This window comes from Thermobia domestica, chromosome 5, assembly GCF_964235325.1.
Source record: "Thermobia domestica chromosome 5, izTheDome1.hap1.1, whole genome shotgun sequence".
In the NCBI taxonomy this organism is placed as follows: Eukaryota; Metazoa; Arthropoda; class Insecta; order Zygentoma; family Lepismatidae; genus Thermobia; species Thermobia domestica.
The window spans coordinates 286,416,522-286,543,919 of record NC_137458.1 but is presented as its reverse complement, the minus strand read 5'-3'; the positions used below and the strand labels follow the sequence as shown (position 1 = coordinate 286,543,919).

At 34.6% G+C, this 127,398-nt stretch overlaps 3 protein-coding genes and 1 long non-coding RNA gene across 6 annotated transcripts; all 4 read right to left on the bottom strand.

Moving 5' to 3' along the window:
- Positions 1 to 4,724: 4,724 nt before the first annotated feature.
- Positions 4,725 to 8,015, bottom strand: LOC145684900 (uncharacterized). Its single transcript, XM_081757252.1, has 2 exons — positions 7,914 to 8,015; positions 4,725 to 5,287 (listed from the first exon to the last, which is right to left on the bottom strand). Exons 1-2 carry the CDS (start codon positions 7,965 to 7,967, stop codon positions 4,814 to 4,816), a joined length of 528 nt encoding a protein of 175 aa, XP_081613378.1. The 5' UTR covers positions 7,968 to 8,015; the 3' UTR covers positions 4,725 to 4,813.
- Positions 8,016 to 40,129: 32,114 nt separating this feature from the next.
- On the bottom strand, positions 40,130 to 46,181 carry LOC145686674 (uncharacterized). Its single transcript, XM_081760192.1, has 2 exons — positions 46,008 to 46,181; positions 40,130 to 40,745 (listed from the first exon to the last, which is right to left on the bottom strand). Exons 1-2 carry the CDS (start codon positions 46,056 to 46,058, stop codon positions 40,341 to 40,343), a joined length of 456 nt encoding a protein of 151 aa, XP_081616318.1. The 5' UTR covers positions 46,059 to 46,181; the 3' UTR covers positions 40,130 to 40,340.
- A 5,371-nt stretch (positions 46,182 to 51,552) lies between these two features.
- LOC145686675 (uncharacterized) lies at positions 51,553 to 106,858 on the bottom strand. Of its 3 annotated transcripts, none has more exons than XR_014131635.1 (4): positions 106,764 to 106,858; positions 104,057 to 104,270; positions 74,161 to 74,294; positions 51,553 to 52,710 (listed from the first exon to the last, which is right to left on the bottom strand). It is a non-coding gene; the product is annotated as an uncharacterized LOC145686675 (long non-coding RNA). The 3 variants fall into 3 exon arrangements; XR_014131637.1 differs by lacking the exon at positions 51,553 to 52,710 and adding an exon at positions 54,129 to 55,607; XR_014131636.1 differs by lacking the exon at positions 51,553 to 52,710 and adding an exon at positions 56,783 to 58,731.
- Positions 106,859 to 112,177: 5,319 nt separating this feature from the next.
- LOC145684899 (uncharacterized) lies at positions 112,178 to 121,557 on the bottom strand. Its single transcript, XM_081757251.1, has 2 exons — positions 121,459 to 121,557; positions 112,178 to 112,583 (listed from the first exon to the last, which is right to left on the bottom strand). The coding sequence occupies exons 1-2, from the start codon at positions 121,531 to 121,533 to the stop codon at positions 112,182 to 112,184; spliced, it is 477 nt and encodes a 158-aa protein (XP_081613377.1). The 5' UTR covers positions 121,534 to 121,557; the 3' UTR covers positions 112,178 to 112,181.
- Between the last annotated feature and the right edge of the window lie 5,841 nt (positions 121,558 to 127,398).

Sequence of the window (127,398 nt, the reverse complement as noted above, 5' to 3'; positions counted from 1 at the left end):
TATTAAAAGCCATTGTTGCAAAAAATGACAAAATGTCAGGTGGGACTACGTATAAATGTTATAAATGAAATGAGAGTTTTATCGTGGAAATCGGTAAAAGATTCTAGTACTGTTACCAGTATATATATATATTGAACAAAATACTGAAAATTCAATATTTTGCATAAAGTAATTGTTTTAAACTCTACATTGTTGTCGAAACTGATCGATCAGTCTCTAAGTAAGACTTACCTTGCAGTGAGAAAGATATTCCGATACTGTCAGAATTACAAATAACTTAGTTTCAAATGCTTAACTTCTCAATATATACTACGTTTTACGTAGCAATTATTTACTTAAAAGCAAGGTGACCAGAACTTTTGCTTTCAAAAACGGGACGCATACGAATCGGCGACGATGGGAGGGGGGATGACTTCCACATTGCTGGGACTCAGCAGTGTTTTCAATTTACAAAATACACAAGTAAGAATGATAACACAGTGTTTTTAAATTGAGTATTACCCAACAATACTTTTAACTACTTGAACACTCAGAATTCTCACTTGAACCACGGAACACTCTATTCTCATTTGAATATTCATTTAAGTTCTAGGCATGGCTGAGTCTTCCCAATGAGTGTTGGTACGGAAGAGTGTAGACTTTGCATTGATGATTTATATTTGGCTAATAATTACCGGACACCTGGGTCATTTTTGCTTAAAAACGGTACATTTAGGCGTCCCGTTTGAGAATCAGAAAAAATGGGACACCGGTTGAAAATAAGGGACTGTCCTGGCTAAAACGGGACGTCTGGTCACCTTGCTTAAAAGCTATTTTTGCAAAATAAAGATAACACAACTTGAAGCTATGTGCGGAGATTTTAAACCAGGTACGGTATATAGGGCTAATTCTCTCATAGAAAGCTTATAAATTTTTCACTATTATTTCTGGAAAAGATACCTGCTTAAAAATTTAAGCACTTTGCGTGAGAGCATTGTTTGCAACTTCTCATTGTTATCAAGTGGATATGTTGTATATTTAAATAATTAATTTATAATGAATGTATAACACCACCACAACCAGTGTTTTATATTAAAGGACCTACATAAAAACAACCACGAAAACAGCGAACAACAAAATATTTAAGGAAGAACCTTAAAACATAAACAAAGTGAAGATAACAATATCGAATGAATGTTGTTGCCAAATTCCATATTGTTGATTCATTAATTGTTGAAAGCAACAATTATAATTCCAATTAATCCTTGTAGTGTTGTAGCACCAACAATTATAATTCGGCTATTCTCATTCAGAATTCAAATAATCCTTGTAGTGGGACCCACTATTAACATACTTAGGAAACTGAATAAATGTAATTTCGATATTTTCTTGAGATCATTAACTAGCAGGTCATTTTTGCAATACGAATCAAGCTATATTAAAGTCAGATTTAGTTTACAAAGAAGAAAGGAAGGGTTCAATACTTTTACAACAACTAAGTTCTCTTTCATACGCAGCAACTGAGTTTCACAACTGCTTGCGAAGCATTGCTTTAAATTTGAGCATATCGTATGGATTAACTGCAGTTGCTTCAACTAAAACAGTCGCTGCAACCGTCTCGAGTAACTGCCACTGTCCACAACTCCATTGTCTTAAATGGAAGTTTTCGTACGGGACACCTGGAGTAGCCACAAGCAAAAATAAATACAAATAAAAAATAAAAATAAAATAATATAAAAGCTTAGGTAGATTACTGATCACGGACTAAAAATTCGTAATTGTTTATTTCTTAAAATTTACTTTATTTTACACTATATACTGTCGTTCTCGGCTGTCTTAAAACAACTATAGAATATATTATGTTGCAATGCGTTATAATTTCTGTGATGCTAAGATTAAGCAGCATCCAAGATCCCATCAATGAAAACAGGTCCAATAGGCTTTTTGCTCCATATTCAATGCCATACTATTACCTTACCTGCACTTTGTCCTTTTGATGCATCTATCCAATTATCATTTGTATTATCCCAGTAACGAATATTCTTCCCGGTACCGAGAAATGCTACGTTAAAGATTTTCATTCAAAATATGCCACTTTTTTGGAGTTATGAATGGACTTAGGATAGATTGTGTTATCTTTTAGACTTTAAATTTGATATGTGTGGAACATTGAATGGACGGAAACGGACTATCTTTTTATTTTATTTATTTAATTTATTTTTGCAGGCAGGACAGGATTCTAACTCGAGAGGAAAGAATCAAAGTTATCGTTTTGGCTGGAGAACGCAATGATAGCAGCCATTTCAATGAGTGGTATCCGAATTGCGAGCTGATGACATATAGTGCAGTACGAAAACATACCCACAAATTCAGGGCAACGGGAAATGTTGATGATTCACCTCGATCATAACGACCATGAAGTGCAACTGATCCAGACGTATGAGCAATTGTGGGTGCATTGGTGAAAAGTCCTAGGAAGAGTGTGTTGTGTCTGTCAAGTGAACACAGTCTTATTGGAACTGTTTTCCTTGATGTTACTCTGGATGTTGCACAATTTGAAGATATGCTTGAAAATAATTGTACCACTTCTGTTGAACGAGATTTCATCAATATTAACAAGAACATGAGGCACAGCCGTATTCTGATCATAGTGCAATCGATGGCTCAATGAACAGCTTTCAGGTTTCTTGATGGGTCACCGTGGACCACTTGAGTGGCCAGCAAGATCCCTCGTCTCATCCGTTTTTATCTTTGGGGTCACTTTAAAGGTATTGTCTACCAGTGTAGAATTAATGATACTGGCCACCTGAAAAGGAGAATCATTATTACCTGTGAACAAATATCACCGACTATGCTTCGCACAGTGGACAAGCACAGGGTCGCACCGTTAAGATTGTGCATACAACAGTACGGTGACATGTTGAACATGTCATGTGTTATTATTTGTCTCATGTCTTAGCTATTTCTTTTCTGGTCATTAAAGAGTAGTAATGTGAGATACTACACAGCTTGTTTTCCACTTTACCTTTATTCTTCAATTCGAAACTTCGCACAGCACACTCCACACACTAAATATATTCACAACTTCAAAACCGTATCAGATCTTCGAAAAATAGCCTAACCCTTGTGTATTTTTTGAACGAGGGTGTTGTTTAATGTGTCATAGACCATGTTGTCATTTAAAATAAACAAGTTGATTCCAAGATGGCGACCACAAGATGGCGGACGACATGCGTTTTTCAATGAAAAATTGTTTCCCTATAAAAATATTTTGTTATCTATGTTCCATAAAACGGTACTAAATGCATCACCTTTTGTTCAACCTTAACGAAGTTATTGCTATTTTATTTGGGTATTGTTCATTTGACATTTCCAGCTGCCATTTTCCAATATGGCAGGCAAAGGTGAGGAGAGATTTCAGGGGATTTTAGTATGTTGTTTAGAACCATTTCCAACATCTGTACAAATTTTTTGCTTGTTTCTAATCTGTTACTTTTTTCTTTAACATTATAAATTCATTTACTGCACCATTTCACCAAATTCTTCGTAGAAAACTATAATCTAATTCTTCGTAGAAAATCTTCGTATTTCTAATACATATGCCTAGTAAAGCGACCCATGGGAACTGATATGTTGAGTATTGATATTTCTGTGACTATTGTTACAATCTGCTCATTGTTGCAAAACAGTGCCAAGCTATTTTAAAGTTAGACTTAATAAATAATAATCATAAAAGAACATTCCAACATTTTGACACTACTAATTCTGTAGCTCTCAAAGCGTCGTTGTGACAATTGACATTCCTGCACTTATGAACAGTCTTTAAGTGCCGCAGAGAAGAAAAGTTTCATTTGATTTCGTTACCAATCAAAGGGATCCTATCTACGAAGATAGACTCTAACTACATGCTGAAGGTGAAAGAAGATAACTTTAAACTCCAACCTACCTTGCAAATACCACTCGTTCTTGCTCTACGGAGGTCCATTTCAGTATAAGGCGTTTGATTCCCGTCACAAAGTTCCGAAGTGACCGTCACACGCTTTGCTTTACTTTTATCCGGGCTCTAGTAATAATGATAATTTTTTTTTAAAAAAAAAAAGCAGATCTAATAACCAAAAGAAGTACTACTGTCGATAAGAAAAAAGATTAACATCAAAAACAACCATAACAAGAAATTTTTGGTATAAGCGGAAAAGTAAGACTCCTTCTCTACAATACTTCTTAAAGCAATACAAAACTAGTTGTTGACCACAAAATCTACATGTCTTAGTCAAATAGATTGTAGTGGAGACCTTCCGATCAAGAATGAGTGTACCAATATTAAACAGCGAGTCTACATTAGATTTTATGTCTAGAACGTCTTTTAGGAGTGAAGATATTATTTGATTATTATTTTAACAAAAGAGACACTGACCAAAGCTTACAACTTTACTTTATTTTAAATTATTTCCTTGTCTAGTATTAGTTATATAGTAACAAAATATACGAAACAGTTACAAATTATAATTTAAAATAAAGTAAAGTTGTAAGCTTTGGTCAGTGTCTCTTTTGTTAAAACAATTAATCCAAAGCCATGAATAGTCTTACTATTGATTATTATGCCTACGACTTTCTGCAACTGGTTTACTAGAAAAATATATATATTTAACTCAGGACTCTGATGAAATAAAACAATTTTCGACTTGCAGTTCTGATGCAAGAACCAAATTAGTCTTGGCAAAGGAGCTGAATATAAATTTGCTTGATTTACACGACAAAAAGCATTATTTATAAAATGAACAGAGAAAAATGCAATATCTTTACTTTGGATTTTAATTTACATATGCTCATTTAATTAAACGTTTAGCTTTGGTTTAGTTTCCTTATTAAATTGCAATATGAAATATTTTAAGAAACCTGCTTCTTTTGGATTCGGTACAATCTTGGAAAGCAAGCCCCAAAATATGTCCACAGTAACATCACACACTTGGTCAATCAATTTGGAGAATGTTGACTTGGCACTGTGCGTAAAATTCTTTGACCCATCCTCAAGAAGTTTTATCTGTTCATTAATCTTGTTTTCATTTTCTTTTAAATATTTCTCAACACTCGTTGCAGTTTCATTGGTCATATTCTTGAAATACAATTTTAGTTTGTAGTAATCATCTTCAAAAATATCAGGCATATTTTCATACACAGTTCCATTGTTGACCAAGCCAAGTGAGCTCTTTATCTTCTGTAATAACTGCTTTATATTCTGGTAGAATTTGTCAACATGGTCTTCGACTGACTTGTGATCAGTACACGCAACTTCCTGATGATATAGTACCTGTGTAATAAAGAAAGAAATATTAAAATTTGAAAAATATAATTTAGAGCAATACATAAAATTACATTTTTAGCGATTCTAACGGTTAATTTAAAGTTTAGTTATTAATACATTGAGTATACGTAGAATAGAAAAGAACATAGTTGAAGATGCATGGTTAGTGCACGAATCTGTAGACCTGATTTCAGCTCTCGGTGGAAGCTTATGTTTTGGTTGTCAGGTGTTGATGTAGTACCAATTCCCATATGGACCTCACAAATAACTAAATTGAAAATGAAAATGAAATGAAATATTTCTGTTTAACGTCACACGATTATGCTGGTTATTCTAAGCGAGACGATGTTTAAGGCAACAAAATTATGATAGAAGAACTGATGGAATGAAATGTCAGAGGAAACGGGAGTACCCTGAGAAACCCTACAGTTCACCACAAATTTACTTGGACAGGGATCAAACTACGGACTCCACGCCCCACTGAGCCACCATGTCCCCACAAGAAAATTGTTCTAGTTTCTTATAATGAATCAAGAACAAGATCTATATTCTTCTAATATACAACCACAGTAAAAGTTTGCTTACGTATGTACTTCACACTCGTCTCATAATAGTAACATAGTAATGTTCTGATATAACTCTCTAATAATAAGGTTTATGAATTTACGAACCGATATTTATCAGAATATTGAAACTGTATACTAAATATAATATAATAATATCTTTAGTTTAATGACCCACGATTATAATTTTCGGTTAGTGAAAACGAATAATAAAAGTATTCTAAACAGAATAAGACATGAACCTTTAAAAAATGAGTTTCACTTATCAGATTTTGAGAATAACTGAGAGAGAAAGGGGAAAAGGGAGAAAGGGCCAAATGGAGAAACTGTCCTCCGATAATACTCAAAATAACTCGTCCTATTAAACAAAAGTTTATTAGAAGAAAACCATATACTTGTTTCTTCTCAGTTCTTCTTTTTCTCTAATTTCAGCTAGGAATATATTTCAACCTTAACGTCTATACTAGACAGTGTATGTGATAATTAAAATATAAAAATATTTCTGAATCACATGAAAATTCTAGATTTCGATGTAGTTAAGTCTTTTGGAGCTGACAATGCTTATGGGAGCGGACAATGCTCATATGTTTAGTAGAAAGTGTTACTACGTGTATATTTTTACTGCTGGAATCATTATTACAAAACATTAAACATATTTCCTTGATTATAATATTTTCTTTTGTAAATGATTTGAAGTGGTCACACGTCATTTAAAGACAACATATGTAATTCAGATAATGATTTGCGTTACTGTAAGTTTCTAATATTTTAACTATTGTCTGGCAGGTCTTATATTTGTACTAAATACAGAGGTTGGTTCATTTATATTGAGCAGAAATCAATGTGCCACTGTACTGCGCATACGCATTCTACTGTCCTGATATTGCTACGAGACAAGCAACAATATCTCGTTAGTCACGCAGTAGAGCAGTGTGATCGAGCGTAGTCTGATGCCGCCGAAGCTGAATAGATTTCGGTGGGAGGGAGTTCATTGTAGCCCTCTTCGACTCTATTTTCATGGCGTCACGAGAGTAGGTAAATATGTGAGTAGGTAATTTTCGTGTAGGTTGTGGCACTGTGGATTGTAATATACCGAAATATCCGGCACAGATTCCTTAGTCCACTACAATGACGGAAGCAGCTAGAACTGTTTCCCAGAAGAATTCACGATTGTGGTAGGTTACTTGAACAAAGATAAAGTGTATCTTCGGAAAGTGATGCTAAACGTCAATATCAATGATCCGTACTATCAGATTAATGTCGTGATTAAATGTACCAGAATGAAATCTCAGCATTGTACAGACAAAGCAAGAATTTGGTTGAACTTCATCAAGACAAGGATCCAGTCACATGATGAAAACATAAATTGAACTTTATCATCGTACAAAATAGGCAACTGAAAGATTCCAGATACCAATCGAATAGACATAGTATTTTCGGACTTCTTAAGTGGCGCCTGTCTAATTGTCGATTACGCACCATCACCGGCCAGGGTAAAGCTTGCTAAGATTTTCAGTGCAGTCTTCTGCAATTGGAACTCTGATGTCAGGCAATAGTGAATAGCATTGGCTTACAGATCGAATACAAATGGTTCTGGAAGCACAGTATTTCATTGGTAAATAGTATATTTAAATTCGGCTCAATATAAGTGGATCAGCCTTTGAATTGTGTGTTGTGAATGAGTGGCACTGCTTTATCTATGAGGATAACTTCTTGACATATCTTTTAAAAGAATTGTGTTACTACTATTATTATTAAGATGCAATATTATACTTACAATGTTTTGTTCTGAAAAGAACGTTGAACGTTAATTAATTTTATGAATCTGAATTTGAAATTTAAAAGTAGGGAAAAAAAAACTCACTACACAAATGCTCTATGTATACTAGTGTGCATGACAGTGACAATGGAATTTAGGAGACACAAATAATGTAAATGTTACGAATCAAAATAGTGTACAAATTCAAAAGTGGTGTAACGAATAGTGGCACATTCCTTCCATTACATTTTATCCATAAAAATATTGAAAAGTGTTTCTTTTAAACAGGAGAACTTGAAAATACAATTACCTCTAGGAAGCACAACAATAATACAGCTAGAAATTTATCATCTCTGGCTGCCATGTTGATGATTTTGAAAACACACAACTGCTTTTATCAGGAACAACAAAAACTATATTTTCTAACAATAAACTCAAACAAATTTGTTCACTGTAATAATTTATATTTATAATGAATAGATGAAAAACAGAATGAAAAATAATAAAACATAACAAATTTGTCACGTTGCTAGTTATACGAATATGTTGTCCACAATGTGGGCTTTTGTTTTCTCATATGATTTAGCGTTTCAAAATTTAATGTGTCTTTTTTGCCATATATTCGATTTTTATGACCATAAACACATTTGTTTCAATTACTCATATCCTTATGGTATTGCAACACATGATTTTATCTTCTTTATATCATTTGTTGAGCATAGAGTGGAAATAATGATACTCCGTACGCTTTAAATTGACGTGAACCCTTTTGGTAGAATGGAAACCTATATATTGCTGTGTTTTCTAATATGGACTGCAATTCCCCATCAACCGTTATTTAATTAGTTATGTATATATGATCAGTCATAACATATGTGGTAGCCAAGTTCGAGACGCTGTATATACCATCACTTGCATTACTTATGGTGATTTTGATTCAGGAAAGAACATTTAGAAAATACGAGTTTTAAATTACTGTTATATCTTAAGATTAGCCAACAGGTAATATTTTATGTATAGGCGCCCTAATCAGAATGATTTAGTGCCTCTCTAAATCTCATGGTTGATATAAAATTGCTTGGTAGTCTTTTGATGCCATGTTTGATGACCGGTTGAGACACCTGTTTCGTATGGAAACCCAAGTAGCAGGTCGTTATATTAAAGTATACGTTAAATCTCATACGGTCGCATGCCACGAGGAATATACTAAAATGTAATGCTGTAAGACAGTGTTACCAAATGATTTTCTGCTGGTCAGTTGTTTCATGTGACCTTCGAGTGAAGCATACAAATGTGTGCTCCGTAAGTAATAGAAATTTTGTAGCGTGTCACCAACACACTCCTGGATCCACACTTGAGCTATGATTGTGAACGTACTTCATCTAACCATTATGGTAAAAAAGTATTTTAAGCATCCCTCTTTACAGTTCTCAGTCAGTGATTGCTGACTACCGTCTCCTCGATCAACGAGCGGTAGTGTGGTACCTAGGGAGTAGTGGCCTGTCTTCAACCGCTTTGCTACATTCATACTAGCTTGTTCGTGACATGTTTTACAAATCTAGGAGAGTAAAGAGGAAAAATCATAGTTTGAGGTCGAACAAGAATTTCAATATTAGTTTTGTACAGCATAATTTCATTTTTTATAAAGATAAATGTATGCTTATCCACTGTACAAGTTCACATCATGTGATCTGATTCAAACGAATTTTCTATACATTGTCAGCGTTATACATTTCGATCGAAGTGGGTTTTTTGTTTCGAAGTAATCATGAATTTGCCCCAAAACGAACATTTCAGGTAGTAAAAATAAAAATCTCAATGTTTGTTAGTTAGTCTACAAGCGTTATAAGTTCTTAATGACTTTAGTGATGCCTCAAAGCATACCTGCTCAAAAATCTTGAGAAGAGATGTAACATGCTTCTCAAATGCGTAGTGGTTCAACATACATATTGAATTACCATTGTTTTTTATATTTACTTACTTGCCTTGGGTAAAAGCCTAATTAATTATTTGATTCTTAAATTAAACAAAATATTCCGTCTCAGATGGCCATGGCATTGCAAAGGAACTAATAACTTTAGGACATCAAATCGTTCTAAGCTTTTCTCATAGTTATCGGGTGTGATTTTCAACCTAAATTTCTGGGTTGAATTCCATGTTGGAAATCTCCAAATTCACTGTATACGGGTTAATTTTAAGTTGCATAACTTTGTTCATAACAAAAGGATTCAGACACAATTCAATTAGTTAGTCAATGGAAGATGGTCAACTCTAATATGTTCACTGATTTATATTTTATCGTTACATAAATCAATGGTTGATAATATTCAATCACGTTAGTAGTATTGGAGGCATTTGTTCGAACTTTTGTGCCTCCGGATCACTGTCTTCCAGTTCACCCAGGTTTACCTAAGACCATGCTGACAAATTTTGACAATGAGTACGTTGGCTCATCTCCGGGAGAGGTGTAGAAGACAGCTTCTTAAATTTCCAAAACTGCCAACTACAACTTTGTTATTATTATAGAGGACTAAGATGTGTTCTCTGGAAATTTAGTTTGTCCATCTCGTTCTCTTTTGTGGATAAAAAGTAAATAAAATTTAAATTTGGAAGGCATTTGACCTAATTTACCCTCTTAAATGAGAGTTTATCACGTTATATATTTATAGAATTGAATACAGGTACCCATTGTGTTTCATATGACTTGCATACATACCTTTCTACAATTTAGAGAGGAATTATTACACGAGAAGATCTCACAAGTTGTCGCTAAAATTTGATTGCCACATAACACATCTCATAAAGCATCATGAGAATTGAAAATAAGCAAAATTTAAGTTGCTATGGACCAGAACGAAACGAGGTACAGGGCTTCAAAATTTGAATATCCAAAATATTATATCAAGGAATTATGTACGTTTAAACATCTTGAAAACCGTTAAATCAATCAAAGCAAAAGTTGAACAATATAATGAGAACAAAATGCCCTATCGCAAACCAAAAACAGTGTTGCTATTGGTGAAGCAGTTTTATCAACTCAGCATAAAATATTTTGTTTGAGATAGCAACCATATACAAGTGTGCACAGATTTAAAATGTACTATTATCTCTAAGATTAACAGTGAAGTTTAGTGGTACTGTGTTTCACACCGTTGGAGCTACGTGTGCTGAAAATGTACAATGGAAAAGTCTGATATGTGGCAATAGATGATAATAAAAGAATCCGACTCTCATACTATGAATTTCGTTCAAATGCATGACACCAATAATATAACATAGCAAAATGCTAGCAGTCTCACAAAATATTGATGCATTTGAAAAACGAAATTGAGTGATGCCATTTTTACATCCTGTGTCAGCTGCGAAGCTATATAGGATGGGACCTATAGTGTAAAGTAGGATCCGAACCACAATGAAAGAGAAAGATAACAATGAAATATAAGCTGAAAAGTACAACGAAAACATGTCCGAGGCGGGATTGGAACCCGCGATCCCTAATATGTCGGTTGTCTAACCTTCTAAACCACACGACTATTCGGGCCGACTAAAAACGAAATGAGGTAGTACTAAAATAATTATATTTCCAATGTGAATGTGGCAGTATTATATTGTATTAACATAATCATATGATACGTAGGAGAAAAAAAAAACAATATATATCAAATTACAAGAAAGACATAAACCAAGAAAGTACTCTTCTAAATATTGATAAGATAATCTGGAGAACCAGTTTACTGAATTAGAAAACACATGTTACTTTTCTCGCGTGTATCAGTTTGTTTTCGCGAGTTGTCTGCTTATTCACTAGGACTAGAGAAGTATAATGCAAAACTTCTACTTTTTCTAACATTCTTTTATTACCATCTGTCGCCACATATCAGATTTCTCCATTGAACATTCCCAGTACAGGTAGCTCCAACAGTGTGCAACACTGTACCACTACACTTCACTGTTATGTTTAATGATAATAATGTATTTTTAATCTATGCACACTTCTATATGGTTCTATTTCAAACAAAATATTTTTATGCTGAGTTGGCAACAGTGTTTGCGGTTTTCGATAAGGTATTTTGTTCTCATTATATTGTGCAACTTGTGTTTCGACTGCTTTAGCAGTTTTCAAGATATTTTCTTTAAACGTACATAATTCCATTATATAATATTTTGAATATTCAAATTTTGAAACCACGTAGCTCTTATCCTTCTGGTCCATGTTACCTTAAATTTTGCTCACTTTCATTTCTCCTGATACTCTATCAAATGTGCTTTGTTGCAATCAGTTTTTATCGACAACTTGTGGGACTTTTCCGTGTTAGAGCCACTCCTAAAATTTAGAAATTGTCGAAAATAAAATTGTGTAAATATTTTCAAGTTCTAGAAATATATATTTTTTGTAAATATACTTGGTTCGTTTCTTCCCTTTTACAAGTAAGCATTTGTGAAAAGAAAAGAGAGAGAAAGAACAAAAAGAAGACGAATCCTACAATATCTATTGACCCATTATATCCTTTTGATTCCGCTTTATAGTGGTTTGTGCTCATATTAATGAGAAGTAGGGTAATTTCTCTTTCATAAGACATATGGTAAGAGAATTACAACGGCCCAAATTATATATCTTGGAATTACCAAAAGTATATGCCGGCAAATGTTCTGTAAGACATGAATATAATGGTACCTTCTGTAATATGGTTGGTTTATTTTGTACCCTTATACAGACAAAATTGTAAACGTACGTTAACGAATTAAAATATTGTTAAAGGTAACATTCTATATTTGGCAGAAATTTCAAATTTTTTTGGAAAATTAAATTAACATGAAGCGGAAAATGTAAATGTGCTTACTTTTCATTAAGATAGACTGTGGCATATGATCATATGAATGAAGCAGAGGTCAATTCCATTTCATTGAACATGAGTACGTCGTGATACTTTTCGTAAATTTCGAGAGGAGTACGTTTGACGCTGCTTTAAATTACGGAATTGTCAAGAAATTAAAAAATAATTTGTAATTTTTTGTTGTGCGTTGATTTACTCATGTCCTACGAAAGACAGTTATTGCCTGTACTCAATTATATGGCCATATAATGTGATAATACATCATTAAAATGGATAATTAAAAACTCTTCCAAATTTATTTTTTAATCATTTTACACATATAAGGGAAATATATAGAACATGCAACCTTGGAAAGGTGAATAATATGGCCCTCTAGAACGATATCCTGTATTTTCTTCTTTTATTTTATTTTGTATTGAGAACAAACTTACTTTACCATATCATCATCATCATAGCTATTCTGCCTTTATTGGCAGATCACTTGCCGCAGCTGAAAAGCTTCCATGCCCCACGGTCCTCCGCTAACCTTTTCGTCTTCGTGTATGATCTTTCTGTTTTAATATCATCCATTAATTGTAGTCTCCTTCGCCCCCTCCCTCTCTTTCCCGCCACCATACCCTCTAGGACGTCCCTCATGATACAATCTCTTCTTAGGCAATGTCCCAACCAGTTTCTCTTCCTCTTCCTAATTATATCTAAAAGTGTTCTTTTCTCACCCACCATTTCTAACACTCTCTCATTCGTTTTCCGCTCGACCCAACTAATTCTTTCCATTCTTCTCCACACCCACATTTCGAAGGCTTCCAGTCGATTTTCGTCACCTTTACGTAATGTCCATGTTTCCGCCCCATACAGTACAACATTCCACACGAAGCATTTTATGAGTCTTTTTCTCAACTCTTTGTTCAAGGTCCCACAAAACTGACTTTTCTTTCTTTTAAAGGCTTCTTTCGCCATTCCTATCCTTGCTTTTATTTCACGTTCGCATTTCATGTCATTACTAAGAATACTACCCAGGTATCGAAAACTATTCACTTGTTCTATTTTCTCCCCTCCTACTTTTATATTTGACACAGACCCCTTCGTTCCAATCACCATGGCTTTTGTCTTTCTAACATTTATTTTCATCCCATATTCTTCAAAGCCCTTTCTCATTTTTCTAACATTTTATTGATTTTCTTTTCAGATTCTGCAACAAGCGCCATATCGTCTACAAATCTTATGCATCTAATCATTCTACCTCCTACCGAAATACTATCATCATCATGTAAACTCTTTCTCACTATCTCTTCTAGATAGACATTAAATAGTGTTGGCGAGAGGCAGCATCCTTGTCGAACTCCCCTTCCAATTGCACTCTCTTCCATCAGTTCTTCTCCTATCCTAACACTTACTTGTTGGTTCATGTATAAGTTTCTTATGAGTCTTCTATCTTTCCATTCCAACCCTATCTTTGTTAGAACTCCCAACAACAATTCCCAATTCACGCGGTCAAAAGCCTTTTCTAGATCAATAAATACAACATACACCTCTTTCCCTTTCTCTATAAATCTTTCCCCGATCACCCTTAATAATCCAATAGCATCTCTTGTGCCCTTGCCTCTTCTGAACCCGAACTGCTCTTCCTCAACATCTTTATTTGTTCTTCCATATAACCTTCTGTTCAGTATTCGGAGCAGAATTTTAGCTGCATGAGATATGAGGCTAATAGTTCTATAATTCTCACATCTCTTTGGATTCGGTTTCTTAGCCATCAGTATCATGATCGTTTTCAGAAAGTCTCTTGGCCATTCTCCTGTTTCATATATTTCATTGCATAGTCACCACAATTCTTTCTTTCTTTTGTCTCCTATATTTTTAATGAATTCGATTGGTATGTTATCTATTCCTGTTGCCTTTCCATTCCTAATCTCGGATATGGCCTTTTCAAACTCATCCCGAAGAATACTAAATCCTTTATCATCCTCGCCTACTTCATTTTCCACTTCAGCATTTAGGCTGCACGGTCTATCCCTACTCTGATATAAGTCTTCAACGTATTCTTTCCACCTTCCTATGACCTCATTTCTCTCGCTGACTACCTTCCCATTCTTATTTTCTACTGCCATCATAATACTCCCTTGTTTCCTCCAAAATTCCATAGATTTCACCTCCTTGTACATTTCCTCATATTTCCCAACTCTTTCTAATTCTTCTATGTCCTCGCATTTTCTTTTGTAAAACTCTCCCCTCGCTCTGTCTGTTTCTCTTCTTAATTCATTATTTAACTTTCTGTACATCTTTCTGCCCTCTTCTGTATCAACCTGTTTCCACATCTTCCTCTCCCTCATTTTCTGCAACATCTGCTCTGTAACCCATGGTTTCTTAGCAGTTTTGTGTTCGCGGTAACCTACTGCTTCTTCTGTAGCCTGCTGTAAGCAACTTTTAAAATGTTCCCACCGTGCGTTACTACCTGCGCCTATCCTTTCCTCTTTTGAACATTTTTCTTCGAATTTTTCAGCGAAAAGATTTCTTATTTCCTCGGTTTTCAACTTTTCAGTATTCAACACTTTGCTACCTACTTTTCTTCTGCCTACATTTTTCAGTTGAATATCTACTTCGGCCAGCACAAGATTATGATCAGAGAAAATATCAGCCCCGGGAAGGGTCTTCGCGTTCTTTAAGCTATTCCGATACCTGTCCTGAATCATGACATAGTCTATCTGATATCTTCCGCCGTCTATTGGTGATTTCCATGTATATCTTCTTCTCTTGTGCTGACTGAACCAAGTGTTCCCAATTACTAGTGAATTCTGTCTACAGAAATTCACCAGTCCCTCTCCCCTTTCATTTCTTTCGCCTAAACAATATTTGCCTACGATACTACCGTCCTGGTTTTCTCCCACAACTGCATTGAAATTTCCCATTAGAATTATGCATGCACCCTTCTTCTCCCTATCTATAATTTCTTCTATTTTCTCATAATTCTCCTCTACTTCTTCATTTGCATGCGAAGTCGTCGGTGCATATGTCTATATCACCACTAGATCCTTCGTTTTCCCTTTAAGTCTTAACATCATAACTCTTACTTTCACTACCTTCTCCTTTAAGCGCTTTCCAAGAATTATTCCTACGCCATTATGATCTCCCTTTTCATTACCTGAGTAAAACATTCTATATCCTTCGCTGTTTAATACCCCATTACCTTCCCATCTAACTTCACAAACGCCTACCAAATCTAAATTGACAATCCAGTCACTCAGTGCCTAGTTTGGGGATGCTAATTGAGTGAATCTGAGTGCCTTCCACTCACCATCTAGAATGAGTGGGAATGATCTCATATACATGTGCGAGAGGTTAACTAAATTTACAAATACCAATCGGGGATTGATTCTGGTAATAAAACATTTACTTCAATCATTCAATAACAATTATATTTCTCTTAGATAAAAACTGTGAATGTAAGTGTTGTGAAGTAATTACGGATAATCGGAATATTCGCCAGTCGAGTATCGCCGATCGAGTATTGAGCATTTGAGCCCTGAATAGGAGTAACACATACCTTATCTCTTCAGATGACGCTCCGCTGATGATCTAGGTGTTGTATCTAGTATCGCCAAGTTGATACTTCCAATTAATGGTTGCTGTAGATGAGCATTGCGTTTGGTTTACTCCCAAATGCTAAAGACGACTCGATGATCTCCGTAGATAGAATATTGAATTCTAAGTTGACTGTCGGTTGAATGTCAGTTGACTGTCTCGCTCTCTGTCACTCCAACTGATCACGGTAACTGATCCTGTCTGCCAAACTAATCTTGTCTGTCTCTCTCAAAGACCTCCCGTCTCCTGGTTTTGTTCAACCTGGTCCTTCTAGAATTTTCTCCTGTCGTCTGCTGGACGGCACGTGTGACCTCCTTTCACTTGGAAGAACGAATTCTTTCCTTGTATCAAGACTCAAAAACTGCAACTCTCGACACACTTCGATTTCCCGATTCTAAGCAATTTCCTCATATCCGTGAATGTGTGAAATGTTCACAAAAGCTTACAATCTCTCTTTTCATAATTTACAGAATTTAGCCTATGCAAGAATTGACGCATTGTATGCATTGTCTTCCTGCATTGGCAGACTCCCAATGAAACATTTTATTTACATCATTTCGCTGACCATTGAATAATAACTTTTCCTAAGCTTGCATTAAACTTACTCGTAACCATTATTCACCTTCACCTTATTATTTTCATAAAACGCGACCTTTGCAAAATAAATAAACATTGATTGATAAAATAAAATTATTATACATAATCTTTTGATTTAAAAACGGATCCTGCCACATGTCCCCCCTTAAAATCTTGGTTGCTTCGCAATCCAAGCTAGACCTCGTAAGAGGGCGTTATATTATTGAACTACCTGTAGATATACAATATATGAAAAATAAATAATACTGAAAATAAATATAAACTTGAAAATAAGTGAGACATGTGTAAATAAGTAATTTAATATTATAAACAATAATTGATTTTCCTGCACCAAAACATTAACATTATATATTTTATATATTTTAACTTTTAACCATTTTCATTAATTGATGAGAAAAAGAAACTACATGAAGCAAAAACTTCAGAATCTCTATGCTCAAAAGTGTACACTTACGACATCTTGTGAGATGTAACAGAATTATTAGATGAGCATAACATCAGCACAAGTACTCTGTGCGAAAGATATATGTATGTACATTCAAAGGTACTCTGGATTGCAAGTTCTCCTCACAATTAAGTTTAAGTGTCGTATTTCAGGAATTTTCCATTACTTTGGTTGTCCATACTTGCCAACTCAAGCTTTTATTGACAGTATTAGTAATGGATGATAATTGTTTATTCCAATTGTCATGCACTTCGAAATCTAAAAGATAAAACTTTTTAACAAATGATTAAAACATATTCAGTTATAGTATAATCGTAGTACTGAAAGGAATTGAAAATATATTCGTTTTAATTTTCTTCAATAAAACTGAAGACTAAAATTTTAGATGTGGGGAAATAAAATTCTGCTGTAGGGCATTTGCTACACTGCGACAGTTCCTGGGTAGCGACTGCAACTTCAGCAAAATTCAATCAAGGTTAAGATTATTTCCGCTCCAACGAATCTATTTGCGCGTCGGTTTGGTTTCGTGAACACTGGTTGTTAAAACACACTACGAAATTATTACTAATTTCGCCGAAAATATTGTGTTTTTACAACACAATGACATCACATGTTGTTTTGGAGTTTTTCTTTCCATGTCGAATGTCTAACGGGTACTCAAAAAATTTTCCGTTTCGTAACATGTATATGCGTGGTTTTATACACTTCACTAGTGTTACTCTTATTTCAGAATTCGTGCTACTACTTGATTATGCTATACTCGAACTAGCTTTTATTTACTATTCATTTATTAAAATGTGGTGCAAGTGATATGTTATTATTAAAGTGATAAATATAACTTCGTGGATATAAATAATTAACTAAAGGACATCAACATTGGACTATACACTGGAATAATACTTATATTGGTAAGTACAAAATTTTTACATATTTAAAACACGTACATATGATTCAAAATGTATCTACCTAACTATATTTACCTATAAATATTATTATTATTATACCTAATGCTTTATAACTGAATACAAAAATTGATTGAGATTCGGGGAAAAATCGATGGAATCTCACATTTCCTTGAGACTCGATAAGGCCTTGGTTGTTAAATACGGCTGCCTGCCTAGCCGTACACCCCAATCAAAATTTGGCTCCAGCTACCACATTTAAAATTGAACTATTTACATATTTATAAAAAAAATCTGACTGTCTAAAATTAATTTTCAAAAATTGCCATTCTTCTCTATACTCCAAAATAATTTTCAATAAAATTTTCGTGACGGTTTCTGTTTTTTTAATTCATAGACGTAACTGATGATCTATTATTCTGATAAACTTATAATCATAGACTTCATATTAATTCATTATTTATTTATTCAGTCATTGCCTAATTACTTTGTTTTGGGTGGCCATTCCCACAACAATATCATTAGGTCAAAATATTTATTATTTATATTTCATTATTAATTATTATTACATTATTATTTGTTTATTTATTTATTTGTTTGCTATTCTCTATAATTATTATTATCATTATATTAATATATTAAATTATTAAAGTATTAAATTCTTAAAGTATGCCGACAGGGCCTAACTTGTGAGAAGGATACCTCGAAGTAAGTCGTATGACTGCTACACTTGTCCAACTCGAAATGTACTATCTTGTTCAGGGCTACTCTCTGCAGGAAAACTACATCTGCTTGTCCCCGAAAACATTATTTCTTATTTCTATTCTTTGCGCTTATTTCTTCTACATCATTTTCATATACTCATTATCTCAGTACTATAGCGCTTAGATACATGTATTTCTATAACTATATTTCTTTCGACGATGCATGCATTTCTATCCTCTATAAATATTTAATATCTATTAATATTGTTATTCTATTCTTATTCATTAGTAATTATTTATTTATCTATTTATTATAACACTTCTCTTCTCCATATTCACATTTTATTATATGTATATCTATGTTATTTATCTATATTTACTAATTTTCTTACGTCTACCCTATATTTACTAATTTACTAGAATCTATTTTCTACTGAAATTTCCTTCTTCTCGCTATTCACATTCCTACCGACAATCAATTTTCCTCTTTCCTTCAAACCAATACAAATGAACAAGATATAAAACTAGACTAATTCTTTATAATATGAACACTAGAATAACTAAATATTCTATTCTTTGCTATTCTTTTACACTAGATGCTTTTCTAACATTTATAATTACTCTGACTATCCTATTCCTACTTGCTAGGATACAGAATTACTTATTCACTAATCTAATTGTAATTTAATTTTAATTAACACTAAGGGTTTAGCTAAAAATGAAGGATATCACCACACAAAAAAAATTTGCACTGCTTTACGCGTGATGTACGAGTCTACTTCTGTGTCTCTTATTAACAATCACGGAAGACTTATGTGACTTGATAAATAAAATATTCTCATCGAAGTTTGGTAAACACCCAATTCAACTCGAAGAGAATGGGATTTCCTTCCTAATTAGAGTTTCCCCTAATGAAAGGTTCGCCTAATCTCAGGGTTTCTAATTTTAACTTACTTGTCTAGCTTAAATCTATTTCAATTGCATCATTCATTTTATTTGTTTTTTTTCATTCTTGCCTCTCTTAAATCTACTTTTCCTAATACAAGACTAATTTCAAAAATCATTCATATATTTGTTTTTGTTCTCCATAGTCTTCCCTAATTTTAATCTATTCATAATACTAATTACGCCACTAAATTTAAATACTATATGTCATAAAGACATAGTTCACTAATAAATAAATAAATAGTCAGATTTCTATTAACACTATACTTACATTACTAAATATCCTTATAACATGCTTATTTCTAAATATATTCTAATAATACAACTAATCACCAGACTATTATTCATAATCGAAAATATGAGCTAAAATTATATCTTATACATATATGAACCTCTAAATACTATTAATCCTATTTACAAAATTCCACATTCTAGTTATTTTTATGTTGATAACCATGGTGTCCTCTCTTTGAATAATCCTGCAAATGCCGCTAAATCCAGTAAGGATTTATCACTTGCCACCATAATATTCGATTGTTTTTCTAATTGAGCTAACGTAGACACAAAATCAGATATTTTAACAGCCTGAGTGCAATTATACTTAACTCTAAATCTGTCTAGCCATCCGTTTACCACGTCCTGGCTTGCACCATTAGAAAACAATGCACATATTTTGCATCTTATCTGGTCTTCCTTGACTGCGAAAAACACAGCATTCCTTATTAACGTGTTGGTCTCGGCTATTCCGGACAAAATTGACAAATAATGTCGTAGAAATCCTAACTCTACCAACTCTTCAATGTCAAAATTTCGTTGAGAATACTCAATTAGATAGTAATGTTTGTACGCATAGCCTAGTACATTACCTCTAAATACTTGCTCTTTATTTTCGTTGTAAGTCGGCCAATACTCGGTAAAATGTTTTAACACTCCTAAATCTAAACAGTAATAACGAGATTTGGAGAAGATTGACACTGGTTTCCCATTGTCTTTCAACACCGGGTAGTGTACCGTATGGTTATTCTTCAAAGAAAGCATACTGCTTAACCTTAATAACAATAATCTAAAATCTACAAAGTCAGTCTTTATTATTAAACTAAAACTAAGATATATACACAATAAAAATCAAACGATATTGAACATCTAAATATTATCCCTTTAAGTACATAATTATTTTTTATCAGGGATCGAACCTAAGTACCACAGGATCACGTACTCACTCTTGTTAACCCTTTTACTCATACTATTCGTCAGAATAGTTTATATGTATTCCTTATTATCACAATTTTCTATCACTCGTAGCAATTGATTAGTCCATGTTATCATTGGTTAGCATACTTAATAAGAAAGGGTGGGATGGGTTGGTTTTTAATTTTACTAACGCTTAAATTTACCATTTAAATTTACTATTGTAACTTAATATAGCGTACTTCACCATGAATGGGTGGGAAGGGAGGGTATTTTAATTTATATTCACTGAGATCGCTACTAATTGGATTATAACCAAAACCAGCTATCGCCACCATGACAACCCAGTCACTCAGTGCCTAGTTTGGGGATGCTAATTGAGTGAATCTGAGTGCCTTCCACTCACCATCTAGAATGAGTGGGAATGATCTCATATACATGTGCGAGAGGTTAACTAAATTTACAAATACCAATCGGGGATTGATTCTGGTAATAAAACATTTACTTCAATCATTCAATAACAATTATATTTCTCTTAGATAAAAACTGTGAATGTAAGTGTTGTAAAGTAATTACGGATAATCGGAATATTCGCCAGTCGAGTATCGCCGATCGAGTATTGAGCATTTGAGCCCTGAATAGGAGTAACACATACCTTATCTCTTCAGATGACGCTCCGCTGATGATCTAGGTGTTGTATCTAGTATCGCCAAGTTGATACTTCCAATTAATGGTTGCTGTAGATGAGCATTGCGTTTGGTTTACTCCCAAATGCTAAAGACGACTCGATGATCTCCGTAGATAGAATATTGAATTCTAAGTTGACTGTCGGTTGAATGTCAGTTGACTGTCTCGCTCTCTGTCACTCCAACTGATCACGGTAACTGATCCTGTCTGCCAAACTAATCTTGTCTGTCTCTCTCGAAGACCTCCCGTCTCCTGGTTTTGTTCAACCTGGTCCTTCTAGAATTTTCTCCTGTCGTCTGCTGGACGGCACGTGTGACCTCCTTTCACTTGGAAGAACGAATTCTTTCCTTGTGTCAAGACTCAAAAACTGCAACTCTCGACACACTTCGATTTCCCGATTCTAAGCAATTTCCTCATATCCGTGAATGTGTGAAATGTTCACAAAAGCTTACAATCTCTCTTTTCATAATTTACAGAATTTAGCCTATGCAAGAATTGACGCATTGTATGCATTGTCTTCCTGCATTGGCAGACTCTCAATGAAACATTTTATTTACATCATTTCACTGACCATTGAATAATAACTTTTCCTAAGCTTGCATTAAACTTACTCGTAACCATTATTCACCTTCACCTTATTATTTTCATAAAACGCGATCTTTGCAAAATAAATAAACATTGATTGATAAAATAAAATTATTATACATAATCTTTTGATTTAAAAACGGATCCTGCCACAAAACTATTTTGTTTCATTTCTTCTTTAAGATTTTTTACTTTTCCTCCCTGTAACATAGTACCTACGTTCCATGTCCCTATCCTAAACCTTTTGCTCTTCCTTGTATTTTTTTTTCTCTGTTTTTCTTCCCCCCATTATTACTTTCTCGTCCAATAGTCCTTCCCAAGCCATGCCCCTCCCGGAGATCCGAATGGGGGGATATTTTACCTCCGGAACTACATTTTGACCTGCGAAAGACCATTATTCATATGTTCTCTTTTTGCTGCCAGCAAACTAGGGAAAATAGAGTGGTGGTTTCCCGTTGCCTTCCACCCCGCAGTATCCCAGCCGTTCAAGTCACTCTGACCACGCCTGGGACTAATGTCCAAGTTGCCGTCTTTACTTTACCATACCATAAGCACTCGCTATATAATATTTTAGAAGAGGGAGAATATGATATAATGTCATGAATAATTTTGCTTGTAGATGTTTTATTTCTCAGTCGATGGATATCTATATTTTTTGATTAGTCGTTAAGGACAATAGTTCGATTACAATTGTAACAGTTCCGTTGCCAGACTTGTTTATTTATGCTTGCTAGATATAATGCAAGAGGATACCATATTAGGCAGAAGCTATTGAAGCTGTGAAACAAATAATAAGTATTTTAAAATAAATTTACAGTTCATTTAACTGATTGCAAAATAGTGTGTAACCATTATATATACCCATTGTAGTAAGTAGTTACCATATTTTATGTATGAATTATACTACGAAAGTTAAAGTGAATATAAGGTAACCTTTACTAAGATTCGAAATCTTTAAGTTTGGAATTTTCCGAAATTCAAGAAAGATCTTATTCAACTTTCCTGATGTTTCAAGTGTGAAGTAACGTTCTATTGCGAAACCTTAGAGCAGATGATTCTATTTACACTTACATTATGGTGCTTGGGCCAAGGACACAGGGCTCAAAGGTTTGATCCAATGACCTCAATAATATTCACATAAGTTTATTATATGAATTAAGCATACTCAAGGGACAACAATTCCAAACTACAAGTTAATAATATTCAAATTTCAAGTACCTTATGTTTGTGTAAGAAACTACTTTTACAAATGTTTGAGTGTACGAGGAGCTAGCTTATAACTCCTCAGCCTCCATAACTTAATGCGAGGCTGAGGAGTTCAGATTTGATTTACAGGTGCCACACCCCCGTCGCCAAGAAACGGTCACTCGACGGTCCTGGGCAGGATTGCGACTGCGTTGTCAAAAACTTCACCTAGTACTCACTTAATTAAAGAGTTTATGCAATCCCTATCGAAAGATTTTTTTTTAATTCGTCATTTACAAATTTGCATAAGTAGTTCCCGTATTTGGGTACATTTTGCATATTACTCAATTTATATATTTTATAACCACCCGCGTGGCGGAGCGGTCTAGCATTACTTCTCTAGCTTCGCTATGTATAATTTGCCCTCTTACGCTTTGATGCTATTGTCAAATGAATAATAAGCAATAAAACCGCAACCACAACAGCACTCAACAAATACCCAACTCACACTCTCTTCAGAATGACATTCACGTGAAAATTTTCTACCCCTGGCAACGCTGACATATAGAAGGAGGGTAAGGGAGTGTCGCAAGAGTCAGGCAGAAAAAATGTTGAAAATTTTCCCGCTCTACCTCAGCCCCCGCTGGTAAACAAGCTAGCTCCCTATAATACTTAACACGTCGTGGAAAAAGTGTTGGTGTTCTCGCAAACACACAAAATATTATCCAAAAAGAAATGTTCGATTCTTCGCTGAACAATGGTACAACATAAACATGTTTTTCTACTTAAGACATGACTTCAATTATGCTTAGTTAAGGAAGAGCCGTCTTACTTTCAGCTTCCAAAATATGTTTTTATTATTATAACTAAACTCTATTAGTTAACGGAAAGAACTCTATTAGTCCAACTATGAGACATATACCAATGGAGTTGAGCAGAATGGTGTCAACGAGGATAAAATATCACGCAGTTTCGAGAAGATGAAAGAAACACTAGTAATTTGTAAACATAACCAAGGATATTGTATGGAGAAAAAAGCACTAATTAACTTTAAAATAATGCTGGAAGATACCGTCATTAAAATTCTTTCTTATATTAGCAGCAAGATGACCACATATAGCACGGTTAATCTTATATAACCTACATTTATCATTCATTAACTATTCAACTCCTGTTTAACTTAAAGAAAAAACATCAACATATAAGACTTATATAGGGTGATCTAATAAAACATCCCACATCATAAAGGCTAATAAACTAAAAGTATTAGAACTAGAAAACTGTTTACTGAAAAATAGAAAATGGTATTGTAAACATTTTGTAATTACTTCCTTCTGATTTTTGTGTTCTTATACTCTCCCTAGGAACCCAACAGCTGCAGCATGCTTCTTTGCAGAACGTTCTGTTGACTGCAAAATATATTGTCTCACAGCCTCGATATTCTAACAGTGAACCTGTTATTTGAAAATCCTCGATCCAGTCTTGCTATCAGGAACTTTTTCACTACGTGGAATAGCAAAAATTAAGCAAAAATCGTTTGGTACTGTAATCACAGAATTGTTGTTTTCCAGAAACATTTCGACTAAGTACCCGCTATGATAGCTAATGATAATCATAATGATGATTGAAGCTACAGCTGGTCATAAAGTATACGGTTTTATTAGGTGATTTTTACAATAATTGCACTGTTAATTTGATGTGTAATTTTAACATAAAATAGAATAGAACAATTAAAACTGTATTCAATACTAATTTTTATACTTTTTTTTTTAAAAAAAACTGAGTTTTCTTATAGTTTTTGTTTTATATGTCGCTGGTCTTACTGAGTCACACTTTATCTGTCTATAGAGCACATCAAGCTGAAGAAGTAACACAGTAAATTTGATTGCGTAGGAGTCAAGAAAATCGAAAAATTCTAACTGTTGTGACGTTAGTAAGTAAATTGTTTGTTGACAATAGTAATTGAGACTTTTTATTTTGTTATAGTACGTTTTCAGTTCTTCATGTACTGTATGTATAAATGTATATATAGCAAACGCTTTGTTAACTATCATCTTCTAGTAACGGTGACACAGATACTGTTTACACCAATACTACTTGTAAGATTTGCAAATCCATATGAAATTTCCGCGGTAGCTAAGTGATAGAGCGCTCGCCTCTAGTGCAGGAGGTCCTCGGTTCGATCCCAGCTCAAGCCAAATGAACTTTGTGATTGACAAACAACATGTGGGTGGATTCTCGCGAGGTTCTCCTGTTCCTCCCACTTTCTTCGTTCCATTATTTCATTCATTTCTCATCATCATCAACTCCCTCAACCTTGCCTTCATAATGCTGGGACGTAAAATTTAAAGATTTTTTTTTTGAATTTTGAATTTTGAAATTGTTTGACGTTACAAGTCACAGTTTCTATAATAGTAGCAGTGAGTTTGGCAATATATATGATATGCATACCAAGAATGTTTGTAGAGAAATTAAGGAAAATGCAAACAAATTATAAAACTGAATTTTGTAGCTATTGTAGCAAAACTTAGGAGGAGTTGGTAGTAGAGCGGTCAGAACTTATGGAAGAAATGGAGAAAACTTATTGAGATCTATAAAGAAGAAAGATAGAAAAGGCACCAAAAACATTACTGAAGAGGAAGAGAGAGTCATCTACAGCGTGTGGTAAGGGACTGCGATATGTGATATATAGGCGAGACGGAGAAGAGAATGAGAAAAAGGTTAAAACAACATAAAAATAACGTGAAGAGGAAGAAATATACCAATCATATTGAGGTAGAGAAGAGAATGATAACATGGAAGTGAAAAGAAGCAATTTGGATAAAGAAGGTAGGAAAAGGTAAGTTGATGAACTGGACAAGCGGTTTATCTATTAACGAATTACGGCAGAAAATTTTGGATAGCATAGGCAGGAAGATAGAATTGAAAAAGGTCTTTAGAAGGACCAAAAATGGCGACACGTGACTGGCATGAAAGCGGACAGGGGAACCTACGGGATTGACTGAAGGCTTCAACAAATAGAATTTAGACATTTTCATAAGAATGGCTACATATATGTCTGTATTTTCATTTATGTTCTGTAGTGTGTATATAGCGACTGATGAAGGACATGGTAGATATCCGAAATTGTAACACATTATAGATTAAAATACAGTGCGTGTAGAAGCTTTGATCGGCATTTCTTTTGGTACATATTCAACTCAAAGCCATGGATATTGTTATTATGTGGCTACTCGAAAATTTACCAAAATTGTGCCTCTTTAAACTTCATGACCTTCCTGAGAAAAAATCACACCTCATTATCCATTCCACACAGCACTTAAGCATAACTGAACAACTGAAGTGGTTATAGTTATTAAAAGATTTTCGAAGTGTAATAATAGAAGTGTTGTGTGTTAAATTTGTTTATTTCTTGCTAGCTTATAGGACGTAATTCTTGATTCAATGAATTATTTTCGATTGACATATACATGTAATTACGGTACTTTTTTTTTTTCATATAATGTGGATTTATCCCGATCTTAGATCTCGAGGTGTACTCCCTGTAACAGTTATGGATGAGAGGGAGCTAAATTCAGTATTTTTTATCATTAATATTGTGTTAACAGGTTAATAAACAAAAAAAATAATAATAATAAAATTAATTACAGCACTATTAGCAATTCTAATAAAAATTTCCAATAGCTACCCCTCGTATAATTTGTATAAAAAATTAACTCGAAGATTAAGTCTCACAGAACTGAGGAAGTGCATTCAGATACATTAAACATTGTACACTTATGTTAAACTTACGATTCTCTCGAAATTCAAAAGTTTTATGATGTAAATCAAAGTCAGAAAAACTTTTAGGAGCAACATAAATATTAACTTCTAAATTTAAAGAGAAAATGCTTTTACATTATTATTATTATTATTATTATTATTATGATTATTATTATTATTATTATTATTATTATTATTATTATTATTGTCAATCTTCGTCTACTAGTGTCAAATTGTAAACGTGCTTAATTATTTGTTGAATTACCGTTTTTTCAAAAAATAACGCCATTGTTAGCTTTTCTATTACCCATTGCCCTTGAAAAATAGGGCTATGGAGATTTCAGATTTTCATAACTTTTATATTACTCCATTGAATTACACTTTTATCATTACTTCAGGTGACCGATTGTTTTGTTTGTCTACACGTGACTATTACATCGTAGTGAAACTCACGGACAAGCATAACTTCAAAGCCTCCTTCCTGATGTTCTTAATCGCATGTACAACCCTAAGTAAGACTTGAAAACCATTAAAATAATAATAATAATAATAATAATAATAATAATTATTATTATTATTATTATTATTATTATTATTATTATTATTATTATTATTATTATTATTATTATTATTAGAATGATTCATTGAGAACCACAATTAGTTGATAACGGAGTTGTTATATCTAGTTCAGTAAAGTATTTTTGGGAGGCATTTTACATAAAAAACACCAGACTCTGCAAAGTATGCCATGTTAAAACGAAAAATTCACTTTTCAAACAATCTAGAAAGGACTCTTGTTCTTCTCTAGTTGGTGATGTATAAATTCCTTTCCTAGTTACCAGCATGTTTTTAATTAAACCACATTAAACCTGTGTGTAAATATTGTTCAGCATATAGAAGATATTTTAAAATTTTGATTTAGTACGTTTTCAAATAAATTTCTAAATTATGAATATTGAGGGGAAAATTCGGACATGTTGGAATAGTCGCCATCTTCGATTCAATATGGCGGCTCAAAAAGTTGTAACCATGAAAATTGTAAGCTCTGCTCACGGTAGGTAAGCCAGGTTTTGGTATATTATTAAGGATGTAGTGCAGTTTAAGTGAAGAAACAAATCATTGGAGAAGTCGACATCTTGAATGCAAAGTTGCCATGTTGTCGAATTGGCTTGATCTGCCATGTTATTTGCTATGTTAAGCATAATATAACAAACATTATTCAACGCACTAGCTTGGCTCAAGAGTAACGTGTCTGCTTTCTCAGTAGCAGGTCTGGGGATCTATTCCCGACTAAACTGTTTTTTGTCTTGTATTTTTTTCTTATCTCCATTGCTTCGTATTAGCAAAGTATTTTCTGTTCGTATTGCGCGAACAAAATATTTTCGTTATTACATACGTAGAGGGAAAAGATATATTTATGCGGCAACTTTTGAGAAGGTGTTGGAATGAGGCAGTATGTTCGTGTGAAGTTTCGAAACGATACTGAAGTATTTAAAATGAAACATATGTAGCTTTGGAAATGGAATCACCAGTGTTTCTTTCGGTAGCAATGTTCCTGGGGGGGATTATTAGCCCGGGGGCACTGCTGATAATATTCTATTTATTATTGTGTTATAAACATATTATTTTGGCCCCCCGAGGTACAATCTGAGGAGGCAGTGTTCCCCCAAAAGGTCTGAAAGAACTTTTCAGAAAACATTGGGCATCATTTTCACCTTATAGTGTCCATAAGAGACAATTTTTTCTCGCGACAACAGTGTCTGCTTCAAACCAAAAATGATTGCAAAATGCCACCCCTTTTATGTCCCTCGTTTAGATACATGCGGATACCAAGTTTGAAGTGAATACCACAACTGGAAAGTATAAAATTATTAATGTTAAGAAAATACACAGAGTCAGGATTCTTGGCAATCAATATATGCTATAAAAATACATTTTCGAAGAAAGAAAAAATCAGAAAAGAACTTGATTCGGATCGAACCCAGGTCTCCTGTTCAGAAGTTCCACTTTTTTATTATAAGAGGTATTATTTTGATGTGCTCCAAGACACACTCTCAAAGCTTCGGCAGTGCCCCCCCCCCCTCCAAAAGAAGTACGGATTTGGAAGAAGCACTGGGTATCACTTGTACGATATAATCTCTCGCGATAACTGTGTGTTATTCAAACCGCAAATTAGCTGATATCTCCGAAACGATGCAAGAAAGCGGAAAGATGATCGCACAAAATCTCCCCTTTTATCCTCGTTGTTGATCCTCGTTATGATACATGCGTATAACAAGCTTAGAATGTATACCACACATCTAGCTTCCAAATCGGAAGTACGTTAGTATCGGAACTGGAAAATAGTCATAATAGATACTCAAAAAGTGTAATATTTTAATTTTTAACCACATACACACAAACGCATTTTGGCAGTTGTGTGGTCGGCAGCGTATATAGTTATAATATATGACCTATGTGGAAAAGTACTCCTTTCGATTGAATAGTTTCTCTGGCGGGCAAGGTGGGAATGAAATGCCGTGTATAATAGACTCAACTTTATTGGCAATCAATATGTGATAACGAAATAAAAGTTTGAAGAAAAAAAAGAAAAAATGATGGGAATCGAACCCAGGTCTCGCCCGTAGTTGTTTGAAATGCTTCGACTGGATTACTGAACTGTTTGAGTTTGCACATTTTCAAGTTTCTACCGACTGCTTACATAGTACATAATGGTCGTCATCTATGGAATTATATACCTCTAAAGTCGAAAACACACTTAATTGTTTGTATACTTCCCCAAAACATACAAATACCAAATTTTGCATACATGTTCGTCATTTGATGTGAGTAATGGGAAAATTCCGATATCGTGAAAAATGCGACGTTTTCCATGTAAATGAAGGGTCGAAATTTTTCGCCGTTTCGAAATGTCGGTTTTAATAGTAGTTGCGCACTTCATAGAAACGTCATATTTTGTCAGGCAGTAAAGATAGGAACATAATTTCTGTTAGAAAAAAAGCATTAAAATTCGTTTTCGTTTGGCGTAGCAAATCGAGAAAATGTGAAATTTGTAATGGCTGTTGCTAGAACGTCGAAATTTCGAGCTGATGTTTATTCTGATGCGTAGTTTGCGAATCCATCTTTAAACTTGAAGAAAATAGTCATCTTCGGTGTAAGAAAGTGCTAGGAATTTTATAAGTGTGCGTCTAATTTTAAACAACTTGTAGGTATGGTGGAATCACGAAATTTCGTTCAAGTGTGTAGATTACAGGTAAGTAAGGGCAAAAATCGGACATGTTGGATAAGTTGTCATCTGCGATTCAATATGACGGCTCAAAAATTTGTAACCATGAAAATTGTAAGCTCTGCTCACGGTAGGTAATCCAGGTTTTGGTATATTATTAGGGATGTAGTGCAGTTTAAGTGAAGAAACAAATCATTGGAGACATCGACATCTTGAATGCAAAGTTGCTATGTTGTTGAATTGGCTTGATCTGCCTTGTTATTTGCTATTAAAGCATAATATAACAAACATAAATCAACGCACTAGCTTGGCTCAAGGGTAACGTGTCTGCTTTCTCGGTAGGAGGTCTGGGGGTCTATTCCCGACTAAACTGTTTTTATCTTGTATTTGTTTCTTATCTCCATTGCTTCGTATTAGCAAAGTAATTTCTGTTCGTATTGCGCGAACAAAATATTTTCGTTATTACATACGTAGAGGGAAAAGATATATTTATGCGACAACTTTTGAGATGGTGTTGGAATGAGGCAGTATGTTCGTGTGAAATTTCGAAACAATACTGAAGTATTTAAAATCAAACATATGTAGCTTTGGAAATGGAATCACCAGTGTTTCTTTCGGTAGCAATGTTCCGGGGGGAGGGAATTATTAGCCCGGTAGACTGCTAATAAGATTCTATTTGTTATTGTATTATAAACGTATTATTTTGATCTCCTCCAGGGGCGCTCTGAGAAGGCAGTGTCCCCTGAAAAGAGTCTGAAAGAAACATTGGGCATCATTTTCACGATATACTGTCCATACAAGACAATAATACATTTTGCCTGGCGACAACAGTGTCTGCTTCAAACCGGAAATGATTGCTAAATATCTCTCTCCCCTTTTATGTCCCTCCCTATACCAAATTTGAAGTCAATACCACAACTGGAACGTATAAAATATTAATTTTAAGGAAATACACACACACAAATGGGCACCTCTTGAAAATTGTCTTGTCGGCAGCGTAGATAGTTATAATATATAAGATAACTTGAAAAGTGCCCCTTTCGATTTAATAGTTTGTGTGGCGGGACCAGTTGGAACGAACTGCCGTGTATAATAGAGTCAAGATTATTGGTAATTACCTATGCTATAAAAATAAATTTTCGAAGAAAGAAAAAATCAGAAAAGAATTTGTTGGGGATCGAACGCAGGTTCATGTTCAGAAGTTCGACGTTTTGTATTATAAAAGGTATTATTTCAATGTGCTCCGAGAGACACTCTCAAAGCTCCGGCTGTGTCTCCCCCCAAAGAAATACAGCTCTGGAAATAATACTGGGCATTACTTGTACGATATTGTGTCTCGCGATAAAAGTGTGTTCTTCAAACCGGAAATTAGCTGATATACCCGAAACGATGCAAAAAATTGGAAAAATGATCATACAAAATCTCCCCGTTTATTCTCGTAGTTTATCCTCGTTAATAAGTTTAAAATGTATACCACACATCTAGCTTCCAAATCGGAAGTACGTTAGTATCGGAACAATGATTTGGAAAATAGTCATAATAGATACTCAAAAAGCGTAATATTTTAATTTTTAACCACATACACACAAACGCCTTTGTCAGTTGTGTGGTCGGCAGCGTAAATAGCTATAATATATTAGATACGTGGATAGGTGCTCCTTTCGATTCAATAGTTTCTCTGTCGGGCAAGGTGCGAATGAAATGCCGTGTATAATAGACTCAACCTTATTGACAGTCAATATATGTTAACGAAATATGAGTTTGAAGAAAGAAAAAATAAGAAAAGAATTGATGGGGATCGAAAGCAGGTCTTGCCCGCAGTAGTCTGACATGCTTCCACCGGACTACTGAACTGCTTAAAATTTCACACATTCAAGTTTCAACTTAGTGCTCACGTGGTACATAAGAGGTCAGCATCTATGGAATTACACCTCTTAAATCGGAGTACTTTTGCCATTATGTATGCGCTTTCTTAGAGCATATTATTATTTAATTCATTGTTTTGTTAGCTGTTTGTAATAAGAAATATGATTTTCAGTTATTGAGAAATGATTATCTTCTAAATTGTAGTCTTTGATGAAAATATAAAAATAAATATGTCGGAAGACTGAATATTTTCCGACTTTTATATAACAGATAAGAAGTACTTTTGCTGCAGGTAATATGTATGTATAATTATCCCCAAGTATACTTTTATAATATGTTGTAATATATTACAGGGCAAAGCGTACTGTTTACGAAAATGCTAAGAATAAAAATCCTGCAAGAAAATTTATATTTATAAACCATGAGTGTTTGTGGTAAATGTAAGGTTTCTCATGTAGGAGATTGCAAGACATTTTCCGCTATTATGTGGCAGAAAATAAGTACTATTGTTGTCTCTAATACATATAGATGTGCGCAAACCGCGCATAATAAGCCACTTACAAGATTGTCAGTGTACATGTAGGAATATAGTTCTTTTTATTATGTTGTGTGTTTGTTGTTCAAAGTGAAATTCAGAAAATAATACCCGTTGAATTGACGTATGTGTTGGTGATAAGTGTATTCTTTAAAGGAACGTAATTTCTTTCAGAATAGTTTTCCAGAAGTTGAGAAAGTTCATGGCAAAGTAATGACCGGGTGTCTGGGGGTGGAGCCCCCAGCGTCATTAGCGAGTTATATAGCTCTAAAGTCGGAAACACACTTAATTGTTTGTATACTTCCCCAAAACATACAAACACCAAAATTTGGATACATGTTCGTCATGTGATATGAGTAATGGGAAAATTACGACATCGTGAAAAATGCGACGTTTTCCATGTAAATGAAGGGTCGAAATTTAGCGAGTTTTTAACATATTATCAAAAGTCTGATGATTCTAACCACTTGCTGCTGTACTGGGAATAATATTTATTGTTTGAGGTGCTTTAGGCAAAGAAAGTTAGGTTATAATCTCAGATTAATGTCCTATTATATTAGAATGAGTTGAGCACATTCTTTAATTGGCTGTGATCCCCCTCCCTGTAAAAAGTAACCTCGCAGACAACTTAAAATTTGTTTCAGGTTCATCCATTATAATAAAAATCATGATTTTCTTTATTACAAATGTGATGTTGCAAGCCCAGTACCTTATCTCAAATACAGCAGAGATCATGTAAATCTCAGGTAATATAACATGTATAAGATTTAGTAGTGTAGCTGGGAACCATTTTCTATGTTACACAATGAGACAAAGCCACATAGACTGATAGAAAGTACAGTCTATATTCTTGGCGAAAGTTAGAAGAGAGAGAGAGAGAGAGTTAGGAAATTATTAGGTTTTAAGAATTTCTCTAGCACAATAGCTGATTGTATCGATTTTTCGATCATTACTATCTTAATATTTGTGTTGGTACTTGTTAGTTTTTCTTTCTGAGATCTGGAAGGACAGAAGGCTTCGACAACTCATTTAAGTAATTCCTCATGGAACATCTGCAGTACTACTTCTGCAACGTCAATTGCCCAATACGGCAAAACAAGGGTATGATCACCTTGATGGGACTGGGGCCGTGTCCAAAAGCGCATAGTGCACACTTCGAGGATGCACACTCGAAGTCTACAAATGGAGTGCACACTAAATAGTGTACACTTCGTCAAATTAGCTTTTGATCCACACTTGTTTACAGCGCCTCATCGTGGTGGAATGTTGAACATTGATAACAAAAGAAGGGAGAATTTCGAATACTAGAAAAAAATTACCATGTTTTTTTTTTTTTTTTTTTTTTAGATGAATGACTTTCCAGTTATATTAGAGATAAATATATCACAGGTTGACAATATGGGGTAACCATAAAATGACTTGAGAGTTTCTTTCATGTATGCCAAGAGCTTCAGTTTTGCAGTATCTGCAAATATTTATCAGCATAAAAACCACTAAACTATTGGCGATGTTCTATTTAATTAGGCATGCTTGCGCGAGGGAATATTTATTAATCCCCCGGAAGAAAAGCAGCACTGATGGTTAGGGCGCTGATGACACTGTTGTGAAGTAGCTTAGGAATTTTATTGCAGGTGAAAGTAGGAATTTGCAAAAGCGTTAGGACACCGAAGGTACCGAGGAGAGCGCTATTTACAATAATGTGGCTCAAAACTACTTTGGGAGAGAGTTCATATTGAGTATAATTCCTTTGTGTACGGTAGATACAAAACAATGACACTTTAATTGTCACCGTTCCACTGTATTGCTCAGTTACAGGCATACTGATTAGACTATCTCTACCATATTGTGCTAATGTTGAAGTTCCTTATATGTTACTCTTTCTTTGTGAATATATAGATTTTACCCGTATATCTTCAAAATAGTGCCTCCATGTTCTTAATCTACACCAAAAGTTACTCTTACAAGGATGACAAGGAAAGAAGTGGTGGAGTTGAACAACATGAGGACCAAAATTAACAGGAAAAAGCTATTGTGTCACTATGAAATACCAATTTATAAGGATCAAGTGTACTCAAGGTGGATAACCCTAATTAAAATAATATATTAAAAAATATAAGATTACTATCTTATAAGCCCGCTTAAATGAGTTCTGTACATTGTATACACTTCAACATCTGAGTGCACTTCACTATGCTTTCGGCGCCCTACATCTTTCTTGAAATATACCCGCTGTCTCTCCTACATGCTTCCCACTGCGAAAATGGTTACTCAGTAACGAAACAAATCCCCTCGTCCAAATATAATCATAAAAAGCTACTATCAATCTAATAAGAATTTTATGAAAATTAAGAGACGGTTTTATGAAAAAATACAGTATGCAATGTAGTGGCTCTCATTGTTCAACTATACGGAAGGAATTATTTGTTCATAATCAATTCATAATGGGATTATATAAATTAAAAGGAAGGCAAGTCTTTATTTTGTCCATTTCATTCAATGAACCCATTCGTAACCATGACTGAAAAGAACATCTCCTGCGAGCATATAACCTGCCTTCACTCGCTGACGCTCGCTCGGCAATAATATGTGAATTAAATATTAAACTTTGGTATAGAAATGAACCTAGTTACTAACTACATATATGAGCTAACAGGCGAGTTCTCAAAAACGGAACCGAAAGATCAAATCCCTGAATCGAAGAATCAAGAAAAAAGAAAGAAAAGAAAAGAAAAGAAAAAATGGCCAAAGTAAAGACTTAGCAAGAGGAATTTGTGAAATCTTTGATAACTGTGGAGAAACTTTTGATCTGTATTTCACTCTTTGGCAGCTGTCAAAAATGGCTAATGTGTGGTAATTGGTATATTACAGTCTCTTAAGTGCAAGGAAATATGGTAGATTTGAAAGGAATTTCTTTAGAATCAAAACTAGGCCTATCTACCTACGAATTAATATTTGCAGCTGCAACTGTAGCTGTAGGTAGAGAAATGAATAATCTAGGTATTCATTATTCTATGATAGAACTTAACATTGTAATTCATACGCCATTAAATTTTTTCATTTACGTGCAAATAACTCCATTACCGATAGTATAATTATTTCAATTAAGCTACATAAACCACATAATATTTAAACACAAATGCCTTTATAGCATTATCAAAGAAACTATTTGGTTGCTTTCCCTATACAATTTTAAATTCCATTGCATACTTAAAGAACACAACATAAATACGTTTGTTATTTGCGTTACATTTTTATATCCCACTTGTAAAATCACTAACTTGTATATTTATCAAGTAAAGTATTATTAGATCAGCCCACAAATTTATTCACCTCAACAAAAATATTAAACATATGTCCTTTAAAATTTTATTAAGTCACTTTGACATTATTGTTGTTCCTACGACGAAGAACTCCCATCTTAAGTGCGCAAGTGTGCTAACGTAGTGTACATCCTCGCACACTACGTACTATGCACTCGCAGACTTGTGAACTTGGACCTTTTGACGCACACTAGGTGACGTCATTTCCGGAAATAAGCGTACTTCGAATGCACACTTGTATCTTTTGGACACGGCCTGGATTTGTCGATTTTCCTCTACAACCGTGTCCTAGTATCTCATTTGTGTGATACATTTTGTACTTTCTTTCGTTGAATTATCTTCTTTGATTCTTAGAACTTTCTCCCATCAGTGAGAGTCAGACTCTCTTCCTTTTCCACATTGAGTCTTCACTCAAGTCAGAATCATCCAGAATCTTCGCTTGCTATTGCTTCAAATCACCCGAAAGTTTGCTGTAACGCTGAGAGCGTGAAAGTTGAGTAACATGCTATAATGAAAGGATGACAAACTTTCGCGTGTCAAGAATATTTTAGAAGCAAGCAGGTATGTTGTTTATTTTCACTTGATACATATTGAGAAGTACATTAATAAGTTCAGTTAATTTTCCTGTCTAGTAACGACCTTACAGATGCTTTACTTACTGGTACACATATTTCTCATATAGAATAACTTTGAGATCACAATATAAATAAAAAATATTAAGGTCTTAAGCGACTACTTTTATTTTTTACTCTACCAAGATTATGCATGTGCTGTTGTTTCTTGTGAAATGTTAATGGAAATAATATGGTAGGTGGTAAAATACAAGTCACGTAAATCAAGTCAGAAATAATCAAAAGAAATCAGCATTGAATAATTATTTCAAGGTAGGGAAATGATAAATAAATAATTTCAAACATGTGTTTTTTCCAATTCCGATAAACTGTTTTATAAAATAAGTTTTATAGGTGAAATATTTAAAGTTTCAAATTTCTACAAACTGTTAGCAATGTTTTATAACCATTACATACCGGGACATGTAATCAACTTTGCCTAAAGAAATGCGATGAAAGTTAATAATTTTGCTCAATTCGAGAGTAGTGTTGTTCTTAGAAGAGTGAACAGATTTCAATTACATTCTTACTTTTACACTGCAACTTATTGTTATTTTTAACTACAGGTCTACTTCATAAACGGTTTTAAGTGCCGATTGAAATGTACTTAGAAGTAAAGATCAAGACTGAGATATTACAAGGGTTATAAAATTTACACTAATTCTCTCTTCACAAATCTACTCCAAATTGCGATTTATTCGAATATGCGTTACTACCTTGGAATATGTGTAACTAAACTATAGTTATATCTACCTGTTTTATCAACTCTCTACGAAAACTTGAACAAATAGTTCAAAATTTATAGAATGCTCCTATTAGTGAATACAATAACACGCTCTAATCGGTTATGGCAGATTGTAGAAAGTCAAAAATTTTACATTTGCAGTGGGTAAATTTCTTGCATAGATTTGGTCAGCATGTAAAGAGTTAAGGACGAAGGTAATTCAAACACTAAAATATCCTTATAAGAAATTAATATTTTTAAGTATGTAAAAATGCAAGTGTACTCGGGAAGTTGGTAACACTATGCACCTTGGAATGGAATTTTAGCGAAAGAAATGCAGGATAACTTTTCACTTTTCTGCTACTTCAGTTTTTTTTTCTTTTCGTGGAAGGGAGAGGGAGATATTCTCCACACTAGATAAATAACTTACGTTATTTTAATTCTAGACAACGGACTCTCTCAAAAGCATCTAGATGGAAATTCGAGATGAAATTTAAAATTAATGATGAAACAATTCAGTTAGGGTGCATAAAAGAGATCAGTAAGTTTCAGGTAATACCTGGGTAATTTTAGTTTTCTTCATAATAAAATTAAATAAAATACCGTCTGGAGGACATTAGGTAATGAAGTTTTTATTTGAGATACTCAATAAATTGCAAGGACTAAATTAGATGAACTAACAAACTTGTTTGTTCGTCGTTCAGTTATATAATCCAGCAAGTAACATAGGTTCAACATTTCCTTCTTTTCTCTTACAAGAGTATAAACTTAGTGAACTAAGGCGATTTTTGTTAAATTTGTCTTCTAGATATTAAAAATGAAATGTGTGAATACATTTTTTTCCGGTAAGCATTCTTCAACTGACCGCAGGAAGTTCAGGTAATTTTCACTGTGGTCCCAAGTACTGCTGGTGGCTGGAATACATAGAGAGTGCTGAGAATGGGGAATAACACGAGTTTACATATTATAAGTAACTAAAATGGCTTGATTGAAGGTGTGTATGCTTCACTACAAACCATGTCCTGGTTTTTCTCCCTTCTATCTTTCTATATAATTTTGATTTCTTCTTCTTCTTCTTCTTCTTCTTCTTCTTTCTGTTTTCGCTCTCGCTGCTGTAGTTTACCCGTGAATGTTAGTGCCTCTGCCTAGATCTTTTTAAATACCTATTCTCTTTTATATAACCTAATGCTACATTGCAATTCTGCATTCATTTATGTATTCCTGACTACCTCTATTGGAAATTTTAACAGTTCGTGCTCATAAGTTTGGCGGAGTATTTGACATACTGAATTGTTTTATCAACCAGTGTCGAAACTTGTATACTGCTCCTTATGTCCATACCCAAGCTCAATTTCGCTTTAGGTCGTTCGCTTACGTCGTCAATTTATTCATGCATTCTTTCCACGTAGTTTCCGATCTTTTGGGAAAGTCCAGTAATCGTAAAAATATCATCGAATTTTTTTGGTGTTTATGTTCCTTGATGCTCAATTTTAGAATTGAAATTCCCAAACTTATTTGACTCTTCTCAGTCATTTATTGATATTTTACCTACATCAATGCTAACATATTAGAACTTATAAAACCGAAAGACCTATACCTAATACAGGGGTAAAAGTGGATCTAAAAAGGTGGAGGGATGATAGGTAGCGACATGACGTCATGCCGTTACGGCTGCCTATCTTTGCCCGTTGTAATATTTTAGGAACTGGGGGGACGCCGTACACATGTTTTCGAGCTAGGGGACGGCGTGCCCACGCGTTCCCCCGCACTTTTACCCCTGCACTACTATAAATATACCATATTTTAAATTTTGGAAGACATAAGTTTCACATAAGATGTATTCTATTAGCCCCTCAGTTAAAATCAGTAAAAAGAGGTTTAATTTGACCAATTTGACTTTTATATCACATCTTTAATTTATTCTTAAAACTACATAAGATAATCCAAATTTAAATGATTTGTTACCAAGTAGTCAGTAGTCATTAGAGGATACTGTGGGTTAGTGGTAGTCCGCTTACCTCTTGAACTTGAGATCTCTCGTTCGATCCTCCACCAAGAAATTTTGAAGTGGACATCATGTCTGTGGGTTTTCTTGAAGTATACCACTTTCCTCCAACATTCTCATTTTCTCAATTCTCCCATTATTATTAACATGCCACAATCATCTCCATTAGCCTAAACGGAAAATACTGAGGACGTTACACTGAAAAGTTTCCTTTTCCAATAAGATGTTTCCCAACAAATTAAGCTAACAACTGTACGATGATAGTAGTTCAATCTGAATTGAGGATGTTCCAGCGGTAAGTCATGTGGTTCGGATCCCATTTTAAGTTGTAGGTCCATGTTTCATAAAGCCTCGCTGCAGCAAAGAACTCGAAAATCGAAATCAGATTTTATTAGAATACAAAACAGAAGTACCAAAATATTAGATTAACAATATATATTAAGATATAACTTTAACAACTAGTAATTCTTTCTACTCTCAATCAGGAGCCACGGTACAACCTTCCAGAAGTCACTCAACCTCACGGACTAGCAATAGAGTTGAATGAGTTTCAGATTAGGTAAAAAAAAAAAAAATAATTGTTACAAGATAATTCACCCATTATTACCAGTCATTGTGTCCCTACTTGCAGTTGTGAGGGATGTTCTTGTTAAGCTACAACTTACCACAATTAAACAAATTATTTATCCTCTATTTGCTATCATCAGGCTTTTATGCTCAATTTTCTTCTACTTTCAATTACTAAATTCAAAGTGTTATCACTTTAGGTTTATAACTGTACAATGAATGAATATACTTCTACGGTACATTATAATATGTATTTATTACTTCCAGCATTTAATCACTGTCGCCCTTAACATTCAAAAATGTAAGAAATGAAATTATAACTTGCACTAATACCTCAAATGTAGATTTTGTTATGATTGAAATAAGATTATGGGATAATTTTATTTATAAAATGATCTACATTTATATACAGACATGTTTAATATAATATTTTATGTTACGGACATAGGCTCTTCATTTTTGATAATAATTAAACAGTATACTTTAGCAAAGGATTCAGTGCTCCTGAAACCAGTTGTAGAACAGAACCGTAGAGACTCAACAGCTTAGGGTCTGGCGAACCTGCTACAGGAGGACTTGGTGTCCTAGCTGCGTCATCGATGAGTTTCAGTTGATCATCAAATTTCAATTGACTTTCTTGGATATGCTTCTTAATACTTTCTACATCAGCTGCTGGAATGTTTGGTAGATTCGGTTTCAATTTTTGGTAGCTGTCATCTGCACGCTGCAGTTCCGCTGCAAGGTTTGAAGCCTGGGGAAGATCACCCAGATTACTTGTTTTCGACAGTAGCTGCTTAATATTCTGGAAGAAGGTATCCACCACCTCTTGGGTCGATTTCTGATCCTCAGAGAGAACATTACGGTAGGAAATTACCTAAATAAGAAGAATCGTAATAGTATTTAATATGAAGACTTGTAAAGAAGAGCACGTTTTGATGAATTGTACAGTCTAACAATCTCTATGTTGTTGAAATTTTGTTATTTTTCATCATAAAATACAAGTGTCACACTACTCTATTGCGGAAAGTGCACAACGGTTTCCTACGTGTATACTAGTTGGATGCAATATACAAGGAACCAAACCTTCTATACAGAATTGTGTAGTAAATATGTACTTTTGTAGCTAAAAGTATTGCGTTAGTTACAGATAATAGGCATTAAAAGTTTCGCAAACAATTGAGGTAGGTAAAGACTTGCATATACATTGTACAGCATGACTAAGTATTATTAGAGATAGTAGACAAAAAAATGTATAATTTAAAGGCCTGCAGTCGTGATATTCTTTTCACAGCAAAAGTGAGCTTCTAATTACGATATTTCGATATGTTTCCCCATGATCAGTTCGCTTTCAATTTTTCGATGATTTTATTGGCTACGACACCAATTCGACACCAAATAATCTGTATGGCTACGACACCAATCACTCATTTTCATGCCTGGCCTAATACATTTTAATAGAATTTATTTTGAAATATAGTGACGATAGTCGTCCTAACATTTTTCATGCTCATTTTTACCAATATATGTGTAACGCATTACTATATGGAATAAATATGAGATGATATAACATAATGTTTAATATTAACTCACAAGAGAGTTATCAAAAACGTGCTTGTAAATTATCAAGAAAACCTACGGAAACATAATACAAAAGCGTATATATATATATATATATTATAAATAATTTACTTTCAAATATATATTTCCATTGTCATTTCATTTTGACTCTAAGCTGTGTCTGCGTTATTGGATGGAAAATAGTTTACACCAGTTTTCTGCTTATCTAAGATGTTTAGAATGTTGACATTGGTGATTAACAGAGATAGTTAAGTTAATGATGATTATGTTACTGAAATCAAATATAAAGAGTTTTGATTATGTCTGTTCGCAACGTTTGAGCTCGGAAGAATAGATGTAACTTAACGAACACGACCTGTGCAACAATATTAAAATTTTATATACAAATGTCCCTAGGATCACAGGAAGTAATCTTCCTACGAGAGTAATAATAGAACTTCTATGAGAGTAATGCTATCATATTATTAATAGTAGTATTCCTGTCCAACCATACAGATCTTGTGACTTCTTTACAGTAGTAGGCAAGTGACTGAAACTAAGTAACTTAGGATTACCATCATACATAAACTTGGGCTATTGATTAACTAATGGCAAAAACGTCAACGTGTACAATATTACCTTGTATGATTAAATCCAACCTTGTTTCTTTTTCTTGCAACATCTTTTTCCCGCTAATGCGTTGTGGATTTTACACAGATGATTTAAATCGTGATACATGCTGAGTAAATTCAATCATATAAAATGTTGATAACATGCGCCTGTCGTGGAAATGTGAACAGAGCAACAGTTCATTGGTGTTGCACATTTATTTGTGCTTACTTACACATTTTGCAAAAAAAAAAAAAAAAAAAAAAAAAACTACAAAATGGCGTGTCTTCTTATTTAAAGCTAAATTTTTAAATTTTGCTTTCTAATTATTTGACCATATGGTGACAACATGGGCCATTAGTGATTTTCTCTAATCTCCCTGAATACAACTAGCATATTGAGTATTACTACCATAGCTCTAAATAATGGCGCTCTAAAATTGTTCTTTGTAAAAATCTGAAAAATCTCTTGTTTTCTATAAGTAACTATTGGCAAGTATCACATATATTATATTTCAAAGTACAATATTTTTTGTTCTGCTTGGTACCATCCTAGTAAGTAAGAAAATAGAAGTCGTATTGGATTCATATCGAGTGTCATCATTTCAAAGATAACTGTTACTATATTAATGATCCATTATTTAGAATGTTTTACACCATGAGTGGTTCTATCAATTGTGAATTTTAACCAATTACACTAATATTGTTTCCTTTATATTAAACTGGGAAGTTTCATGTTCACATTGTCAGTTAGAGTAATTTGAAAATACCGTCATTACTATACACACAATCTTCCATACAAGCTAAACATGCGGTTTCGTAAGTGAGATCTTCATTTCGTTATCTGTATGGTTATATGCCACTTCTGGTTATTGTGGTGTGCAGCATATGATATTTTCTTCTTTTCCATTTTGCTTAACATTTTTATTGAAATATATTATTTCTTCAACATTTTTCTTAACTCCCAACGTTTGTTCTTTCTTGCTAATGAACGCAATATGTAATCGTGATGATTCGTTATATATAGTGTTTTGAAAATAGCAAAGAAGATAATTATTTCGTTCTGTTCCTGTACTCGCATATAGTCATTTAAAATATAAAATTTTATATTTATTTTAACCTTATTTGTTACCATAAAAGTTTCGTATTATTCGAGTGGATTTCATTATAAATATTATGAGCTGAAGTAAGTATTGCGAATACTAAAGCGTATCTTTCCGCAAGTTACAGCTCGAGGCTTGACAAAAATCTAAATATAAAAGCAAAAATTACATATACATGTAAGGAAATATACTGGATACGAAGAGACCTACAATGAATAACCTGATAGGGGTGTTAATTCTCTGCATAAGTGCCACTATTGTTCAAACATTTGTTTAAATTCGGAACAAATTTTAGTGTTTGATTTTCACAATATTATGTTTCATTACTCAAATAACAATGTACGCAGTGTGTGTTCCGTGATATTAGTAAAGTATAGAGTGCTTTATCTTTTATGAGTTTTCTGTTTCTGTATTATATAAATTCGGTATGTTCATAATCCATTAGCTCAACAACTACTAGAGCTCCTTCGTGGCTAGGCAGGTGTACAAGGGCTCGATTCCCAGTAAGAGTTCATGTGTTTTGGATCTCATTTAAAGCTGTAGATCCACATCTCAATCACATGTTGAAACGACCTCTGAACTCCAATATCATTAAGAATTTCCCTTAACCCTAGAAAGACCGTGCTTGCATGTACTACGTGAAGGGCCAAGGGGGAAGGGGGTCAAATTTGTCCGGGCTGGTTTCAAATAACTTACGGAGTATATTTGTTCAATTTAAGTTAACGTGTTGAACTAAATTTCAAAAAATAAAATTTTTCAGGGATTGCGCTTTTTATTTGTAAAACATAGGGCTCAATACGGTGCTTAAAACACCTTATATGTTATAACAAATTTCTTATAATAGTATGCAGAAAACCAATATTATAACTAACACTCTACAAGCTCTGTGAAAGCCAAAGTGTTTTAATAAAGGAGAAAAGTAACATTTTTTTTTAAAAAAAGTAATACATGTTTTAGATAAAAAGAAACACATGAAAGGAATTTTGAAAAAGAAAAACATGGATAGCACCTATGACCAAGGGGGAGTTAATTTTGCCCGCACATTATATTTTTAGCAAAGAAAAACAATGCAGTATATTTCAGTTGAACAAAAGCGAAAATGAACCATTTATCAAAAACGAACAATAAAAAAACAGAATCCTGAATACATATTAATCCATATAAACTAAATAAAAAAGAACTCGCGTGCAAAATTGACAGGCCCCTTGGTCTTTCTAGGATTAATATTCAGCGTGCATGATGAAAAAAGTCTCGTCTCAATTAGCATGTTTCACATTACATGATTTTTTGCCACCTGACGTCCAGATTTCTAAATGAATTTTCATGTTTCTTAAAACAGAACTACTGTAATAAGATTTTATCTGCTCAGTTCTCAGAAATAAGAGTTTAAGAGACTTTATTCCCCTTTACTATTAAAATCTTAGTTTCAAACCATACATGAGATGCAGCACAAATTTTTATATGTTATTAAGAAAAATACTACTGATTTCTAATTTAAATATAAACTCTACGGTTCCCGAAGCCTTGTAGAATCATTACTACAATAGGACCTTCACCCATACATAGAATCAGAAATGACAGAATGCTCTTCTACATGGGCTCTACTAGTCAGCTCTGAACTTCCTCCACTAAGCGCAAGGGTGAAGCAATCATCATGGGATGATCCCATCATCAAGTCGCACTTCTCTTACCGAATGCACTCAACCAATAATCTAGAGGACAAAGCCAGACTACTCGGTGTCACATCTGTTGGAGCAGACGATTGGCTTAAGGCCTTACCATCTTCTTCCCTGGGACTCCATCTACCCAATGAAAGTTTCCGAATTGCTATAGCATTACGTTTAGGTGCTCAGATTCGCGTACCTCATAAACGTTTCACTTGCAGGAGCCCAGTAGATGAAAGAGGACTACATGGACTTTCCTGTATAAAAAGTTCTGGCAGACACAACAACGACATTCTATGGTTAACGAGTTAATAATGAGAGCTCTTATCTCAGCAGGGATACCATCAATACGAGACCCAACTGGATGCAATCGATCAGGCGGAAAAAAACGTGACGGATTAACATTTATACTTTGGAAAAGTAGTAAAGCCTTGGTCTGGGACTTTACATGCGCCGACACGTTCGTTCCTTCCAATATTTCTTTATCATCGGTTCAAGCTGGTACCATAACTAGTAGAAAGGAAACAGAAAATCGAAACAAACATAGTAACCTAATTGACAAATACCAATTCGTAACTATAACTATGGAAACCAGTGGAGCTTGGTTCCTTTTTAGCACAACGTATAAGCATGGCCGTACAAAGAGGCAATATGGCCTTAATTCGGGGAAGAGGGCCACCAGGAAAAGAATTAGACGAAATCTTACTCCTATGAAAAATGCCTCATTGAAAAAAGCATCCATGGAATAGATATGGAACCATCTATCGAAATACACCATGTTTCGTGGAATTAACTCCAAACAATGTGAAAACGGGAGTGTGCGATATTTTACCGCGAGGACTGAAATTGTTAGTCACATTCATTGGGAATTCCACATAATCTTTATTACGTTAGTAATCACGATCGAACTAAGGTCACATAGAATAGAATTAAGGTCACATAACAATGAATCTGTATTTACCTTTTTATATAATCTAAGATTATATTTCAAATGGTGTAATTGTTGAGTAATGAAAACTGCTCAGTGGCATCTTTAATGCCTTACATTTTGTGTAAGTAAATATGTATACAGATTTCTATTTCCAAAATTGTTGAAATATTCAATTTTATTTTTCTGTTTTTATGTAGTCAAAATAACACTAATTTAAAATACGTTATTCTCATACATGCACAGAGAATAAAAAATACTGTAATTTAAACTTACCTCTAAAAGACAAATTAGTGTTAATATTCCAATTGCATTATATTTCCCCATAATGATCTTCAAATGTTATACCAAGAATATGGAAGTAGTCATGAACCCTAAGAAAGATAAGGTCCGAATCTATCTTGCTCGAGAGGGAAATACGCAAGAAAGCATTTGTTTGTTAAAAGACTGACTCATGGAATTAATTGTTTGTCGCTTATTACTATATTAATGCTTATTACTCGATTGTATTTCTTTTTAATTTGTATTTAATTACCAATTGTTAAGATTTTAAAAAAGTCATATTTATTACATTTTAATTTGTCCCCACACAACTTGGTATGTTATTACGAAAAAAAAAAACGTTATTTGTAAAAGAAGATTGTGTATTAATAAGTGATATACGTTCAACAGAATGGAATTAACAGCACATATTCAGAGTTAATAGCGCATTGAATTATAACCAGTAGTTATTATAACGTTACATTCAATTTGTTAATAGTTATGAATTATATTTAATACTTTACTCAAGAAAAAAAACCTGTCAACTGAAATCATTTTATGTTATAACAGAAGACATGATTTTATTTTTAGTTAGTTCACCTAACAATTAGTAATAAGAACAAACTATATTTTCCAATTGAACAATACGATTTTTAAGCTTGTGCTTCTTTAGCTAAAGTCATGCCTCGTTTGCGTGCTATAATTTTAACGGAATTTACGTTACACAAAACATCGTAAATCTTTGTATTGGATTCCTTTCATTTTTGTCTGCAATTTAAAATCATGTGGTATTTTATTACACATAAACTATATAACGTATTCTTTTGACAGATTTAGCACGTGTTTATTTATATGACCTTCACTAGGACAAATGTAATAGGAACCAAGGTTAAGGCAAATGATTGAGACATTATTTCAATTTACACAACCATATCTTTGGATTTAAAGAAAATATAGCAAAGAAAAAATTCTATATATAAAATCGAATTAGAGATTCATATATTTTAACGTATCTACATGTGGTTGCCACCTTCCCAAAACAAAACGTAGAAACACGTCATGCAACTGACGAGGGGAAATTTACAGTCTTCTTCAACGAAACTTGCCCAACTATCTCTCTTAGAAATCCCTATATTCTTCCCAGCAGATAATGTTAAGAGAATGCGGTCGAATGAGATTTTTTTGGAGCTGAAATATTAGAATTTCCTACATACGGTTACCTGAATATGTCCTTTTATACCAAGACAATTGGCGAAGATTATTTCTGAAGAAGAATGCACTAGCAGCAGATTTCGGTGCCTATCGGGTCACAAGGGATTCCAATTTGTTAATTGGACATAAAAGTGAAACAATTTAGAACTTTTAGGTCTTAAAATATGGTAAATTTGCTTGACAATGGGACACATATAAGCTGATTTTAGACTTTCAGATATCGAAGTGTTATAGAACAAGTTTGTTTGTCTGTCCGTCTGTTGACAGGTATCAGAGCAAAAATGGTAAGACATATCGAGATGTGGATTTGTCAACCACTTCCCGTTTCTACGTTTATCTTCATAGAACAACAATCGTAACAAATATGTTGTGTTTCGCGAGAATTGGTGTGGCGCGGAGTGGTGTTTTGCAAACTATTCAGTGTCTCAAGTCAATGTCCATAACTGTTCCAAAACGTGTACCTAAACCGCAAGTGGTTGAAATTTACTACTACTTTCGGTTTCAACTCTGATTTTCATAGAGAAATCAATAAAATAGTCATTATTATTTCTTTTATTGGCAATTGATTCACCGTCCCAAGAATAGGTTCTATCTTATCTACTCACCTTTTATTCAAATAGGAAGTGGTTAAGGCCGGTCTCTTAGAGCGCGCTGAGTCTCTCGCGATCTAAAAGCATGTAAAATTTGGTCTTAATTATCTCAGGAACTGCTGTACGTAAAACATTGTAATTTTGAATAAGTGTTTCAATGACACATCTCAAGAAAATGACTGGCCAGTTTTATAGATATCCCGTTTAAGTTTGCAATGGACTCTCATCAATTAAATTTGACAACAACACATTAACCCTGGTTGCTGGATGAAATAACATTCGAATTGTCTTTTCTCTCCTCTTCTTCACGTTGTTCTGTCTCCCTACAAGAAATGTTTATAAGCAGCTTTTTTCTCTTTTCAGATTTATTGAAGTAATATTTTTTATTCAATCATTTTCTCCCTCGAATCTGCAAATAAGCTCAGACACAGTTAATGTAACTTTTCTCACAGCACAAACATAACAGTCAAGTAATTGAGAAAGAACAAAATTATCTGATTATTACAATTTTTACATTAAGGCCGCGGTGGATTAGTGGTAGAGCGTTCACCTCTAGTGCATGGGGTAATTGTGCGATCCCAGCTCGCGTCAAGTGAACTTGTTGGTAGACAAACACCATGTGCTTGGGTTTCCACTTTGTTCTCCTGTTTCCTACCACCATCTTAATTCCACCATTTTCATTCATTTCCCCTCACGTTACACATAACAAAACACTTCTGGTGTTGATGCGTTGGCTTTTCGGGCACGAATTTCTTCACTTTTTCACAACCACCATCTTGTACTGCATCATCATTCCACACCCTACTTCATAGTTATCACTCCGCTATGTTCGTTTGGTATTTCTGCAAAGTCACACTTTACTACAAATATCTGTTTTTCTTGTGTCACAATTTTCTAATGCTCTCTCTAACAACAAAGTTGGAATTGTAATTATAATTTAAAGTGCATTTAATAAATATTAATCTCATTATAATTTCATATTAATAAATACTTCAAATTGTACTAACTTCTGTATCATGTATTGTGACATTGCAAAAATGCAATGTGCGTGTTAACTGTTTTAATGTGTTAGGCTTCATAAAATCAATCTTTAGTAATTTGTAAAGAGAGTATATTTTTCCAAGATACATATTAGAATTCGAAAATAAATAATGTAGTTAATAACTAAAGTCATCAAATAATTTGTTCATATTTACATAAAATAAAGAAACCATTATGTTGTGAAACCTAGAATACCATTATAGCCTCATGATTTTGTACGGTACCTAAACTAAGTTGGCCAGGTATGAAATTTTCAAATTACAATAATGCAATTGATATCTGAAAATTAATTTTGAAAATAAAGATAATACAATTGATGATCATTGAACAAATAAAGTCTATACTCTTTTTCAGTAAAATTTCTCTCGATTAATATAAACCAATCTAACTCTTTCTTTTAGTTTAGCTGATTAGCGACATTAATCTAAATATTTACTGTCTTTCAACAGATGTTATATTAACCAGAGGTTGTTTTATTAAGTTAGAGGTCATCGCCAGGGTGACAATAGCGTCTCGATCCCAATAAGAATTTTTTAAAACCAAAGATAAAGGAGAAATTTTCCAAAAGCAGCCCAACAGTAGCCAGGTAGTCTCATGTATAAAATATATAAAATTTATTTCCTTTTCCCTCGGGAAGCTACAGTATTCCTTGTTGATGTTTGGCTGACTCAAGAGTGTACAAAACAAGCACATCTGATGCCAATAATAAGAACGTTTTGCCTGGTTGAGTAAAGCAATCAAATTGTTTATTTACTTAATTCTGGCACATAAGGGAAGGGTAAAGCTACCTTTAATATCTGGCCAGTTAATAGCATGGAAATTACGTTAAATTTGTAATGCTGTTTCAATTAAATGCATCCACTATTTTACATTCTAAAATACTTACAAACCAATCTTTTACTCGTAATTTATTGACTTACAGAAACTCACAAATTAATAAACATTATTGATAACATTTTGCTGGAATATTTTAACAAAAAAAGAAAAAAGAAAAAAATCAACTTTAACGCCAGAAGTCCCCATATCCCATACATGTAAGCAATAAGCTATGTTTTTGCTGCAGATTGATAAAACTATTATCTCGGGCAGGTTTTTTACTCGAGACAATTCGTTAACAGAAAAACAATAACAAGAACTTAACCAGAGGCAATTTATAGCCAGATAATATGCATCTTATTCATTTTTTAAACTGTGCTTTTAGCTGCAGTTATTCAATGCGTGTATTCAGCCGGATTTATTAATAACTACAATTCATAAATAGATTAAGGGATAACAGAACCTGTAACAGTGGGAATTATATAGCCCATATTCCATACATATAAGCGATTTTTGAATTCTGCTTTTGCATTATAAATGGAGCGATTTTATCTCCCGAGTACAATGTAACTAAATTAATATTACATGGATTACCACAACGTCGACCTAACGGATAACGGTGATTACCAGTAATTATCTGTACTTAAATGGACATATTTTTATTATAGTTTAATAGAAACTGCTACTCTTGTCTAATTGTCGTATGTTTTGTAGTCATATGTGACACTATAATCTATTGGAACCATGTAGTTCTATATGTTTTTGCCAGTGATGTTAGATATTTCGAATTATTAATAGCCGTGAGATTTGTGTCTAGCTACAGATAACCGTGACTTAAGTTAAAAAATTAATACTTACATCGTAAATTAAATTAAAATGAAACAAAACAAGCTAAAACAACTTGTATATCCTGTACAAGAAACAAGTGATTATTTTTTTTACAATAATAAGTTGAGAACTACTGTTAATAAACATCCTTTATATTGCCTTTATATTGTGGCAACTGCAGAGCATTGTTGTTAAGTTCGATATGTTAAACTATAAATATTCATAAATTGTAATTGTTCTATTATGTGTATGTGAAATGTGTTTATTTATTCAATCAAAATATTAAACTATGAATCAAACGCCTTTGCCGTATCATGGAATAAAATAGAGTATAATTCAGCACGACAATTTACAATGCGTACAAACTTTATATAATTAACACTTAATAATTATAAGTAATATGGTGCAATTTTACATCATCACCTGTCAAATTACTGTAGCAACAAAAAATTCGTGTTGTAACATTCTTCTTGACACATATTGGATTATTTGAAGATCGTTTGATTGAAGTCTATCCAAAACACAATACTGCAATAAAAATAATTCATTGGTATCAGATACAACATTTCTCTACATGTACACATAAGTTTAATTGACAATTGTCCATAGAAAACTAAAAATAATATATCAAATTAACAATTGTTTTATTTACTGCTATATTAAAAAAGGACAATACTTTAAATCATGTTTATTTTATACTTTTCATTTATAACCACTTAAAATACATTATAACAATAACAATGAAAAGGTTTACATTTGCTATTTAACAGTTCAAAATAACTTTTTCTCCTATCTAATAATTTAACATACATATAAACGGGTTGGTTATATAAACATCTATATAATTTTCATCTGAGAAGCATGTTATGTATCCATTATGAATAGGCGAGTTAGATGTTATATTTTAAATATTAATTGAGCGTATACTACAGAAAATAGGAAACGAAAAAAGAGCAAAATCATGCTAATATAGTCAGTTACAATAATTATGATTATATACGAACATGACTACATATACAAAATTATACATTCAAATAATATAAATACAAACCATACGCTAAAACATTATGCTTAAATATTCAACGTATAGAACAGTGTAGTCACGTCCACTAAAATTGAGTTATTAGAAGAAATGGAATTTCTTCAAACACATAAGAGTAACGAGGTAATTAAAACTTGGAATGGTGTTTGTTGGATATGTGCTATAGCATAAATTAGGTTGAAGTTATAAAATACAGGATACCTTTACGGTTAACAAAATAATGCAAGCACCTAAAAGTGAGAATACAATAATATTTCTTTGAATAATCTATTTCCTTAAAACATCTTAATGCTAGGTCCGTAGTTTCTAACAGTGAATAACAAATGTTGTATTGTATGTTTTGATCTAACTATTCGATTTAAATTATAATACTTCGATGAAGAATTGTTTGAGGAACTAATGAAACTTAATGTTCGGTTAACAATGCTGCTCATCAGATAGATGGCGTCTTAAAATATATAGAACATTATTTTCTCCAATCCGTATGTCCGATGTATAAGATATTAATGAAACATTTAAAATTTAGTATTTCAATCCTCTAGAAAGTACAAACTGTCAAATAAGTATACAAGTAAGTTAGATTATTTTAACAATAGAATTCCACTATTTTTAAATAAGTTAGAATGTAATTTTAAATTCAATAATAATACTATAAAAATGTTGGAATTTAAAAATAAGTCAATCAATAAAAAGGCTCAATGCCTAGAGCGACACTTTCACCAACAAATTCTGGGTATTTCTTGTAGGAAGCATCACACTAAACACTTCAAAATACATTGAGACCAATGTTTGAGAAAAGGTCAATGCTTCCTCGTAGAGAGATGATAGATAGTATTTCAATTGTTCTATCGTGTTATTCAAATCGTTCATTTTAATATCTTATGTTATTAATACTTCTTATACTTCTTTGCCTTTGGGTATGGACTCTCTATTGAGGTAACATTGCCTCATAGAACTACCATACTTATTGTTTGTATAAGGAAGGTGCTTGCTCTGTCATCGCCAGATAACTGCGTGACAGGCTTGCCCATTTCTTTTATATATTTAATACCTTCTCTGTCCCATGGACCACTGGAGTCAATAGCGATAGTTACAAAATGAAATATCTCCGCAAGATTACTGTATTTTCTCCTTTTTTCGTTTCATTTCGGCTGGCTATATTTGCCGCCTGAATTGAAGAAAAGGAGAGCTGTAAAAGAAATACACATTCTTTAAAATTTACTAGGATTTTTCAAGACATATTTTACAATATGTTGGATTTATTTATTTATTGTTTATCCATGCAATGTGTCTAGAGGTTTTCCCATATCAATATTTACTTCTGTACTAAAACTAGATACGGGAAAATTTCTGTAGTAGTTTTTATGTTAAAGACGAAATACATAACGACAAGCTTTTTTGCCTAAGAAACAATTAAGCATGTTACAAAAAGGTCCAAGTCGACAAGTAACCCTCAAAAACCCGGAAGTGCAGAAATATTTTACTACCTCTAGTTTAAATATCTTACCTTACCTTATCTTTATCGAATAAGACTGTAGTAGGTAGCGACCATATGGATATTTGGAATCGACTTAGCACCTCACTGAAAGATAACATTTGCTGGCTGGAAGATTTAATGGTACGTTTGGTCTCAATGTTAAACAACATGCACTAAAAACACTAATAAATAGTGGCAATGTATTTCTAGAAATTGATTGCTCGCAGTGGTGCTATTCTAATCTTTATACAACTGGTTTTCTCTCTCTCTCTCTCTCTCTCTCTTTCTTTCTCTTTCTGGGTGTTTAAAAACAACATTGACAACGTTTGGAAGGTAATTCCAGACACCAAGTATGACTAAAAGTATAGACAAACTTGGCTTACTTTCGGAGTTATAGGCTGCCGAAAACATGAAAAAATGGACTTCAAAGGTGCATAGCGCCAATACTGTGAAACTTACCGTAGTCGGGTCAAGTCTTCACTTAGGAATTAATATGTGCGCTGTCCAAAACTACATGTTTCAGAATCCTGCGGCACTTCAGGAACAGTTTTTATAGAGATAGTTGGCGAGTACTTGAAACTATATGCCCGTAGCCAAACTGTCTCTATAAAATTGTCGTGTGAGTACCTTAGGATTCTGAAACACGGATTTTTGGATAGGACCCATATTAGTTTCTTAGTGAAGTATTGACCCGACTATGGTAGGTAGATAGTTTTTTAGTTATAGACAACCAAACTTAATTTCTTCATGTTTACGGCAGCTTATAACTTCCTATAAAGGCTTATAACTTCCTTCCGGCAGCCTATAAAGGAAGCATTTGTGCACCCACGTTGGTCTATATTTTTTGTTTTATCTTGGTGTCAAGAATCATCTCCCAAACGTTGTCGGTGTCATTTCAAAACAACATACATATATATACAAGGGCGGATCGAAGGGGGGCTAAAGGGCTATAGCCACCCCTTGACTCTCAGGTTTAAACTGGATAAAATGGACTTCAATCCTGCTTTACACTGGATATATATATAAGAGTGTAAGCGATGTAAAGCAAAGGTCGTTACAAACCTTCCTGAGGTGATAACAAACATAAAAAGAAAAAGATAAAAAAATCCTCTTGCAATTTCTCGGATTCAGCTACGGTTATGAGATACAGGGTTGCCAACTTGGAATCTAAAATATACTCCTGACAATTGGAACTGAATTGAAACATGTGGACAAACTTCGGGAGGTAATTTCAAGGATCGAAACAAAAAAGATTGCGATTACAGTTTCTCGAATTCAGCTCCAGTTTTGAGATATAGGGTTGCCAACTTCACCCAAAATCAACTCCAGAAACGAGTGTGCTGTAAAGAAAGAAGATAACAATGACTCTCTGACTAGCTTTGTTACAGATTCCATTGTTAGCGAACCATAAGCGTTTTGATCCGGTCTGAGATATCCTTTGTCGTCTGTAATGCAGACTAGCGCTTGGACATTAAGTTGGCGCCGTGCTTCATACCAACATATAAGGCCGTGCTTAATATACGTGTCAAAGAATCTGAAATCTCAGAAGAGGTAATATGAAAAGGCACTTACATTGCCTGGTTCTAATAGCTTGAAGTGAATTTCGAGGGCTATTCCTCTCCATCATTTGTGCAAATAATTCAGAAATTAATTAACAAAAACATTAACAGTGAGCTTTAGTTGTGCTTTACATAATCCAGGCAGTATTTTTTATATCAAATGTCGGAATAAAATCCTCATGCCATTCAAATTTTTCTCTGGATATTTGATATGTTTATCTGACAGAACTTCCCTTTACTCTTGATAATCTAAATTAGATTCTAGAAACATCCCTGACTTTATCCATTTAATTAGAGTGTTACAGTTTTGTAAACATCCCGGTGTTAAATCATTTACATTGATTGACAAAATTAAAATACTTCAATATTCTCAACATATAATAATTTGGATTATGGAAAATTGACACAGATTGTCTCTTGTTTCATTCTCTACCAAACTCCCAAACCGTTTCCAATATTTTATGAGAGATGAATGAAAACAAAGTATCTCTAGTTTTCACCAGATACCACATTAATTCTTTCGCTATGGGGTTGCATTGTTGATGGAAAAAGTAGCAGCTATGTGAGGAAAATGGTGCAAATATTATTTCATAATGTTGTTTTCAAATCACAATACATGCATTCTCAATTATGATCTCAAAAGATCATTTACCTTTAGACATGTTGATATATACGAGTAAAGTTTGCTTAATATTTCGATCCTTAAATATTTATTAATATTTTAAAATTATATTTCCTTCTATTGTATAAAAATATGCTTTCATTCTGTAGCAAAGTCGCTAACTGTTTAGGTGATATTATTCTACCTCAACAATCGATACTTCGGCGTGATATCTAAACTGCTATGTAAACTTATAGATGTATACCTTATGATACTTCATTGCACGCTATTCAAATTATACATAATATTTTATTAGAAAGTCTCATACATCAAAGAAAAACGCTGATCATTTTCAGCGTGGACTTACAAGCCTCTTTCATCCTTCACAATGAAATTCATATTGTGATGTATCTTGACACTGTGTTGCCTGCTGAACTGAAGTAGTTATTCTATATGGGAACCATTAGATACCCAATTAATCATAAAAGGAAGAAAATGTTTATTCTTGTAAGACCAAAGATAAAACAAAGATAAAACATATCTCAAATAGCAAGATAAAACATAAGATTTCTATACGAGAAGTCAATATTTAGGTAATATCATGAACGTCTTAATATCTGTACTTAATGATCAAATTCTTAAACTTGTCAATGCTATTTCAAATATATTTTGTTTTTATGAAAGAATCTAAACAGTACATAAATCAATTAAGTAATAGTACCTCTAATATAGTATTATAGTGATATTTGATAAATGTAAACAGTAATATCAGTAATTTAAGTTCTACATCTTATGAAACTTAAAATACATAATGATTTACCATAATTCTTATAATAAACTTGATCGGATGTGGTTACATCCTATTCTGTTTAGCTTTTGATCGATTTTGCTTTAAATATAGTATTATATAAGGACGCAAAACATGCATATGGGCAAACGTGGCAATGTACATAAACGTACTCGTCCTAAACAAGGTATGTAAGTGTACACTAGCTTGTCACGTTCATCCCTCTCGACGCTACCTGACAAATTATCTTTGTCGAAAGTATCTTCGCTGATGTAGCTAGAGACTGCAGTTGAAGGGTAAGTGGAAAAAAACAAGGAATGTCCATGAATGTGTTTTATCGAGTGCTTTGTCCTATCTGTTTGTGACTCTTGGTACTATTTGACCGTATATGCCATGTATGCGTAAATGTAGAAATGTCCATTAAAGAGGGACAAAAGACTAGACTAACACAATTGTTTCTTACACGTTTTTTTTTTTAAATATTAAAACGCCGTTTTGTCGAAAATGCAGTTTTGTGACATTCCTTGTTTTGTCCCCTTACCCTTCAATTGAGAGGACAGTGAAAGTAGTTGCTATTCAACAAATGGAGATTTGCTTCAGATCTCGATCACAAAATCAGACGCATAAGCATCTACAATTGTACTTGTGAGTGGGAAATATTTCTCATGTTTGAACCAAAATATATGGACTACCAGTGATACAGTACTATGGTAACCAGAAAAACATATCTGGCTCAGATTAATAATTGTGAGAGTTTAGACAAATTTGTTCTGCAATATTTATCTAATCCTCAATCATTTTTGTACATCTTATGAGAATATAAATTAAAGCAATATCACATACGTCAAATTTTGCTAATGCTACCCAACGTGATTTACTATGTTTAAGATTCCTATTCAGACATACTAAGTCTCTATAGCTAAGCAGACTAGGGGTTCAACTATTTGTCGGGGTTGTAACGCTCAAGGACTATTGTCTAGCTACAAAAATATATACAACAAAAATATCAACAAACAACGCTCAAATCTTGCAGTCAGTAAGAAATTCCAGTGCAAGCAGCTGGCTTCTGTAGTCGCTGATGTTAGTTAAACATAATATTAATATATGGATAGTATGTTTTTGGTTAACTTGTATGTTGTCAAAATACATGTACATGAAATTGGTATAACATTGCAACCATTTTTGATTTAGTCTTACATAGAGCTAGATACGTGAAAACTTACCATGTGTTTCTACCAGCGGAAAATAGTTTTTTTTTTCTGTTTGCTCGATAGAACATATTTCGTTAAAGTGTAAGTGTAAATCCACTTCAAATCACCCAGGCAATGTTGCCAACATTTTTTTTCTTTTTCTTATTCTATTATCATGAGCTCCCTATGGATAGGTAGGGACAAAACACTGTTTGAAAAAAATAAATGCAATAGTTTTTCTTGCAGCCATTTTTAAAATGGCGGTTGGGCATATTTTAATAAAAAACGTCATACATTATTTTATTTTTTCTATACTTAGAGTAACAGAGCAGAGAATTTCAGTAAAAATGCTACTCTTTTACAGGTTCGAGCAGTGCCAAGGTAGCAAATTATGGCTTTAAATTATTGTTGGCACCGTTATTTAAAAGTAAAAATATTTGATCATTTATTGCCTGTAATGATTTAAACATCATTCGACAACGTCAGTTGCAATAATTTCAAGCCCTACTTTGGATAAACCTCAAAGCGATGTAAACTAAATATTATTGGCGGATGTCTAACCTCTCTGAAACCACTGAAATCAGCTGTCACTATGAAACATTCGTAATAGCTAGAGTCTTCTTTCGTAAACGGAACGAACTAATTTGTATTCTCAACAACTGAAAACGTATTAATATATACAATAATATGATTGGTATTGAAAACTTGAAACTTCTATATCGCAGATAAAAATCAACTAAGAAGAAAAAATAAAGGGAAATAAGAATGGTAAACGAAGTGTAGCGGCAGATGAAGACAGTTGAGAATCATTAAACTCTTAAAACCGGACGTCGTAAAAGAAAAAAAATACTCTTACTAGTTTCAACTTTGAGGCCAGAGAACAAAAACGGTAATTGACAGCGATAAGGTTTTTTCCTTCCTTGAATCAATGTTTCGTGAATCGGTATAACCTGCACATGTAATTCTCTAATAAAATTGGAAATTATATAGATTTACTATTACTTCTAATTTCAATATTGATATACATAGAAAAAAAATTAGGAAATATTAACAAGCATCTTCTTTAATCGATTCGGCAAACCAAGATTTGCTTTATCTCTTCAGTTAACACAAAAGTCAACTTGGAAGTGTTACTTATAAACCGTTGTGAGATTAGCCCATGTAACCAAAACCGTAATTAATAGTGATTTTTTTTGTAAATCAATTTAGCGTCTCAAGAAACGATATGTTCTCCATCCTTAAAATTGGAAATAATAGAAGTATGCACGCACTTCCAGTTTCAATATTGATATTTATAGATCCGTACCGGTGAAACATATCTAGAATCGTTCTCTTTTCAATATATTTTGTGTTCCAGGTATAGTTTCCGCTCCTTCGCTAAACCTCAAATTAAACCCGTAATTGCAAAAACCAGCCACTTCTCTTTTTATCTCTACTCACCTTTCAGCATATACAACAAAGTATAGCGAAAACCTTCGTTTTTCAATTCGTTAAACGTCTTGAGAAGATATCCCATTGTATGTTGTAACTCTCTACTAAGAATATAAACCTTATAAATTTCAAATACTTTCGAGTTAAGTGACGGCGTTCATAGAGCTAAAATGGTAAGAAACATCGAGAATCAGTATATCAGAATCAATTTAACATCTCAAGGAAAACGTATGCTTACTTATTTATCTATTTTTATCTACCGGAACTAATGGTAACATAAGATTTCTTGCTCCTGCACTGACCAGAATGGTGCCAAGGGCTGTAAGAGATACAGAGATGACGTTTCCAAGTATTTAGTTACCGTCGTAAGAATAGTTTCAACTTCGATGCTGTTCCTCAATTTCTACCGAAAATGATAAAAATCATTCTGATTATAATATTCACGAGCATAGTGTAAAAACGGTCAAATACAGTGGCTGTATAATTTGCAATTAGCTTCCAGAAAGTGAGTTGAACTATATGCTTTTCGATTTTAACGCTGATCATTGAGGGAGGTTCTCTGTACGAATAGAAAACTGAATGGACCTAATTCAGCACCGTTTCCTATTTTTAAACTACACAGTAGTCGATTTGCGGTTTATATATTTTAAGAACTATATTCTCTAATTATGTTTATCTGAAGTACAGTTTGAAGATATAATTACACAGATGTGGACAATTATAGCACTATTTCTGCTGGGCAAAGTTTGACGTCGACTGCAGTGACACCTATGACATTGATATATAAAATAGCACGTTATTTTTCGAAGAGAATTCGGATCATACTTTTTTATTGATATCTGAAAATATGAAACGTGTTTAAAGAAATAATGTAAGGCACATTTTATATCATGGTGTTATATTTATTTTTGAATTTAAATAAATTACTATTTTAATGGGATTAGAAGTTGTACCTGATTTCTGATTTCAAAAATTTCAAATGTTGCTGTAATATTTACTTTTATATACGCTAATACTTTAAAATATTTTTTAATATTCTCATTATACTCATATATCCATAGACGCCACGATTGAAAAAATACTTCATTTACAATTAGAATATTTAGATTATGACATATTCATAGCACATATTTTTGTATTTTTGTATGCTTTCGTTAGACATTATAGACAGACACTCAATATCTACTATGCTCAAATAAAAATAGTTTTTCTTTATAATTAACTAACTATCTCTATGGCCTATGGAGCCTGGAGGTTCAGTGCCGTGTTCACAAAAGCATTCCACCGACTTCTACCCTTAACCAACTGAATTCAGTTTCTACTTTGTATTACTATTTCTGCAAGATCCATCTTAATATTGTCCTTCCATCAGCGTCTAGGTCTTCCTAATGGTTGTTTGATCTTCCAATTAGGATATTAAAAGCGTTCGTACTGTCTTTCATGCCTGCCCACCTGAGCCCCCTAGACTTGACGACCCTAAAATGTCCGGTAAAACATATAGATTATGTAGTTACTAGCTATGAAGTTTCCGCCATTCCCCATTCCCGTTCTTCTTGGCTCCGAATATTCGTCTCAGGATCTTATTCTCAAACACTTTCAGTCTACTTCTTCCCTCACAATAAGCGACCATGTTTCGCAACCATACAGAACAACAGGCATGATTATCTTTTTAAATATTTTAAGCTTCAAATTCTTCGACAGAATTCGCGACGACAAGAGATTTTGAACTGAATAACAAACATGAATTCCCTGCTTTTAGTCGACATTTAATTTCTTCGTGAATATGATTTTCATCTGTTAATATTGATCCTAGGTATTTGAAAGTATCCACTTTATCAAAAGTATTATTTGATATTTTAACGTATCCATAATTTGCCGTATTAAAAACTCCCATATCTCGGAAGAAAATAATGATATCCCACACTGATACGGCTATGAATGTTTGGGTACGTATTGAACAGTATTGAGAAACATGGAAGGAATTGGCCATATAGTCCGAAGGCTTAAGCCAACTTTTTATGAGAATTGTGCATTTTATATGTAAAAGCACGAAACTTGCTGTACGTGTTATTTATATAGAATTAATAATTTTGAGCGTTGTAGGCATCGGCGGATTGCCCTTTGAGCCGCCATATTGGAAAATGGAGGCCAAAATCGGTTTTTAGCCTATAACTTTTGAATGGATAGTCCTATTTTAATTTTTCTTTTCTTATTTTAAAGCTCTTTTTAAGGCAAAACTTTTTTGTTATAACAAAGATTTCTCTAAACTTTGAGGTTTCAGCACAATTTTTAAAAATCTAAAGATTTTTCGATGAAAATTGGTTTCTTCATTCTGTAACTTTTATATGGTTCACAAAATCACTTTTGATCTCTGAATAAAAGAAAATGATAATTTCATGATCTTTTCATTGATATATGTTAAGCTATAACTTGAAAAATGGTTTCCATAGAAATCATTGATCAAAACTAACATGTCATTAAGAAAATTTATTCTGGCTCTGAAGTTTTAAATTTAATATATGGTTGTTTCTACCAGCACTTGTATTTTTTTCTTTACTATAAGTTTACTTTTACAAAACGAAATAAAAATAGAAGAATATTTAGATGTTATACTCTATTATTACTCTATTACTCTATAATTACTCTGCGGGAGCTTATGTGGTTCGGATTCCACGTTAATCAGTAGGTCCACGTCTCACATAGCCTCGCCGCTGAACGGGACGCTAAACTGAAATTCAACTCAACTCTATAATTACTCTATTATAATTACCCTATTATAAAAATGAACATAAAAAGGGATGTGCATTACTTTTCTTGAATGCAGAATAACACTTTTACATGTGAACATAAAAAGTATGAAAATAACTATAGAATTGCTTAATTTTCACAATCTTTAACGTGCATATTCAAATATGTACTTAGACAGGGTGGAAAAGAAAAGTTAGTTGAAGTCTTGGTCACAACCACTACATGCACAAACATGAGTGCAAGATAAATCGTCTTTCACACATTTGCACAACATCGAACACGAGAATTTACACTTGAACCTAATTAGCTCACGAGGTTCTATAGCAGCAGGAGGTTGTGTCATCCATTTTGGTTGCCATGTTGAAGATTCCGAGTCTCGAGTCCAGCCAAACATATGCAAATCAGGAAGATGAGGAGCTGTTTGAAGTGCCTGTCCCCATACATGACCAGCCTGGTATGCTACTCTAAGGACATGCTGTTTAAGGGCGTCAAGCGTTGGCGGAATATTGTCCAAATCCCTGTTTTTTCGTGCAATCAACACAAGTCTGGCTTTGTTTACATTAGTTTCTTCGCTACAACGATCATATAGTAATATAACAAACCTTTCGATAAAAGGCATAACAGCATCAACTTCTTGTACCGAAGGTGTGCTAGCAAGAACACTGAGTGCATGGGTCACTTCTGGGTAGCTATTCCACGTTGCCCGGCAAGATACTTTACCCCTTCCTGAGAATTTCGAAGTAGTATCACAGCCCGTCAGGGCATGGAAAGCTGGTAGGACTTTGCATTTTTGTATTCCCAATGCTTCCGCAATTTCTGTTATGTTGAGGGTGCGAAAGGTTTCATGTGCCAAAAGCAACCCATAGATGACAATCCAGAACATTAGAATAATGTAGTGCTAAAACCACCACATCTGTATCCACACTTCTAATGAGGATTCTTTTTCTTCCTTGTGCAACGCCATGAGCTTCTTCGTGTGTGCAGGGGTGTAACTCATCCAACGAATATCTTGAAGAATCTGAGTAGGAGCAAAGAACATCTTCCTCCAAAGTAACTACAACATCTACTTCATATGATCCGGATGCTATTTGGGTAGCCAAGTCGAAAGGCTCCCGCTTGTTTACATCTTCTTTTAGGAAATCAGACCAGTTACTTGGTGTTCTCTTTAACAGTTCAACCCGACGACGAATTCATTTTCCTCTTTTAGCTCGAATGCAAAACTTCAGGCTGTCTAACTTGTAGACGTCAAATACGATGTCTATTCTACTTAAACCAGGTTTCTGAAACTGTTTTGCAGTGTACTTGATAATCGTTTGTGAATAATCATGGAAGGAATCATTTTTCTCTGGCGTAATCATGTGCACAACAGCTGGGCCATCAAGGATCATCATATCAACATCAGGATCATCACACGCACTAACGACACTATCATCTTCTGTTGCAAGCAAGGTCTCTAAACATTTCATCACGTGAGGCTTCCCCTTACAGTTTAACGATCCATCATCTGAAAGCGACGGAGGATACATGTGGTTTTCATGGCAGAAAAAATCATCAATATCGCCCTACCGAATCTGACAAGCAATATACAATTTTAAGAATATACTTCGATCCCGTTTCAAAGTTTTCATTGTTGGGGAGGTATTGGATTTATTTGATTTCTTATGCTTGCAGTTGAAGAGTTGGAATTTGTTTCGGGCCATAGGGGCATCAACTGGTTTTTCACAGTCGATCTGTCTTTCCGTGAAAAACTTCTCACTCAATTCTTTTCCATTCTTTTTTATTGACTTTAAGGAATTAACAACTTCCTTCTCCATAATCTCCCTTGTGTTGAGAACCAACAAATCGTCACTTTTATCTGTAAAAGGGTTTCCCATTTCTTTGATTACAGTAATCAAGTTACAAACTCTATCTAAAAACGTGGTTTGTTTCCGTGGCCTGTTTTCATGATGAGACCATTCGTCACATACAGGGTGTTTTATTTGGGTTTTAAACTCCTCAACAATGCGTGCGACTTCCGGCCCACAAACCATCCACCGAAGCAGAGCATCGGTATTTTCAGTCAAGCGGAGTGCGATTTAGGTAACTCCGCAACTGACTTAGAATCGTCTTGAAACAGGGGAAGGAGTGCAGTTCTAATAGATGATATTGGATTTCCAGTTTCCTTCTGACTATGAAACGCAGACCAGCTTGCATTGGTGTTTGTTTCTTCATTTGTTCCCTTTTTGTCAACAAACTCTGAAACATGCTTGCACCAGGAATATTCACTTTCAATATTTTCATCTGCTGGTTGTCTTGATGAACGATCAAAAGTTTTGATTTTCGGGGGAGAACTTATTAGTTTAGTGATCGAAATGGGAGGGACAGCTGAATAGCTTGTTGGCAGTTTCATGGCTTTTTTGCTGGACTTGATCGTGAATGTTTAATTTAAACCAGTGTTAGTCTTTTCAGATTGCTGAAAAAGAGAAATCCCAGTTCCGTGAAATGAACCTTCTGACCTTGTTGCACTGGGATTATGGACTATATTGCCAACTGCTGAAGTTGTAAAGATACCAATCTTCAAATTTGAAGGGACTATAGCTCCAATGTTGCAAAAATGGGCAATGGCAGAGTTACCTAAATTAGCTGATAAACTTAGCACTCGATCATATGACACTGATATTCCCAAGTTGCGCAAAACATCAATTAAATCATTCGAACGCATTTTTGAGTGGATATAACTACCAAAATAATAAAAATGGTGTCTCTTGAGCTCGAGAATGTCTGCTTCCTATAGATGTACGACGCCGGTCTTTGCAAGTGTGGTTACTAATCAACTGTGCTAGAGTAACACTTGACTGTGATGAGTTGGCTGCCTCTTCACTTTGAATTCTGGGTTCGTGCATGACCATGGACAGGAAACTCACCAAGGTAGGAGGAACTGACCTCACTTGACATCCTCCTGAAAATGATCCATCAAATGGCGGCTGTTTATGATTGAGAAAATCTCTGCGCAATATTCGCGCAGCACGAGATAGGATAACCACTTCTGACTCATTATCTAGAATACATGTTTGCCTCAGAGAACGTCCCACTTCTCTGTTGATAACTATAAGAACATCTCTACCTTCTGGGTACGCCTCAAGTTCAGGAAAGTTAGCTAATATTTGTTCTTTTAGTCTAGTTGAATGCACATTAGATGCTTCTCACCCGAGCTGCGTAATTCTTGTGCAATAGATCCTCTTTAATTGGCTCAGTTTAAAAACTGTCGCCTCTTCTTCATTTTCAAGGCAGAATTCTATAAAAGACATAAGCTCCGCAAAAGAACTTTTGAGTATTAATTTCTGTGAATCGTCTTTCTGTGTCGGACCATGTAGTTTTGCATTCCTATTGTATAAGCTTGTGAGACACTTCGCGTGATACACACCATCTCTAGCGATGATGTCACCCTCACTAAATTTTGCTATGAGAGATTCATCTTGCAAATTCACAGCGCACTGCCGCACTCAGCTATCAACTTTAAAGATCATAACAAGTGACAGGGGTTTGTCTTGGAGCAGTGGATAATTGTTATCACAGAAAAAACACATCTTTTCAGATTTATCCTGTGAGGTTACACCTTTTCCTCGTGTATAACGACTTGTAGAAGGTTTGTTCTGTTCAATTTCTGGTTGTTCGGAAATATTGCTTTCTGAAGAACACACCACCTTCCTTTTCTTCGCCCAACGTTGAGTAACTCGATCACTTCTTTTTTATTGTAACGTAAATTACACTTCCGGCGGAACTTTGCTTTGTTATTTAAAAGAGTTGTTCTAATAACACTTCCGTCGTTTAGTCGTTCAAGTGAACCTATCTCCTCAGGAAGACCCTGAACCGCTTGTACCGACAAGAGATTCTTCTCAATTGTCCCATATCCAGAATCTGCATTCCGGGATTCCCAGTCCGCCGGACAAGTAAGCTTGTCAACTTCGGTTCTGACAAAAAATACATTTTTCCCAATCTGTACTAGTAGTTTTGGGGGGTGGAAAGCTACCACTTTCAACTAACTTGAATGTTCTTTTCATTTTCTTTTTCGGACTTTCGTTCGATCTACGAAATATTTCGATCCTAGGCGAAGACCTTTAGAGTAGATTTCACCAGTTCAGAAGTGCATAATATTCGCTTCTGTTGCATATATCTCTAGACCTGAAAGATATAAAAAGGAAAGAGAAAAGATTTATGACCTGCAAGTTAAGTTTTGTACAAATATAACAAAATTAAACAAAACAAAACTTGTTCACATGATTTCAAAAAAATGCTGTAAGATATATAGAAATTTATGCACTCAACAAAGAACTTGAGTGCTGATTCTAACTACAGTTTGAAGGATTAAACAAAATTGTTCATTTTATACTTAAAAAAATGAAACTGGGTAGGGGTAACTTTGAGATTCTAAGAGTTGAATTGAATTTGAGCACCTTTTATTTCCTTAACATGCTTATTCTGAGTAACGATTTATGAGAAAACGGTAGTTCAAATTATATCTTAACATATATCAATGGAAAGATCATGAAATTATCATTTTCTTTTATTCAGAAATCAAAAGTGATTTTGTGCACCATATAAAAGTTATAGAATGAAGAAATCAACTTTCATCGAAAAATCTATATATTTTTAAAAATTATGCTAAAACCTTAAAGTTTAGAGAAATCTTTGTTATTATAAAAAAGATTTGCCTTAAAAATAGCTTTAAAATGAAAAAAAGAAAAATTAAAATCGGACTATCCGTTCAACAGTTATAGGCTAAAAACTGATTTTGGCCGCCATTTTCCAATATGGCGGTTCAGAGGGCAATCCGCCGATGCCTACAACGCTCAAAATTATTAATTCTATATAAATAACACGTACAGCAAGTTTCGTGCTTTTATATATAAAATGCACAATTTTGACTTAATCTTACGGACTAATATCTCTGTCATCTGTTGACCAAACTCGGTAATTTTGAGGGTTATCATTATTTTCCCCCCAAGGTCTTCAATTCTGTAAACGAAGAACTATAAATATTGGAACAATAATTTCTGTGAATTAGTCATTAAGGAAGTAAGATATTAAACTTTCAATGGAGTGGTTAAGTGATATATTAGAGTATTGAAACGTTAGCAGACTAGAAACTATAATTTCAAATAACATAACGTTAGCAAAAAGCTACAATAAATTATAATTATTCTATTTAGCAGTAGAAAATTATATTGAATTTAGTACTTGTCGTATAAATGCAATAAAATCCATTATTTTAATACCATAGAACAAAATTAATTAACTGCTGTCTGAATAGTTTTTAATGTTATCCTTGAAAAATACCTTGAATTGGCAATGATAAAATAACAAGAGTAATATTAATAATATTGTCGAGATATTTCAATACATTTTTCTTTGTTTATCGAATGAGCATTAAATTATTACACCAATATCGTTTCCAATTTGTAAGAAACTAACTACATATCCAAGTTCAATTCCATATTCAATTTATATGCTTACCACAAAAAGTCTAATTTGCATCAATCGTGTTTCCAAAATGAATTTCTAATGACTTTGGTTATGAAAGCTATCTAAATGTTTTTGAGGCATTTTCTCCCATAATAATATTTAAGAATATTATAATAATATTTAATAATATATATTCTGTCACATAATGGTGTATATGCACATTAAATATTCCTACTTTAGTTAATATAATATATTAAAGAATGTTAAATGTATAAATTGGGATGTATTTACTACTTGGGTATTATGATTAGTCTCAGAATGTTATTTAAAATGTATTCGGAACATTGTAAAAACTAATAGGTTTGTCTAATAATAATATTTAAAAATACAATAGCAGTGTTTATGAGAAGTACAACGAATATTTAACATTAACTGAAAATATATCATTGCTAAACAATATGCATTTTATCACTTGACTCAATTTGTTTTCATATTAAGACAAATGAAGTACTATAGCGGTTGTTATTTTAAAGCTTTAGAATTCAAAAAGATATGCTATGAAGATGGCTATGAAAGTTCAAAACTCTATCTGAATTGAGAAAATCGTTTTTATCATACGAGAAACCATATACCGAGCGTATCATATGTTTTTTTACAATGTTGTGGTTTGTTACCCATGCAACTGTCTAATTAAATATCGGCGACATTTTTATTTTTAAACGTAATTTTCTTTCCAATTGAAAAAATATAATTGTAAATTATACATTAGGGTGGAGTGAAAAATTTTTTTTTCAAAATTCGAATTTGGATAGGGGGCAAAAGTTGCATCATATCATAGTACTTTACCATAGAAAATTTCAATTGTCTAAAATAATTTTTAGCTGGGGCGCAAGGGGCTTTAAATTTGAGATTTTGCAAATCAATTTCCGTTTACTATGTAACTATTTAGCAAATCTTCACTGAAAGTAGACTGTAATTTATATTGTGGATAGAGGGCAAAAGATGCATCCTTTGTCGATAGATGACAACATGAATTTTTAATTCTCTAAAATTATTTTAGCGGGATGCAATGGTCCTGAAACTTGGAAATAATAAGACGGAAAGTGATCAATATAAGCATTTTGCGAGTTTGTCATAAAGAAACTTTTTGCTATTTAATAAGACTTCTGATATCCTACAATGAACTTTTAGCAGTATTATTAATAGTACAGTTGTTTGGTTGGTGGTGACAGCTACGTAACTAAGGGGGGTACGAGACTTGCGCCCCAGGCGCCGAATTGGGGGCGCAAAAATTGGCAAATATTTATTTTCACTATAATGCAAGAAAAGGAGTTTTAGCAAACTAAATATCATAAAAAAATACCTCAGAAACTTCAAAAGACAACAATGACTCACGAATCTTTCGATCATATCCCTAGATCATAAGTTAGCTTCAAAGCTATGTTTTGAGGGCATTATAAAAACCTTTGCATCCAAAAGAGGCCGCAAGGTTAAATTTTAGTTCCAGCTTTTTGTGTTCTCATTTAACTTACATCGATTTAAGAGATTTGTTAAATGTCCGAATATAATAGTCGAAACAACAGCTTGATTGTTTGTCATAATTAAATATTCTATTCAAATTCGAAAGACTTTTGATTTATTCTACAAATATGCACATTCCGATATAATTTGAAAAACATTGAGATTTGCTGTTATTTCGTGGAGACTGTACGAATGTGTGAAGCATGCTACTCTCATATTATTTGTCAATCAGTTACAAAGTAGTTTAGTGTTTTATCTTGTAATAAAACTTAAAATATGTACTACAATTTTGAAATCAAGCCTTACCACTTGAAGAAAGAATGGAATAGAAGAACTACTATCAGGTATAGTCGGGGAGCGTTTTGGTTTGGTTGGTCGGGGGCGGGCTCCGGGCGACAACTAGCCTAGTTGTGTCGCTGGCTGGTGAGTAAAAAATGATATTCGGTATTATCGAAATTACTTGAACAAAGAAATTCTCAAAAAGAGAAGGAAGGAAAGCCAAAAAGTGATCTTACGGTAAAGCTTTCAACCAAAGGGTTACATTATCAACTAGTCATCAGATACTTCTACTACTTGTCATCTTCGGAAACAAGATAGGCAGGCAATAAAGAATACGCTGAAGCTGGAGGAGATCCTATTTTAGTTGGAAGAATCCTTTGAAGAAAACAAGAGAGCAATCACAGATTGGATGCACGCAAATGAGAAAATTCATCCCAACATTAGCAAAAGTGAAGGAGAAAACCGGCGTGACTAGAAGAAAAATTGTAGCAATTGCTAATGCGATTTTGGAAGATGTTAAATATGTGAGTCTAGAGCGGTCGCAAAAACATAATTTACAGAAATAAAATTCAAAGAGTGGTTGCGAAAAATCGTAAGTGTAAGAACTAAAGAGACTGTTAATAAAGTGAAACCTCGTGCCATCTATTTTGACTGGAAGAAAGCCCAAACGCTCGTGATGTTCGGAAGTCAAAGATATGAAGATGGAAGAACATTATTGTATCCGTGAAGAACCGGGTAACAAATTTCTCGGCTATGCCTCTTTGACCGGATCAGCATCAGCAAAGAATATTGCTAGTTCGCTCTGCCGCGAATTACAAGAAAATAATGTGGACCTATCAGATGTGGTAACTATCGGCTGCGATGGCACTAATATTATGTTGGTTCAAAAGGAGGAGTGATTAGAGTGCTCGAAAACCATTAAGGGAGGCCCCTGCAGTGGTGCATATGATTATTGCATTTCATTGAACTACCACTTCGTCATTTACTAAAAGAAATCGATAGTGTAAGTACTGGACCTTACACTTTCCCTGGCTCTATTGGTAGATCATTTGTGAATTGTGAAACAAATTTAGTGCACGGCTTCGAAAAGATTTCTTCAGTACCATATACACTCCTAAATGTGCGTAATCTCAGTTATGATCAGAAGTACTTCTGTGAAATACTCCAATCTGTCATAAGAGGAGACTTTGATAAAAGCCTGGTAGATTAAGAAACCTGGGAAACTTAGGCATGTTCGCTGGTTAACAATGGCTTACAAACTGTTGCGTCTATATATATATATATCAACGCCAAATCTTTCAGAGGAGCTCAAAACTCTCGCAAAGCTCGTGGTAAAAGTATATGCACCAGTGTGGTTCAACATCAAACTGAAACCTCTTGTCAGAGCTCCTTCGTGGCTAAGCGGTTAACGTACGAGTCTTTGGCGTGAGAGACCAGGATTCGATTCCCGGCGGGAGCTCATGTGGTTCGGATTCCACGTTAATCAGTAGGTCCCGTCTCATATAGCTTTGCTGATGAAAGGGATGCTAACCTCAAAATCAACTCAACTCAAACCTCTTGTCAAATACGGAACAAAACATTTGTTCTTGACCATAAAACTTTCGCGAGGTTTGCAAGAACCATACAAGACTCCAGTCAATAAAGTAATTTCCAGAAATGCATTCTATGCGAATCCTTAAAACATTCTCATTGCCATGATTGGTGAAAACAAACCAGCTACACGAATCCTTGTTGCTGATAATATATTCCAATCCAGAAAGCAGTCTAAACCTTCTGAAATTCGTTCCTTCGAAGAGCCAGTATTAATCTTCGAGGCTAATAATTACACAGAAATGATAACTGGAATAAATGTAACACAACACACCAGCCAATACTGACTCATGTGACAGATGAAAAATTGCAAGAGATTCGCTCTTCAGAAAATACACGTACTGATATCCATGAGTTCAAATGTCATACACAAGTAGTGGTAAGATTAGTGAAAATAAATAGTGAAGCTTCTTTCAGTATGTGTGGCACGAGAGACAGATGTCTTTATTCGTTAGAAAATTGACTAGAGAAAATATATGCCTAATTCGAGAAAAAGTCGCAGTATTTTGCACGAAGACATGAATGAAACTTATGAAATAGTCAATCTAATGTTGGCGGGTGGGTGGATGGGATTGAACTTGACGGCAGTAACCTCTTAGTGGTGAACTCTGGGTTGATGCAGCTTGTAACATATAATATGAACTTCGGTAGCTTTAGAAATACATCTCGTTGCGACAACGAATCTTAACACCCTCAAATTACAGTCTACGTCAAGTGAAGAACTGTCTAATAATTATACAAATACACAATAAACGTGTATTTGTTTACAAAATCTACGAAACTTAAGGCCCATTGAGCAACGGCTGAAAATATTTTACAAACTTTGAATTTTCCATGCGTATGATGCAATTTTTGCCCCATATCCAAATTCCAATTTAATTTTTTTTTTAAATTGGCCTTTTTTCACAGGCCCATTGCGCCCCGGCTAAAAATTATTTTAGAGAATTGAAATTTTCCATGGTGAAGTACTATAATATGATGCAACTTTTGCCCCTATCCAAAATCGAATTTCGAAAAAAAAATTTTTTTTGGCCTCTTTTCACTCAACCCTATTATACATATATCAGAGCATAAAATGTGGAAATGTTTCCCACCATTGAATATTATTGGTGTATTTGTATTAACAGATGCTAGTACTTTCGGCTATTTTAGTTTACAGGAGATCCCTAGGACATCCTGTTTCGATCCTCTCCAGTTTTAGATTATCTGTTTTCCTTTTAATAGTCCGTCACAATAAACATAAAAAAGCGCTATGGATCTGGGGCATTGGCATTTGTGCAGCAGTCTCTTCAGTTGTTTATAACAACTTTTTGCGAATCATGATATTTAGTCTTGTACTGAGTCATCATTCAGCAGTATTTTCAAATTTATCACCCTCCTGCATTTGTTTCATGATATTTTTAAATCACTTTGTACCGCAGGTTTTAGTTTAGTTATATCAGAGTTTTCTAATACACATTCTAATAACAAAGTTGTTATTGGAATTGTAATTTGAAGCGAGTTTAATTAATTACAATATCATTATAACTGAATATTAAAAAGAGATTTTAAATAACACGAAGTTCTATTCCATGTATTGTAAAATTACAAAACTCTATTTCGTTTACTAACAGATTTTATGACTTTGATTTCCTACAATATACAAGAAAAAAGTGTATATATGTTCCGAAATACATACTAAACGAGAAAACAAATAACGTTTTAACTATACAAAATTACCAAACAATATACCTATTTCTATTAGTACGAAATGAAAGAAAACCTTACGTTGTAAATTTTGAAACACCATTATAGCCGTAGCACCATAGATCTTGTACGCTACTTAAACTAAGTTGCTAAGTTATGAAATTTGGAAATCCGAATATTGCGATTAAAATCCGAAGATTTATTTTCAAAATAATGGTAAGAATGAATGAGCTTTAAAGAAACTTAACACACACTAAGTTTCCAGTCAATTATTCTCTTGATTAATATATCTAAATGAAATTAATTCTTTTGTTCCGTGGATTCGAAACCTTATTGAAATATTTTATTTTGTTTCAACAGATGTATTAATAACCACAATAATTCCAAGTTATTATAAGGATACTGATAATTCTAAGCGAGAGGAGGATTCCCTAAGTCCAATTATCAAGATTTTCTTTCATATAATTAAAAGTGAATTACTTATTTCAAATTTAGTACCTCTAAAGTATCCACGTACTCTCCTACTCTGGAGGAAGCTGTAGTATTACTAGTTAATGTCGAGTTGATATAAAAGTGTATAAAAACAAACATATCTCATGAAAATTATAAAAACTTTTTCCTGGTTTGGCAATGAGATACAACGCATTCTTTATTTAAACTATCTTAAAATCTTACCATCAAATAGCTGGTACTAAGATGTGACCAATATATGCGTCGTGGTTCGGATTAACTTTTTATTCTCATATATTCCCCTTTTTCTTAATCTTAATTTCCAGTTACGCTACGACGATTATGGTCACTGCCCATGCCTACAATTCCGACTTGCGGTGACTGGAAACACGGCAGACGAAAATGTAGACAACGTAAAGATATCTGTTAAGCTACACATATAATAGAACTAAATATTAACTATGCAACAAATGATAAAATCACTCTTTTTATAGAAAGAATATAATGTTACTGTATAAGCACGAATGTTACATGCATTTAAGTTTCAAATATACCTATAATTAACAATTCATTATTATTAACGTTGAGGTGGCATGGCTTAACTAAGAGTTGACTCACGTGTTTCTTCGGCTAGCCTTACAAGTTGCTCCCTCGACGTCCCGTGTTCAAATATGTGCGCTGGTTCTGGAATCGAAGTCCTGGGTTTGAGTCCCGACTGCTATCTCCTCGATAAGTATCCCAAGTTGGTGCTATGAGTATGATGTTTAGTCCACAGTCTCGGCTGACTCGTGCTTTGAGCTTAGTTCACATTCGTCGTGGTAATTAATGAATTCGACTGACTAGTCGTATTAAAGCGTTTAGTAAATAGAACTATTATAGATTCAACTTTCACACACGTTAGTATTAAACCATAAGTTGCACTGATAATTACTCAACTGGTTCACAAATACAAGCCTTTTGTATTGGATAAGATATTTAATCACTAATGCAGATATGCGTATATTTATGTCACTATACAATTCGAAGATGCATACGTTATACTTTGAGGCAGCAGTCAACGCTGCTCTGGTGAAAAGCGCGCTACGCGCGAACAAACGACGACACAAGGACTATCGTCCCAAGGGTGCAGACACATGCTTGCTTTGTTCAGCTTGCTATTGTGTAAATGTTCCTGGGGCTGGAGCTCCCCGGTGATGACGTATAATATCAAGTTCACACTCTTTGGCTGAAGAAGTGCGGACGTTTTAAATAATCGAATCAGCGTTGGGCGATGACAAGAAGTAAAGTGTTTTTGCAACTTTCCCGTTTTTCCGGACTCAGAGAGCGTTCACAAAGGAAATCATTGTCTCTGCGACGTATGTCCATATTTGGTCACAACAATTGACGGAGGCTTACTAACACAGACGAAGAGACATGCCAAAGCGATGAGAGAATAGTTTCTAGAACATTGGAAATATACGAGGCTTGGTTAATAAAGTTTAAATTAAGTCTGTTCTTCCAATTTCTTTTAAATTTTGAAAAAAAATGACCTTAGGCCGGTGACAAAGATTTAATTTTAAGTGATGTTGCAATGAAATAGTTATAGGCACTTCCAAGGGACTCATTACATTATATTCTAATGTACTTATGAATATCTACTTATGAATATTTACTGGTGAATTATTCAGTAACTGAAACTCGACAAGTACTTCAAGTTGCTGATTAAGTTTGTTGCAAATCTTTAATAAAAGATTTAAGGAATAATTTCTATCTTAAACGGTTGCTGTCTATAGCCCAAATCTCATATAGTGTAAACACAACGATGATGGGCACTGTCTAATGATGGGCACACTAGTACCGTTTACCTTAATAACACGCTTTATGTGACTCGAAACTTACCGAAAATCACTCTCGATTGCTGGTAGTCATGTCATCTTTTTCTGCATTCAAAGTGTGTTAGTCTTCTTGTTCGCGTGAACACTCAGTGTGACATGAAGAGGCGACATGAAGATTGGCTGGATTTCCTTTCAATTCTAAAGAAATTGATAAGAGAAGTAAGAGTTTTCCTTAAGGTTTCATGTTTTCATCGCAACTTTTTAATTTTAACTCACACAAGAATCATATATTAAACTGCCATCAGGGATAATTAGTTTCTTTGCACACATATTTTCTTAATATGAAGGGGTGACCGTTACTGAATTGTATATTTGTTTTAATATAGTGATGGGCCCTGCATGCCAATTACTATATATTGAAAAGAAAATCATTTTAAAGATTTTTCGTTGAAAACTTACTTATCCTATTCTACATCATTGGTGATAATTTTCATTGATTTTTCAGTGAAGTTTTAACAGTAATGGGCAAAGAGCTACAGGTTTAAACCTTCAACAAGAACGAAATAAACTTTTCAATATAACAATTTCTTAGCTTTCTCATTAATGGTTACATAAATCTATCTGCTTAATTACAAAGCATGTATATATTTGTTAGTGTTTTAGAAAGGATATATTTGGTAAAAGTTTTATTATTACTTGGACATGAATGGTGATACTGAATTATTATGGACTTTTTACTTATATTTTATTTTGTTTGTAAATTATATATAAATTTTTAAAACAAATACACAAACAAAAAACATTTTCTATGAATAAATTCATGTTTAACATATAAAATGTAAAATAAGATATAATCTCATTTGTAAATTTGCTTTAAGTACTAACCCAGCTTAATGAAATTTCTCACTGTGTAACGCTTACATTTTCAATATTTTTATTACTTAACCTAGCATTAATTTGCTTAAACCCAAATTTCTAAATCTGACTTTTGAGTGTGTCACTCAGTGGCAAACCCAATGACATTTTCAGTAACAATCTCAGCAAAAGCCAATATATAAAGCATTAGAACATTTTCAAGATAGTGTATGATACCTGGATTTCGTATTACACGTTGTTACATGTAGTCCTGAAACTAAAATTTTATTTTAATTTACGACTCTAAAAAAAGCACCGTTAGTAAATTTAACAAATCTGTATATATCTTACAGAGTTTAAAAGAGTGCAAATTCTCATAAACTTGCAGACATCACTTCAATTGCAATACAGTTATTAAAAGTACTTGCGGCAAGATTGAAGTCTAAGTGCCCATTTTTGAAACATTTACATGAACTAAGAAAATATGAGGAATGTGCTAACATAAAATTTGTCTTCTGTTATGTATACGAGAACACATAGTCACTTTACAATCATCAAATACAGCAAATAATTAAAATTCTTAAATTAATCACAAATTTAAGCCTGCATCTTACGATTCTATCCTAGAATTATCATGTTCTAATTTATGTTCTACAAACAGTTATTTTTAAGTTATGGATAACCTCTCCCAACCCAACCCCAAACTAAGGTTTCATGGATAAACCTCAAATATAACTGAAGTAGTGAAGTGGGTTTCCTACTAACATTCTTGTGACATATATAACGTTCTTGTGACAATGTAAGTTTCTCAGTTACTCATAGAGTACTGGTCCGATTTTGATAGTTTTTGGAACCTAAAGATCCTATGTATATCAAAATTAATGTTCTAACGTTTATCTGAAAACTATACCTAGCTGGATTGATTTTGATTATTTTTGGTAGGGATGCATTCGAGTCGAGTCGAGTCGAGATTTAAGCCTGTCTCGACTCGTCTCGAGAAAATGTTGTCTCGACTCGTGTCTCGACTCGAAAATATGTTTCTGTCTCAACTCGTGTCTCGACTCGACAGTCTCTGTCTCGACTCGACTCGAATTCGAGTCGAGACGTCTCGAAATTCGAGTCGAGACAAAATATACGAGTTAAAATATACGCACACATCAGCCAGAATATTATGACTACCTACCTTATTGTCAGTGTGTCCAACTTTGGCACGAATAACAATGGCGACGCGTTTTTGCATGGACGCAATGATCCTTGAAAGGTCACTGGAGAGAGTTGATTGGTACACATAGGCAAGGGCGCCGATTTTTCTGTAAATGTGGGGGGGGCATTCAGATGCAGAAGGCATATATACAAGGATTTTAATTCAAATTGTATTCAAATTATGCCAAATACTGTATATTCATAAATACAATGCGGGGGCTCACATGAGCTTTGGGGGAGCCCCCTCGGCCCCCCAGGATCGGCGCTCTTGCACACAGGTCATCTAATTCCCGTAAATTCCGGGCAGGGGCGATGCGCTCTGAAGTCATGTTCAATCACATCCCATTTGTGTTCGATTAGGTCAGATCAGGCGAGTTGGGTGGCCAGCCCATCACTTGGAACTTGCCTCTGTGTTCCTCGAACCACTCCATCACAATCCTGGCCTTGTGATATGGTGCATTATCTTTTCGAAAAATGCCACTCCCTTTGGGAAACATGGTCGTCGTCTGCAAGCAGTGTGTGATACACCTTGGCCGTCATGGTGCCTTGCTCGAGCTTCACTAGACACATGGATGCTCACGTGAATGTTTTCCGGAGCATAATTAAGCCACCGCCAGCTTGTCTCCCTCCCGCAGTACAGGTGTCAAAGAACTGTTCTCTTGAAACACGACGGATTCGCACCCTCCCATCGTCATGATGAAGAAGGTATCGGGATTCATCAGACAATGCAACGCTCTGCCACTGTGCCAAGGTTTAATGACGATGGTCATGTGTTCATTTCAGTCGTAGTTGCCGATGTCGTGGTGTTAACATTCGCACACAGATGGGACATGGGCTTCGGAGGCCCATCGTTAGGGGTGTTCGGTGCACTGTGTGTTCAAACGCACTTGTACTTTGCCCAGTAATAAAGTATGATGTTAGCTCTGCCACAGTTCGCTGCCTGTCTTGTTTTACCAGTCTGCCCAGCCTATGACGTCCGACATCTGTAATGAGGTGGGAGCGCCCAACCCCTCGACGTTTGGACGTCGTTTTCCCTTGGTTTCGCAACTTGTTGAAGACACTCACCACAGCACTCCTCGAACATCCGACAAGTTCTGCAGTTTCCGAAATTCTCCTGCCGAGTCTGCGGGCCATTACAACCTGCCCTCGGTCAAACTCAGATCGCGCGCCTTCCCCATTCTACACACGGCCAGCACTCTCACTGATACTACATGTACCGTACGCGTGAATGACTAGCAGGCATTCGTCGGCAGGTGACACAGATATCGCCTGGACGGAAAATATATCGATAGTAGGTTGGTAGTCATAATGTTCTGACTGATCAGTACATACTAAATAAATTTAAAATGTAGGAAATTTTCAACATTCTGATTAACTTGCAGGAAATTTCACAATGAAAAGAAGCATCTGACTTGGACAAGACAACGGTTAGTTGATAGGGCAATCTTTTTTTCTGGTCTTTGAGGTGTGAGCTTTGACCATGCCTTTTGAAATTTTGATGTTTGGTGCTCATCAGTCGCGCTTCCATTTTTTTTCTAATTGTTCCAGTTCATGATAATTAACAATACATTGCGCAGTTCGAATACATGTTCACGTTTTCATTCAATCCAACTCAAGCCGCTTCAGATACTATAGAGTTGTATTTGTTTATGAAGAATTAATTGCGTATTAGAAATACACCCCAACAAAACATTCTGTGTGCTCATCTGCTCAGTATTCAAGGTTTTAATTACAACCTGAATTGTTAAAATGCGAACGTAAGTTGCATTAGATATCTAAGCAGTTCCTAGTCTATGGATAATTCAAGCAATGCTAATTAAGGTCTTTCTAGCAAGCACTTCTGCTATTCATAAACCTTACGCATTGGAGTAGGAAAAAAAGAAAAGAAAATTAAGAAAGAAAGAAAGAAGGAAAATTGGTAATTTTGCAACCGTGACTCACTCGGGCTCATGCTCTCTATCCTCAATGGAGCTCGCGTTCGCTAATCTCAATGAGGATCACACTAGTCAAGTTTCTCACTAATTCGAGCTTGAGCTTGATATTTACTGTGAAATTCTCTTTAGCTCGATCTCGTAATGCCACACGTCCTTTCTTGTTTTTACATTTGTCTCACCATTTTCGATTTATACGGGTGGCGTGGACTTTTCAATTAAGTTTTTGTTTTCATTTTGACCCGCCGTCATTTTGCACAGGGTTGTAGAGAGTCGAGACTTGCTCCATTGTCCTTCATTTTACAACAGATCTCAAACGATGTGCTACTTAACCCCCCTTGCCATTTGAAACTTTTTAGTTGGATCCCGTCTGGAGCCCTGCGGGGAACCCTGGGGCAAACTTTTTAGTAAAGTTTTTACCCCAAAAAAGTGTGGCCTTGAAAATGATGGGATACATGTTCACCGAGTTTTCCATTTACCCAATCGTTTCCGAACAAATGACTCGGTTCAAAATATTCTAGCAGATAATTTCCTACTTATGACTTTTTAAATATCTAGAAATTGGCCATGTTTTTGGCCAATATCACAGGAACGGAAAGCCATAGAGATATGATATTGGTGGTAATCAATCCCAAATATAATGTTAAACATTTTTGTCTTGATATTAATTGGTGGCCACTGGCCAACTGGCCATTGGCCAAACTACTGGCCAGTTGGACAGTGACTACCGGTTCCTATTTGGTACCAAAATGTTTACCATCCTTTTAGATATTGATCAACACCAATATGATCTCTCTATGAGTTACAGTTCCCGATATATGGCTACTTAAATTTCTGTAAATCGGTCATTTTTTGGCCACTATCTTGCGAACGGTTAGATTGACGCGAAAAATTTAATCATTTTGTCTGATAGTTTTTGATGCTCTATCTAATGCAGTGTACAAAATTGAAAAAAATTGCAAATAACAGACAGACGGACAGATAGACACACAGACATAGAGAATTCAGTAACGAACTTTTAAAGTTCGTTGAATATGTTGTAACTCACGATATCCCGCCCGGTGACACGTATAGCTTCGGGATTCGTCTATTTATAACATATCCAATGCGAACACAATTGTTTCGTTCGGATCTCAGTGGAGCCACTCCCTTGTCAGTAAGCAACTGTCTTCTTCAAATAACAAGTTGTTATATCTCGAATTATTTTCTTGGAAGATATTTCTGGTAAATACGATAATTTATTGTAATACACTGTAATTCTAGTCTAAGATACACGATATCGAAAATATGGCATTATAGACTAACATAATAATATTCAAATGTTACACTGGAAAATAAAATCTTTGGAAAATCGCAAAGAGGAACCTGACATTCATGTTCACAGTCATTCCTCATTATTTGATTTTAATTATTACTTCATTATCAACGAACTTAAAAAAGTTCGATACTGAATTCTTTATGTATGTGTGTCTGTCCGTCTGTCTGTTATTTGCGATTTTTCAATTTTGAACCGTGTATTTGATAGAGCTTCAAAAACTATCAGAAAAAGTGATTAAATTTTTCGCGTCACTCGTACCGTTCCCAAGATATTGGCCAAAAAATAGCCGACTTCCAGAGATTTAAGGAGCCATATCTTGGGAACCATAAGTCACAGAGAGATCACATTGATGTTGATCAATACCTAAGAAGATGGTAAACTTTTTGGTACAAAATAGTAACCGGTGGCCACTGTTCAACTGGCCACTGGTTTGGCCAATGGCCAGTGGCCACTAATTAATATCGGTACCAAATTGTTCATCTTTCTCTTAGGTATTGATTAACATCAATATCATCTCTCTATGACTTACCGTTCCCGTGATGTTGGCCAAAAATGGCCAATTTCTAGATATTTAAGGAGCAATAGCTTGGGAGCCGTAAGTTGTAGAGAGATCATATTGGTGTTGATCAATACCTAATAGGGTTGTGAACATTTTAATACCAAATAATAACCAGTGTCCACTGATTAACTGTCTACTGGCCAACTGGCCACCGTTCTCCAAATACTGGCCAAAAAGTTCAAATTTCTAGATATTTAAGCAGCCATATCTCGAGAACTGTAAGTCATAGAGAGATAATATTTTACTAATTACTAATTTTTGCGAGGTAGGAACAATGACAGTTTTCCTTCCCGCTCCATATCTCCATTCTTTTTAAGTTCGTTCTGGCAATGCTCATGGAACATTCTCAACTGGTTTTATTCTGTGAAACTGTTAGAATTAATTATAAGCTGTGTAGAAACGCTTTCAAAATGCATTAAAATTATAAATGACAAGTAAAAGGTGCCTTGCTGAGCGTATCTTGTAGAGGCTCCCATAAGTATGCTCCCCCGCACCCCAGGGTATGCGCGCTCTTTATCGCTGTCACTGGCTAATATGAATACGTATGAAACAGATGTCAGGCAAGGACAACTAGCGGTGTTTCCCATACGATCAGACGATGATTTATTTATGGCACGAGCCATAGTAGAAGGCGGCATAGTTGAAGAAACTACACCCTCTCAGTAACCTAAATTGCACGAAAATTTCCAAGGCAGGTTCATTGACCTGACTACCGCATGTTGCCCACTTTGTCCAAGAGCGGGATGGTTTGTTTCTAGCTTTTCTACCGAAAAGCATTTGTCTGGAATGGTGTTTCGGAGACAATAAAATAAAGAAAATATATTAGGCAGAGAGAGAAAGCAGGGAGGAGGGAGTGTACCAATTATTCTATCCTCTAAACCAGCGTTTCCCAACCTTTTTCAACTTGCAGCACACTACGGGTGTAACATGGATTCTCGCGGCACACTTATAGATATTATTATTTGTAAATATAAAACACACTGGTATTTTTTTCTTTGATTACTTATTTCCTTCGCACAGAGAAGAAAGCTCAATCACTGGGTTTTCCTCGTGGTAAATCACTATGTTTATTTTTCATTCTAATTTAAAAGGAGAAAATAACTGCAATGAAATGTTGGACTCAGGTTATTAAAAATATTCTTACTCTTTCGAAAACTGTATCCACGAACGAACAAATAAATCTATTTTACTTTTAAAACACAAATGTGAATAATTTATCGAAAGGATTGAATGATATTTTAAATTTTCAAGTTACGAAATAGTCTGTAACGATAAAGAAGCAATAATGGTCATAACAATAACAAATACTTTTTTCAACATTAGAAATGTACAGAAAAGTAACACGGCATGAAACTTAAAATTGTATTTATAGTATAGGTTCATAGTAATGTGCAATACAAATATACATTTTCCCCTACGTTTTGCAATTTGATTGCTATAGAATTAATAATTTTGTTTTGATATCCTCGCGGTACACTAGTGGCCCATTCACGACACACCAGTGTCGCGGTATTTTCACTGCTAGCTTCTCATTGTAGATAGGTATATTTACAACAAAGGGGGGTAGCGTGCACCTTTGCACCCACCTAAATCTGGCCCTGTCCAGAAGTTATGTAGCCCTATGGCGTTCATGTAAGTAAGAACACAATAGTTATAACTATGCTAAATTACTATAGACTGCCAATTGCTCATTCAGAGAATTTATGAAGTTCACTTTATCGCAATAGTTTTATACAAACTAGATATATTAATTATTAGTTTTAATTAACTGAATTGAGCTGAAAATTAAATCTTGATCCCGAAAGATTAACTACTAAGTTTGTGTGTTCTTTACCTTTCTAAAGTAATAAATGCTGGAATTGGTTTCAAGGCTGTTCCTGAATAAATACTTTCTTTAAAATAATATTAAAAATTATAGAAAGATTTTCGAGACATTCGAGTCGAGTCGAGATTTTTATGAGCTGTCTCGACTCGACTCGTGTCTCGACTCGAAAATTCGAGTCGAGAAACACGTTTGTCTCGACTCGTCTCGAATTTTACAAAGTGTGTCTCGACTCGAATATCGACTCGAATTCGAGTCGAGTCGAGTCGAGATTCGAGACATGTCTCGACTCGTGGGCATCCCTAATTTTTGGTACCTGAGTGTGCCCTAGCATTATTTCGGTATTTTGAAATTTTCAGAAAGGGAAGGGGAATACCTGAGGAGTGCAATGTAAACAGAATCGAAATCAAACAATCCTAGTAATCTATAAATTTTAAGCTTGTTGACATTACAAATAATATTCGTGGTATCTTTGGAATACCTGTTCATCCCATTTTTTATAGGCTTGAGTTGAAAGAGGGTAACATCTAAAAATAATTGGGAACATTCAAAATTAGTATCTAATCCATTACATGAATAGTGGCCCTGTTGATGTTTTAATTTTAATTTACCCCTCATGTATATCTTAAGAGGAGGAAAGAGCTCCAACACTTTAAATAAATATATTATTTTTTTCTCCGGTTTCTGTTCCGATTCCGGTTCCGGTTCGTGTTCAGATTAAAGTTCCTATCCCTGTTCCGACTCATGTTTCAGTTCCTGTTTCGGTTCCCCCGGAGCAAATTACGTACAACGAGTAGCATTTTACGACTATGAACACCACTGGACCACGCATGCGCAGAAATATTACACACAACAGTAAAGACTATGAACATAGTAGAACGACCATGACACTGCCGGTAGTGTTTTTTAACCATTACATAACATCAGTGATGCACTCGTTCTCTTCTACGAGCACTTTTTTATCAATGGCAGCATAGTAGAGCCGAGATTAAAAATAACAACAGCATTTAACAATATAGTATAAGTCTGGTTAGTCAGACACACACACACGGTTTACGGAGAAGTTAATATCGCTCCAGTGAGCAACACATATATGATTTACTTAGAACTTAATCCCGATCCGGTGATCAACACACACACAGACTTGATCGCTCATTCGCAGTAAAATTAAATTTCCAATTTAGTAGAAATTACACGCATGCACAGAAAAATTACAGTTCCAGCTCCCACTTCCGATTCCGATTAAACACACCACCACCACCAGCAGACTACAACATAGATGATTATGACCATAGACTGCAAATGTTACGACATAGGATTATGAACACATATTCCAACTCCTATTGAAAATAGTACAGCAGTGGTTCGCTTCCCGCTACACACACACACACACACACACACACATATATATATATATATATATATATATATATATATATATATATATATATATATATATATATATACACTTCGTTTCACATGAGCAAACTCTTCCAGTTGCAATGCCAGTTCCGGTTCCGGAGCAGACTACGCTACCGAGTACCCTTCTACGACTGTGACCTATTGTAGCGATTACACAAGAAAGGCTCCGAACACTTATATGCGCAAACAGTTCCGCTTCCTGTTTCGACTCAAGTTCCAGTACCAATACCGGTTTTGAAGCAGACTACGCAACGAATAGGCTGTTACGATCCCTCTTTGGAATCGTTATAAAAGATTATGACCTATTTTCATTCACACACACACACGCACACTTTTGTTTACGCATGCACAGTTCCAATTTTTAAGAAATTACAATTCTAACTCCCACTTCCGGTTCTGGTTGAACACAGCAGCAGCAGCACACCACAGACCACAATGGCTACAACATAGGACTATGAGCACGCATTCCCCTTAACATGTATTTATATTTTCTTGTATGTCCTGCAGTAGATAGTTAAACAGAAACTTTCACTATCGCGTTAGGCTTATTTTTTAAGCCTAACGACATCTAAACTTTATCCTATATAAATAATGGGTGCCAGTAATTTCACACCAATTAGGTAATACCAGACGTGTACTTAAATATCACTTCATATTCCCACATATACTGATATAAATTATAACATATGTATAAAATTTAGATATAAGAGCCAATACATTTTATAACTGTAAAAGTTTCAAAAGCTACAATATAAACAAGCACATTATATGTCCTTCTTTTTCTTCTTTTAACAACAATTTTACATTGCAATGATTTGGTAAGTATTATTTCAATTAACAAGTCTTTCCAATTTCCGACCGGGGGAAGATGTTGGAAGATTGGCAAGATGTGTTAAGTGCGTTAGAAATGGCAATATGTAAACATATTAAAAGAAGAAAGTATTATATTGGCTGTGCTTTTTTATGTTCATTTATATGTCTTTTACAGGAGTATATTAAGTATCCGTTGATATTACTAAATTATATATATATATATATATATATATATATATATATATATATATATATATATATATATATATATATATATGGGTTTATATTGATGTTATTTTCAGTGAAAATCATATGTGATATTAAAGTACGTGTCCAGTGGTACATTTTGGTTAATGATTCTTTTGCAGAATTGTTTTATAATTAATATATGATCATGATTATTTGTTGTTAGGCCTATTTGGTAAGCCTAACGCTATAGGGAAAGTTTCTGCGTAACTATCTACTGCAGGACATACAAGAACGTATAAATACATGCTAGCAATTTCAACTCCTATTGAACATCGTAGAGCAGTGGTTCGCTGCCCGCTTGAATGTGGTTTCCTTTCCAGCTCACACACACACCCACAAACACATACTTGGTTTACGTAACACTTGGTATAGCATAAACAAACTGTTGCAGTTCCTGCTCCAGTTCCGGTTCGGTTCCTGTTCCGACTCACGTTCCAGTACCAGAACCGGTTTCCGTCGGAGCAGTGTATACAATTAGTGCTGTAGTAATTTACATTTTGATATGCAAATTTTAATTTTATTCCTATAAAATTATTTGCCTATCAAAATGGTAATTTTTATTGTTTATTAATAGGTATTAGTGTTATTATTATATAATTCATTATATATATTCATCGAATATAATAATTCAGCTTATCAGAACTACATAATTTACAAAATATTAAAAAGAAATTCATCTCAATTTATAGGATAGGTATATTGGAGTCTCTACAGCAAACTTTTTTTTTCAGCTGAACGTCTTTGTGTAGGCTGAGACCACACAAGACGCAGCACAGTATTTTTGGACATCTGAGTTTGAATTTGGGAATGTTGCTAACTGGAACTTGAAATTGACTCTAGAAATGTTTTATCTTGAACTATGAAGCAATGGCTAAATAGTACTACTCTCCAACCTAGTACAATAGTTCAGAGTAAGACCTGCTGTCGCCAGTGAGTTCCATTGTATTCCATTTACCATTCAAGTGCGAAAACCATGATACAATGAGATGTCAAAACTTTCAGAGTTGACCGATTCTAACACTTAACTCCCCGCTCCCCGCCTCCAATGCTTCCTACGAGAACGGACCTAACTGGAGATGCCCTTCCGTTTTGGCGGAGGAATACAAATTTCAAATGGTAAGCGGAGTAAATGTTTAACTAAAGTGTATTTAAATTACAAAGGTTCTTGGACATAACGAAACTTACTTTTACTATTTGTAAATCGGGTTGTCATGTTCTCGTATGTCAAAGTATCCCTACATTGCACCACAATCATGTACTAATTGCAGGAAGACTCCATCGCCGGAAGTCTACAGCCGGCTGCTAAGAAGCCATTACTGTCTGGTACGCAGGTAAACAATTGTTAAAACAACCCCAAACACTGATTATGTGTGTTGTCACACTATATGTTACATCTCCAAAGGTTTTTATATATGTAAAGAAAAGGTTTGTGTATTTATTTACAATGTAACAATCTGATAAATATGTTTATAAAATTCTTTTCATAAAATGCTGACATATTTCGTCTGCATTGACAAAGTCGAGGGGTTGCAAACTTTCACCTACAGGTGTCTACACCTATCAAGGGGTGTGTACGAAAAGGGGGAAAGTCAGCAAAAGTAGAGGAATACCATTTTGTTTGTAATATTATGGGTTAATAAGTTATTTTATATAGAATGTGTTATATGCTTTAAATAGTAGAAAGTTGTAGCTTCCTGCTAATCATATTTAAAAAATGAAACAACAAACTGTATAAACAGTAATCATGAATTGTCCAATGACCTCAATTATCAAAACAGTACTTGCATGGGTCGCCATTGACGGTTGGCCATAAGCGAGCATACAGCCAGAAAGAGAGTTTCAGGAAATAGTCCCTATCGACAGGGGTATTATCTCTGAAGGCTGGGAGGTCGTGTGTCACTTCGGGTCTTATTCAAGGAGGGTTGACGTCTTCTCTACGTCAACTCTTGTCCGCAGGAAAATAACATTAGGAAAACATATAAGTGGGGCGAGTAATTATTTTACTTTCTGCGGGAGCCGGAACTTTAGTTCATCAACTTACAAAAACTTTTTGCATATTAGCAAGACATAGATTGCTATAAGTTAAAAGACGTGTGCATAGGTGCAAGTGATTAGAACTACAAACATGACGCAGTCGGTGTTTCTGTTGGAGCAGTGTTAGTGAAGTGACCAAAACAGTGTCAGAATGTAATTGACCTTTATCAAACAAGTCAATGTTGAGGTATTTACATTACGTATTACAAACTCTCACTTGTTAGTGATAACAGTGACACTTCAACGTATATAATGAACACTGAAAACAGTCACATATTTTTAGTCTAATACTTTACTATTGTCCGTCAATTTTTCGTGACAAAGACTACCTAAAAACGCTTTGGTAATAACTCTTGTCAATGGTCAAACTAGTTTACTAGTGCAACTACTGTGACAGGAAACTGCCAACAGCACGTCAGTAGAGCCCAACTACAACCGAATAGCACCAGCAGGGAAGAGCTCCGGATCCTGAACTCAAGGCCTCTCTTAAATGAAGAAAGAGAGTGGGGAAAGAGTCAAGACAGCCAGAAGAGAATGCGCGCCAACATAAAATAAAAATATTGCAATAAACATTTGAAAGAAAGAGAAACTTAACAGGAGTATTTTTTTTTTAAGTCATGCATTCTATTAGTGTAGTGTGTGTTTTCAGTGAAAAAGTTATTATTATTAAATAAATTCAATTATCAATCGAAATTTTGTGCTGCTACTTTGCTACAAGTTCAAATCCCACTTCAAGGATACTGTAACTGGATGGTGGTGAGTACACTAAGATACCTAATGTATTTTTGTGTATGTAAATTCTTTGCAGGTGGTCGGCGACTTGCGGCGACGGTGCAGCGTCCTGTAATTGGTATAGTCCCTGTAATATTTTGTGATCTGTTGGTTAACTTACTCGTTTCCATGGTTACAGGGAGCAAGTTATCGTTATGGTAACTAATGATTAAGTTGTTGCGTTCTCACAAGGCAGGTAACACAAGAAGGAAAGCCGATGCAGATCTACAAATCGGGCGTGTTTGTTGTATTTTGGTTATTAGTCCTATCTGCATACGGAAATTAAATTGGTTTATTATGTAATCATTTGAAATTGAAATTCAAGAGTCTCAAAGTTTATATTTTTTTTAAGTCTCTACCGAAGTTAGCTCATTAAATTATCTTCCTCTTGTGGACCCACGACATAATGATCTTTTGATTGATAATCAGAAGGCCATTATCACGACAATTTGCAGTACTGATATGTCAGTGCTCACTCAGGCTCCCATGCTTACACAAATAACATTGCATCAGAAGGAGTCAATCATATATTATATACAATTTGTATCTGCCCTGACTGGGTCTATCTACAAAAAGTAGCACACACCCACATGGTAGTTTACAAAAGTGGCGCCCACCATAAGGGCTAATGTATATGCTTTAAGCATACGCAAAAGGGTACCTGCCTTGAAAGACCAACAGAGGCACAAATACTGTATAGTTTTTTTTTATGACGCGAATATTTTGTTTACAATGTCCCTTATGTCCAAGAACCTTTTTCTTTTCTAGGAAGTGCTGTGAAAATTATTTGATGTGTCTTAGAATTATATTATATGTGTCTTAATTTGTGATTAGGGGGGTATTTTAAACCCCATGAAATTAGAGATTTAGGATTTTAACAGGTTTTTGAGTGTAAATGGTCGTCACGAGATCTCAATCTAAAAAAATGGATCAATTTATAGATTTCGAACAAGCTGAGCGCGATGATTTATATGAAATAGAAACCCCGAAGAACAATATTACCGTCAGTGTAACCGCGGAAGAGAGTAGGCATAATTAAAATGTAGATAAGGAAACTACGACAGTTTCAGAGAATAGTGAAACAAATTTAGGTCAAACAGAGCGTAGAGAAATTGTAGGCCCCAGTGGTGACCTGTCGTGCAGTGATGACACGCAGGGGAATGACAATGTGGGAAACCGAGTAGTGGTACAGGATAGCCAGCCTAGTCTAGTAGGTATAAGTGATGTTGCCGGTACTAGTGGAGTTGCCGTCACTACTATAAGTACTAGCATCCCTACAGGAAGTACCAGCGTGATTACCGGAAGTAGTGAAACCACTACCGGAAGTAAACTTTCCTCGTCGCAGTTTGTGACTACTACAGACCTATCGAGGCTTCTTAATGGACTGTTGGAGTCACTAACAACAAAGATAGAGCAATCTATCGAAAAGTCAACCGAAAATACTAGGGCTGCATTTGTAGAGGCAAAGCAAGAATTAAGTGAAAAGATAGAAAATTCAGCACGTGAGACAAATACGAAGTTCGAAAAACTTCATGACTCAATTGAATCGGTAAACTGGAGGCTCGATGTGTCAAACATCGAGCTACAAAATCAAATCGCTAGTACCAGCCAGTGCATTCAGACCTCATTAGAAGAGGTGAGTGAGCGGGTGAATGCGAATGAAGTAGCGATTCGCTCCTGTTACAACGAGATGCGTAGAGTTGAACGGTCGATTAAAGACGCTCATACTACTTGTAGTGCTCAAATTTCTGAAGTAGACAAAAGTACGAAAGAGCTAGATAACAAGTTTGGTGAACTCACTGCTAAACAGACTGACATAGATACAGCTGTAGAACGCATACATCTGAGGATGGAGCATGTCGATCAGTGTGTAGTGCGGGTTGAGGAAAATCAGGCAGATCTTAGAGCCGAACTTCAGACGGTGCAAAATGAATTTGCACTGAGATCTGAACGCACGGCACAGGTAGGCGAAAAGGTAGAGAATCTCCGAGATGAGATGACACGGGAGATAGAGAAAGTTAGGGAACAGTCAAGAACTGAGATAGAAGCCCTACTGAGAGAGAAGGATGGGTCGCTATCACAGTCATCTGTGATACGACAAACGGAGGATAGAGTAGTTGCTGATCATGGGCCTAGCACGAGCTATTCGATAGCTCCTCTGGGGTTGTCAGCAGGCAATAATATCACGTCTGCGCCATCATCATCTCATGTATGTATACACAGTGATGTAACACCGAAGCGAGGTAGCCCACTTACTGTACAGCAAGTGTCAAATGCTGAGGCGCACAGTAACGTGGAGTCCAGTGGCGGAGCTGCCCAGCTCGCCACCGCCATGACAACATTTATGCACAGGGACCTGAAGTTGCCTACATTTCAGGGTAATGAAGTTGAGACAGCTACTCACAGCTATCTCATTGATCTCGAAAACTATTTTGAATTAACAAACGTAGCACCCGAGCATCGTATTAGTTTCCTGACACGCTCATTGAGAGGATTTTCACTTCAGTGGTTTAAAGTGATGCAAGAAAAAATAATTAACTATGAGAGTTTCATTGCAGAGTTTAAAAACACATACTTAAGCTCAGATAGACTAGCCTCCTTGCGTGCAACTCTTTTAATGAGTCACTATGATCCTCGGTTGTTCAAGCAACCAAGTGACTACTCGCTCACGCAACTTCAGCGTAATGCTGTTCTAGATCCACCGATGTCGGAGCAAAACTTACTCAAGCTTTTGCCACGTCAACTTCCCCAGTATATATGCCGCTGTCTCATCGCAGCAAAACCTCAAAGCATATCGGAACTCTAGTTTTGGTACAAGAAGTCCAACTGACTCACCGAGAAAAGGAAAACACCCAGCAGCGTCGAAATATACACATGCTGGAAGTGAGTAGTGAGGAAAATCGAGGAGCAGGGGGGGATGTTAGACGAAACAAGAGACAGAATAGAAAGCCGCAAGGGCCCTATACTAGAAATAGTAGGGGTAGGTTAGAGAGAACTGAGAGACAGTCTGAGCCTAGTACTAACACCCACAGTGAACAGAGACAGAATAGGTTTGGGGGCAATGAAACTTTCTCACACCGAGGTGCTAGGGGTAGCAATAGAGGGAACAGATCGAGAGGAAATTATACCCCGAGAAATGTGTCACGCACTCCTGAACAGATTCAATTGCTAGAATCATATGACTCACGAGATGAAATATCATCAAGTTCATCGCGGCCAGTACAGAGTACAAGCAATGGACGTGTCCCGAATGTACCTCGCAATTGAGGACATTCGGCACACATTTGGCAGCCTACAGGTTGGGAATCTCAGAATAGCGATTACGCCAATCAGAGGTCAGATATACAATCCGAATGTGTGCTGGAAATAAATCCAAGTGATACAGGGAGTACCGAAACTATGGTTAAAGAGTTTTCATATAATGTAGAAGAGCATTGCAAGCAATGTGAGGAAATTAAGGGAAAAAAGTATTTTAGTGAAAATTTGGCTATCGTAGAACAAGAAAAGAAATTAGTTTTGAAATTGAGAAATGGAAACTGCATCACACTTAATGAAAATGAATTTAGAGAAGCAAATGCAATATTTGACAATCCACTCAACACTAATGAAGATCTAGTTGTGAGAAATAATTGTATTACTTTACCGGAAATTGAAGTAATTGTGTTCGCTCAATCAATGTTAGTCTTACTCGCTTCAGGATCTAGTATAAACGCTGTAAGTCTCGATTTTTGGGAGACCGTAAGACAGTGCAAGCCTGCACCAGCGTTTTTGAAAGCTAATAATATTAAGGTAACATCCGCGTTTGGAAGGAAGATGGCACAGATTTACGGACAGATTTTATTGGAGGTCATTATTGCAGGAAAGAAATTTGAAACTGTGGCTATAATTGTACAAGGGCTGAACAGACAACTAATCTTGGGCTCGCAATTCTTTGCTGAGACGGACGCTGTACTAGATTATGGGAGGGGTGTGTTTAGTTTAAAGAAACCAGTTGAGGTTGAAGTGAATTTTAAGGACGTCACTGTTACTGATGAAGATTTAGTGCTCAGAAATATTGAAGAAGTTTTTCAATTTGTAGACCTCGAAGGCGAAGGTCCAGAGTTTTGTTTTTCACTAGTAAGAGGAAAGCAAGTTGGCATTCCGGAAACGGGTTCAAGTATGGTTAGGGCATTGGGACAGGAGGGCATTAAAAAGGATTGCAGCAGTTAAAAAGGAGACCACTGCAACGAAAATTACGTCTGAACTCAATTCCGATCTACAAAACTCGGTTTCATCGAAAACAGTGCGACGGGAACTTCATAAAATGAAAATTCATGGCAGGGACGCTATCACCAAATGCCTGGTCACAGCAATAAATGCGAAGAAGCGTATCCAATGGTGCGAGAACCACAAGGCGTGGACTCATGAGCAGCGGAAACACGTAATGTGGTCCGATGATTCGACCTTCACCTTGTTTCCATCAACCGATCGTGTTTACGTATGGAGAACACCGTCGAAGACCCAACTGTCTGCTCCCAACTTTAAAGTATGGGGATGGTTCTGTTACAGTATTGGCAGTGACATCGTTATTTTCTGCAGGTCCCTTCATAGCTCTGCATTGAATGCTGAACGCTAAGGCGTATGAGGCCATCTTTGGGGACCTGGTTCTACCCATGGCCCAAATATTGTTCCCTGATGGTGATGGCATCAACCAATATAATTTGGCATTCTGTTACGCTGCAAAAACGGTGAAATCATGGTTTAAGGAGCATGAGCAGAAGATATCCTCCCTGGGTCCAACAGTCACAAGATCTGTACATCATTGAGCCATTGTGGTCTGAGTTAGAAAGGCGTGTTCGGTCTCATTACCCTCCAGCAGTATCTCTTAAGGAACTGGAGCATGTTTTGGAGGAACAATGGTACAAAGTTCCACACAACCAAAATTCAGGAGATGTATACGTCCACTCGACGTCGGATCCAATCTGTTTTTGACACAAAAGGAATCCGCATACCATACTAGGTATGATTTTCACACTTTTGCTAAGGTTTTAGATTTTTTGTCCGCACCCTGTATGTGTGTACAAATCTAAAGGGCTATAACGTCAAAAAATGTAAAGTGCAATTCTCTGTTTGTGTAAATAATTGTGTCTATATCCATATCAGTGTTTAGTGTCGTGATTGTTTTTCCCTATATATATATAGTGCATTAGTCAATAAGAACAGTATTATATTATTTATCATGTTTTCTTTGCATGTGAGAATGATGTTTTTGTGTGTCGTGATCTGAGCAATCATCTGGATATCGGTGAGAATTTCGAGACGAGACGTTCAAACCTCTCGGTCCTTGATGTTCATATAATTGTTGAGACCGGAGGGCGATTCGGGAAAAGTTCTATAATCCCTTTCTGAAAATGTTCCTTAGTGTCTCAAGTAGGTAACTTCAGATCCCCTCAAAGTACACGCTAGTGGGACAGCAGGGGACAGATCCAGAAAGCGGTTACAGAATAAGTGGCGCCCTAATACAGACCTTTGATACTCGAACGGATACATTATACACTTACAGGATATATGTCATCCGAATTAGTGACCCGAATCGAGACCGTTGGTGCTCGACTATCCATAATATTAATAGTTTAATATATCATTTATTTTTCAGCTTACAACTAGCAATATGAAAAAATATTTGTTTCAAGTGAATTTAGTTATATGTTTTCTAGTCATATACAGTTTATTATATTTTGTTCAAGATGACACATCAAGAAGTAGACTAAGATATATTTACTTTCAAAAGAGAACTTGGTCAGGTTGAAAAACAAAAATCAAGAGAATTTTAATCATTTTGAAGAGAATTTTGCTAGATTAGGACAAAAAGTAGATGAAAATAAGGAGAATTTTGTGTTAAAGAGAGAATTTGATCAGAAGTTAGACGCTGTGCAAAAAGAATATCGCGAAAATAGCTAAAGATTAGAACAAATTATTAGGACTGTGGAAGCCGAAAGCAAACAATGAAATGCTCGTACAAAAATATGATGGCATATAATTTAAGATCTATGACCAAGTTGACAAAGGCAGTCATAGTACCAAGCAGGCAATCGAACTTACCACATAGCCCATCGTTGTAGTTAACCATCAGACTGAAAAAACAAATCACCGTATAGACTACTTAGAGACAAATGTTTTCAACACTCAGAACCAGCTGCGAGGTTGCATGAATGCACTCAATTCCTCCATAGTCAACCGGTATCAGCCCCAGATGTATGTCAGGCTAATAAGGGGCGGTGTCTTAGTTTACATATAGATACAGTCGACAAATTATATAATATGCACGACCGTATCGATACAAATTCTGAACGTGTACAAAATACATTAAAAGACATTGAGATGTTATACGAAGAAGCGAAACTCACAGACTATAATATGAAAGTAGAAACCAAAACTAGTGGAGAATATCGTGCTGAAATACTTGCAATAGATAAAAATATAAAAGAAATTAGACGTGATAAGATATAGCTTGCTCAGAGAATAGAAAGTACCGAAAATAGTGCATAGGAATTTGAACCCAAAGTAGAGACAGATATTCCTAGATAATCTAGAAATAGATACTGTAGCGATTCCGCTTATTCGGAATTTTAAGGAAACCAATAGTAGTAGTAGTAGTAGTACTAGTGACTACTCAGAAGTCCAGGTTGTATACGACAGAAGTCGTAAGAGTATTAAAATGTTACTACAACAAATCGTCAGAGAAAAACACGAAATTATAAGATGATGTCATGCTTAAAGAAATTCAGTGTTTTGCTAAGATTTTGTGATTCTTAAAGCGAATCAGCTCACAATTATTTACAAAGCTAGAGCTTACAGCTCAATTAGCTAGCATTTCCGATAAAGCTTTGTTATGCTCATTCCACATCTGTTACAGGGAGTTTTGTTAAACCAATATAATATCAGTAAAGATGAATTTACTAATTATGATCAAATAAAGCAAGCACTCATTAAAGCGTTCGCTGGAAAATCCACAGTGCAACACAGGCTATCAACCTGTAAGAGCACTAGGTTCGATCCCGAGGTACATAGTTCTGTACATGTTTTCGCGCTAGATCAATTAAATAAACTTCGTGAACTGACACCGGAATTACCTGAATTTTTCATATCTACAAACGTGATACAAACTTTACCCAATAGATTCAAAACCGAACTTTTCCTTCATTCATGTAACAATATTAGATAATTTTTGACCGTAATTCAGAAGTTAGAAACATTATATGTTCAACAAAATCGTAGGGTGGAAAAATACAAGCAGAGTAATCATTATAATAGCAACCAAAATTCTAGTTTTGAAGGTAACCAACGAAACGTTTCGTATAATAAGGGTAATAATCAAAGATTCCAAGTTTAGCATGTAAACAACATGAGAATTAACAGAATTTAGAACCAAGGTCGTACCTGACAAGATAACAGTAGAAATAATAGGAATCGCTATCATAGCAACAATGAGCAACGGAACAGGAATCGCACCTCGCGTGCAATTTTAACACTAGATCTGAATGAAGGAATGATAATTCTAGTAATCAACAAAACAATAATGGTAATAACAAAAAGGGAAATACTAACAATAACAATAACAGGGAAAATCACAGTAACGGAAATAATTCAAACCGATCAATTCGACGTAATGAACGGGATTGCGGCCACCCGGGAAACAATTAAAAGACGGTACTGCGGACCGGGTAGCATTCATCACACACTATTCTACTGTAGGTCCAACTAAACATTTTTATATATCATACTCATTTTTACAGCATAACTAACCGAGATTCGGCTAGAAGCGACTAAGAGTCAGACACTGATTGCCTAAATCATTATATTAATATGCAGCCCAACCCTATCTGCCAAACTTGAAGTTTTAGTTTGTAATACCGAAGTAGACTTCTTGGCGTACATAGGCTCTGAAACGTGCCTCATGTTTTTAGCGTTCTGGAGACGTGACGTCACCCAAACTTACTAATTTGATGACGCAATTCTAATGGATTTTACTAGCTAAACCACAAGAAAAGTAAGAGCTTACAAATTAGTCACTATACAAATTGAAAATATTTCTGTTTATATAAAAGTTTATGTTACAAAATCTCTTAATCAAGATCTCATTCTAGGACTTGATGCGCTCACAGACTTGAGATGCCAAATTAATCTTTAACACGGTACGATTTCCATGGTATACAATAATTTGAAAACCAGTATTAATCTTTTACCAGAAAATTTTGATTTTCAGGATATCTCCGAAGACGAAAAGAGAAGCACCATAGATAAGAAAAATTCGTTTCAGCTGTCACTATTGTGAAATATTGTGCTACAGAAACATTGTGCTAGAGATGCTGTCAACCGCACTTATAATCAAACAACCAACAGAGAAAGAAATTATATTATCTTTTTTTACCAACATAAGGATATTTTCACAAATTATCCAGGCCTTTGTAAAGACTTCGTTTATGAGATGGAAATGAAAACAAACACCTGGTAAGTAACTAATATCCAATTCCTCATAAAAATCTCCAACATGCACGTAATGAGATACATAACTTATTAGAATTAGGATTAATTTGTCATTCAAATTCTGTTCATAGCAATCCTATCCTTCTGGTTCCCAAGAGAAAACGGGAAACCGAGAGTTTCTGTCAATTTACGTTTACAGAACAGGTATGTGACACTTCGCCAAACTAAGTGCGAGGATATACAGGATTTGTTCTTAAAAGTAAAGTGAAAACCTCTTGTCATCTCTTTAGATCTTGTGAGTAGCTATAATGAACGTTGAATACCCCTACGTCTCAGGAATATCAATAGGGTGGAGCGTTTTGCACATTTCTTGAAAATTCGATGACGGATAGTGCGGAAATACCATTCGTGGCACCGACCTTACTGATTTATTAATTTTTTTCGACAACCCCTTACCCTACCCCAACGGACTTAAAAATTTTTAAGTGTCTGGTTAGGCAACACGCACAACACCAATGACAGAAAAGATACTTGTGGTCATTTGTAGAGTTACCTGATTGCTATAACACAATTATTTTATTAAAAGAAACTTGTAGCAATGCCAGTAAATAATTTTAAAATCTTTATGAGTCAAAGTACAAACATATTAGCTCAGTTGTTGGAATTAATGTCCAGATTTTGTTTGGAATGTCACATTAACGATTATTATAAGCATAGCCCTTGATATAACACGATTTTCTTTGCTTATTTTGGAACTCTTCGCTTATTTTGCTCTGTACGCACAATAACCCAGAACTCAACACGGGGAGGTGGTTGCACATCGAGTCCCACTCACCCCCCCAACCACCCAGTAGGCATACGTTGACATTTGAGCTTAGGTCACGTAGTTCTTCTTGGTCTCGAACGGGTCATACGTAGTTATCTCTTGCGTACTGGCAGCACGTTTTCGACGCTGCCTCGGCTTCACTGTGCGTTCCACAGCTTGAACATGGCAACGGAATGTTGTTAGAGTAGCTGAAGTTGGGACGTCTTCTTCAAGCTGCTGATCCGTTGTTTCTTTTTGCTGGCTGGTCTGTTAAACATTTAGGCCAATTGACCATGTCGAAGTAATTTATCAGCAGTAAAGTTTAATTTCGGAACAATGAAGTCACGTGGGTGGCTTGATCTCGGAGTCTTACGGCTGTGACACCTTTTTATCCTTCTCCAGCCTAACGTTCGAATATGCGGATTTTCATCTGCTGTCAACGCTCTCAGCAGGTTTTCATGATGAGCGTGGTATCCGTTTGTTTGTAGAACAGAATGAACTATGTGTTCTAGATTTTACGCAGAAAACGTGATAGCTTAACTATGCTAAACAGATGCATGGCGCCCATTTCGCACGTATTGAAAACCAAACGGCGCGTATACTTTAACAATGTACTGGCAAAGTAGACACAAACTTGATCTAGGTTTATCAGTGCTGATGCAATGGCGAAGCATACTAGATGCCAATGTAAGCCATAGTGAATATGATAATGGTGCTGGTTTTTTGTTTGCTAGTTCGGTAGGATACTTTCCTGTAGCGACAGCCTTACAAATTTCAAAGAGGTAATTCTGGTCGCTGCTTAAACCATATCTTTTTTTTTCAGTCACCCCACTCTAAGAAGAAAGTAACTTTACATACAATGCGCAAACTCTCTGTCTTAACAGAAACAGTAGGGAACTAAAACCTTTAAGGGTTAAGCTACAATAAACTGGCCAGTTGGATTGGTTGGCCAAAGTACCCAATATTTATATAACCGTCCAACTTCGAGCGAGAATATTCTAGGTCGCCGTAGGTTATGGAGTGAACGTGGCGAGCTGGAGGTGCGCGAATCTTCTGTACGGAGCCAGCCGTTGCAACGACGCTCGAAGAGCGTGGTCAAGATAAGAAACAACGAAGTTGTGTAGCCTGCCGCTAGATGGCATTTGTTGTCGTTGTACATAACAAGCGAAGAGTTGACAAAAACAAATCGTGTTATATCAAAAGCTATGCCTATAATCATCATTAACGGGCATTCCAAACAAAATCTGGACATTAATTCCAACAACTGAGCTAATATGGCTGTACTTTGGCTCACAAACATTTTAAAATTATTTACTGGCATTGCTACAAGTTTCTTTTAATAAAATTATTTATTTTAGTAAAATTATAGCCATCGGGCAACTCTAAAAATGACCACAAGTAGCTTTTCTGCCATTGGTGTTTTGTGTGTTGCCTAACCAAACACTTAAAAAGTCCGTTGAGGCAGGTAAGGGGTTGTCCAAAAGAAACAAAAACATTCAGTAAGGTCGGTGCCACGAATGACACTTTTTGCACTAGCCGTTATCGAATTTCCAACAAAAATGAAAAACGCTCCACCCTAATATACAGCATTCAGTTTCGAAGGCCAGTACTAAAAATATCGAGTCACGTGTTTTAGCTACAAATATGGTAGCAGTGTATTGAAGAGCATGCCTCAAAAATTATTAGGACCAGAGTTATATGCTAAGATCTTACGATAGATTGACGACTTGGCTTGTTTTACAGATACCTTCGAAAAACACCTCGCATTGCTGAGACAAATTCAGAAATTTAGAGAGAAAAACCTTACCCTTAACAATGAAATTTAGTTGTGGTAACTCAATATATTTTTAGTTTTCTTGATAACTGTCCAAGGCTTCAAAAAGGATCCGAAAACTGTTGAAGCGGTTCGTAACTTACCAGGGCCCACCAATATTAACTCTTTATAATATGTAATTGGTCTCTTTTATTGGTCAAATTTATCCCTCACTTCTCAAAAAGAAATGCAGCCTCTGTTTTACCTTCTCAAAAAAGGAAAACGATGACAATCGCTTGAAGAATACGAAAAATGTTTTCAACAAATTAGAAATAACATTTGTACAGATGTTCTTATGTCTCACTTGGATTTGAATCTGCCATATTACTTAGAATCGGATGCATCCTGCCTGGGGATTAGAGGAATCTTATATCAGTACATTGATGGACAGAAAAACATCATTGAAATCGCTAGTCGAACTTTAACACCTTCTGAATCTCGTTACAGTGTCAGTGAGGTCGACTTTTTTGCAATTGTCTTTGCAGTAGAAAATGGTGTTTACTAATTGGTCACCATGTCGTTTTTATTACAGATCACATAAATCTCAGTTGGTTAGATAAAGCTTAACCTTGGAATACCCGTCTCTGAAGATGGTCTTTGGAATTACAACAGCTTGATTACGAAATATGTTTACGCAAAGGCTCCGAGAATCGCACTTTCACGTCTATTCCCCACCTAAGAATTACCAACTATACGTGTTGATCTTTTACAGGTCCTTTAAGATAAAATTTAAAATATATCAGCAGAAGATTTACAGAATGCACAAGAGGATGATTGTTTACACATTGTTTCCTTTTAAAAGGTGACAAAATGGAATAATTACTACAGAATTTACGCAATTGGAAAAATCAATCTTGATAACGGTATACTTTTATATAGAGATTTTCATTTTCCAGGCTCATTCAAAATTTTCATTCCTAGGTCATTAGTGAAAAATGTTCTTACAACTTACCATGACGATTTAGATCACCTAGGACTAGACAAGACGCTTAGGATCATCTCAAAATAATTTTATTAGAGTTAATTGAAGTCAGATGTCAAAAATCATTTAAAAGATTGTCTTAACTATTTGCAATTTAAATCCGATCGTCATCCACAAGCTCGTTTCTTGTTCACTACTCCTTATTCGGCGCCTAGAGTTCTATTAGCCATAGAATTTTTAAGTCCAAAACAAACGGGAGAAAATTATGCCTGCTTCGCACTGATTACCCTTGATGTGTTTACTTAATATTGTACAGCTTACCCCTTGAAGAACGCCACTGCTACTTCAGTTATCAAATGCATATTTCATATAATGCTACATTTAGGTATGGTGAAAGCGATATTTAGAGACAATGCTGACGTTTTTCATAGCAAAAAGTTTCTATCAAAAATGTAGTACGACAATATTAAATTTCATAATACAACACCCTACCATCCCATGAGTAACATCACGGAAAATTCAAATAAGATTCTTTTCTCTATTCTCAGATTGTTATTTCGCCAGTCACATAACCAATGTTCCGAAAACCTAACGCAAGCATTTTTGTCACATAACTATTCTATCATGCAAAGCCCTGGAGTTTCACCAGCCAGTTTGTATTTCAACATTCATTTTTCTCGTCCCATTTTTAAGCATTTTGCTTTACAGGTATCTGAAGATTTCGATAAGGAAGATGGAATTAGTTGATAAACTACTTATGGCGGATCACCGACCACTAAGCCATTATTGAAAAAGGGAACTCACGATGGAACGACACTCAACAACAGGGACGAAGAATAGAACAAGAAAGATTATTTTTTGTAAAACACCGTAACTTTAGTAGTCTTTAAAAGGTGAAATTTCAAAGCTTTTTTATTTATACCGAGGACCCATTTTATGTGTTAGAGTTATTAATGATTGTATTGTAGAACTTGTAAACGCATCAACAGGTGAATATTTAGGACTTCAGTCAATATAGAGAACTAAACTTTGGGAACCTACGCCAGAAACCCGTGAAATCTGGATGGCCTTGGCAAGCCCCCCACTACCACAAAATATTTTATATGATCTTAATTTATTACCTGTTAACGAAATTCAAGAAACAATCTCTTTTTTACTAGCGGAAAAATCTACTTGTCCAAATCAGAAAACATCAAGTGTGAGGAAGATAATTCATTAATTAAGTCACCATATTGGGAGCCTACTTGTATTCCATTGAGCGCACCTAACATTACCGGAGGAGTGCAACTGCGAAGATTTTATTATGAAAGAAGAAATAAATAATAAATGCATTTTATTTTATTTTCAGCAACTGATGACGAAGACCAATGATAAAAAAGAGAGAGAACTACGCATTTCTTTTAATCTTTCTTTTTCATCCAAACTTTTAACTGTTACGTGATAAACAGCTATTTTTATGTTTTTCTTAAAACACCAATGTCGCTCATTTTAATTTCAGATTTAGATTTTAAGATTTTACTAAGTAAATATTAACACACGTTAAATGTGTAAGAGAATTGCATTTATCTAAAAACGATTTGAAATCGTGGCGAAATTTCCGTACTCCTAGCTAGTGGGGAGATATTTTGGCTTTAAAAATGTTATTTTCATCGTGTTTAAAATTTTTAAAATTGTTTCTCGAATCATCTTGCACTTTCTAAATCCTTAAATATGTTATTACATGTGACTTATAATGAATGTTTAATTTTCTTTTGAGAATTGTTTTCGGAAGATACGCTGAGATGCACAGTATAAGAAAAATTTTAGTTGTTAATTATATATACATTTGTATGTTTGTGATTGAAATTTAATATGTAACCTAATGCTTAGGACACGAAATTTTATAATTCTAATTAACCTCATAATTTTCGTTTTCAGTTTCAATCTTAGATTTTGGTTTTCAATTGATGTGTTTATTGTAATTTTGTTGAATCCCGTTTACGTCGTTGTCCGATTTTGACTTTATATTTAACTTGAATTTCCAGGATATGGCATGACATTTCTGTCCGAAGAGAAAAGCTTGAAAAGGAGTTAAACTTAGGTTTAACGAGTGATAACTGGCATTTCCTTGTTCAATATGAGTATGTGTAGGAATGCCGTGTGAAAAACATATTCCTCGAACTAAAGTAGTAACATTTTATTTTAGAAGTATATATATGAATGGGTACGGTGAACGGTCATTTTTCTCCCATATTAATATGTATGTGGAAATATGTTTAATTTGCATATTTTCTTGTAATTTCCGACTAACTTTGTTTTCGTCTTCCCCAGACATCATGGCGATCGTAGGGAAACTTCTTTAGGTAGGATATTATACAAGGATAAAGATATAATTATTTAGCAGGGAAGCAACATTTTCTGGAATTGCAGTTCTATTGGACTTGACTAATACATTTATATTCCGTAGCTACCTGTATTGTTACCATCATTCGTAAAAATATAGTTATTTTTCTTTGTTTCCTTCACAGTAATCCGTAACTAAGCATGTGTATTCTTGCGTTAAATATTTTCAGGATATTTTGTTGACTTGGAATATTGCAGTGAACATGTTAGAGCTTATTGGTCATAATTATATCATGTGTATTTGTATTATAATATGTTGTTCTGTTTTTTCATACTAACTTGTGAAACTAATATTTTTAGTTAGAATGTGTTCCAAATCTTTTTCGAATACTGAGATAGATTCCGCAAAAACAAACTTACTTTGTTTCTTTCAGCAGCATGAAGCCATAACATTTTATAAAAGTCTTTTCATGCCAATTATCTGATATGCTCGATGCCTTTGAATTTTTATGTTTTAATAACAATGTTTTGAATATGTCTTGTAGCGAAGATGTCTAAAAAGTTTATCATAACTGTCTTGTAGGGAATTTAATTTTGATGTTTCAGGCACAACCAGAAAGTTGTATCGTCGCTGACTATATCTTTGTGTTTTTTTTCTTTTAATTGGCCTTTTCTATTTTGACTTGTAGAGAAATAATGTTACACATGTTTTTCCTAGGTGGAAGACACAAGTCAGTATGTAGTTATGTTCGAGGGAACATATGTGCATATACTGAATATTAAGTGTTTATATTTCAGTTAGGTATAGAAACATTTTTCTAAGTGCCTATTGTTGCATGCGTCTTTTCACGTTTCTAGTTTTGCATCGTAGGAGACGATTACATTTTGTGTGCACGTGTTGTTCCTGTTCTCCCACCTATAGTTTTGGTCAATTCATGACGTAATTACCGTTCATTTTCGGAATTTTTTGGATTGAGTTAACTTCCTTGCTTTAGGCCTTTGAAAAACTTGGATCTATGCTGTATAGTTTTCAACGTCTTATTATGAATCTTTTGCAGATAATATCCTCACATGCTGGTAATCATACAATACTTACGTTTTCCAAAAGCAAATACCAATTATAATTATAGGCTTATGCTAATAATAATAACTCTACTTCAAAATGTAATTGTTTGTTGCCTCGAGCACTATTCAATCAAGTCTCTATCTTTCGCATGGTAGACGGAGATTTTTTGACCTTATGGCATCTCAAATTTTCTTTATACATGTTATGCAATCACAGTTATTTTGCATACGGATTCATATTTGTTTGCTATAATCGCTATTGATGTTAGTTTGATACTTACGTTTATTTTTATTTTATTTATTTTTGGGAAAAGCGATTTTTCGTTCTTTTTCCCTAAACAAAACAAAGCATTAATTTATTAGAGAGAGAAAAAAGGAACATAGAGGTGGAAACCATATTTTTGTTTGTATATTGGCAATCGATAATGTGTGTACATTTTCATTTATTTTGGTTTTTCAATGTTTTTTTTACATTTCTCCAGTTTATAACAGTAATATTGAAACTGCGGCAAAAATTTCAATATTTTAGTACGTTTTACCTTTTTCTATTTGCATATTCATTAATGCTTTGAAGTTTTAAATACATATAAAAATATATTCTGAAGAGAGATTTTTTCTGATTCTTTTTGAAATGTTTTATGGTAATTCTTGAAGTTAATATTTTTATGAATAGTTATTGTTTGTGTATATCTACTTCACATTATACAATAGAAAGTGATCGAATCGGAACACTTAAAACATTTTACGAGTTACGAAAAGCATTAGAAATAATAATAGTAATAAGTAAAATTTAAATAGCCCTATGAACGCTTTCTGCATAGTTTCAGTGAAACAAAAGTTATCAAAGAGGTGTTTAAACCGTGTCCCGCTTCTCACTCCCATATATAGTTTAAAAAACTCTTCCCCTTTTACCTTCTAACCAGTTCAACACTGAAGAACAACCTGGGACGTCTAGCACCGGAAGTGAACAAGAATTTCTTCTTACGAAGAAACAGGAAATTTAAAAAAATGCAACTACAGCAGTCATCATTTTATGAACAGTTAGATTGAATACCGTTCATGCAGGAACCGCATCATGCTTTGTTGTAGTGAATCATCAACGAGTTAAATTAACTATTTTTAAATAGCTCATAGGTGAAAAACCACTAAACCTTAACGTACATAATCTACTCTCACTCCATATCACAGTCTTGTCAACTAACTGATTATAATTTTTGGTGAGAAACTTTATTTTATTCCAATCTCTTGAAACAGCCAGGAGTTCTCGACCTGTACTTCGTGTGCACTTGACCTCGTCGGAGGCCAAATTATATAACCGTCACCAGGGTATATAAATAATTTCTATGGACGGTTTGTATATTTTGAAAAGACAGAAATTATTCTTCAATTTTTTATTTTATTTTTGCGACGCAAGTAATTTCTTTCTTCGGAACAATTCAATTTCTCTCCCACGCAATAGAACAAAAGAGTCTTTTATCGTTCACACATACACATATGTGAAACGTTGTTTTGCCTCGAGAATATTTTAGTGAGCAACACAGACTATATACATTTTCTGAACTATATGTATGATAATCGTATTTTACTTACTTGTAACCTCAGTGTTTCTTCCTTAGTCATTATTATGCAAAGACTACATTCTTGAATTAAGTGTTTTCCTTAATTGTTTATGGAAATGCTGCAGGCCAGGGCAGACAAAATGCTCGAACGACTCAGTGCCGACAACCATATCGCTCAGTCCGTTTTTATGTCCATGTTCTCATCTTCAACTACCCAGCTCTTAATCTACGTCGTGGCCAGTGAACTGTGAATTAGCGCAAATTATTTTGACATTTAATTTGCATATCCATAGAGGTAACTTAACCTGATGACATTTTAAAATGAACTATCAACATTAACCAGTTGATCAATTCAGCTTTCATTTGGAGCCTCTTGAATTCAGAAGTTTTCTCCACGCCTGAATATAGCCAACACGTTCGTTTAACTCAATATAGACTTACGCAAAGGGGCATAAGCTAGTACCCGTTCAAAGACTCAGTAGAGGTTAAGCCCCACTTAGTGAAGTCCCTGGCCCGCTGACGCTGTTCGTATAAGTCGTCCTTCGATGTCATAGTTCTACATTGTAACTTCTTGTATGTGTTCTGCTGGATATGGACTTTTCTCGCAGCAGCCAGGAACTTACGTCGTGGGATTACATTAATATTATCCCACAGTGTTAACCCACACATCCATTAGTGTGTGGTGTGAGAAAAGTGTTTATGGCGAACCCCCAAATATAAAGTTTTTCTATATAACGTCGTAAAATATGAAGTGTAATTTTCTGTTTGTTGAAATACTTAAGTGTCTACATCCATATCAGTATTTAGTGTTGTGATTGTTTTTCCTCATATATACATTTAATAAATAAGCATAATATTATATTATTTAACCTGTTTTTATTGTATTTGTGAATGATAAATTTGTGTATCGTTATCTCAGCAATCATCTGGATGTCCGTGAGGATTTCGAGACAAGACATCGAAACCTGTCGGTGCTTGATCCTTATCTCATTGTTGAGACCGGAGGGCGATCCTGGAAAGTTCTACAATCCCTTTTTTAAAAAATATTCCGTAAATGTTCCGGAAATACTTAAGTGTCTACATCCATATCAGTATTTAGTGTTGTGATTGTTTTTCCTCATATATATATAGTGCATTTAATAAACAAGCATAATATTATATTATTTAACCTGCTTTGTTGTATGTGTGAATGATAATTTTGTGTATTGTTATCTGGGCAGTCATCTGGATGTCCGTGAGGATTTCGAGACAAGACATCTAAACCTCTTAGTTTTGATCTTTATCTCATTGTTGAGACCGGAGGGCGATCCTGGAAAGTTCTACAATCCCTTTTTTAAAAATATTCCTTAATGTTTCAACCAGTCAAGTTCAGGTCTCCTGAAATTACCATTAGTGAGACAGCAGGGAGGGGAAGGGCAGATACAGAAAGAGGTTTTATATTTTTCTCTTTTCCTAATTTTACGTTCAATCATTTTTCGTTAAGGTTAAAACGAATTGCTTTTTTACTATTATTGTTACGCTTTACATGCATTACAATATATAGCTAAGGTAATTTTGATTGTAAAGTGTTATTTAGTATATAAGTATGTTGGAAATAATTTTCATTATAAATGATTGTGAACAAGAGCTCAGTTGTCCTTCAGTCAACACTACGTCTAATATTATGATGTTTCCTAATAGATACATGATGATTTTATGGATCTATTTGATGATTGTTCTATGATTATACTTTTAATATTAAAATTATGTATTTAGCTGCGGGATGTCAGTGGCAAATCGCTCATATGTCTGGTATCGGGTCTCTGGCTCGATCTAGGTTGCGCCAAGTGAACACTAATTGTTTACGTGGATATTGTCGGTATTTTCCTGCTTCTTCTCTTCCTACATTCCTCCATTTCATTTATGATCATTACTTTACATTATCATTTTATCACTTCCAAACGATGTACAACTTAATTTATATTGACAACTCATTTTATTGAGGAATACTAGAATACTCTCAACAAAATACAATTTCTAATTATTTTGCGCACTTATTACAAATTTCGTGCTTCCAGTAAAGCATATTAACCATGACATTTTTTTCTACGTAAATCATATTACAATTATCGAAACACGTACTACCTCGTCTATGAAGGATACCATTTCCAGAATGAGCAGAAGTTGTACCTCTAAAAACTTCGTATTACCTTTTCGTAATGCTACATTCATACTTATAGCAAGGACGTTTATTGTCTAGGTATTTTCTTGATATATCATATTAAAAGAGATAAGTTCAGACTGTTTGTTATAATAAATGAAATGAAATCTTTGAGTTTTACGTCCCACGGTTATGCCGGTTAGGCTAAAGGAGACGGTGATGATGACTAATAGATGAAATGGTGGAATGAATAAAGTGGGAGGAAACGGGAGAACCCCGAGAAAATCCAAGCACACGGTGTTTGTCTACCACAAAGTTCACTTGGCGGGGGCTGGGATTGAACCCGGGACCCCAAGCACCAGAGGTGAACGCTCTACCACTGATTGTTATAATAAAGTATAGTGTATTTTGTTATAACTATGTTTCGTAATTTCTGACAAGATTACCAACAATTCGATAGAGCCTTCAATTGTTTTATGATATTTTAATATACATTTGTGAACTGCACTAAAATCAAATTATGCAATGAGAATTCATAATGATATTTTAAAAATAAATTAAAATCATTTTGTTTCTTAAGAAACCATACAACACATACCTTACAGCAGTTTATGCTTAGCATTCATTCTTTCCAAATCTATTTTGTAATAATGAGTTAAATATGCTACGTGGAACTTCAAGGTGGTGTGCTTGTACGTAAACGCATATATTACAATTATTATTTATATTAACTTTCTGAAAATATTGTTGATTTGAGATTCATGTACATTAGAATATTTATCGATGTTATAGAACTGCACAATACTATTTACAAATTGACTACGTATAATTTAACAGCCATTCTGTGCATAAAATAAAGCTGTTTAACATTGCTAATATATCATCCATTTCTATTATAGGCTTTGTACTTTTATTCAATGAATAACTTGGTATTCTTGCGGTATTTCTGACGTTTATATTGAAAAGAAGAATCTATATTATATTCGTTGATTAGACTAAGTCCTTCTCTGAAAATTACATATGTAATTGCCTGCAATCTTTTTCGGAAAATATCACGCTCGATACCTTGCAAGATAATATTCGATATTGAATCTGCCTGAAACATGTAAATATCTAATATAATGGGAAGATATTTTAAAATTAAGTCAAATTTCCAATTATTAATGTCTCTTTGAAGGACCAATGAGCAAGCAATACATAATATGAAAGTTTTCAACATCAATCACTGAACTGATGAAATCACATTTAATATTCTTAATATATTATTATTATTATTATTATTATTATTATTATTATTATTATTATTATTATTATTATTATCAGAAGAAGTAACCAACGCTTCGACGTATGGCCCCCGGAAGTTCAATACCGCGTTCACAAGAGCTCTTCATTGACTTCTGTCCTTAACCAACTGGATTCATTTTCTACTTTGTATTTCTATTTATGCGGCATTCGTCTTAACATTTCCCTCCCATCTGCATCTAGGCCCACCTAATTCTCGTTTTCGAATTGGATTTTTTGCTAATACTTAGAATTCGTTCCTACTTTCTTCCATTCTCGATACGAATCCTCCCCATTTGACCCAACTTGATGATACAAACAATGTTTTCTAAACGGTATAAAGTAAGCATTTCTTTGTTATGAACTTTCCCCATTTCCAATTCCAGTTTCCTTTGGGTCTGAATGTTCGTGTCAAGATTTTATTCTCAAATATATTCAATTTTTGTCCTTTTGTTAGAGTAAGCGACTATGTTTCGCAACCATACACCACAATAGACATGATTATCGTTTTATGTATTTGAAGTTTCTCATGTTAAAATTATCTGTAAATTATTTCTGATGTAAAGGACAAGTAACGGTAATGTAAGGAAACTTAGTTCTTGCAACTCGTATGAAAAGTACAGCTGAAAAATATTTGACCACGCTGAAAAAGAAAAAATGTGTCTTTTTCTAGGAAATTCATTGATATGAAGATCAATTTTCAAAAATTTATTTCCGTTTTCTTTAACAAAAATAAAGCTTACCTGTGAAATCTAACCTACTACAAACACTTTATGGCTGTGTGGAAACATGATAGAGATACCAGTCGATAAAAAATATAAACATAAACAAATTGCGTCTTGAATGTAAACTCCAATGTATTAGTTTTGTGAAAATCGTTGTAAACTCACGTTTATTGTTCTAAAAATTTATTTTAGTCTTACCAATATTAATTGGAAACTTTCATTCCCTTGGAAAACATTATTCACTTTATAGGCCTATATGGAAAAACCCTGCTAAGTAGTAGATTGTATCTATTGCTGTAAGTTCTTCTCATAGTAACACATAATCGTTACAATAACTAATATTCCTATCATTTACACATATGTTATTAATAATAATCAAAGAAGCAAACAAGAAGAGAGAGTAATGTGGAGGAGATTGAAATGAAATTGTTTTATGAGTTTCCAGCCTGGCCTTGCGTTAATATACCATATTCCCACCTAACAGACTCTATGATATATGAGGAGAGTATTATCAAATGCTGATGTGGTGTTACAGGGTCGTATCCAGAAGTAGTAGGACTGATTTTTTTTTAAGTGTTGAACATTTTGGTACATCGACTTCATACTCTTCAAAATAGGCCCCTTGGGCATTCACACACTTCTGGTCGCGAAGGCCTTCTGGAAGTCGTCCTCCGGAACGCCGTTCAGCGCCCTCGTTGTCGCCGCTTGGTCCGCTTCCACCGAGTCGAAACGATGCCCCTTGAGCTTTCTCTTGATACGGGTGAACAGGAAGAAGTCCGGCGGAACCACATCAGGGCTATAGGGGGGTGAGGCAACGTGGAAATGTCGAATTTGGTCAGGAAATCCCTCATAATCCACGCGCCGTGGTACGGCGCGATAGCATGGTGGAGCTTCCATTCCTCCACAAGCTGTCTGTGATCCGATTTCGCAGCCGTGTGAGAACTTCCACGTAAAATCTTGCATTTACACTCTGTCTAGAAGGTACAATCTCTTTATGGACAATGACACAACGGTCAAAAAATGCAATCAACATCGATTTCACTTTCGATTTCGACATTCTGGTCTTCTTTTTACGGAGTGATTGTGCGGCTCATGATATCCTCCTTGTAGGCCTATGTAAGCATGTCCTTGACGCAAAATTTGATGGCGTAACGCTGCTCCAAATTTCGCTCCATCGCAACCGACGACGAGGCGTCACATCACGAGGTCACTAACAGAGTTGTCCGCACTCAACTAACACACGAAGGCGTCTGCCGCCGGTCGACACCTGTTCCCAAGGCTCCCCTCCATAACATCCGGCCATGCAATTCCCCTGCATTGCTCCGTGCGCGCGGGAAAAAATCAGTCCTACTAATTCTGGAAACGCCCCTGTATATGTTTTGTGAGATTTAATTATAAAACATATTACTTCTTCTTTATATACTTTAAGATTATTACCAAAAATTATTTCAAGATCAACATTTTATTAATAACTAAAACAGTTTTCTTCGATTCGTCCTCACCATTGGCTTTAATTAGCAATTGCTTGACTTCTGTTATTAACTGACTCCATTCGAAGAATGATTTATATAATCGATACAAAAGTGTAATTTATTTTATCCTCTCTGCAATGGTAAGGAAATGATAAATTGTACACATGAGCTGCCTTCATTCTACCATATATTCTATTACTATTGTCTTGAAGTTATTAAATTTATAGTTTTGTTAGTCTACGAACATGAGGGGCTATATTTAATAAATTAAAATTGTTTGCTTTTCTTAATCAATTCTTTCTTTATAAAAGGACACGAGACATAGCTTCATAATAGTTAATGCAGATTACACTTAAAACTTCATCAATATTGTTCGCAGTGATTTCTGTGCACTTTTATACTGGCTAAAATTATTTTTAACGTTTGCACTTTCTAAACTTTCGTTGTATATGAAGTAGTGTGGTGAAGATTGCTTTGGAAACTCTTAGACGATATTTATGACACAATTAGCGAAAAATGTATAATCTTGTTGTAAGTATTTATATTAGGCGTGAGTGTGGATACTTTTGGGTACAGTTTTGCGAGATTACTGTAAATTATAAACCTAGTCTATCATAAAACAATAATAATCTTCATAAAGTAAACATCGCTTATAATGTATTCAATGAATGCTAAATATACAAAATTATCACAGCCAGCTTTCTCGCCACAACAAAATATCACAAGAGAAATAATTATAGTTAAAGAAAGATTTCAATATTGCACAGTGTATTTTTTTCCTTCAAACGAAAAAGAAAAATCAAAACGAAGTACTGTTGTTTAATTCAGTGTGCTGAGTTATATGTAGCACCATTAGTGTAAATCGTTTCAGATTATACGAATTGATATAACTTCCAAGGAATAATAGAAAAAAATAAATAGTACATTCTCGAATGAAATCGAAGACATATGTCTTGTGTTAGATTTGTATCATAATATACTTGTTTTACTAAATGTCATTATATTCATATTCATATCGTCTTTATTCCAGTAACTAAAGAGGACATCCAAAACATTACAATCGGCAAATCTTAAAGTTACAGATTAAAGTGCATACAGAATGTTTACAAAATGATCAGAAATTAAAATATATCTAGTTTGGTTCTACTTGCTTTATAAGAATTATTATAGGAATTATTTTAGATATAGGAATTAGAAATTATTTATGTAATGTCTGAAGTAGAAAGACTTGTGAAGGAACAATCACTGGTTTCAAACATTCTTCAACAGAGGAGATAATATTTAAAAAGAAGCAACGTGCTTGCATGGTAAACAACAGTTTCTAAATAAGTTATGCTTTATATGTTTCTGAAAATTTATAGTAAACTCATGATATACCTACCATAGACTGGGTACTGATTCCCCCAGATTTACCTTCTAAATCCGCCACTGCCTGTCAATCCGTTCCAAAATGTAGTTGAAACAATCGTCTGTCACTTGATCCTACTCGGATCTGCTTCTACAACAGACCCCTTACTCATTAACGATTTTTCAGTGGAATATTTTACTTACGAGGTCTGTGGTTTTTCATCTACCACAGAATTAGATCATACGCACAGCAAACTGGATGTAATTTCCAATCTCTCACCAACCACGTTAAAAGAGCAAAACTGTTTTAAGGCACAGCGGAAAACACGACCCAACCTCCTGTATGGGTGGATGTGACAATGAAACTGATCCTTGAAAATATGTTTTATTTAGACAGCAACAGCGATAGAGGGGTTACCAACCGTCACGAATGAACATACTGCCCTTAGAACCTACTGTATTATGGGAAAACAATACGTTTTGACTTTTCTTTATCTAGATGTGCCTTGTGGACAGGAGTTGCTTTGAAATTGTTTTTACTTGCTCACTACAGATGACTAAAATACAAGAAGCCTTTTGTTTCTGCAAATATACATATTTTTCTTCTTCCATTTTGATTTGTAGGACGTGACAAGAGCCAGTTTGTAAATGTAAGACAACATTTCCCACACTTGTACGTAATTTGCACCGCTAATCGAACTTCTAGAACTATAAAACATATATCATATGAAAGCTACCAATAAAATTTGATCCAATGGTGCGAATATCTCAAAATCGAATATTCTTCGATAAGATGCAGTTTGAAAATGAAAGACTCAAATAATAAAAGTAAATGTTTTAAAGTTTATTTCTGAAGTATTTGTTTGAATTAAAACAAAGCGAGTTTTACACATTTCATTCTATTGTGTTCATAATGTTGTTTAATGCAAACTGTTTTTATATTCTTTGCATTTTTGTCAAGCTCGAGAAAACCTTTGGAAGTGATCTTTAAAATTGCCTCCTTCAATTTATGAATCATATTGCTACTTGAATGATTAAAATAAAAAGTCGAGAAACGGATATAAATCTTTATTTCACATTTGAAATATTCCGTTTAATACTAAACGTATTATATTTTGCAATACTTCAGTAGTATATAATGTGTACACGCTTAGTCAAGTAATCATTCACTGATTGTTCAAGCAGAAGGTTCTATTTGGGGCCATGAAGTAAAATGTTTAAAACGTTATAAAATGTATCGTGAAATATCTTCCAAAATTTGTTTAACAAATCTTCTACGTTTACCTCTTGTCCAGCACGTTGGCTTTTCAGTGCTTCCTCTATAATTTTCGTTTGACGTCGAACAATATCTTCCTCAACTTGGATTTGTTTAACCATAATTGGATATTTATCGTATGTTGCATTGCTTAAAGTAGGAAGTATCATGCTAAACATATCTTCAGTGCCCAGAGCTTGTGTTTGGTTCTTGCCTCCACGACCTTGATTCATCCATTTGAGACCCATTTTTACAAAATGCCTAGTTGATTGGAAGAAGTTGGAGAGAGCGTCATCCAGATTTCCAATGTGGACTATACCATCTTGCTTAGCTACAACCTGGAATATTATATACTGAAATCAAATCAGTGAAACCTTTTTATTTACTAGGAAATCTCAATCAGATCTAAATCTAAGAAATCTAAATCATTAAAATTAACTAAAATCGCAATTCTACTCTTATATTAAAAAACATCAATTAATTGATATCTTTATCATGTGAAAGTATTATTAATGAATTTATTTTCGAGCTCAATCACACAATCAGAGTTAGAGTCATATAACTGTTTAATCCAAGACTCTAAAGTACACAGAGGGATTAAATCGTTTCTATTGTCACATATTGAAAAATAAATCTCAGCACACTTGCATTCATGGAGTTAATGATCAAGTATTGCATTTTATCATTTTCTTTTCAATGCGAAGAAATAAGCCAGAGATTACTTAATTAATCTGTACTACCCAATAAAACTCAAATTTAACTCTGAAGACCAGTCTGTTTCTACAGTATTCCTTCCTTTTATATATTACTCAAGTGTTACTTACAACCAAATTATCTTATTTTATTTTGAGTTTAGCCCCGTTCAGCAACAGGGCTATATGAGACGTGGCCTCGATAAAATGAACTACAGATTAACATGGGATCCGAATCACATGAACTCCCGCTGAGAGTTGAATCTGGGATTCCAAGCCAAATGTATGTTTATATTTTAGTGTATGAGTTATGTCAACACGAAGAAGGTCGTATATTTTAACATTGTTTGCTACTTCTAATATTCTTGCACTTTGTCTTTAAAAAATAAAATAAAATAAATACGTTCGTGACCTCCTCGTTATTATAAAAACAAGTATATCTTTGTCTAAATAAATTGAATCTAACTTCTTTTTCTTCTTCTCCTTCGCCATCTTTAAATAATTCTATCTATTCTCACCACATGATAAATATATCTTGCTGTATGTTAACCTTATTTTCTTCAGTACGAGCAATGTATGAAAAGATTTAATCTTCGATGTATAGAATGTTTTTAGAATCATCATTCAACCTGTGTCTCTTTAAAGGTGGTAGTAAAGTTTCCCTATAGTGAAGAAAGTTTTATTGATGCTTAGCAAAACCTTATTACAAATAAATAATGCTCTTACTTTCCGTAAAAGCATTGAGGTTTCTTCCGTTTAGGTTTCTTCAGAACAAGATGAAATTTTGAAGCCAACGCCGCAGGACACGGGTCCACTGACCTAAACGAGCTTTGTATGCATGTGAGGGACTGGGTGTGTAGGCTTTCAAACTAGATGTTAAGATTCATATAATTTTCGTGACCGCAATAATCTGCAATTATCTACTATCATACGAAATTCGGTCAACATCGGATTAGTACCATCTATAGGATACTATTAAAAATGACTTTTCACTAAGTCTAACTCCAAAAGTCATGCCCAACAAGTCAAGAAACAATGGTATACATACCTCAATATCCCATATGTGTATTAAGCTTGTCACATTCTACTATCATCCCGATATTGGACAAAGTTGTTTGAGTTCCATTGATCGCGTACTTTGAAAGAACAAATAAAACTGACGGAAGTTATTTTAAAAAAATGGTTACAAATTGTCTTTATAATATATTCATAACTAACATTAGAGAATTTAGACACAGTGGAAACGGAGATAAGAAAAGGCTTTGGAAGCCAATCTAAACCTCACATCAATATATATACTCATCATAGAATATCAAACATGAAAACATAGACTGCATTTGAATAGCATGTCAAATTTGACCTACGCGTCCACCCTTGGCTGGTCTCATCGTATACATATTTAAACTCTTCTTTAAATTCTCTGGAGCATTCTTTCCCTCAGCCATCAACTATAAAGATCAGAGCATAATCCTTCCTCATTTGAGTATGAACTGTTGTTGTATTATTTCCTTCCACCTCGTGGAATGGAATGATATAATTTCTTTTCACTTAGTGGTGGCTTCCATTATATTCGTTATATTTTCCTCTTTACTACTTCAGTGACTCATTGACAGAACATGTCCATTTGTGTGCCTGTAATAAAATGAGGTGTCCACTGAACAGCTTTCACTTACTCTTGGATCGTCAAATTACGTGTTTTTCTTCTGGTTACTTTACGAAAATTTTAAAAAACTCGCTAAGATATCTTTGCTTCAATACAAAACAGACTCACATGTTTCTTTTAAATTTCAAGTTTGAGTTTCTTGAATTTAAACTTGCGTATAAAGCATTCTTTTCCAGAAAGAGAAAAATATTTTCATTGATATATGCGGAAAGAAAAAGGTTTTATATATTACAAATAAAGAATTTCTGTGCGAATTGGGTATTTGTTTATTAAAATATATCCTGAATAAATGCCAGTGAGATAAAATTACCTTAATTAATCTTACCGAGATTCTATTGATGAGACAGATTTAAATACACCGTGATACAGTGGCGGATCTAGACTGGGGCAGGAGGATCTGACCCCCCCCCCGCCCGCAGTTTTTAATGACATAAATAATTCAAATTATTATTTATATATTTTTGAAAGTTTACAGTAGACTCGTGATATACCTATCATAGTCTAGATCCTGGCAGCCTACAGTGTTTACCTTCTAGAACCGCCACTGGTGTGGCATAACTTAACATAAATGCAATTCTAATTAACATTTGTCATGATTGTAATTAATATTTAAAAATATTGTACACGATTAGATTCGACATCGCTACTTTCAATATACGGAAATAATTTACAAAATTTTAATTTTAGTCATAGTAATGTATGTTCTGAAAGACAGTGTGTGAAATTTCAGAATTATATGTTGTTAAATTTTAGTAATATTTGAAGTATTATTTTCAAATTGTACCCTAAGAAAAATTACTTCTAAAAACATAAGTAATTAAGGGAATGATTTTAAGCTGCAGATTAAATGCAAATGAAAAAAAAAAAAAAAATAGGTAACCCTTGAACACGATTATGTTCACCAGAAACTCAAGAAGTACAAAGGCATAAGACTCATTTGAACAAGGAACCCGTTGGATCTGATACGAGGGCTGTAATACTAAGCGCTAAGGGCTCTAGCTTCCATCTCACAAATAATATTTCATTATTTTTGTTTTTAAAATGTTGTTATCTTTCTCCAAGTTCAACAAAACTGGTAATAAGTATGTTACTAATACTTTGATGATTCTACTATAAATTTTATGTCAATTACGTTGTGGTATAATTGTACATATACGAAACTAAAAATGAGTTCTCCTTAGTTAGTTGGTTGGTTCATTTTAGTTTACCGTTCAGTTCACCAGTGAACCTTTTTGAGACGTGGAATTACAGCTTAACTTAGGATTCGCACAACATGGGATCCCACTTGGAGCTGAGCCCTAGCTTCATGAGCTAATCCATCTTAAGTTCACCATATACCCAGGATGGTGCTCTTTATAGTCCAATTTCTTATGTACAACAATGAAAGCTACCGCAATTAGCCAATATAGATGAATCTCTCTTTAGCGTGTTCGTTAATTTGGAGCTTCACTGCTCTTTCAGTACGGAGCTTATGGACTGATGCACAGCTAAACGTGGAATTCTAACCACATGAGTTTACATTGAGAATTGAACAAGTGTCTCCAGCATCAAATGCAATATTATGCTAACATTAACAATAATGGATATCTAATGAGGTTTTGTGCCCAAGGGTCTAAAGAAGTCTTATTTTTGCTGCTGAATACAGTGTAAAGAAAACAAGAGTTATACAAATGTGAATTTTGCCTTGTATTTACATCTGACAATAACAATATTTATATTTGTGTGAAAATAAGAGGATGTCTCAATCTCAACACTTCTATCATTATGAGCAGTCATATTTCTTAATAAAATGAACGTACTTTTAAAAACTTAATATTTGATTTTAATTGTTATTTTTCTTCAGCTTTCAAAAGGAAATCAATTTCTCTTTATCATATATACCGATAGGATTGTTAGGTATTAGGATTTACATATATACTTTCTACATGGTTTTAATACAAAAAAAGTATCGCTATAAAGCAAATTAGAAATACCTAAGAGATCCTCGCCTTTCTACCGTTAGCCTGCGCACCCTTGGCGTGAAACACATGGTTATTTTTCTTTTCCGGTAGAAGCTCATGTTGTTTGGTTTCCACATTAAAATGTACTTTCGGCGGCTATATGGCAGAGCATTCATCTCTGGTGCATGGGGTCCCTGGTTCAATCCCAGCTCGCGTCGAGTGAACTTTGTAGCGGACAAACACCGTGTGCCTGGGTTTTCTCGGGGCTCTCCCGTTTCCTTCCACTTTCTTTATTCCACCATTTTATTCATTTCTCATCATCACCGTCTCCTTTAGCCTAACCGGCATAACCATGGAACGTAAAACATAAAGATTTCATTAAAATGAACTTGTACGCTTCATGCGACTTTGGTGCATAAAGTGATACTAAACACCAATATAAATAAACGAATAACGAATAAATACTATAACCAAACACCACTTTAATGAAAACACTTATGTGTCAGGCGGGAAGGATTGCAAGCTGCAGTGAAATTTATAGCTATGTCGGTGATAATTCACTACCAAAAGGACCATCCTTACTGAGTTTGTCTAAATGGAGTAGCCAGACGAAGTGGGATCTGTGAGAACGCAGCATTTCTTCAGAACCAATTAGCGGCAATCATGGTGATTAGTACTACTACTTCTACGTTAGCCTCAGGCTTGGTCAGAGTGCCTCTAAAGTCTGAGATACTGCGGGATGGAAGGCAATGGGAAACCACCGCTGTGTTTTCACTGGTTTGCTGACAACAGAAAGAGAACATATGTGCAATGGTCTTTCACAGGTCAAATTATAGTTTCGGAGGTAGAATATCACCCCGTTTGGATCTCCGTGAGGAGTTCGCTTAGAAAGGATCATTGGACAAGAAAGTATCTTAAAGATAGCAATAGGAAGACAAGCAAAATAAAATAGTCTAGAATAGGGATGTAGAGCTCGTACCAATTTACAACGAGGAAACTTAGAAAATAATAAAGAAAAAGTGAAACAAAAATCATCTGGACATGTTATGAATTTGTGAAATTAGTCTAGAGTGGAGAGTCTAGAAGTGAAAAGGGTTGCAGGGGCAATGCCCCCTTCGAAATGATAGAGGACCCCACACAATTCTTACAGAAATTGGATTTCGGTGGAATTGCTTAAAACCGTGATAAGTTGTAGACATTTTGTTCCTAAGAAAACGTTTCAGTGGGCATAGCGACAATCACTGGCAGTTTGACTTCTACACGTCCACTTTTTTGAAATCAGCCTAAGATAGTGATAGTCTTGATTTCGATGAAAACAACTGAAAGTGTGATGTGTTGATGTTTTGATCCTGAGGAAAAGTCTCAATTAGCACAACCACCAATCAGTGCCGTTTGGCCACTACAGGGGCACTTTTTGAAAACCAAACAGCCGAAGATAGTGATATTTGAATTTCGGTAAAAAATATGACTGAAATATGAATATGATATGTTGTAGATATTGTAATCACGAAAATAGCCTGAATTTGCACAACCATCCATCATTGACTGTTTGGTCGCTATTGGGACACGTCATTTTTTTAAAATCTGATTGTAACGGCCTTCTGGATTTCGGGCGAATTGCTTGAATCCGTGTTATGTTGTAAATATTGTGATCCTGAGAAAATGTCTGAATTTGCACAACCATCCATCACTGACCGTTTGACCAATACAGGCCACTTCAAAAAAATAAAAATAAAAATAAAATAAAATAAAGCTGAAGGTAACGGTATTCTTGACTTTTGCGGAATTGCTTGAAACCGTGATATCTTGTACATATTACAATCCTGGTAAAAGTCTCAACAGGCGAAGCTACCAATCAATGTATGTTTGGCCACTGCAGGGCCACTTTTTTCTTACCAAAAAAAAAAAGAAGGTAACATTATTTTTTATTTAGGTGGAATTGTTCGAAACCGTGATATGTTGTGGATATTGTGATCCTGAGAAAAAGTCTTAATTTGCACAATCATAGCATCACTGACCTTTTGGCCACTTCAGGTCACCTTTTGTTTTTAAAAAAAGAGCTAAAAGTAATAGTATTCTGGATTTCGGTGTAAATGAATAAAACTGGGATATGTTGTTGGTGTCGTGAACTTGAGAAAAATTGTTTAGGGCTTTCCAGGGTTTTCATTTGTCCCACAAGATGAACATCTGGATGTTGTCTATGCTTAAATGACGTTAGTCTCTACTCTCCCCATCCTTTTTCCGGATTGTGGGATAGAACTTTTCAGGGCTTCATACAATTCCACCAAAATGCCAGACTATTCTTACCTTCTGCTATTTTAAAACTTATGGTTCCGTAGTTACCAAATGGTCACTGATCCGTGGTTGTGATTATTGAGACTTTTTCTCAAGATCAAATCATCTACAACATATCACAATTTCAGCCCTTTTTTATTATAGAAATTCAGAATATCACTATCTTAGGCTGCTTTCAAAAATGTGAACCTGTAGTGGCCACGCGGTCAGTGATTGGTGGTTGTATCCATTGAGACTTTTTCTCAGGAACACCATATTTACAACATAACACGGTTTTAAGCAATTCCACTGAAATCCAAGGATTGTGCTCGGTCCTCTGTCATTTCGAAGGGGGCATTGCCCCCGCAACCCTTTTCTCGCAAAAACAAAACCCTTCCGACTTGGAAGTCATCTTTGCATCGACAGAGTTTCGTTTCTTTAAAATGGCCCTTTTAAACAAGGAGACCATTTTTAAAACAAAGGGCCCCTCTTAACCTATTTTCCGGAAGAAACAGAAAAAAAAGTTCGATTTAGTTTTTGTGTAGTTTATATGTGTCAAGTTTGAAGAAAATCGGATGAAGAGAAACTCTTGTGATGCTATCTCCTTTACACTTTTACTTTTTGGACTTGGCGGGATTTTGTCCCAAAGTCTTCAATTAGAAAGAGCTGGAAAATATGAGAAAATGTACAATAAGGTGAAATGTTTGAAATAGGGAACAAACTGGTAATGCAATTGCAGTAGAAAATAAGAAGAGAAAGCCAGACAAATGAAGTTTTAGGGAAATGGAAATAATATATTGCTTCTTATATGACAGTTAGATAGATTAGGCGACCTAGACGTTGAGTTAGAAAATGGAGCAAGGGAGAAGATAAAGTATTTTTCGGAAAGAATTTGAAAAAGCTATATCCGTGATTAGGAATGGAAAGGCAACCGAATTAGCTAACATACTATCGTATTCATTAAGGATATAGAAGACAAGGGCAAGAAAGAATTATTCCGACTCGGCAATGAAATATTTGGAACAAAAAGTATTTTCTGAAGGCGATCTGATAAAGATGTCTAAGAATTCGTGCCCAGAGAAATGTGAAGATTGTGGAACTGTTAGTCTTATATCGCATTTAGCAAAAATTTTGTTTCGAAGTTTGAAAATAAGGTTGAATGGAAGAACAAATAAAAATAAGTTGAGAAGAAACAGATGAGATTCAGGAGATGTAAGGGCACGGCACAAGAAAGGCAATTGGATTATTAACGTTAGTAAGTAAAAGGTTTGTGCGAAAAAGGATACATGAGCATGTAGCGATATTTAGATCTAGAAAGTGCTTTTGACCGCGTGAATTCCGAAATTTTGTTGGGAGTTAGGATGGAAAGATCGAATACTCATAAGAAATGTTTATATATGAACCAAAAAGTAAAAGTTAAAATAGCAAAAACGATGACTGAGAAGAGTGCATTTCGAAGGGAAGGAAATGGTGAGAAAAAAATTAATATTTTAAATGATATTAAAAAGAGGAGATACTGAGACATTGGCTAAGAAAAAACTTTTATGACTGACATGCTGGAGGGGATGGTGGCATGAAAGAGAGAGATGAGAAAAGTAGAGTAAAATTAATTAACAGTACCATAACTTCTAAATCGTATTTGAGGACGAAGAGATTAGCGGAAGAGAGTGAAGCATGGGAGCTTCTCAGTTGCGTCAAGAGATCTTACAATAATGGCAGAATACCTATGGTTATGGTGATCCACATTTCAATGGGGAAAATCTATAAGAACATAAGTATAGTATAAGAACATAAATCTTGTTTTCGAGAAAAATTATTTTAATGTTCGTTGATCTTGTAAGTTTTTTTCAGAAAAGTTTGGTTATAAGCAAATATATTTTTGGCGATTAATATTATTTTGCTTAGGTGTCTTTACCATGTGAATGTTCTTGTCCCTCGTTGTTATTTATGAACTTATCTCAGTTTTCAATAAGATATTACCGTTAACATTTTCAGCCATTCATATGTAATATCGAGTTATTTTTGAACGTTTTAAAGCATATTTTACATGACAGTTAAAAGTTTCAGTGTAATATACAGCTCAATGTATAATCGTCTTATACCTAGCAAAATAAGGCATGTATTTTCCTTAAAATACTCTTGAAGACTGCTGTAATTCAAGATAGAATATAAATGTTTTCTTCCTGACTAGTTGTTTACTTAACTAACGTGCCAAGTGTTAATTCTACCCATTACCATCTCTGATGATCAGTTCTAGATATAAACATGGGTTGAACACCAAAACTGTATTTTATTTATAACATACATTAACGAATTAAGCTGCCACTCAAGTAATATTACATTTGCTTCATTATCAGTCGTAGTTATTTCATAAACATTCAACATGATTCAAACAAATTCAAATAAAGAGAACTAATTTCTATTATCTACTTTATTCAACCTGATGTTTTAAATTAAATTGAATGCCTTTATCATCAGAGTTGCAGATGAAAACTATTTTAATAAGAGCAGTCAGTTGGCTTTGAAACGTCACTTTGAATTAAATGAATCACTGACGATGTATCACAATTTGTTTTAATGAAAATACCCGTGAAGATTGTATGGAATAGGATTCGAGAAGTAAAATTCATTAATAAGTACTTACAAGAATTTCATGCAATATAAGTAGAAACCATACTACGAAAAATTGCTTCATGTGTGCAACTATTTGCTCTACCATATGTCGTTACCAAATGAAAGTACCAGTACGAATGTAATGGTAGTTTGGGTCTGCACTTTACTGTTCAATATAAGTACAAGCATGCAGTTGGATCTTGAAATATACCTTTGGCCCTCAAATTAATATGTGCTTATGAACTGTTGCACATTTCTTGAAATTATGTAAGTCATTTTCACCAGGACAATCAGTTATTGAGAAATATTAACCTTGAATATTTTCGAAATAGCTACAATTCGCAATGTTACTCACGATCTGTAACTACTATCAGTTATGATGCGTGAAACAATGTTTTCGTTTTGTGATGCATAAAACAACCAATAAAGTGACACATAATTGTGAATTACACGTTCAATAAGATAAAGTTCAATGACAAAGTTCTTAGTCAGATTTGTGATACCGTTATTTTATTATAATTCCGAAACCCTTTTTTTTTCTTTAAAAATGGCGGCCGAAAGATTATAAATATACGACAGAAATGCTGTTGCATATCTATAACGACTTACTGAACTTGTGTTATAGGTTTCTAGTAACGATTTGCATTATCAAGTATTTAATCAGTTATGGATGATATGCATTTAACAAGTAAAATAGTATAAGATTATTACAGATTTTCATATTTATGTTTCAGAAAATATTAACTTACGTTAGAAAGATAAAACTGATCTACATTTTGAATGATAAACAGTACAAAAATTTTTGAAAATTAAAATGAAATTAATTTGTTTAGTTTGACGTGCTACGATTGTGCTATTTTCGATGAAGAAAATTGTTAATCACTAAAAGTGAATATTTATTGTAGTATTATAGAATGAAATGGAGGAAGCAAACGGAAGCATCACAAAATTCTTACGGTCACATTGTTGTGAGCCACAGTTCGCATGATATTGAATCAAATCAGACATTCCTATCACCAGATGAAAGAGCTCTACTAGTAAACCACCATCTCCCCCAAATAATAATACATATTGATAATGGTAGTTTAAATCAGAGAATTTGAAATAATAGTCGGGAAGGATGAACATTTTCGAACAAGGATGAACAGAACATTTTTTCTGTTGTCCTATATTTGTACTACAAATGTCTGGAAAGTCGATTGTATTGCGTGTTCCCAAACTTGTCACAGAAAAGTCATTACCAAGGTAATTCTTTGGCATGTATCTCAGTTGCTGTTAATAATATCGTCCAACATTTTTATGTTGAAATTAAAACGACTAAAGGTCCCAAAACTTTTTATAATCAGATCATACAATTATTGTAGTTTAGAAACCAAACACCAAACAAATTCTCAGACTAGGAATAATTAATTCGTGTTGATATGGAATTGGCAAAATATTACGAAAATCAGAATAATCTTCTACTTCAAATGTTAATCTTTGTATGAAAACTATGGTGCGAGAAGATCATAGTATTTCTTATTGCACTATTATTAATGCACCAATCTACAGGGGCTCTTGAGAGACATACAAAGAAAAAAGAAGATAAGCTTACGGAAAAGATAAGCTTATAAGAAGATAAGCTTATAAACGGGAAACTGTTGTCCATAAATTATGGGAGAATTGTAAGTCGCTACATCTTACGCCCTATCATTTCGATATCAGTTGTGCAGATATTTTACGTCATAATATAAAATTCTGTAGTATGTGTATTCTCATAAGCGAAGACAGATTTGCTGCTCAGATTGCACAAAACAACTTGTTCTTTAATTTCAACGGTTCACATCGGAAACTTTCTAAAATGATACATCAAGTAGCTTGAGAGTTTTCGAATCCCGAAAAACACATGAATGGACAGAAAAATAGATATAAAAAGTATAGTATATCGACAATATTAGGAAGGTGATTCCTTACACGAAGATAAGACAAAAATATAGACAAACCTAAGATCACAAATGCTCCCTTTCGGAGTTATAGGCTGCCGAAAACATGAAAAACTTAACTTTAAAGTTCCGTAGCCCTGAAACTGTGGAACCTACCGCAGTCGAGTCAAGACTTCGCTTAGGAACTATGTCAGGTCCTATTCAGAAAAAAAGCACATGATTCAGAATCCTAAGGTACTTATGCAACAATTATTCTACAGGGAGTGTGGCTACGGGCATATAACTTGCAGTACTCAACAACTATGTCTGTAAAAACTTTTAAGGAAATACCACAGGACTCTGAAACATTGATATTTTAAAAGAGCACATAGTAGTTTCTAGGTGAAGTCTTCAGCCGACTACGTTAGGTCCTACAGTTTATGAGCTATGGACCCTTAAAGTTATTTTTTTTTTTATGTTTTCAGCAGCCTACAGCTACGAAGGGGGCGTTTTTTTTTAATTTCGATTGGTCGGGTTTGGAAACTTTGGAATTCTTCCGGTCTAATCGGACTTGAATATTTTAAAGCTGCAGCTATGCAACGCGCACGACACTTCGAAGAAAATTGTTCTGCAAAGCTATAACCTTTGGTTGTTTTTCACACTGAAGCACTCTGAGGCTGAATATCAAACGCAAGATAAAAGTGAGATGTAATATTGCTCCTATGTGGTTAAAAATTATAATCAATTAGAAGAAAAATTATATTTTTATTTTCATGTTCTTCATATACGGCGTAAAAAATATGTTGTCAAGCTTACATTGCAGCTTTCTTCACTTACATCCTGAACAATTTCTTTCAGGCCTGTTTATATTATAAAGAAAATTTTAAACAAGTAATCTGATATGAAGTAATTTTGAAATCGGCTGTGCTACAATAGAAAATATATTACCTACAACTTTGTACAAGCATTGTTTTATAAGTCGAAAAGATTGTAATTTTATACACAGTCCACAGACCTGTGTGTTTCGGCGCTGACCTGACCTGATAAAATGGTGTTAAAAGATTTGAGTAATGCTCAGCAATACCTTTTGGACATTTGTCGAGCCATTTCAGAAGGTTTGTGTCCGCCAGACCATCTGAAGGAAAAGCCTGGACCAATTGTCATATCCCGATGGTTGATGACAAGTTCTCGCATTCTCCGTTGTACCGAGGATCCCGAAGAAGCTTTTCGTTGGCTTGTACAGTATGTCAGGAAACCATTTACACAAGTTTTGTTTGAAATAAAGCGAAATTCTTCTCTCTTTCACCAATTGGAAGCGATACTTATGGCTAATCGCTCAATCAGCATCCTTTCTTCCAGAGGAAGTAAGAAGAATCCTGTATATTGTGATTAGCTGCAGCGCTTACTTTGCCCATCTGGAAAACTTGTTGTTGGCAATGATCACCGACAGAAACAAGAACCTCCAAGTTTTAAGATTAGGGATGCGCACGAGACAAGATTTGTGGCTGTCTCGTCTCAAAAATGTGCTGTAAAAGTAATGTCTCGACTCGAAAAATGTATATTTCTCTATTGGAAGAGCCGTGTCTCGACTCGAATTTTGTCAGGAAAATCCTGTCTCGACTCGTCTCGTGCTCATCCCTATTTAGGATGGAGAATAATAATAATAAAAAGTCTCGACAAAGAAAGAGATCAAATCTACTTGAATTTGTTCCAAAAGTAAACTAACGCAAATAAATATCATGAAATGATCGATTGTTTCTCAACGGATATCACCAAGCCGCCGTTAACAAGAGAATTATTTTCGAGCCAGAGAGAAGAAAATATTATAACGGTAGCTACAGCTTCTGAGAAAATTAGATGTTTTCCGTGCCATATGCAAGCGGGGAGAGGACGATACAACTAGTTCCAGAAGCGTTAGCGTTAGTGTGCGAAGAGAAGACTTTATTATGGCAAAATTAGTCTTGAAGAAAAATGAAAAAATTGAACTCCCAGCAGGACTATCAAATGTAAATGAGCAAAAAAAAAAAAAAAAAAAGGAAGCAAGTGGGTGGGCTGGTGGAGTTCAATTTGCAGCCACCTCCTCATGGTGGGTTCTGGGGAGTTTGGTAGTATATATGCCAAGACGAGCTAAGAGATATAAGGGAAGGTTTGTCAACAATTTTTCATTACCTATATTCATAATGTGTTTTAAAAACATCAATACAATTTCTTCGTCTAATTGATTATAATTTTTAACCATATAGGAACAATATTGCATCTCATTTTGCATTTTATATTCAGCCTCAGAATCCTTCAGTGTGAAAAACAACCAAAGATTATAGCTGTGCAGCACAATTTTCTTCGTAGTGTCGTGCGCGTTGCATAGCTGCAGCTATAAAATAATCAAGTACGATGAGGCAAAGGAAGGGGATGACCAAAAAATCCAAATTTTGTATGTTCCAAAACGTCTAAATGGAAATTAAAAGAAAAAGTCTTTTTTCGGCCTACCCTAATATATATATATATATATTAGGCTTTTTTAGCAATAAGCGGCTGATTATTCAAAATGATACCAAGTCAAACTGCGTGATGGACAGTCATTTCAACTACTTAATAAAACAATATACAAATAATGCTTTAATTCCAACATTGATAACCATAGGTGAATAATTGTTAATAAAGTAAATCGTATTTCAATTACGTATTACCATTGTTACATTTATTTATGTTCTTTGGTACATGTTTTACAATTTTATTAATTTCGTAGTGCAATACTATGTGCATAAACTGTCAATTATACAGCTAACATGCTTTCAGATATCCTTTTTATCAGAATTTTCGTTGTTACCGAAAACCAGAAAATACAATAAATTACCAGCTGCGTCTTTAAGAGTTGAAAAGAATTTCCCAGCTACGTCACCAATAAGACCAAACGTGCGTAAGCCGTTAGGTTCCAGTGCGTCTTCCATAAGCCTTGTTTGCCGTTTAATTTGTTTCTCTTGGCTTTGAAGTTTTCTAATTAGCTCTGGCTGCGGATCTTCTTGTCCATTTAAGGAAGGTATAATTACGCCCAAGATCATTTCTATGAGGTTTTTGGCGTGAATGTCGATATATCGCGCCGCCCATTTTAATCCAACTTTGATCAAGTCTTTTACGGCGTGAAGAAAGCTCTTTATAACATTTTCAATAACTCCAGTCTCTTTGGGTTCTTAGCTAAAGAAAGTAGCTGTAACCTGTAAAAAAAAATTAACAAATATTATCACGATATATATATATATAGGGGCGGATCCAGGATTGTCTAAGGGGGGTGAACAAATAACTACCAAAATAACCAATCATACTGAAACTCTTCAAGGTAACATGTGACAATAACCATTGTCCCTGACAACACTGAAACGTAAAACGAGGGGGGGGAGTATTTTAAAGATTGTCACACGTGATATGTACCAAAAAAAATGTTCTTCACTCCTCCTGGATTCTGTTTTCTTCCCTACTTGACAAGTGTTATATTGTTTTGCTTGGTGAATCCTTTTCCTTCTAACCTTTAGAAGATCGACTTAAAGTATTGTTTTTGCAAAACACTGCTTTCCTTTAAGCTCCAAACGGAAACATAATGGCAGAAAGTGTCAGAGTGTGTTGCTAGTTTCTCATTTTGGATAGTGTATATTTATAACGAAGGGAGGTGCCCGTGCACCTTTGCCCCCCCCCCTAAATCCAGCCATATATATATATATATATATATATATATATATATATATATAATATATATATATATATATATATATATATGTGTGTGTGTGTGTGTGTGTGTGTGTGGTAAATCAATCTTCTTTGAGTGCTCCTGCGTAATGTAGTCGCTAACGCTCTCGCCTTCGGTCCGAGTAGTTCCGAGTTCGATTCCCGGTGGGAGCACTCGAAGGAAAATATTTAAATCTCTCTTTCAGGCCAGTTACCCTGAACGAGGTTTTCCTGGGTTTTCGTCATTCATAGCAGGCAAATGCCGGAGTGGTATCTAACTTATAGGTCCCAGGCAACATCCTTCCTTCCTTTTCCTCGGAGAGTGTACCGTACTCCTTGAGGAACATCATCCT

Coding starts and splice junctions, on each gene's coding strand:
- LOC145684900 (XM_081757252.1), bottom strand. CDS start 7,967: ATGGCAGCCAGAGATGATAAATTTCTAGCTGTATTATTGTTGTGCTTC. Junction 5,288..7,913: donor TATTGTTGTGCTTCCTAGAG/GTAATTGTATTT, acceptor TTTATTACACAG/GTACTATATCATCAGGAAGT.
- LOC145686674 (XM_081760192.1), bottom strand. CDS start 46,058: ATGGGGAAATATAATGCAATTGGAATATTAACACTAATTTGTCTTTTA. Junction 40,746..46,007: donor CACTAATTTGTCTTTTAGAG/GTAAGTTTAAAT, acceptor CTTCTTATTTAG/GTAATTTCCTACCGTAATGT.
- LOC145684899 (XM_081757251.1), bottom strand. CDS start 121,533: ATGGTAGAGCAAATAGTTGCACACATGAAGCAATTTTTCGTAGTATGG. Junction 112,584..121,458: donor TTATATTGCATGAAATTCTT/GTAAGTACTTAT, acceptor ATAATATTCCAG/GTTGTAGCTAAGCAAGATGG.